Here is a 144,179-nt window from a genome sequence, read left to right on the forward strand (position 1 = left end):
ACTGGCATTCAGTACTGTTCAGTTTCGTCTTGGGACTGTTTTTTGCCAGCGTTATTTGTACTCGGGTGATTGAAATAAAAACCTTAATGATTTACTATTCCTCAAATGAAGTATTACAGAAAAATTACAAATGTAACGTCTTCGACCTAGTTTCCAAGATATGTAAAGTCCGCATTCCACCGCTTGGGAAGCGAATGGATAGCTAGTGGAAATAACGCTCTTGGCTGCAAATGCAGGCGCCCGTGCACCTCGGTTTTCACCTCTGGGTCACTTCCGTCGTGCATGCTGCCAGCTGTTTTTGAACCGTTCCACATATGAAAGACACTTGTGGCGAACTTCGGTGAGTTAGGTGGTTATTTAGTCCAGTAACGGCGAACTTTTTGTTTGCAATAAAAGAAGCAGAAGATTTTATTCTTTTATCTTGTGTATATAGTTGAGAGCACGTTGAATCCACGTTTTCGATCTGTAAAACCCTCGGGACAACTTTTTGAGGCCAAAAACCAAAAAATTTTAAAAATTGTGTCTCGTTTTCGTCTGTTACTCGGAAATTATGCATCCTACTGAAATTATTACCCGTGACAAAATGAGACAGCGTTGAATTTTGCGTCGAATGACCTACTTAAATGCCAAAATCGGTGGAGCCGTTTGACCGTAATCAGTTGTCAATGTTTGTTAATATTTACCAACTCGGCTAAAAAGTTGGCTCAAACGCCTGTAACTCAAAAATGACTACTCCAAATGAAAAACGTCAAGTTATCAAAGATGTATAGTATGAAATTACGTGTACAAAATTATCTAGTTCTTCAGTTTTATTCACTATTAAGCCTTCATACACTTGAAAGCTAAAATAATTCCATTTCTTTGTTTTTCTTTTAAGTCAAAGTTATTCAGTGAAAGAAAATTTCCAGCGGGAAGACTGCTCTCTAATGAGCACGTAAGTGTTCTCTATACATAGCTTTTCAATTTTCTTCATTCTTGTGTATCTTTATTCGTTTTTATCCATGCCTTACTTCGTAAAAGTTGCTAAAATGAAAACCAAGTACATAGAAGTAGTCAATATGTGTTTACCTACGAACAATACAAGACTTCGTACAAATGAACAAATAAAAGGGCATGACAACACTAAAAAACAATTAAATAATAGAGATTTATATTTTAGCAGATTTCAATTCCATCCAGGTCGTTTGGGAGTCTGTGGCGGGTCCCGATCCAGCATCCGACCTTCAAGATCCATTGCGGCACATTCTCCAACTTCCTCGTGCTGAAACATGTCTTCAATCACTTCCTCATCCTTATCAAGCCTAATTTCTGAGGCGTTCTCGCAAGATGAGCCACAACAGTGTTTGCACCTCCAAGAGCAGTTCAGCCCAGATTTGCAAAAAAAAAAAAAAAAATGGTTCAAATGGCTTTGAGCACTATTGGACTTGACATCTGAGGTCATCAGTCCCCTAGAACTTAGAACTACTTAAACCTAAGTAACCTAAGGACATCAAACACATCCATGCCCGAGGTAGGATTCGAACCTACGACCGTCGCAGACGCGCGGTTCCGGACTACAGCGCCTAGAACCCCATGGCTGTGTCTTCCTCATCCTTGTCAAGCCTAATTTATGAGGCGTTCAAGGAGACACAACAGTGTTTGCACGTCGAAGAGCAGTTCAGTCCGGATTTGCGACATCCACATACTGCTGTGTATCCTGCTTTGCATGCGCAGGAAACCATCTTCAGTAGCGTGTGTGGCGCCGCATCTTTTGTTAACGTCATGGGAAACAAGCCTGATAAGTTTTTATTCCAGTCGCACTGGAGTGGATCAGTTTTCTTCCCCAGCCAAGACTCCACTTGTTAGAAGGATCGCAGTGAGGACCACTTTGCTGAGTCCAATGTCGGCGGTAGCCTTTCATGTTTGAAGGGTTTTCTCGGGGCAGACTTTACAAAAAGCTCGCGCAGCTGGAGTTCCCATACAGTGTTAACATTAGCTGTTCTCCTGTCTGTGCTATTAAATCTTGACATACTGAAGGTTTAACAAATTCAGCGCTTGCACTCTGAGGTTTGCCTTTGCCCCATAAGGTTTAGTAATTTCTCTCTTTCTTGGCCAAAAAAAGAAGATGTAGTATTACATCCCATGCAGGCAGGGCTGAAAAAGGCAAATGCAGGATCGGAATTTAAAAAAAAAAAAATTATTGGAGTACCACACTCCTGCTGATTTCCCTCTTCCAGATTTATGAAAGACAAGTATTTGTAGTTGTTTCCTCGACCTGTTAGAAGAACAAGCACGCCAATGTCCTCACTTACAATTGTCACACTGTCAGACTCAGCAACTTCTGCCTCTATTGGTTGAATACCTCCATCCTCAAATTTCTTCATGAGCATAAAAATCAAGCCGTTCTTGTTGCTCTTGTTTGTGAGAAACTTCTCCCATGCAGCTGCATATTTGTATCTTAATCGAAAATGATATTTGATGAACAACATGGTGACTTTAAACGACGAGCTCTTTCAGAAGACGTTGTTCCTTTTCTCAAAACATCACTTTGGTAGATAAAGTTCACAATTTGAATGCCTTCTTTCCCGATCAATGTTCTTGTCAGTCTCCATAGCTGTGCCGGGAGGGACTGCCACGATTCCTCCCATGGAATGGAAAGTATTCTACATCTACATTTATACTCTGCAAGCCATCCAGCGGTGTGTGGCGGAGGGCACTTTACGTGCCAATGTCATTGCCTCCCTTTCCTGTTCCAGTCGCGTATGGTTTGCGGGAAGAACGACTGCCGGAAAGCCTCCGTGCCCCCTCGAATCTCTCTAATTTTACATTCGTGTTCTCCTCGGGAGGTATAAGTAGGGGGAAGCAATATATTCGATACCTCATCCAGAAACGCACCCTCTCGAAACCTGGACAGCAAGCTACACCGCGATCCAGAGCGCCTCTCTTGCAGAGTCTGCCACCTGAGTTTGCTAAACATCTCCGTAACGCTATCACGATTACCAAATAACCCTGTGACGAAACGCGCCGCTCGTCTTTGGATCTTCTCTGTTTCCTCTGTCATCCCGACATGGTACGGATCCCACACTGACGAGCAATACTCAAGTATAGGTCGAACGAGTGTTTTGTAAGCCTCCTCCTTTGTTGATGGACTACATTTTCTAAGGACTCTCACAATGAATCTCAACCTGGCTCCCGCCGTACCAACAATTAATTTTATAAGATCATTCCACTTCAAATCGTCCCGTACGCATACTCCCAGATATTTTACAGAAGTAACTGCTACCAGTGTTTGTTCCGCTATCATATAATCATACAATAAAGGATCCTTCTTTCTATGTATTCGCAATACATTACATTTGTCTATGTTAAGGGTCAGTTGCCACTCCCTGCACCAAGTGCCTATCCGTTGCAGATCTTCCTGCATTTCGCTACAGTTTTCTAATGCTGCAACTTCTCTGTATACTACAGCATCATTCGCGAAAAGCCGCATGGAACTTCCGACACTATCTACTAGGTCATTTATATATATTGTGAAAAGCAATGGTCCCATAACACTCCCCTGTGGCACGCCAAATGTTACTTTAACGTCTGTAGACGTCTCTCCATTGAGAACAACATGCTGTGTTCTGTTTGCTAAAAACTCTTCAATCCAGCCACACAGCTGGTCTGATATTCCGTAGGCTCTTACTTTGTTTATCAGGCGACAGTGCGGAACTGTATCGAACGCCATTCTTAAGTCAAGGAAAATGGCATCTACCTTTGGAGCCTGTATCTAAAATTTTCTGGGTCTCATGAACAAATAAAGCGAGTTGGGTCTCACACGATCGCTGTTTCCGGAATCCATGTTGATTCCTTCAGAGTAGATTCTAGGTTTCCAGAAATGACATGATACGTGAGCAAAAAACATGTTCTAAAATTCAACAACAGATCGATGTAAGAGATACAGGTCTACAGTTTAGCGCATCTGCTCGACGACCCTTCTTGAAAACTGGGACTGCCTGTGCTCTTTTCCAATCATTTGGAACCTTCCGTTCCTCTAGAGACATGTGGTACACGACTGATAGAATGGGGGCAAGCTCTTTCGCGTACTCTGTGTAGAATCGAATTGTTATCCCGTCAGGTCCAGTGGACTTTCCTCTGTTGAGTGATTTCAGTTGCTTTTCTATTCCTTAGACACTTATTTCGATGTCAGCCATTTTTTCCTTCGTGCGAGTATTTAGAGAAGGAACTGCAGTGCGATCTTCCTCTGTGAAACAGCTTTGGAAAAGCCGCCAGTCGTACAGATGTTAAAACCTGCGTTATCAGAGATGAGCTGGATGAATCCTTGACTGGTCATGTTAGGATGCAATCGAGGAATAGAGAAACTTTCATATATGGAGCTGCGAATCCAATTGCACCAAGGGTGTCGACAACAAATCTTCATCTGAATCTTTTGTACATGAATGTAATGAGCCCAGTCAATAGTGAAGATAGAAATGACCATGGCTTTACTACAGAAATCCCTGCATGTGACAAAGCAACACACTTTTTCTCCCATTTATCTACAGTTCATCGTTTGTTTTCCAAAGTCAACGACTAAAAGATATGGAGCAGTGATTCAGGGATCACTGATTCGACATCTGGCAAGAAATCATCAGGTTGGGAGTATTGTGATGTATCACAGACCGGTGTATGGATGTCCTCACGAAGTATATCTGCAGCACCACGTACAGTTGTCAGACGTTCTTCTTCTGGATCTGATAGCTCGTTATGATAGAAACAATCAGAAAGTACCTCATAGACTGTACTTTCGAAACACACTACTGTGCTCTTTTTATGTCTGTTGACAATCATTATTTATTCGCTACGCTTCCGGAAAAGTTTGGTTTTTGTGGTCCTTGCATCTCCCTTCCAACCATTCGTGATTTAGTCCTTTAACTCCTGCGATGTAGTCTGGCATTCTTTTCAGTGTGCTATGTAGGATGAAATCATTTCCATTGCTTCATCTATCTGTGTGCATCCAGGACTTCCTTGTTTTCCTCCACCCTTTATTGGCCGGTAGAAATCCCTCTGACAGAACCTATGAAATTGTGTATTTTTAGCAAAAGGTTCGTCATCACGGATACTTTCCAATAATTCGCCAACCCAGCCAGCACCCTGCCTTTCAGCAACACCAATAACAGTATCTATTATTTAAAGTATTATCATTTTACGAACAATATTTTGGTTTGCATAGGGAAGTCTGCTCAATTTCTCGCAATTAGCATCAATTTCCTCCCCACAATAAAAGCAATGTTTACTAAAACCAAATATCTTCTTTGATGATCGAAGATTCGACGTTGACGGTGCAGGACCTTTTGTCAAAGACAATCTAATCAGTTTTGGGTTATTGTAGCTTGTCTGACAAGCACTGTCCATTGCCAGACCAGTTACTAACTTACGAAGTGATTTGATTTTCCTCTCCTTAGTGGATTGTAGTAGCGTTTCCAGTCATTTCCGTTTCGCTTAACCGCATCACCATCTGCCAAATTACCGTCGCAAACAAAACACACCTCCGTACAATTTGGAGCACCATTTTAAGTGCACTGACATCACAACAATAGTAAACTCAAACTAGGAACGGGAATTTTGCAAAACACAAGAGATTTTGAAAGCGTCTCTCGTACAAAGCAATAAGACTCGGTTTGGTTAACAATGGAAATAGCAACAAGGGAACGAAGGGGAATGCAGCCGCAGGTGTTTACGACATGTGTGTTTTGGTCCCCACTAAATTTGTCCCGAGTATTTTTGAGATCGACAACTTGGATACCACATATTCCCAACTATATAAACAAGATAAAAAAATAGAATCTTCTACCTCAATTTTTTCCAAACACTGGGCCTTTTTTGTGACGCCGTTTTTAGACTAATTCAGGACACTGAAATTTCGTGTCCTGTATTGTTGATACGGTTGTATAGGCAATATGGAAACAAACATTGTCATGTTGCAACAAAACACATGCAGTAAGATCTCGTGATTTGCTGTTGACTGCAGGGGAAGCTGATTTCGTAGCAGACTTGAGTATCAAGCACTGGTCACTGTCAGTCCCCTTTCCATGTATGCCGTAAATTTCCCTATTTGAATCTCAAAAGAGAGTGAGCACACCTTTTTCTACCGACGATTGCTGCGGTATATTTTTGGTTTTGTTGCAGAGCTTTGGCGCCATTCATTGCTCGAAATTTTCTTTTCAGGATGGCGATAGTGCACCCAGGTTTCAGCTCCTTTGGCAGTTCTCTCCAGAAATCCAGTACCTTAGATCTGGAAATAGCACAGAACGTCTACACAGGAACCGTCGTAACCATACCTCAGTTCAGCAGAAACCTAACTTGGCATGCATCTTACCTACACTTAACTGAATAGCAGCACTTAATGAACGATATCGTGTGCTGAACTACCAGTAATACCCAAAATAGTGACTATTTCATCGACAATAATCCTCCTGTTTTCCTCCGAAAGTTCTTCCACTATGTCAAGCGTTTTCGTTTGTTACTAGGCCTGGCAGGGCCGCGATGCGCCTTCCTCAGAAGTTAGCACAAACTTCTTTTAAATTATTTGCATGACTCGTACAGTTGCTGCAAGGACACACACGAATCACCGTGCAGCTCTTTCACTTTGCGAAGCGTTTGCACCTGCTCAACAACTTCTCTACTCAGAAAATCTACCAAAGCTCGCTGATTCAACATTGCCCGCGTCGATAACGGGGCGGCCATCTTCGTATCTCGTTTCCTTAGGCACGTTAAAAGCTGCCAAATGTCGGTATCTGTCGAAAGACAAAGATAGCCCTGTCAACTACCTAACTGATAGTGAACTTAAAACTTCAGTAATCTTACAGCAGTTTTTTGGTTCCCTCTTTAATCACACACGTAAGTTCACACAGATACATAGCAATAAGGATAAGTTTACTGATGGAGAGCGAGTCTATACGCGTCACACGAGTTCGCTGAACACAACGGAAGAACGGCACAACGACGCCATGATGAGCACATCCCATACCGACGGCCACCACATCTCAGGCTGCTTTTGCATCTATACATGGGAACACTCTGTTGTACGCCTTGGTGATGGTATATAGAGACATTTTCATGTGATGACATTTTCACAGTCTGATTTTCAGGGTGCAGAACAATAACCGCTATCAGTCGCAACAGAAGGGGATTTTATTTAACTCAAGACCGTTTTCAGGCTTGTGCCTGTCTTCAGGGGGTTTACATTCATTTACACGTTTCTACACTCATTGTTGTAGATCAATATTGCTGGAGTAGACATATTGCTTCCACATGTCACATTTTTTATATACAAATTTCAATTTTTCACACTTGAACTGCGTATTAATCGCGATGGTAATTATTGGAACTTCCGTATTATGCCTTTAATACAGTAGTGACCCTTTAGATGTTAGCAACTGCTAGGAGGACATGCACTCACAACATACTACGAGTTTACCAATGTAAACACGTTGAATGTTGTGAGTACACGTCCTTCTGCAGTTACTAACATCTGAAGTGCAAGTAATGTATCGAAGTTCCTATACTTGCCATGGTAACTAATGTTTAAAGTGCAGTTAACGCGTAAAAAATCGAAATAAGTGTGTAAATGAGAGGAAAAATGTGATAAATGTAGTGTCGAAACGATATGGATACTGCTGCTATATTGATCGACACCACAGATTGGTGAAACATGTAAATGAACATAAACACCTGAAGATGGACACAAGCCCATAACAATACAATCATTTTCTATTCTGACTGAAGGCCATTATTACTCTACACACTATAAAGGAACAGTCAGAGAGTTCATCTGCATTCCCTATAGATAAAGTTAATTGCAACTGATTTTCCTTTTCACTCTTTTTACCCCTAGCCCCTCTAGAATCCTGGAAGTTTTTTCCTGATGTCATAAAACATGTCCTCTTAACCTCTTTTTTCTTCTTGTCACTGCTTTCCGTTTGCTACATTCTCCGCCAGTTCTGTGGAAAATTCGTCATTCTTTATTTTATCAGGACACCAAATATACAAATGCCTCTGTAGAACCACTTCTGAGATGCTTCGATATTTTTTTTCCCATTACCCCTCGGTCGATAGAAGTTTTAACATCCTGCTGTAGCATGGCATCTCAGAGCTTGGATGTTTTCTTTAGTCCTACGATTAACACAACTGCAATTGGCTTAGACGAGGAAGTTCTCTTTGCTTGTGCTGACCTCTTTCCTTATGTCCTTCTTGCTTCGTCCGCCAACATTTATTTTGCTTTCAAAGTCGGTTGGGCCAACGAACTAAGTAAATCACACTTATATTATTACGGGAGACGTAGGCACGCTTACGCAAGGGGCACATTTATGTAGAGCACTTTTCTCGGCAGCCATTCAGCAAGAGTGCTATCGACAGTGGAAGATTAGTATTGATCTCTCACTACCAGCTGAGTGAACGTGTTAAAGCTAAGAACATACTTGCGTTTTTTTGCAAGGTAAGTTTTGTTACTCAAAAATCGAAGCTTCTAGGGAGCATACCTTTTATAATTGAGAATAGATAAATACATGCATACTTCCAGCTTGTTGGATGTTATGGGGCAGCAAGTCTTATTGAACTATGATGCAGAAAAAGACAGCCAGACTTGCGAATAAAATGGGTTCTCATCCAATATGTGACCGGCTGCTGAATGAACACCAATTTTTCGCAACACTCGCTGTCTTTTTTGCATCGTAAGGTAACTATATTTTCATTTACAGGGAATTATACGTTACAACGTAGATTTGCATAATTTGAAAGTCTGAAAGTTATCACTCTAGTTTCGAAACTAATTTAAACATCGGGTACGTTTGCGCCGTCTTTTGAGGGCACATTTACGCATTTTTTTGCATTGCTATCCTAGCTAATACTCCATTCAAGAAAATTTTAAGACAAGAGCACTTGGAAAAGGAATCTTAAAGAGAAATGAATGCAGAAATGAATAAATGGTAGGAATTGCAAGAAACGCTGCTTGAACTTGATAAGTCTCAAGCAGCAAACAAGAAGAATTAATTCTATGAGAGCAATGGCAAAGAATTGTTAAAAGCGAGAACAAAGATAAATATTGAAACGCCTACTTCTGATTACATGATTAGTGTTCTGCCCAGAGGCAGGTTTTCACGTGGTGACTCTGCTTGCTGTCGCGTCGTTTGCCATTGTGTTCAGGTCAGAGTAATTTCCGCTTCCCTTTCTGTCGTCTACCGTCTTGTATCTCCTCCTTCCTGTCAATCTACTCTCTCAGTTTAATCTTACCGAGGGGTATGTCACCAAGCACTCCCGTCTCAACGAATGTCCGATGCAGTTCTTCATCCTTTCACTTATAGCCTGAAAGTCTCTGACAAAGAGTATGAAAATTGCGTTTACTACTTGGAACGAGACAACTAGTCAAAAAGAAGTCGAGAATATGTCTGGTACCTTAAATGTAAAAGTTGGGCTCACGACGATTTTACCACAGGAAACACGTTACTTTCTATGATCTTAAATTCCAACGTAGACAATGATGATGATCAGGTCTTTAACTAACATTCAAACTTCTATGCAGGCCATACTAAGCTAACAGGCGGAAGGTCGCCAAAAATTTTCTTTACTGCCAGTAATTTTTTTGTGTTTTACCATGTTAATTGGTGTAAGAAATACTGTAATTTTGTTTTCTGCCAAAAAAGGGTTTTGGAAAACTTATTAGTGTGCTTGTTTACTCATTACTGTGTTTTATGATACGCATGAAAGTGCCTCCATAGGTGCGTGAACTTGCCCCATACCTGGGGCACGTTTACACATTCGAACGGAGACTACATTAAATTATTTTGCACTCTTAAATGTAATTTTGAGTTGGGACTGTATATACCAAGATACACTTTAATGATCATGAAATAAGGATAACTACACTACTGGCCATTAAAATTCTTACAACACGAAGATGACATGCTACAGACGCGAAATTTAACCGACTGGAAGAAGATGCTGTGATATGCAAATGATTAGCTTTTCAGAGCATTCACACAAGGTTGGCGCTAGTGACATGAGGAAAGTTTCCAACCGATTTCTCATACACAAATAGCAGTTGACCGGCGTTGCCTGGTAAAACGTTGTTGTGATGCCTCGTGTAAGGAGGAGAAAGGCGTGTCATCACGTTTCCGGTTTTGATAAAGGTCGGATTGTAGCCTATCGCGATTGACGTTTATCGTATCGCGACACTGCTACTCGCGTTGGTCGAGATCCAATGACTGTTAGCAGAATATGGAATCGTTGGGTTCAGGAGGGTAATACGGAACGCCTTGCTGGACCCCAACGGCCTCGTATCACTAGCAGTCGTGATGACAGGCATCTTATCCGCATGGGTGTAACGAATCGTGCAGCCACGTCTCGATCTCTGAGTCAACAGATGGGGACGTTTGCAAGACAACAACCATCTGCACGAACAGTTTGACAACGTTTGCAGCAACATGGACTATCAGCTCGGAGACCATGGCTGCGGTTACCCTTGACGCTGCATTACAGGCAGGAGCGCCTGCGATGGTGTACTCAACGACGAACCTGGGTGCACGAATGGCAAAACGTCATTTTTTCGGATGAATCCAGGTTCTGTTTACACCATCATGATGGTCGGATCCGTGTTTGGCGACATCGCGGTGAACGCACATTGGAAGCGTGTATTCGTCATCGTCATACTGGCGTATCACCCGGCGTGATGGTATGGGGTTCCATTGGTTACACGTCTCGGCACTGCAAAACCCTACATTTCCGCAGGAAAATGCACTACCGCATGTTGCAAGTCCTGTACGGGTCTTTCTGGATTCAGAAAATGTTCGACTGCTGCCCAGGCCAGCACATTCTCCTTAACTCTCACCAATTGAAAACGTCTTGTCAATGGTGGACGAGGAACTGGCTCGTCACAATACGCCAGTCACTACTCTTGATGAACTGTAGTATGGTGTTGAAGCTGTATGAGCACCTGTACCTGTACACGCCATCCAAGCTCTGTTTGACTCAATGCCGAGGCGTATTTAGGCCGTTATTACGGCCAGAAGTGGTTGTTCTGGGTACTGATTTCTCAGGATCTATGCACCCAAATTGCGTGAAAATGTAATCACATGTCAGTTCTAGCATAATGTATTAGTCCAATGAATACCCGTTTATCATCCTCATGTCTTCTTGGTGTAGCAATTTTAATGGCCAGTAGTGTATATTAAACACGATAAATCTAACAGCTTTTTTTTTTAAAAAAAAACATTTCTATATGAAATCTGTGTAAATCTGACCCTGTTCCCTGTACTTTGAAACAACCTTACGGAGAATACTGTGGCTTTTTATGACAACGTTCAGAAATTGTTCGTGAACAATTTCCGAAATTTTGTCAGTGGAGTTCGCGTTCACCCTGTATACGCGCCCAACGCGACTTAACTTTTCGGCGATTGCCTGGATGCTAGCGCTAGAGAAGCACGGTCTGGTACGCGTACTGCTCGGGGCGCTTATGCCGAGCCGCGCCCGGCGGTATTCTGGAGACTGCTATACAGTTTGCGCGCGCGCCGGCGGTGTTGGAACAACGCAGGCTTCCCCTTTGAATCAGCGCGCGCCATTCTGGTGGCGATTTGCAGCGCCACCTGCAGTGCCGGCCCAGCCGCTGCCATTGTCGGCTTGCTCCTTTGTCCGCGCGCGCAGCCTGCGGGCCGCCCAGGATCGCCAGATAGCGCGCCTCGGCCCGCCTCGCCATCCAGATAGCTGCGCAGACATCCGACGCTTCCGAAAGCTTCGCCCCGACGCCAGGAAATGCGCCGGCGACAACGCTTTCGGCCTTTGCCGCGCGCTTTTTCACGCACAATCGCTTACGTCGTGACCTGTAGCTGCCTACCCCCTGTGATGTATCCTTTCCTATAGCTGCAGGCCTTTGTGGGCGCGCATATTCGGCGATGTGCAGGGGGTAGGTAAGAAAATTTAAAAAGGGAAACGGGTACATTTCAGTTAGATGTGTTGAGAATTGGCAAAGTTCGATGGCAGAAGGAACAGGACTTCAGGTCAGGTGAATAACGGATTATAAATACAATATAATGGTCGATCAAAAAGTCAGCATAAATTTGAAAACTTAATAAACCATGGAATAATGTAGATAGAGAGGTAAAAATTGACACACATGTTTGGAATGACATGGGGTTTTATTAGAACAAAAACAAAGTTCACAAAATGTCCGACAGATGGCACTTTACAGCAAAACGTCAGTGACTGCTCATGACAATCGTATATAAAAGGGGCTGTAATGAGAGAGAGAATCAGATGCGCCAGCAGTCGCAGCATGTTGACGTTGCCTGCAAAGGCACTTTTAGTGAAGCTGTATTATCAGAATGGGGAATCTGCTAGTTCAGTGTTACGATCCTATCGCCATAGGAAGGGGATTCGAACGGGTAAAGGTCCGTTGACAAATGCAGCTGTGAGGAGAATGATTTCGAAGTTCGAAGCAACGGGTTGTTTAGACGATAGACCCCTTAGTGGCCGACCGTGCACGAGGCGTAATGCTGCTGAGACAGTTTAAGAAAAAATAGAGACTAGCGGGTTCGTCTATGCACGGGGAAGTCAGCGCTCGTGCAGTAGCGCGTCGCACTGGCATTCCATACACTACTGATTGGTTGGCACTGAGGAGTACCCTCCGATGCTATCCGTACAAAATCCATCGGCATCATGAACTGTTACCTGCCGATTTAGTGCAGCGGAGGGCACTTGCGGTGTGGGCGTTTCAAAAGATGGCGGAAGATGACGATTGGTTGAGTAACGTGTCGTGGACCGACGAAGCTCATTTCACGCTCCGAGGGTCTGTGAACGCCCACAACTGCAGAATCTGGGCTACCGAAAATCCTAGAACTGTCGTGGAAACTCCATTGCAAGACGAGAAAGTCACGGTATGGGTCTGATTTACCACATCTACCGTTATCGGACCTTTTTACTTCGAGGAAATGCGTGATTCTTGTTTTGTTACTACTACGGTGACGGGTGAGAGGTAATCCGATATGTTACAGAAGCGCATCATCCCCAGCCTGACCGATAAACAACTGCTGAAACGTACGATGTTTATGCAGGATGGCTCTCCACCCCATACTGCTACACGCGTGAAAGATCTCTTACGCACGTCGTTTGGTGATGATCGTGTGCTCAGCCGCCACTTTCGTCATGCTTGGCCTCCCAGGTCCCCAGACGTCAGTCCGTGCGATTAGTGGCTGTAGGGGTTACCTGATGTCGCAAGTGTATCGTGATCGACCGACATCTCTCGGGATGCTGAAAGACAACATCCGACGCCAATGCCTCACCATAACTCCGGACATGCTTTACAGTGCTGTTCACAACATTATTCCGCGACTACAGCTATTGTTGAGGACTGATGGTGGACATATTGAGCATTTCCTGTAAAGAATAGCATATTTGCTTTGTCTTACTTTGTTATGCTAATTATTGCTATTCTGATCAGATGAAGCGCCATCTGTCGGACATTTTTTGAACTTTTGTATTTTTTGTTTTGTTTTAATAAAACCCCATGTCATTCTAAGCATGTGTGTCAATTTGTACCTCTCTATCTACATTATTCCGTGATTTATTCAGTTCTCAAATTTATACTGACTTTTTCATCACCCGATATAAAACAGGTATGCAGGAGCTGCTTCAATAACGAATAAGGAAATAAGTATCTGGGTTTGCTGCTATGAACAGCAGAGCAACGTATCAACGTAGCCAAGATGGACAGAAAGCCATCACCAACCACAAGTTTATATACGATCTAGCTCCGAAGATGCTGAAGAGTCTGAGCAAACGTATGATGAGATAAAAGAAATTATTCAGATAGCACAGGTCTGTAAAAAAATATTTTTTGAAAGTTGTTTGATAATTGACTTTTATGTACTTTGCAGCGCTGATTTCAAAAATGCAATCCATTTTTTTTCTATCACGCCAGGTTTTCTCACAAAAAAGGGAGTATTTTTGGGTACAATAACAATATAAATAGTTTGGACAAGAAGAGAATAGAAGCATTCGAAATGTGGCGTTACAGAAGAATGCTGAAGACTAGATGGGTAGATCACATAACTAATGAGGAGGTATTGAACAGAACTGGGGAGAAGAGGAGTTTATGGCACAACTTGACAAGAAGAAGGGACCGGTAGGTAGGACATGTTCTGAGGCATCAAGGGATCACAAATTTAGCATTGGAGGGCAACGTGGAGGGTATAAATCGTAGAGGGAGACCAAGAGATGAATACACTAAGCAGATTCAGAAGGATGTAGGTTGCACTAAGTACTGGGAGAAGAAGAAGCTTGCACAGGATAGAGTAACATGGACAGCTGCATCAAACCAGTCTCAGGACTGAAGACAACAACAACAATATTTAAGCAATTTATCACATTTCCAACGTTATAAAATTTTATTTTATTTATAAATCATGTTCTAAACTACATTTACAGTACACTTCCTTTTCTCTCTAAGCTCATAAGTCCTTATAATCACGCTTTCGCTGTCTGTGGAAGCTTCTTGTACTGCTTTTCCGCCTGTGGACTCGTTGAGGATCTTCTCCTTTTTATCATCCAGCAGCAGTCGGCTATCATGTTGACGTTCCACCTTCCTTGACATCTTCTTTCCATTTCTTTGATGTCTTGGTGGAATCTTTCGCTCTGCTCTTCACTTACATCACCAAGGTTTACAGGGAAGTAGTCAAGATGTGAGTGGAGAAAATGAACTTGAATGCTCATGTTACAGCCTAGCTTCTTAAAGTTGTCGAGCATGTCTGCGACGATTGTCTTTTATTTTCTCTTGTTTCCATTTTGTCCACAAAGCTGGGATCTGTCATTAGTTTTCTAATGTCTGGTCGGACGAAGATTCCTTCCTTTAGCTTTGCCTCGGATAAACCAGGAAACACGCACCTTCTTTTGGCAATGGCTTAAAAAACTGTTTCATCAGCCCCAACTTAATGTGAAGTAGTGGAAGTAAAACCTTTTTTGGGATCCACAAGGGTTTTCCTCTCAACATTTTTAACCCCTACATGTAAGGTGTTTCTCAATGGCTAAACTTTTTCTATGTAGTGTTGCTTTCTGTCTCTGCTGTCCCATTCACAGAGAAGTCAAGGGAACTTTGTACAGCCACTTTGTTGACCAAGCGGCATTGAAATCACTTTTAAATCACCACATAGTTACCACAGATGTAGCATAAGCTATCTGGCGAGTATATACTTCCTCTGGTAGCCATTGTCCATTGTCCATAAAACAACTTCACAACACAAGAAAACAGTCACTACTTTAAAGCACTAGTAATAACAACACGTGAACAGCACAGAGTGAAGAGGTACTGTGAACTGAAGGACAATAGGTGAAGCTCACTGCTTCGTGATGGCGGGGGAAGGGGCAGCGCGACAGACAGGCACTAACATGAAAATACTGCTGGTTTCTCCTAATTACTCTTTATTTTACGTATATCGAGTATAAGAACGGCTAAATAACAGTTTGTAGAGATCCTAAAAACCAAAATTCAAACTCACTAGAGTGCTGAATTATCGAAAAAAGCTAAAACTAGACGAGCAGTTTGTGAAATAACTATATGCAAAGGAATTTTTTAACTGTTTTTCCCGAAATCAGCGTTGAAAACACTATAAAAATCACTTAATAAATTTCAAACAATATTTATGTCGCAGACCCGTGTAGTTACAGAGACAAAATTTTAATTGTGTTGGGAGAGTGGAATCCGATGAATTTGGTAGTACCAAAAGGAAGAAAGGGAGAAAATTGTAGCTGAATATGGATTGTGGGAAAGAACTGAAACTGGAAGCTACGTGGTAAAATTTCTCACAGAACGTAATTTAATCACTGCTAACACTTGGTTTAAGAATCCTGAAGGAAAGCTGTATACTAGGAAGTTTAAGATGGATTATATAATAGTATGACAGAGATTTCAGAACCAGATTTTAAGTTGTAAGGTATTTCCAGGGGTAGATGTCAACTCTGATCACACTTTATTGGTTATGAACTATAGATTAAATCTAAAGAAATTCGAAAAAGGTAGGAAATTAAGGAGGTGGGAACGGGATAAACTGAAAGATCCACAAGTTGTTGAAAGTTGGATAACTTTGAGACATGAAATAGTGAAAGTAGCAGAGGAATGAAATTGATAAAGACACAAGACCTAGTAAAAATCCTAGGATAACGCAGTAAATATTGATTTTAATTGATTGAAGCAGACAATATGAAACCGTAGCTAATACAGCAGACGAAAAGGAATACGAACGTCTAAAAACCGAGATTGACAGGAAGTGCCAAATGGCCAATCAGGAGTGGCTAGAGGACAAAGGTAGGGATTTGGAAACGTATTTCACTTGGGTAAAGGTAGATACTGCCTACAGGAAAACTAAGAAGGCCTCTGCAGAAAAGAGATGATCAGAAAAGAGAATATCAAGATCTCAGATTGAAAACCATTCCTAGGGTAATAGCTGAAACGAGGAATGTGTATACATACGATCTATACAAGGGAGATGAACTGGAAGATAATGTTATAGAAATGGAATAGGACGTACATGAAGGTGAGGTGGGAGCTATAACACTGCGAGATGAATTTGACATAGGATTGAAAAGCTTAAATCGAAACAAGGCCCCAAGAGTAGACGACATTCGTCAGAGCTACTAATGGCTTTTGGAGAGCCAGCCATGACAAAACTCTTCCATCTAGTGAAGAAGATGTATGAGACAGGGGAAATACCCTGAGACTTCCAGCAGAATGTAATAATTCCATTCACACAGAAAGCAGGTCCTCACAGGTGCTAAAATTACCGAACTATCGATTTGATAAGTCATGGCTGCAAAATAACAACACGAATTGTTCACAGGAGCGTGGAAAAACTGGTAGAAATCGACCATGGGGGAGATAATTTTATATTCTGGAATAATGTAGAAAGAAACACAAAAGATAATACTGACCCTACGACTCATCTTAGAAGATGGTTAGCCTGCCGGAGTGGCAGAGCGGTTGTAGGCGCTTCAGTCTGGAATCGCGTGACCGCTACGGTCGCAGGTTCGAATCCTGCCTCGGGCCTGGATGTGTGTGATGTCCTTAGGTTAGTTAGGTTTAAGTAGTTCTAAGTTCTAGGGGACTGATTACTTCCGATGTTAAGTCCCATATTGCTCAGAGCCATTTGAACCATTTTAGAAGTTGGCTAATGAAAGGCAATATACATTTGTAGCATTTGCCGAGTTAGAGAAAGTTTCCAACATTGTTGACTGGAGTACTCTCCTTGGAGGTAAGAGGGATAAAATACAGGAAGGGAAAGGCTGTATACAACTTGTACAGAAACGATACGGCAGCTATAACAGCCGAGGGGCGTGAAAGGGAAGCAGTGGAAGGGATTGAGACAGGGGTGTAGCTCTATCGTCGATGTTATTCATTCTGTACATTGAGCAAGCAGTAAAGGAAACCAAAGAACAATTTGATGTAGGAATTCTAGTTCAGGGAGCAGAAAGAGAAAGCTCGAGTTTTGCTGATGACACTGTAATTCTGCCTGAAACACCAAAGGAGCAACTGAACCGAATGGACCGTGTTTTGGGAGGAGGATATAAGACGAATATCAACCACAGCAAAACACTGATAATGGAATGCAGTACAATTAAATCAGATGATGCAGTTGGAATTTGATCAGGAAACGAGACACAAAAGGAGTTGATGAGTTTCGATACTTGGGCAGCAAAATAACTGACGATGGCCGAATAAGAGAGGATGTAAAGTGTAAATTGGCAGTGGCAAGAAAATGTTTCTGAAGAAGGGAAATTTGTTGAGATAGAATATAGAGTTAAGTTTAGGCTCTGAGCACTATGGGACTTAACATCTATGGTCATCAGTCCCCTAGAACTTAGAACTACTTAAACCTAACTAACCTAAGGACAGCACACAACACCCAGCCATCACGAGGCAGAGAAAATCCCAGACCCGCCGGGAATCGAACCCGGGAACCCGGGCGTGGGAACGACCACGAGATGCGGGCAGTTAAGTTTAGGAAGTCTTATCTGAAAGTGTTTGTGTGGAGTGTAGCGATTTATGGATGTGAAACATAGACAGAAGTTTAGGCAAATAGAGAATAAATGCTTTTGAAATGTCACGCTACAGAAGAATGCTGAGGATTAAATGTGTAGATTACGTAACTAATTTTCAGGTTCTAAACACAACTGGGAGAAAATAAATTTGTGGCACAACCTTAATAGAAGAAGGGATCAGTTGACAAGACATATTCTAAGACGTGAAGGAATGGCCATTCAGTAGTGTGGAGGCTGGGGGAAATAGTGGGGGGAGACCAAGAGATGAATACAGTAAGCCGATTCAGAAGGATATAGGTTGCAGTAGTTATATAGAGATGAAGAGGCTTGCATAGGATGGAGTAGCATGGAGAGCTGCATCAAACGAGTCTTCGGACTGAAGACCACAACAACATACAGTGGGTGGACAAAATTGTATGAACGCCATGCAGCATAGTACATCTTGTCGCATGTTTAACATCTCATGAACGACACTATGCACGGTAATGAGAGATTACACAATACATAGTAAAACATCATCAGCGTAGAGAAGTAGTGGGCAAAAGCCGAAGTTGACTAAAAGAGACAGACGAGCATTAAATAGAGTTTGGTATACAACATAAAACTACAGCGGAAAAAGTGACTGAAGAGCGTAAAACTCATTCGAGTAATATTGTGTCGCTGGACACAGTATGTCGTGAGCTTCACAAGGCTAGCATTAATGGAAGGGCTGCAATTACGGAACCTTTAATAATTGAAGCTACCGAAAGTGGCGTCCGGTCATAAGACACTTGCTTGATGGCTGGAAGAATATGGAATGGTCCGATGAATCAGTCTTTCCCAGAAATAACATGGTATATGTATGGAGATACCTAAATGAAGCCTACGAACTGGTCTGCCTATTTCCTACATTCAGGAATGGAGCCGTTTCGTTATGATATGGGCGACTGTATCGTGATATTAAGCTGGTCCTATCGTTATTCTCATTTGCTGGGTTACTGTGAATGAATATTTCGACAAGCTCGACAATCCAGTGCTTACTGTGTCTAGTACATGGTTGTTAAACATTGTCATATCCCTAAATGATAACTCATCCACACACACAAAGCCAAACAGGTTCAGGTGTAGTTTGTGGAGCAACAGAAAATCATCAAACATCTTCCTTGGCCAGCACATTGGCCGGAACTCAACATCATCGAACCATTATGGGGAGCTTTAGAGCAGAGAGTGAGGAGCAAATTTCCAGCTCCAACATCCTTGAAGCAATTGGCGGTTGCTTCGGAACCCGAATGGGAGGACATTCCGATGAAAACCATTCATACACACAACGAATCTATTCCGTGAAGAAACGCACCTGTTCTCTAAAGCAGTGTTTGCCCAATTCCTTATCAGTAAATAAATATTTTGTATGTATCAGATGTTGATATTATTTTATTCATTTCTTTACCCTTGGCATTCATACGAGGGTAGGCCGAAAAGTACTTGCACAGATTGTGGTATATTATTACAACATTTACAGTGAAGTCGTTCTTGATAATTTTATTTACTTAGGCATTAGGCTGTAGTCTACAGCAAGTCTCACGTTTCGTCTCCTAATGCTGGAGACATCCTCATTTATGGATTTGAACCCCTGTTAGACCTTACCACCACAAAAAAATTACAGAACGCTGTTCTTCAGTGTGGCGTAACCGCATTTAATTCTCAAGAGCGCAGAGCAAAGTGATGTGACAACGGTGAAACCTGTGAAAGCGAAGAGAACAGCGCCGTCAAGCTGCTGGCGAGCGCAATAAGCCTTGCTGCTAACCTAAAGACAGCTAGAAAGGAAAAGCAAATGCATAATGACTTACTGTCGTAGTAACTCTTTCGGCTCTTGTGGTTAAAAGTTAAAGGATAGTATCGATATCACAACTTTCGTCTTTTTGGACTACATATAAGATCATTAGTAAAAATAATTGTTTTAGGCCATTATTATCGTCTTTGGTGACGAGTGTCATTATGTTGGCTATGATTCACATTTTCTGGAGGATGCAGTTTCATTCTTGACAACTGTGAGGACTAAAGATGACGACATGTCCTTTAAGCTGCTTTTTCCGGAAATTAACAACATACCATGAGTGAAAACGAAAAAATGCTATGACGGATTCCTGACAGGATACGGAGAAAAAAAAGTCTTGGAACATTTGTCCGGAAATGCATCATTGCCACGTAGATGGCGCTGACGAATGAAAGTTTCTCTGATCACTTGCCGTAAGTTTCTAGCGTGTTGCAGGCTGTGTGATTGGCGCAGCGTACTGTAAGCAGCAGAATGGTCCAGTATTCAAGTCGGGAGCAAGCTGAAATTGTGTGCGCAGTGGTTAGCACACTGGACTCGCATTCGGGAGGACGACGGTTCAATCCCGCGTCCGGTCATCCTGATTTAGGTTTTCCGTGATTTCCCTAGATCGCTCCAGGCAAATGCCGGGATGGTTCCTTTGAAAGGGCACGGCCGACATACTTCCCCATCCTCCCCCAATCCGATGAGACCGATGACCTCGCTTTCTGGTCTCCTCCCCCAAACAACCCAACCCCAACCCCCCTGAAATTGTGTTTGTGTACGGTCAAGCAAATGGAAACGGTCGAGAGGCAGAAGGGCTATATCAAAACAAGTACGTACACTGACCCATCAGACAACATTTCAAGCACTTCTTGGGAGTTTGTGGACCATGGGTCCTTTCAGACAGACGAAAGTGCAGGGAGACGGCGGAATATGCGTACACCAGATTTAGAGGACCAGGTTCTACAAGAAATTTAGGCAAACCCTCGTACAAACTCCAGGCAAGTGGCTCGCCTACATAGTCTAAGTACGACTATGTGTACCCTGCATGACAATCGTTATTACACTATCACCTGCAGCGAGAGCAAGGATTATCAGTGGCAGATTGCTCATTACGGGAAGGACTTTGTTGACGGTTTTTGCACCAGACCACTACAACCATGGGATTTCTGTCATCAGCCCTCTTTACCAACGAAGCAATCTTTACCAGAACTGATATCATCGTCATCTGTGAGCTAAAGACACGGCACGTGCCTCAGAGGAACCTTCATTCGTCAGCACCATATACCGTGGCATCGAAGCATTTCCGGCCACATATTGATAGGACCTTTTTTCCTCCATTTCCAGTCAGAAATCCGTCCTTGCGGAATGTCGGTTTTATTAATGTTCACCGTCTATATCATATTTCCGTCGTGTCAGCACCTGCCTGATCTGTGAGTTACTCCAGTTTCGTTTTCACTTAGACCTCTTACTTTTGCGCCGGCCGCGGTGGTCTAGCGGTTCTGGCCGCTCAGTCAGGAACCGCGCGCCTGCTACGGTCGCAGGTTCGAATCCTGCCTCGGGCATGGATGTGTGTGATGTCCTTAGGTTAGTTAGGTTTAAGTAGTTCTAAGTTCTAGGGGACTTATGACCACAGATGTTGCGTCCCATAGTGCTCTGAGCCATTTGAACCATCTTACTTTTGCACTTACGAAAAGCTAACGCAAAGCGACATTGATTGGAGTTTAGAGCCCTCCATCATTCGGAACATTCGATACATGTTCCAACTTCTGTTGGTGTTTCACATATGATGTATATATAGTATGAAATTAAATTTCTCTTACTGTGATCATGAACCGGGGATGTATATTTTCGTGTTTGTGGTCACGAAGTGTTGCAGTTTTTTCTTCAACTTCGTTGTGAGTAATCTACAGAGACCCTGTCAACCAAGAGGATATCAGCTTTACAGAACTGAAAGCACCTTGTCCTGATCCTTTGAACAATCAGGCTTTGTATTGCACCTCGACTGGCACCTTAAACCACCACCCCTCAGTCCTATAGAAATCGTCTCAGGTTATTTCGAACAATGGGTGAAACATAGCAGTCAAGATCACACCAGTTTTGTAGGTCTAAGGCAAGGTCGTCCATGGCGAGCCAAACCGCACACGACTCAGTCGCGAGGGTGGCGTGAGATCCGAGGCTCGCCTGTCTTGACTTTCCTCGGTCCTTCTCGGGAATACCCGGTACAGTGTGCCAGTTCATTTAGTACTGCGGTGCGCCATTTTCCGGTCGGCACCACTCTCCTCAGTTCGGCGGAATCGCGATATCAGCGCTGTCTGCTCTTCGCTATTTGTCCATAGTATGAAGGATATTCACAGGTCCTCTACCTGTTTGTACAAAAAGAGGCAGTCTAGCGATTTGTCGTCACGAGCCTTTAAAAATAAATGAGAATGACAGAAGAGAGAAATGAGAATTGTTAGTATTTATTATGCACTCACACAATCGGTGATTACCTCAAATGCGCTGTCAAAAGAGAATACAACACCCTACTGAAGGAACTTCAGGATTTAGTTGACATTGAAACAGCAAAAAGCTGCAATGATCGACAGATTCATTGTTCTGTACATCAAGAAGCATTTTGTGCTAACTTTACGTGGGTGGAGCACATGAAGGAATTGGTACATAAATAGTATAATTTCTGACGTCGCATGCACTTCCACTGTCAGTTGCCAGAATTTTTTGTGGTCTTTAAGGCACTCTAAAGATAGTTACCTAAACGTTTTGAGGACATTGTCTATGTTACATTTGTTTTCGACGCGGTTTTCGTTCCGTTCTCTTTTTAAAGACAACATCTTTTATTCTGAAACATCCGAGGACGTCTACGGTGTTTTTCTCAGGTAGTTTCCACATCTCCATAGTGAGATTGCAAAAGTGCTACACTATTTCGGTCAACATATGTACGTGAAAGACCTTTTTTTCATGGTGTCAGTTCCCTCCAGCACTATTTCAGGCTTTATTCCACTCCACGCCAAGTCGTGTTGCAGCATTTCTGCGTGCTCGTGGGACCCTGCGCGATATTAGGCAGTTGTACCAGGTTCTTTGGCTCTTAATTGTATATTACTGCTGCTAATTCGGTCAGATGACAACACAATTTATAACAGTGTTAGCTCAGGCAATAATGAGGGAATAAGTATGGGCTCGCACTTTTAATTCAACAATAGAACGGTGCAAGACAATGTTACTTGTGGATGGCGCACACGGAATTCTTTTAACAGAATGTCACAATGTTACATGATTTCATTTATAAACCAGGGTAGGCGTAACGGATTCTGCAAAGAAGACAGTCCGGAACCGCGCGGCTGCTAAGGACGCAGGTTCGAGCCTGCCTCGGGCATGGATGTGTGTGATGTCCTTAGGTTAGTTAGGTTTACTTAGTACCAAGTTTAGGGAACTGATGACCTCAGATGTTAAGTCCCATAGTGCTTAGAACCATTTGAACCATTTAGCAGAGAAGAACATCACAGATGTTCTTGAATTCCATTGAGTCAAGAAAATGTTTGAATATCTCAACTGAAGGAGGCTGAAGAGCTGAGGAATACTCATAAAACACGAAGATCCAAGTTTGAGCGGGACTGTGATCCACATCCCCATATTAGTTACCGATGGGCTGCCACATTTTATGTCGGTTGCTCATTCAGCATATTACTGTACAGTTTCGTAATGTTATCAATATGTACCAGCACTGCAGACATGTATCTCATAAAAAGTTTAAAAAATAGTTACCTAATTTTATTATTTCAGGATGATAATTAAAACTTCATAAGTATTCCTGGTACTATTTCTCTGAGAATGTACGAACTTCCTTCTACATTTGTCGATTACTTTGCATTAAAAACAAAATGACAGAACCTGCCTGCCACAATATTTTCACTCAAATCCAGAATCGTAATATATTGTTTTTCTGAATTTCCCAAATCCTTCATGGAATAGAAAATTCTTCAGAAAGCAAGTGCATCTGTGTACACGTATAATTCTCAATCTATCTTACGTTTATGCCGCGTGTTACTTCTGTTACCAGTATGGCATCAAGCCTTTCCTGTTCCAGTCGTAAATGAACCACATGAAGAACCACTGTCGGTAAGCCTGCACACGAGCACACTTTCTCGTCCTAGTCAGTCTGGAACCGTATGAGTGCTACGGTGGCAGGTTCGAATCCTGCCTCGGGCATGGACGTGTGTGATGTTCTTAGGTTAGTTAGGTTTAAGTAATTCTAAGTTGTAAGGGATTGATGATCTCAGATGTTAAGTCCCATAGTGCTCAGAGCCACTTGAACCATTCGAGCCACCCTAGTCATTTCGCAAGATGAATGTGAGAGGGGGAAATATATTGTCTGACTCTTCATGGAAACTAAGAACTCGGAAACGTAACAGTAAATTTCTCCAGGATGCGCAACGTCTCCGTTGCAACACCTGTCAGAGACGTTTGATTAGCATTTCTGTAATGCCCTTGCACTTACTAAACGGACTCGGACGAAACGCACCAGTCTTCTCTAGATATTAGTAATTCTAAGTGGTAAGAGTTCCCAACTAACTATTTCCACTCAGCAATCGGCCGAACAAGTTATTCATAAGCTACTTCTTGCGTGAACAAATTACATTACCTTAAGATTCTTCCAATGATTCTCAGCTTTGTATCAGCTTCTCGACTTAAGTTTTATGCGGTCATTGCACTTTAGGTCTCTCTGGACGGTGCCTCTTACCTATTTGAAGATCCACCTCGAAACGAAGATATCGTGTGTGGAGATAGTCAGGAAGATTTTATCCCATGTATATCGAACAAGGCAAGACAGTATTTAAGATAAGCTTTTACTGTCTGTAAAAGACAGAGATTCCCTCCTGTTTCTACTTCTTCAGTCTCTTCTTCACTCAACATCATCGTTATCGTTTCTTTCATCATTTACATCTGATCTGTAAGAATTAGATGTGGTTTTTGTACTAAATATGTACAGCAGCTCGATGTTTTAGACCTGGATTCAAATTCTTGTGATGTTTCGTATTTACGGTACGTGAAGCTCAGAGCTCAATTATCAATCACCCGAAGCTGATCAATGCAACACTCAAAAATTCTCGAGAGAATCAACTTGGAAGACTGCAAAGCAACTGTAATTTACTGAAGTTAAGACTATTTTCACGACGGGCCGTGTGACTCATTCCACAATGTGCCTGCGGTACTCACTGGAGTGCTGATCTAATCTCGCTCTGGCCTGGCCTTTTCATTTTATTTCTTCGTTCAATTCGAATAAGTTCATTATTTAAATATAAAATTCATCAAATAATTGATAATTAACAATTATCTAATCATCCTTTATGCACATATTTTTTCTAATTACAAATCACATGTAAAATTCCATTTATCATTGCTAATATAAATCGTTAACTACCGAAATTTTATGGAAGAGAGTTAATAAATTTGTAGGTGAGACCGGGGCTACTCGTCACTAACGGTTTGTTGGCAGTTGGCTTATTTTTTTCTGCTGCTGTAAGGACTGAGTGTTAGTTGGGTTCAAATGGCTCTGAGCACTACGGGACTTAACATCTGAGGTCATCAGTCCCCTACAACTTAGAACTACTTAAACCTAACTAACTTAAGGACATCTCACACATCCACGCCCGAGGCAGGATTCGAACCTGCGACCGTAACGGTCGCGCGGTTCCAGACTGAAGCGCCTAGAACCGCTAGGCCACAGCGGAAAGCGTTTCTCAGAGAGATAAGTATTTTTTCCACTCTAAGTTTTTGTTATTCCGTAAAGCTCTAGAATATGTCTGGGTATTTGAAGCAGCTGTGGGTAGAGGAGTCAATAAGAATTGTATTCAAGTGCTGAACTGCTTCGTAAGACTTTTGTGTAACAGTGAGGCAGCCACCTTGTCTCAAATGTGTTGTTGGGAAAAGTTGGCATCTTAGCGTAGTGGAATGTTGGCACAGATCAAGTGGCTTTTCCCGACTTACCCTCACTCGCACTTTTTGCACATATGTATCTGCCGACGTTTTCCTTTACCTACTTTCTGATACATTTCCTTGAGAGTTTACCGTGAGGAATTACAAGAGATAAACGGAACGAACAAGGCATCCCGTTGAGCACGTAAAGAACCCCCTAGCTGCCCACATTATCGATAAAAGAAGTCTAGCTGTCGCTGCAGAAGAATTCAACATTCCTGTACGGAGCTTAGCTACGTATTGCCGAAAAGCGAGATAACGTGATTCTTCTACTGATGAAGTCCCTGATGTTTCAAGTGGATATAAAACTCCTAGGAAGGTATGTATCAGCCAAGGGTCATAACATGAATAAAATAACTATGTAAGCTTTTCCCTAACTGCCTACTGAACTCCAAGGTCCTCTGTCTAGCTACTACACATGCCTATCATAATATTAGGTTCACAACTGATCACATACTTCGTATTTTGTGTTACTGGTTTTCTCTCTTGAACAGGAGTATCTCTTAAGTGAATACCTTAACAAAGCCTTAGTTATTTATATCGGCTCAAGCCCCAAGGAGGTAAGAAAATTTGCTCCACAAAAAATGAGGTTAACGTACAAGTATCATTTTCTTGGAATCAAAAGAAAACGGGAGGGGGAGGGATCTGGCTGGTAAGAGTATTTTATGGAGAGGTATCAGATTCTACCTATCCGAACACCTGAATCCACAAGCCAAGTCTGGGCAACCAGTTTTAATGAAATAAATGTGAGAAAATTTCTTCAGCCTGATCAAGAAGGTTTTCGATAGACTAAAGCTGCAAGCTCAAGGTATATGGAATATGGATGAAACGGGGATCACAACCATACAGAAACCTGAGAGAGTGGTAGCACGGAAAGGTTTGAAACAAATTGGAAGCATAACCTCTTCTAACATTCTGCGTGGTGTCTGTTTGTTCTATATCGTGTCTCCCTACCACTTTCGCGCAACGACGTCTGAGCGTGTTTTTTAGGGAATTGACTAGTTTGAACCTGGGACCTGTTGCTGGTAAGGAGACGCCAGACCACACATGACATGTAGAGTTCAGAAGATTTCAGTGAGACTAGCGACGATATAACGAAATACTTAATGATTTCAGCGTCAGCTCCACTGCACTCCTGTAAAAGAATCTTATACTAACTAAATTTAGTGGAAGGGGTTCAAGGCTTTCCAATTTTTAGTTAGCTGGTAAAATAACGTCGAAAACGCAGTTAAGTTTACCATTGGAAATTTTATTCTACTCACAAAACATTGTTTATAAATTGCACTATTGATAAAAGGAAATGTTTAATACAGTATGGTAAAAACCAACTGCGTTCAACAAAAATGTGAACGAATATTCCCTGAGTGGGTTTCCAAGTTCTACAATGGATCGAAGGATGACCTATGCCATATCACATCTATAATCTAGGTTTAAATTAAGTTTCACAAGAGAGAAAACTATCAAAATGGTCTACAGTGACTCTCAGTTATCTTTAATTACTTATCTAACTTGTCGTAAATTACAGTTACTGAGGTGGCTTCTCAATAACTATATAACAGAAAAATCATCACGTTTCAGATTTTCACTTCAAGTGGCAAATGTGAACACCATGAGCTTTAATTGACGATCGACACTAGTATTACGCAAAAAGGGGTGTAACAGATGAGGCTTCTGCAGTTCTGAGTGAAGCTTTATGCGCAGTTATGCGGCATCGCGTGCGTTCATTACCTTGTCGGTGTTCGTCAGGGGGCGGTGGTCAGCACAGCTCTGCTCACCTCGCCGTCTCGGTAGCAACTCTCTCCTAACTTCTCGTTACTACAATTTACCGGAGTTGGTTTAAAAAAACTATCTGGCTGTGTTTTTATCTGACCAATCAGGGTCTGAATGTTAACCTTAAGCTCCGCCTACAAAAATTCTGTCCATCCAATGAGAAAAGTTATACTTTTCGTGCTGGGGCAATGTTTTTGAAGTTTGCAACGTAACAGAGACGCGAAAAAGTCTCACGCTAAAAGTTGCAGCTGGTGTGGTCCTTTTAGCGTTATCGTAAGATCTATACTGTTCTTCTGGAGGGCTCTAGCTTTCAACATGGGCTGGGGGTGGTCCTAGCGGTTAGCTGGAGACATGGGTGTCCGACCCTTATCGTAGGGCCTTGTAGCTTAACACGGTTCTGCTCTCGGCTTATGTTCTCGTTTCTCCCCTCGGAACTGCGTCTGTCTCACGGTGGGAAGGTATGACATGCATTTAGGCATTCTTGTGTTAGTCTGTGGTATTCCATTTGCTCACTCGTTACTCGTATTACTTTGATTAATTTAATGTCACGGTTTATTCGGAGCTATGTGACATACTACTGGATTTGCTTATCATGTCAGGGTTTTCATGGAAGGTGTTGGATTTGCCTGACACCTTACACTCTGATGAAAGAGGCAGCCTCATAATTCTAGCCACATGTGTACAGCTGGAGGTAACGCTATCCTCCCAATCTTCATATTTCCCAGAGCCAAATACGGACCACACTTTGTTCGAGACGCTCCAGCTGGCTCTCACGGTGATTCCAAGTCTGGTTGTATGTCAAAAAAAAAAAAAAAAAAAAAAAAAAACAATGGCTCTGAGCACTATGGGACTCAACTGCTGTGGTCATCAGTCCCCTAGAACTTAGAACTAATTAAACCTAACTAACCTAAGGACATCACACACATCCATGCCCGAGGCAGGATTCGAACCTGCGACCGTAGCAGCAGCGCGGCTCCGGACTGGAGCGCCTAGAACCGCACGACCACCGCGGCCGGCTAAACAAATTTCATTGAGTTCCCCCTGCTCTTCATCAGCTATTCTAGAAGTTCGTACGATCGCCTATCACTCCTGCCGCTTGATAGCCACGACTAGCATTTGTCAAATGAAGGATCAGATTTAATGAAAAAAAAAATGGAGTGATTATCCTATTATTTCCTCCTCACTGCAGTAATAAACTGCAGCTTCTAGACAGAATGTGTTTGCACCGCTTAAAAAAAATGTCAGTACTGCTTGTGATGCTGACATCCTGGCCAAATTATTTCAGTCTATGACATAACTAGCATCGTGAACACGGCTTCTCCGCTTGCAACAATCCCATCCACCATCACGGCACGGTTTTGAGTAAGCGGCATTTGCCCTTTCAGTCCTGAGCTCTTCTCTGAATTCAACTTTCTGCCATCATGTGCTACTGATCGTCGCTTCATAATGGCGTCAGAACAGTAAATGGCGACGTTGTAGCAGATCCGCCTCTTCGGTACAATCCTTCCATCTTATCTTCCACTGATCCACCTACTACGAGCACACCAACATCGTCTCGAGTTGTGACACCAGTAAATATTCCCGCTTTTTCAAAAGCAGGCTCACGAAAACTGTGTAACCGTGGCAGGTAGAGGAGACTCACTGTTATTTTGACAAACACTCCTACCAAAAATGTTTTGGCAAGATGTAAATGTAAGAAAGAGACAATTAGTAGTCCTATTCCAGACAAGAAGATTGAAAGCGGTGCAATTCAAAAAAAGAAGAAGAGAAAACGTTTTCGGGGAAATGATCCAGAAATTACGCAGTCTGAAGACAAGAAGTCGATATAATAAGCCATGCTGATTGTGAAGATAGCCTCGGTTTCCCACTAAGTATAGACACTGAAGAGGAGTCCTAGCCTTCACGATCTCGAGAGCGTGTACCAGTACCGACTTCTAAAGAGAACAGCATGAACGTAGTTCAAGAAAATAATTCGGAGCAATATCACGTTGATTACTTTGTGGTGGTGAAGTATAGAGCAAGTCTATATCGTGGAAACATATTGAAAATTGATGGTAATGAAATACTTGTTTCCACAATGATGAAAGAAAAGAAATTTTGGAGATGGTCAGGCGTTTCTGACACGATTTAGTATAACAGAAGCATAATTGTGCGAAAACTAAAACCACCAGTTTAAGTGAACAATTCAGCTACTTTCTTGGTGGACGTGAAGCTGTGACTCTAAGATTTCATTGTTATTTTATACTTCAGTTTCACGTAACTTTTCTTTCTCCATTTTTTGAATTAATAATATTTTAATATTGATGCTTAACGCGCACAACATTTGCTCTTCACATTGCATTGGAATAAAGGTGTTGTCGTTACTAACATGTATTTAGTGCTCAGAACCTATTAACCATGTCAACTTACACCAGCGCATGTGTCAACTTGTCCCACATGTGGGTGATGTTGCCATAGATGTAACGTTTTAGTAAACACTTTTTTACGTGTTCAGCAAGGAAATCTAAGTGATATTTTCATCATTATTTAGTGGCCAAGGAATACCACTATCTGCAGCATCGGTCATATAAGCGATAAGTACTACAGGAAAAAATAGAAAAATCGTAAGGTAAAAACCATGAAATCCAGCCCCGCTCTCCCTTAAAGTTTTTAATTTAAACCATCTTTATTTACAATCTTTTATAAAATATCGACAATGCTTCGGATGTATTGGCTAACTAGAAACAAGTAGATGTGAATTTTTCACAAAAAATAATGCTAAGATGTGTTAATTTGCATATATTCGATGAATTCTATATTTAAATGATGTAGGTATTGGAAATTAATGGAAATAAAAGACTGTATGAGATTAGAATCAGCAATCCATTGCCCACCCCATTTCAAGTCTCTAGAGCTACTCAGTACGTCATGCGGCCCATAGTTAAGGCCGCCTTAACTTCAGATAATTATAGTTCCTCGGAATATATAAAGACGACTAACATTTCGACGTACACCTTGTAAGTGGTTGTTAACGCCCATTGCAGGAAAGGTGATGTAGTGTCTTTATTATCAAAACGGTGTAATGAACGATTGCCTATACTAGTAGAGGTTGGAACGTCACTGGAAATGAAACGGCAGGCATAACTCAGGCCCTGGGTGGAAGAATCCGCACAAGTGTGTTACTCCTGCATAACACAGGAATTAGCCCTAGTCGGACGGTCGGGGCACCTGAGCACTGGAGCACAATAGAGTGGCGGCTGGCCGGTTTTGTAGCTAGGCCGGAAGGATAACCGAGAACTCTGAGAATCTTGGACGCAGCAGACAGGAGCAAGGAAGCGTTACTTCGGAAATCACGCAGGCTGGGTTATTTGTGAGACTTTTACTTTGAGAAGCGTACCATTGTATGAATTCCTAATTAACGGGGATAGGCATTTGCTCGCAAACATCCCACGCTGGACGACTAAAATATGGTTGGTCGGCGTTCGGAAGAATCTGTAGAGATGGAGAATATTCCGTGATTTCGAGAATGTGATTCCCCTTCTGCAGTTACGAGGGAGGGGAGCCGAGATTTGCTGGGAAGCCAGCAGTGGAGAAAAAGGGATCTCCCGTTTATAGCTCCCGTGTTTGACGGTCGCTCAGTATCAGATTTTGTTGGTACAGACTTGCTATCTTTGGTCTCAGGAGATTTTATAGTTAGAACGGTTAGGCACTGTACAGTTGCGAACTTACACGATTCTGGACTTCGCCTCCGGGTAGGGAGTTGTCATTGAGTACACTGCGTTCAGTGATTGAGAGCACTTCCTCTGTCTGTACTCACGTAGAGACGTTATCTGAATTCCGTCCTTCTGGCTGGGAGTTGGGGTTTCTTGTCTGTAGAACACAGAGAGGAGAAGACAGTATTATATTAGTCAGAGGACCGCCTTCTGCCGTCCTAGTGTCCGAAAGCGTTTATTTTGTGGCTGGAGTTCTTCTACCGTTGCAGTTGTGTACGACAACTATCACTTCGACGCACCGGACGCAGAACATGTGGTGATACTGCTAAATGCTTCGGCTTATTAGGGCTATAAGCTAAACAGCTGTTTTATTTCCTCCGAGGTTGCACACCACTCTAGATCATCTTTGAAATTAGTGTCTTCTAGTGTTTGGTACGTAGATGATATCAGTCATCTTGCGTTATTCATATTAGATCACGTAGCCATAAAAAGGGGCAGAATTTGGCACTGATCAGTAATATTAGTTAGGAAATATAAACATTTATTGTATAAAAGGGGTTTTTAATCTACAATAAATGTATAAGCAGGAACAACATTTATCATTTAGTAGTTACTAGTTCCCTTAATCATTCATTCATGTTTAGGTTGTAATTTATACGTTAGAGAACAAGAAGGAGGAAATAGTATCACAATTAAGAAGTCCTAAGATCTGCCTCAGGGGGTAGTCAGACCGGGCCAAATCTTGATTTTCGCATTCAGTATTTTCTGTTGCGCACATTCATTTTACACCCACCTGTGGTAGCATCTTGGAATACCTCTACCGCTTTTCTGGCGTTGGGATAGTATTGGTAAGAATTTTAATATCACAGTTGTTTAACTCGACATCTCTGAAATACTTTACAATGTTCATAATAACACTTTAAAAATAACATTGTAAGGAAAGCTTCTTATACGAAGTTTTTTATTGCCTTGACCACGTGTTTGTACACTGCATTATTAGTTTCGACAGGACTAAACTGCCATCTTTAGGTCCACAGAGTCCAGAATATGAAATCACGCTGTTCGATAAACCGCACATTCTTATTCGCTCCATAGTTAATGGCTTCTAATAAAAAGAAAGTAGAACATCAAAAACATAGCTGTGTCTTTATGACGAGACAGAGTCGTACAAGTATGGCACATCAGGAAGTGCCGCATGTCTCAGGCATCGCTGCCGGCTACATATTGTACGTAGCAGGCAGCACATGCGTGGCACATCACGAAGTGCCACATTTGTACGACCCTGTCTTCGCCATAAAGACATAGCTATGTTTTTTATGTTCTACTTTTCTTTTATTACGAGTCCTTTACGATCGTACGAATACAAACGTGCGGTTTATCGCGCAGCCTGATTTCATATCCAGTACTCTATGAATCTGAAGATGACAGCTCAAGTCTTGTCTAAACTGCAGTGTACATACTCGAGGTCCTCGAGGTCACGGCAATAAAAAGCTTAATATCAGAAGCTTTCTTTTCTTTGAATTAATTGATCGCTCCTCAGCAGACAATGTGAGATTTTTTTTTTTAGCCTTATTGCAGCTTTTCGGGAAGAATTAGAATACATAGCATGCGAGGCAACTGCAAAATCCGCAGACAAAATGCACCGTCTCTTGGCAGGATCCACTCTATTATGCAGAAGCTAGTTGTAACGGCGAAACGCACGTTGCACTGACGTTAATTGTGACTAAGCTACTCCGCAGGGAACATGCATATGCCCCAGAGCTCGTACCTCAGACACTGAGCACGGAACACTGTACTAATCTGCATCTCTAGCGTAACATGTGCGCCTCTGCGGAAGCACCGCGTTTCATCTGTAATGCCACCTCAGGACAATGGCAACAGAAGAGGCTACTGCAGCCGGCTTCCAAGAGGCGTACCGTACTCTCAATCTGCGGAGCACCACGAGATGCAGGCAGCAATTAGAGTGATTATTCAGCGGTCCGGGAGCCCAGTTCAGGGAAGTACTTAGAGGGTTAAGTGCTTTCAGTTAAGAGTGAAATAAAAGTCTTCGGCCAGTAACTGTACTTAAATTGTTAAACTAACTACCGTGAAGCATTTAGTCGACACGTTAGTATGGAAACAACGTGAAAGGAATGTACATTTTTAACTTATTAAATGTCATACTTTCGGTTATATGTAAAACACCACTTCAGTCTCTGTTAAGACGTGTTTTAATTTCCATTCCCAGTTACATTCTTTGAACATCCTCACGTGACCTGCAGTATAACATAAAAGAGACGTATATTAGTAAACATAGCTATGATTACAAGACAAAAACGTTTTGAGAAGTCTTTAAATTTCAATAAACACAGATCCCTTGGCCTGGTATACTCTCATGATACATTTTTGCTTGTAATTGTGTGCCGAAATGGTTAAGGTGACAGACCGCGATAAGCGGTAAAACTGGGTTCGAGTCTCGGTCCGGCACAAATTTTCATATGTCACAACTCGGTAATACCTCTATATCCAATGCAGCTGATGCCATGAAATTCGCATTCAGCAAATAGTTTGCAATAATGCTTCAAGCAGCTGCGGTTCATGAAATCCTTTGTTGGGGGCCATCCATAAATTACATCATACGTTAAGGGGGAGGGGAGTGTCAACAAAATGTGACATCTTGCAACAAGGGGGGAGGGGGGACGAGTTATAAGCTTCCTAACGTTACATGTACAAAATTTTGTTCTGTCTTGTGTTACAGCTCTTAACTTCGACTCTAACGAAAAACTTTAAAACATTACCAATTCTGTCAGTATTATTTACCAAGGTTTAAAGTTATTTGTATCGCTTTATGGCACGTGGCAGCCACGCGATTACACTGTTGTTCACATTCGGTGTAGTACGGTGTCGCACGTCGGCTGCCTTTGACATACGCCGAAAGGCCAGTACCGCCGTTGAGGCTATTGACAGCAACCGCCACCGTTCTGATTTCATCCGTGATGAACTGTTTATGTCATTGAGTTGAAAGTTGTCTTTCGCTAAGTGATGGACATGTTTTTCTAGGTTCTACTATTTTATGGTTTTCAGTTTACCTAAAAAATTTAAAATGAGTAAATAAAAGTGATTTAGCTATTCTTTATTAAGTATTCAGTGGACCTTATGCCGGTAAAAATGAACAAAATGTTAAAGACGAAGTTAATACGTTATGGCAAAATTTGAAAGGTAGTGACTGTGTTGTAGGTGAAGTCGATTCGAAAATCATGAAAAAATGATTAAAAGAAAGCAACCCTTAAATATATTTCTTGAAAATTTCTTCGTCGTGGGAACCACCAAAATAAATAGAGCTCATGGGCGTAGGAAGTAAGTTTGAGTTTCGTATTATTTTGACAGTCGTTCTCCACCACTAACAATGTATCTGGTCTTCTGCAGCAAACTGGAAAACAGAACAACCCGCTCAGATACGTTCCGTTGTTATTCACTAGTTATTATAAAGCAAAATCGTCAAGTGCATCTTTCTGTATGTCTGCGGGAGGTACACTCGGAAGGTACAAGGTCGATTTCAATGCAGTTCTCACCATTGTGTAGCTAGATTTCTACAGGTGATTTAATATACATACTATATGAAATGCCCATAGTCAACATTTTATATGCTTGCTTTAAATTACTCTAAGAAACCAAACGGGACATACCAGTATACAACAAAGATTTCAGTATGCAACCAACTTCAAGCCAGTTACCCCAAACAGTACCAAGTCAACCCCTAGTCAGCACATTTGTAGGAATGAAATTGTTGTACTAGAATCTGAGCCCAATAACTTGATGTTAGCACGTGATGCTTGCATGGTGACAGATGAAGTCACATCAGGAACGACAGACATAAAATAGTAAAAAACCTGTTCAAGAGACACATTAGCGCATCCAAATAGCAAAAGAATGTCGTGGTTCTAAAAAACAAAACAAAAATCTAGAAATATTTGAGCGTAATTCCGACTTAGTAGCATCTCTTAAAATTCAGAATTCTGTTGGTAGGCCTAGAGCAGAAGAAAATCAATGCGGTTTACTCGAAGTCGTATCGAAGACTGCAGTTTTTAGTGGTGTGTCTGATAACTCACGTCGCACTGAAATTACTGTAAGGTGCAGCGAAATACTGAACGACTTACAAGCCGAATTATGTAAAAAAGGTTACACTATCAGTCAATACGGGTTATATTTAAGACCCCTTCCCAGACGAGTCAATACAGAGAAAGGAGAAAAACACGTGGTAACTGTTACCGTTAAACTGTGCAAATCACACTTTATTCTTCATGTAAAACATAAAGACGGCAAATTTTGTACAGCTAGCTATAAGAAACTTGAATCTTTAGCTTCAGTTTTGGGCTCTGATTAAACATTCTTTTTATCTGTCGATGGCGTAGCGCTTGTGCCACTATATATTACAGCAACAAATGCTCAAACACCAATATTAATGCACCTTGACTACGTGTAAAATCACCAGCTCGTAATTTCTTGGTCGGTGTAAAACGTAAACTCATTCCCTCTGTTTATGCAGATATCGGAATTAAAAAAAAAAAAATATTGAAAATGCAAACCTGAAGCCGTGCCACACTTTGAACCTACATTCGTAGTAATTAGTTGTGGAAAATATTGTTCTTATAATGCAGAGACTCGTGCCACAGAGTTACATAAGCTTTCGGAATTACCAGCTTTCGAAAAACTTTATGAGAAGGTTTTGTAAAATCCATGTTTATTTTCACTTGCGATGGGAGTCCCGACGAAAAACCACAATACGAGTGAGTTATAATTTCAGCTGTGCAATATATTAAAGTTCTGACTTGAATACTATTTAGATTGCCACTAATTCTCCAGGAAGCAGTGCATTTAAAAAAGTAGAGCGACAAATGGCGTCTCTTAGTCGCGAACTTAGTGGTGTCGTCTTGGAACATGACAATTTCGGTTCACATCTTGATTCTAGTTCTGGAAACGGTGACGCGGAGCTAGGAAAGCGGAACTTTGAGAGTGCAGGCATTTTGATGGTTCATATTGGAGCCGACTGGTCATTGATGATTTTGTTGTGATTGCCGAATACATTGAGCCAGCAGATAGCAGACAGGATATTGTGCAGGCTAGGACTTGAAAAATGATGCTACATGGTACGCAAATCACGTACGCAAATACAGCATTTTTTTACAAGTTGTAAAATGTGAGGTTGTCTCGTTTTGCGATGTCTGACGATCTATCCTGTGGCGATGATTACGAGACGGATTTTTACCATCACCGCTCCCATTAAACAAGCTTCAAACTTGTATATACCCACAGAAAATGATGATTCCGAAGGCAAATATGCTTCACCGTTACTACAGCTATCTTTGGATCTATTTCCCCAGTGTCGATGCATACTTATTTAAACGATCATGTGGCGGTTTTGGCCTATATTTTTCACTATACTAAGTCACTAACATATCCAGTCACATCAGACCCAACGAGAGGTTTTACCCATGGTGAAGATTCATCCTCAAAGAACTGCAGCTAGACTTGGCAGGGAAGTTCTATGCTTCGTAAACGATGAATATGCTATGTGGTTGATGAAGATGATGTAGAGACATCAAATGTTCCTAATATTATCCAAATCGAGAACGAGGTGAGTGTTATGCCAGTCATAAATAATATAAAGGTATGGGTTCAAGTCCTTTGAAACAATATCATCAAACTTTGCATTGTTAATTCGATTTGTTATATTTCGTAAATTTCCTGAAACTTTTGATTTATTCTTGATATTATGAAAGGGTAAGATAGAAAGGGTAAGATAGATACTGCCTACAGGAAAATTAAAGAGACCTTTGGAGATAAGAGAAAGACTTGTATGAATATCAAGAGCTCAGATGGAAACCCAGTTCTAAGCAAAGAAGGGAAAGCAGAAAGGTGGCAGGAGTATATAGAGGATCTATACAAGGGTGATGTACTTGAGGACAATATTATGGAAATGGAAGAGGATGTCGATGAAGACGAAATGGGAGATAAGATACTGCGTGAAGAGTTTGACAGAGCACTGAAAGACCTGAGTCGAAACAAGGCCCCCGGAGTAGACAACATTCCATTGGAACTACTGACGGCCTTGGGAGAGCCAGTCCTGACAAAACTCTACCATCTGGTGAGCAAGATGTATGAAACAGGCGAAATACCCTCAGACTTCAAGAAGAATATAATAATTCCAATCCCAAAGATAGCAGGTGTTGACAGATGTGAAAATTACCGAACTATCAGCTTAATAAGTCACAGCTGCAAAATGCTAACACGAAATCTTTACAGACGAATGGAAAAACTAGTAGAAGCCAACCTCGGGGAAGATCAGTTTGGATTCCGTAGAAACACTGGAACACGTGAGGCAATACTGACCTTACGACTTACCTTAGAAGAAAGATTAAGGAAAGGCAAACCTACGTTTCTAGGAATTGTAGACTTAGAGAAAGCTTTTGACAGTGTTGACTGGAATACTCTCTTTCAAATTCTGAAGGTGGCAGGGGTAAAATACAGGGAGCGAAAGGCTATTTACAATTTGTACAGAAACCAGATGGCAGTTATAAGAGTCGAGGGACATGAAGGGAAAGCAGTGGTTGGGAAGGGAGTAAGACAGGGTTGTAGCCTCTCCCCGATGTTGTTCAATCAGTATATTGAGCAAGCAGTAAAGGAAACAAAAGAAAAATTCGGAGTAGGTATTAAAATTCATGGAGAAGAAATAAAAACTTTGAGGTTCGCCGATGACATTGTAATTCTGTCAGAGACAGCAAAGGACTTGGAAGAGCAGTTGAATGGAATGGACAGTGTCTTGAAAGGAGGATATAAGATGAACATCAACAAAAGCAAAACAAGGATAATGGAATGTAGTTTAATTAAGTCGGGTGATGCTGAGGGGATTAGATTAGGAAATGAGGCACTTAAAGTAGTAAAGGAGTTTTGCTATTTGGGGAGCAAAATAACTGATGATGGTCGAAGTAGAGAGGATATAAAATGTCGGCTGGTAATGGCAAGGAAAGCGTTTCTGAAGAAGAGAAATTTGTTAATATCCAGTATTGATTTAAGTGTCAGGAAGTCATTTCTGAAAGTATTCATATGGAGTGTAGCCATGTATGGAAGTGAAACATGGACGATAAATAGTTTGGACAAGAAGAGAATAGAAGCTTTCGAGATGTGGTGCTACAGAAGAATGCTGAAGATTAGATGGGTAGATCACATAACTAATGAGGAAGTATTGAATAGGATTGGGGAGAAGAGAAGTTTGTGGCACAACTTGACCAGAAGAAGGGATCGGTTGGCAGGACATGTTCTGAGGCATCAAGGGATCACCAATTTAGAATTGGAGGCCAGCGTGGAGGGTAAAACTCGTCGAGGGAGACCAAGAGATGAATACACCAAGCAGATTCAGAAGGATGTACGTTGCAGTAGGTACTGGGAGACGAAAAAGCTTTCACAGGGTAGAGTAGCATGGAGAGCTGCATCAAACCAGTCTCAGGACTGAAGACCACAACAACAACAACAACAACAACAACATTATGAAAGTAAATATTTTATACAGAGGTATATAAATTGTGGTGTCACCGCCATACACCACACTGGTTAGGAGGTAGTTCATATCGGCCGCGGTCCATTTACTACATGTCGGACCCGCGTGTCGCCACTGTGTGATCGCAGACCTAGCGCCACCACAAGGCAGGTCTCGAGATACGAACAAGCACTCGCCCCAGTTGTACGGACGACCTAGCTTGCGACTAGATGTATGAAGCCTTTCTCTCTCATTAGCCGAGAGACAGAATAGCCGTCAGCTAAGTTAATGGCTACCAACTAGCAAGGCGCCATTAGCCTTACCGTGATTGTAATTAAAGTCTCCTGTGTATCGTCAAGAGCGATGTACCACAATGATTGATTAAAGATAAGTATTAATCCAGCTACGTACTTTTCTTCATAGCATTAATTACGTAGCCTGTTCCAGTACTTGACGCCCGTCAGCGTGTGTGTACGTGTGCCTTTCCACCGGCTCCTACCAAGTGGCGTAACAGTCTTGTTACGTCACAACATAAATAATTTTGGAAATGCTGTTTTACTTTGATAATTTCTAAAATTAAAACTGAAAAATATGCTACGTCACACCAGGGGAGGGTGGTTACACAAATGTGACCACCTGTGACAAGGAGAGGAAGGGGAGAGGGGCCTCGATCGCCGTAATTCCGCAACGCGTGGAGTGTCGCCCCTACGAGGAATAAAAACACGCCCAAGAATTACTTTGAGCAATGAATCATGGAGAATTTCACGACAGCGAAGTTAGTTACGTAGTTACATGTTCCATTGATCAACAGGACGGAAAACCGTTATGATGTGGAATGTGTCAAATGCACAAAAAATGCGCTCAGGAAACAATTTTTTTTGTTTATATTATAGTGTTATACCTAAATATTTCTATTATCTATCAAAATGGTTCAAATGGCTCGGAGCACTATGGGACTTAACTTCTGAGGTCATCAGTTCCCTAGAACTTAGAACTACTTAAACCTAACTAAGCTAAGGACATCACACACATCCATGCCCGAGGCAGGATTCGAACCTGCGACCGTAATGGTCGCGCTGTTCCGGACTGTAGCGCCTACAACCGCTCGGCCACTCCGGCTGGCTATTATCTATCCTATTCCCTTAACACTTTCAACACTGCCCTCTTTACACCCGGCACTTGGCTGCGAACTGGCATATTTAATGAATGTTCGAAATTAGATTGCAAAGAACAAGAAAATGATAAGAATATGGTTCTTGCATCATTTAAAAGGAAAAAGTAAGATCTTTACATGATAGTGAGTTTATTTTACAATATAAAATACAAATGGGTGTTGTAATTTAAAAAAACACAAAATATCGTGGATAAAACAGTTTTACAAGATCTCTCTCTTGAGTAATGCCATTATTACTGTATCTAAATTTAAAACAAAATATCACTTCACTGTCTAACTGCCGGTACCTGTAAACTAGAGTATTTTAATAGTTCAGATGCAGTTAGCCTTCGTGTGAAAACCCTGGAAACACTGTGGGACGCAAAGGCCAACGCCACAGTCCTTGTACCACCATCTACTTCCTTCCTGATGCGCTTACCCGTCTCTTTCTTCCCCCTGTCTGGTCATACTTTGCAGTACCTAGTAGTATTCACCTTGTTTGCAGTGGGTGGGACCTTCTCTGGAAAGTGCCTTGCAAATGTCCTCTCAATTTGTGAGGATCAAGCGGCTTGTTGCTGAAAAATATTTCCGCCCTTCTCAACCAATTTCTTCCCCACTCTGTGAATAAAGTCTACGAGGAATACTTTCTACCTTGTGCTCTCATTATATAAAATAAAACTGTTGACAGTTGACACTATAAACAAGTGGAAAAACAGCTTTTACCACCACTCAAAGTTTTTCGGGCAAACGGGCTCTTCACTTTATGAACAATTGAGACATACACATACCTGAATCGTCACTTGTACTTTTGTCTGGAGAGTAAGAATCCTCTTTGTCAGAATCATCAACTTCAGATCCTTCATCTCCATAAAGAATATCTGAGATCTCTGCCTCCGTCAACTCGCTGCGCGATATTTTCACTATCGTAAACACCTGTGAATGAACCGCAGGTAACTTCGACTTTGCAGTGCTCACAGCCGCTCCCAAGATGAGATAGCCAATAAGTGCTTGCTTCTTGCGGAAGAAGAACGGAATACGTCCACATTAGTTGACGAAACTGCTTCGGAGACGCGCTAAACGCGCTTACGGAGCCAAATAAAGGCTCGCCCGTACGGTATACGGGCGCCGTCGCCAACGTCAGGGCGGCCGCGCCCATATGGCGTAGGGGCACCGCACTGTAAGTGTTAAATGGCACAAAATGCATATATCATATCTCCAGATTTATTTAGTCGTATTCAAGAATTCAATTATGGAATAGAAGGAGTTGTCAAGGAGGTGGTTGTTGTTGTTGTTGTTGTTGTAGTCTTCAGTCCAGACACTGGTTTGATGCAGCTCTCCATGCTACTATGTCCTGTGCAAGCTTCTTCATATCCCAGTACCTACAACAACCTACATCCTTCTGAATCTGTTTTGTGTATTCATCTCTTGGTCTCCATCTACGATTACTAGCCTCCTTGCTACCCTCCAATACTAAATTGGTGATCCCTTGATACCTCAGAATGTGCCCTACCAACCGATCCCTTCATCTAGTCAAGGTCTGCCACAAATTTCTCTTCTCCCCAATTCTATCAATACCTCCTCTCTAGTTATGTGATCAACCCATCTGATCTTCAGCATTCTTCTGTACCACCACATTTCGAAATCTTCTATTCTATTCTTGACTAAACTATTTATCGTCCACGTTTCACTTCCATATATGGCTATACCCCATACAAATACTTTCAGAAAAGACTTCCTGACATTTAAATCCATACTCGATGTTATCAAATTTCTCCTCTTCAGAAACGCTTCCTTGCCATTGCCAGTCTACATTTTATATCCTCTCTACTTCGACCATCATCATTTATTTTGCTCACCAAATAGCAAAACTCCTCAACTACTTTAAGCGTCTCATTTCTAAATTTAATTCCTTCAACATCATCAGATTTAATTCGACTTCATTCCATTATACTCGTTTCGCTTTTGTTGATGTTCATCATATTTCATCCTTTCAAGACACTGTCAATTCCGTTCAGTCTATATACTCCGTCCACGTTTCTGCTTTCCCTTATTTGCTTCGAACTGTGTTTCCATCTGAGCTCTTGATGTTCATACAAGTGGTTCTCTTTTCACCAAAGGTCTCTTTAATTTTCCTGTAGGCAGTATCTAACTTATCCCTAGTGAGATAGGCCTCTGCATCCTTACATTTGTCCTCTAGCCATCCCTGCATAGCCATTTTGCACTTCCTGTCGATCTCATTTTTGAGACGTTTGCATTACTTTTTGCCTGCTTCATTTACTGCATTTTTATATTCTCTCCTTTCATCAATTAAATTCAATACATCTTCTGTTACCCAAGGGTTTCTAATAGCCCTCGTCTTTTTACCTACTTGATCATCTGCTACCCCCACTATTTCATCCCTCAAAATTACCCATTTTTCTTCTACTGTATTTCTTTCCTCCATTCCTGTCAATTGTTCCCTAATGCTCTCCCTGAAAATCTCTACAACCTCTGGTTCTGTCAGTTTGTCCAGGTCCCATCTCTTTAAATTCCCACCTTTTGCAGTTTCTTCAGTTTTAATCTACAGTTCATGTATTACAAAGTAAAAACTGATTAATAAATCTCTGTCTTACCATTATATAATCTATCCATAACCTTCCGGTATCTCCGGGCCTCTTCCATGTATACATCCTTCTTTCATGATTCTTGAACCAAGAGTTAGCTATGATTAAGTTATGCTCTGTGCAAAATTCTACCAGGCGGCTTCTTCTTTCATTTCTTACCCCCATTCCACATTCACCTACTACGTTTCCTTCTCTTCCTTCTCCTATTATCGAATTCCAGTCACGCATGACTATAAATTTTCGTCTCCCTTCGCTATCTGAATAATTTCTTTTATTTCATCATACATTTCATCAATCTCTTCGTCATCTTCGGAGCTGGTTGGCATATTAACTTGTACTGCTGTGGTAGGCCTGGAAATCGTTTCTATCTTGGCCACAATAATGCGTTCACTATGATTTTTGTAGTAGCTTACCCACACTCCTATATATTATTCATTATTAAACCTACTCCTGCTTTGCCATTATTTGATTTTGTATTTATAACCCTGTATTCACCTGGCCAGAAGTCTTGCTCCTCCTGCCATCGAACTTCACTAATTCCCACTATATCTATCTTTAACCTATCCATTTACCTTTTTAAATTTTCTAACCTACCTGTCCGATTAAGGGATCTGACATTCCGCTCTCCGATCCGTAGAACGCCAGTTTTCTTTCTCCTGATAACGACCTCCTCCTGAGTAGTTCCCGCCCGGAGATCCGAATGGGGGTCTATTTTACCTCGGGAATATTTTACCCAAGAGGACGCCATCATCATTTAACCATACACTAAAGCTGCATGCCCTCGGGAAAAATTACGGCCCCTTGCTTTCAGCCGTTGGCGGTACCAGCGCAGCATGGCCGCTTTGGTTAGTGTTACAAGGCCAAATCAGTCAATAACCCAGACTGTTGCCCCTGTAATTGCTGAAGAGGCTGCTGCCCCTCTTCAGGAACCACACGTGTGCCTGACCTCTCAACAGGTACCCCTCCGATGTGGTTGCACCTACGGCACGGCTATCTGTATCGCTGAAGCACGCAAGCCTCACCACCAACGGGAAGGTCCATGGTCCGTGGTTCATGGGGCTACTGGTACTAATCCATAATCACTTGATTATATATTGTTTCCATTTTAGCTGTATTGACTTCCACTACGTATAGACTCGGTCTTTCCACTTCCCGTTTAAGATTTTTCTATGTGTGCTACCTCATTCAACATTCATACCTTTAATATTCATAGCAGAACATTATCCTGTAATTTGGTTTGCGTTTGCTGAAATCCAGCGGCCTCTTAGCCAAATCTTGCCGGAGATTCGAATGGAAGACTGATACGATTTTTTTCGGTCGCAGCAGTTACAGACCACAGTGTTCCAAAACTCTATCTGTTCGTGTCTGATCCTCTGTCGGCGCTTAACAAGGCTATTAGTAGAATAAGGGCGACTCCTTAAGAGGGATGTTTTAAAGCCGTTAGTGCTGATTTTCTGTCTTTGGGACGCTCGACAATGTATCAGAGACCAAATACGTTACCCCTATGCTGTGTTCGATCCAATAGATGGTCATTATTTTTACGGATCTGTGAGTGTGTCGTCGTATCGATGTGTATACTGTTATTACAGACATGGTTATTGGTGGCCCTCATCTATCTTGCCCACTCACCATGTTGATAAAGGCAACTTACAGTAGTGGCCGAAACTAAAATCGATGCCACTTTACAATCCGGTTCTTATGTGGAAACATTCAGTTGATGTTGACAACGGCGGCAGAAGCCTTCTATTGATGTAGCAATATTGTAGCAGATTACTGCCACCACTGTAAAACAGCTTCGGCAGTAGCCATTGTGCGCCGTAACAGATATTCATTCATGTTTATGGTTACTCCTGAAGACATTTCTAATTAATAAGCATATAAATGTTTCGGTTGTATAATGGCATGCTGATACTTCTGAGCATAATCCTGTAGAATAATAACGATTTGTTACTGAATATCGGACCTCCTGACTTACTGCTCGCGCTTTATGTCACATGGAAGAAAAGTTCGCGATTTCTAAGAATATTGGTATTCAACCGATATACAGGTGTAATGGAACATGTAATCAGTGCAGTCAATGAGTTAACCCAGTAACAGGTGGAATTAATGAAATTGTCCTGTAGTTATTTGTCGACCAGAATAGTATTGAAGCTGGGAGAGGGGACGCTTAGAGCGAGGTATCGTGAGTCAGCGCATATCGGGGTTGTGGAAGAAAGAAAGAAAGAAAGAAAGGACGGTGTAAGTACGATTATGCAACACACTAACATTGGTGATTAGAGTTATGAAGTGGATGTCACCGCCCACCTCCCAACAGGTGGTAGGTACCCTGTTCTTCATCTCCAGAAGAGGACGGACACGTATAATGTAGCCTGTCTCTTTATACATATGTTGCACCTCCTGGGTTTTCTGCCAATGAAACAGCGTTGTTACACCCTTTTAAGATCCAGCAGTATAAGAGGAACTGAGTGTTCTCTGACTTGATTCATGAGAGAGCTCGGCCACATACATCAATGCGTCACAATCACAGCCTGTGTGAAGCGCCACTGCATGACGACAGAGTAATCGCCGTAATTGCAGCTCGCTTTGCGATGTGCTCGCCGCCTGACAGATCCCTGCTAAGTCGCTTCTGGCTCGTCCTCGCTCTGAGATGACGTTGAAGATGAAAGGCCGTTCGCCGCAGAGGCCCACACGTTCGCATGGCACGATCGAGAATGCAGATTGCTACACAGCCCCGGGCTCTGTGTCTGTGATACCGCCGTTGTGGCTTACACATATTCCCCCGGAGTTACTTACAGCTAAAGTCAGAGCTTTGCTTCATTCATGCCCCATCGATTTCTCGACAGTACAGCATCAGTTTTCTCATCCTACGTGATTACGTTTTAACAAGTTATACTTCCGACACATCATCGTCACCATTATCATAATTATCATTAGATCTTTTGCCTGTCCGCTTCAGAACTGTTCACGCCATGTTTTAAGCCCTGGCCAGTATTACATTTCCCTCAGCTTATGTTGCAAAACAATCATACTCATTCTACTGCCTACCGATGTTGCAAAGGAATCATACTCATTCTACTGCCTACCGTACGTTGAACATGATCACTTCATCTGTAACTGACTCCACTTTTAATTCCCGTCTAATTTCAATACCATTATACACTGTGGTGACAAAAGTCAAGGGACAGCGATATACACAGTTAATATCGCGTACGTAGTGTATAAAAGGGCACTGCGTTAGAGGAGCTGTTATTTGTGCTCGGGTGAATCACGTGAAAATGTTTCCGAAGTATGGCCGCACGACTGGAATTAAAATACTTTGAAGGCGGAATGGTAATTGGAGCTAAACTAAAGGGACATTCAGTTTCGGAAATCGTCACGGAATTCAATATTCCGAGATCTAAATTATCAAGAGTGTGCCGAGATTATCAAATGTCAGGCGTTGTCTCTCATCGCGGACAATGGAGTGGCCGACGGCCGTCACTTAACGACCGAGAGCAGTGACGTTTGTGCAGAGTTCTCACTGCTAACAAACAAGCAACACTGCGAGACGTAACTGCAGAGGTCAATGTGGGACGTACGACGAACGTATTCGTTCGGACCCTGTGGTTGTTGTGGTGGTAGTGGTGGTGGTGGCAGTGATAGTGGAAGTGGTGGTGGGGGAGAGGGGAGGGAGGAACTTGGCGTTGATGGGCGTTGGCAGCAGGCGACCGACGCCTGCTGTGCCTCTCCTGGGCTCGTAACCGTGTCCGTTGGATTCTAGGCTACTGGCAAACAGTGGCATTGCCAGATGAGTCCCGATTTCAGTTGGCAGAGCTGATGACAGGTTTCGACTGTGGCGCAGACGCATGGAGCCATGCAACCACGTTGTCGACAAGGCACTGTGCTAGCTGTGGTGGCTCCACAATGTTGTAGGTAGTGTTCGCATGAAATGGACTGGGTCGTCCGTTGTGTTCGGCTACGTGGAAGACCATTTGCAGCCATTCATGGCATCCTTGTTTCCAAACAACGATGGAGTTGTTATGGATGACAATGCGCCACGTCACTGGGCCACCATTGTCCGTTATTGGTTTGAAGGACATTCTGGACAGTTCCAGCGAATGATTCTGACATCCAGATCGCCCGAAATGAACCACTCGAACAGTTGTAAGACATAATCGAGAGGTCACTCCGTGCACAAAATCCTGCACCGGTAACACTTTCGCAGTTATGGACGGCTACAGAGGCAGTTCTGCAGGGAGCTTCCAAAGACCTGTTGAGTCCACGCAGTGCCCAGTTGCTGCACTCCGACGGGCAGAAGGAGGTCTGACGCGATATTAGTAGGTATCCCATTACTTTTGTCACCTCAGAATATTTCATAACAAAAATGAAACCTTTGTTCACAAATTCGTCGAACTTCCTCGGTTTTTGTATTTGTTGTAAATTATTTGTGTTATTAACTAGTTCTACACAGTCAGACCGAATACTTTTATCGGTATATTAACATTTATAATCGGAAGGAGGTTCTCAGAACATGATGGTTGGTCGATGGCACACCCTCTTCTTACAATTTGTTAATTGCTGTTACGCAAATGCGAAACACGCCACGTTGCTCTCAGTATCTGGTTGCAATGATTTTCTTCTCTATTGCTCGATTTATCACTGTTCTCTCACAGCGTATAATTACATATTCGACGCATTCTTCCACAACTGACTCAGCATATAGCAAAGTTGCAACAACCTTCGGTAACATTAAGAGTGCAGTGGGAATTACATTATTAAATGTAGTGGGGAGGGCAGATAGATGGAAACAGTAGACTGAAGGCCTGTAGGAGGGGGAGGACGCGTCTGAGGGTAGAAGAAGGAACAGCAGTCAACAGGGAGGAAATAAGGGATCCAATATTAGAATCAGAAACTGAAATAGGTTTCGACGACTTAAAATCAAATAAGGCAGAATGGTTAGTTAACATTTCACTGTAATTTCTGAAATCATTGGGGCAAGCGGCAACAAAACAACTATTCACATTGGTATGTAGACTGTAGGAGGCTAGTGATATGCTATCAGACTTTAGGAGAAGCATCGTTCAGACATTCAGTTCTAAGAGACGAATCCAGTGAATGATTCTTGATTGTTCTTAAGCCCTGTTTCCATTACCAATCACGATGTCAGAACTGATTCTCTCGCACCTTTATCTTTCCGACCGCCGAACTGACAATTATCTAAAGATCACCAACTTACTCTTCCATTCTCCTGTGTACTACTGATATCTACATCTACATTCTTGTTACCAGCTTGGAGGCATAAGCTGTTACGCTGATTGTACGAAAGTTCACAGTTTTGAGGAGCCGTTGTTGTAACACAGTCTTGGTAGATTGGCGGAGAATGGACTGGCGGGGTTCGATTCTCTTTATTATATTTTCCTTTTTAACTTTTATTTTATTCCTCGCCATGTTACATTATTTATCACAAAGTTTAAAAATATTTTCATTAATTTTTAATTCGAACACTTCGTTCTTGGTTCTCCAATCATATTGTTCCCTCTACGTTGTTGTACATTACGCGCCTCGCCTTTCCTTGTAGCTTTCCCCTATCTTTCTCATAATTTGGAACATATGGCATCATCTTACATTGTCATACTCTTATTCTATTGTTTAACTCTGGAACTTCCGTACCCTTGTCCTCTTTGAGATTGGGTGCACGATATTTTTCCGAAAGTCTGATGGAACGACGCACGTACTTCCTTGTACCTTTTGTAACGTGGCCATTTTTCTCTGAAACTGTCCATTAACATGTTTCAGAGCATAATAAGCAATATCGTCATAATATGCAACGTCGTTCATTAAGTAATTATTCAGTTACAGTCCTATGTAACTACAGATCGAGATTAACATGGCTAGTGACTATTCTTCGCCTCATTGTTTGTTTTTCTGCTTTCTCCATGTAGTTCTATTTATATACATATAATTTATATATTCAATTTAGTCATGATTACAACTCTTGTAAGTCGAAAGCCTATGTTCTAGATGGTGGTTAAAAAAGCGATTATATGAGGAAATTTAGTATATAAGTGTTTCTTTAGGTGGTTTCGTAAAGAGGCCCTTTCCCAATACATGTTTGGTGGAGGAAGATTTTAAGAGTTATGTTGATAGAACTGAAATGTAATTCTAAGGACAAAAATGTGTAGGACGAGGCTCACCGATTTCGCTTACATAACGCTAAAAATTTCTAAATACGTGCAAAATATTTTGATCATATTCTTAACTGTTCAGAACGGATCCATAAACTTGAACAGTCAAACACTCACGAAAATCTAGAAGAAGATTCACACCCAGCTAAAGAACAAATTGTATAAGTTATTTAAACTTTATAAAACTAGTGAAGAAGAATCTATTACAACAGAACTTATGAAATGCCTTCTACCAAAAGTAAATAAAAAAAGATAATGAGAAAAAGTTTACCTTTCAGAAAACAGAAAATCTCCCAGGACAATGGAAGGTGACGGTGTATCCACTACATAACAAAGGCAAAAAATAGAATGATAACAACAATAGTAGAATTTATATGCAACCAATTGCAAATAGCATAGTTTCGAAGATTATACTAAACAGAGTAGAAACAACATTGGAGTTTAATTTAGGTGAAGATCAAGGTACTGCTGTGAGGGGCAGATGACGTTCTGAACGAATATTTAATCTGACGTCAATCATTTTCCATAAATTACTGAATTCAAATGATGTTTGTTCATTTCCAAAAGTCCATTGATTCTAATCAGAGAAACTATAGATAAAGCAAAACTAAGAGTGTAGAAGCAAGCTGATGCCCTTTCAAGTTCCTAGATTATTTCGCCTGAGTGGGTCACAGGAGAAGATAAAGCGCTCTCTACGTATCTGAGCGTACGGTATGAGGGATGTTTGAAAAGCTTCTGTCGGGATGGCGGCATGGCGGAGTGGTCTAGGACACAGAGCAGCAATTCGTCAACTCGGTTTCAATCTTCGCTGTTAGCAACTTTTTTAAAAGTAATTCCTCAATGTTAAGCGATTAAAATTGCTACATCAAGTAGAAATGCAGCTGATAAACGGGTATTCATTGGACAAATATATTATAATAGAACTGACATGTGATTACACTTTCACGCAATTTGGGTGCATAGATCCTGAGAAATCAGTACCCAGAACAACCACCTCTAGCCGTAGTAACGGCCTTGATACGCCTGGGCATTGAGTCAAACAGAACTTGGATAGCGTATACAGGTACAGCTGCCCATGCAGCTTCAACACGATAACACAGTTCATCAAGAATAGTGAATGGCGTATTGTGACGAGCCAGTTGCTCGGCCACCATTAACCAGACGTTTTCGATTGGTGTGAGATCTGGAGAATATGCTGCCCAGGGCAGCAGTCGAACAATTTCTGTATCCACAAAGGCCCGTACAGGACCTGCAACATGCGGTCATGCATTATCCTGCTGAAATGTAAGGTTCCGCAGGGATCGAATGAAGGGTAGAGCCACGGGTCGTAACACATCTGAAATGTAACGTCCACTGTTCAAAGTGCCGTCAATGTGAACAAGAGGTGACCGAGACGTGTAACCAATGACAGCCCATACCATCACGCCGGGTGATACACCAGTATGGCGATGACGAATACACGCTTCCAATGTGCGTTCACCGTGATGTCGCCAAACACGGATGCGACCATCATGATGTTATAAACAGAACCTGGATTCATCCGAAAAAATAACCTTTTGCGATTCGTGCACTCAGGTTCGTCGTTGAGTACACCATCGCAGGCGCTCCTGTCTGTGATGCAGTTTCAAGGGTAACCGAAGCCATGGTCTCCGAGCTGATAGTCCATGCTGCTACAAACGTCGGCGAACTGTTCGTGCAGATGGTTGTCGTCCTGTAAACGCCCCATCTGTTGACTCAGGGATCGAGGAGACGTGGCTGCACGATCCGTTACAGCCATCCGTTACAGCTTGTCATCTCGACTGCTAATGATGCGAGGCCGTTGGGATCCAGCACGCCATTCCGTATTACCCTCCTGAACCCACCGATTCCATATTTTGATAACAGTCATTGGATATCGACCAACGCGAGCAGCAATGTCGCGATACGATAAACCGCTACAATCCGACCTTTATCATCGTCGGAAACGTGATGGTACGCAATTCTCCTCCTTACACGAGACATCACAACAAGGTTTCACCAGGCAACGCCGTTCAACTGCTGTCTCTGTATGCGAAATCGGTTGGAAACTTTCCTCATGTCAGCACGTTGTAAGTGTCGCCACCGGCACCAACCTTGTGTGAATGCTCTGAAAAGCTAATCATTTGCATATCACAGCATCTTCTTCCTGTCGGTTAAATTTCGCGTCTGTAGCACGTCATCATCGTGGTGTAGCAATTTTAATGGCCAGTAGTGTATACAGTTAATATGTTCAATGTAGTTACTATTACCACCCTTGTAATCCAAGTGACTACAGGCAGCCACAATGTAGCACATCGGTAAAATTTTGCACAAGAAGTCGCTGCCAGAATAGGTATGCCAATCTGGCAAAATCTTCGTGAGCACTGAGGCAATCGTCCCATCGACGGACCAGCTTGAAGACAGCCGTTTGATAAAACACCGTGAGGAAGTCCGTAACTGCCTGCTGCACATCCTGGTCCGACGGGAACCCTCGACCCTTCAATACCTTCTTTAAGGGACCGAAGGTGTGATCCACATGGGAAGAGATAAGCACTATAAGGTGGCTGCTCGAGTGTCTGCCACTCGAGGTGCAATATTTCTGCGACACGACATTTGTGATATGGGGATGCACGTCATCATGGAACAGCAGTGCCTCTTTCATTCTCCGACCGATGGGTACCGGTGTTTGTCTTCGGTAGCCAAGAGAAGAATAAAAGCACGTTGGTTCTGTTTGGATGGATCTGGAAATAATGTCGCCATAATTCATGTTTCTGCATTTACCGCACGCGAGTCAGGATGACACGGATGTCACACCAATCTTTTGCCTACATTTCGGTGCTTATGTACCTGCATCGGATTCGCGCTACCTTGCAATATGCCGTAGCAACTCCCTCAAACTGAAACTGATCACCCCTTATAATATTGTGAATGTACCGCCATGTAATTCAAGTCGCATAATGTCCCCCACAAAATGATTTAAAATGTGATATATTTATGTTATGCTGTATTTAGAATATTTAAGGCAGGGCTAATTGTTTCATATTAAAAATTAACATGGAAAGTTATGTTTGCTATATGCCGTTCACAACAGTCACCTGGTCCACCTGGTGGCCAAACACTTTTTCTTTATAATGCATCGCAGGCGAGAGTCACTTTGGCTTTTGATGTTGCATAAAATGTTATATCTGTGACCAGATGTTATATGTCCATAAGGTATATGATGAACTTATGCGTCATCACAGTTACTCTAAACAATGTTAGTTATTTGTATCAATTTGACCTGAAGATACTGTTAAAGCGAAACACGTTATCAGAAGCAATAATAAAAATAATATAACCACCAAGACAAGAGTGTATTATTGAGTTCTGAAAGTTTATCAGTGGAGTTCTGGTTCACAATGTATACTTGTGTGTGTGTGTGTGTGTGTGTGTGTGTGTGTGTGTGATGTCAATGAAGTTTTGGTTCCAGGTTCGACTCCTCCACCTGTGAGGAAGCTTCTAAGTCTTGCTCTCGTTACTTGTTCTGATAAAGAGGTGTATTACCTCAAAGAAAAGGGAGCTCAGATTCAGATAACTGTGTGTACAGTAAGCCTAACGTTTCTCTGAAGTACAACCTGCTCTTAGTGAAGTTTAGTAAAAAAGAAACTCAGAACGTTTCTTAAGTGGTGTTAAGGAAAGGACGATGAAGAGGCAAGGGACAGTCAGGTATGGAAAGGATAGTGCGACACTTATTATCACTAAAACAAATGAAATACATCCCTGAGCAGGAGTCGTGCAGTCGAGAAGTAGAAATGAAAATATATTTCGGACATAGGAAGAGATAAAATGAAGCCAAGGCTCTCGGCATGTGTGGTAATTTCAAATTGAGCAGTAATGATTTATTTACCGGATGAGAATTACTGAACTATATGAAATAAAATCGTCGTAACTTCTGGATGGTTTGCCTTAGGACGTTCAAACGGCACTGTTGGTATGGGGCATGACGGAAATTAATGTGCAAATGGCATGGTTTGTTTTAGTGACGAAGCCCATTCTCATTTGCATGGATTCGTCAATAAACAAAATTGGCGCATTTGGGGGTCTTAGAATCAGCATTTTGCGATCGAGAAGTCTCTTCAGCCTCAAAGGGTGACTGTGTGGTGTGCAATGTGCAGTCACTGAACAATTAGCGCGATGTTGCCTGATGGCACGGTCACTACCGTATGGTACGTAAGGGTTCCGGAAGATGACTTCATCCCCATTATCCAAAGCGACCCTGATTTCGACGAGATGCAGTTCATGCAAGATGGAGCTCGACCCTACCAAAGCAAGAGAGTGATGTCGTGGAGGAGCACTTTGGGGAACCCAGAGGCCGTTGGCATGGGTCTCGATTGGCCGCCATATTCTCCGGGTCTCATCACCTGCGACACGTTTTTGTGGGGCTATATTAAAGACAAGGTGTACAGCAATAACCATTGCTGAGTTGAAAACAGTCACTCAGGAGGTCATCGACAGCATCAATGTTCTGAAACTTCAGCGGGCTTGCAGAATTTCGCTATTCGTCTGCGCCACATCATCGCCAATGATGGTAGGCATATCGAACATGTGATAACATAAATCTGAATATCTATGGTGACGTTTACATGATGAATAAATTGTGTGTACTCCGAAGTTTGTAACTAATTTACTTTTTTTTCACATAATTCAAAAGGTTCAAATGGCTCTGAGCACTATGGGACTCAACATCTGAGGTCATCAGTCCCCTAGAACATAGAACTGCTTAAACCTAACTAACCTAAGGACATCACACACATCCATGTCCGAGGCAGGATTCGAACCTGCGACCGTAACAGTCGCGCGGTTCCGCACTGAGCGCCTAGAACCGCTTGGCCACCACGGCCGGCTTACATAGTTCAATAATTGTCTCCCTGTACATCAGTTACAGGAAATACTGTTTTGTTTTGTTCGTGAGGTGCTTTTTTTTCTTTTTTCCTTTTAGCAGTGGTTCGTAAGTAAGACAGTGATTGTTTGTCGACGGCTGGTGCTGCAGTGTGGCCTCCGCAAGATATGCAGCATGTTTGCAACGGTTTGCGGAGGAAAGCAATCTGGCCGACGGTGTTAATTCGGCCATGACGCGGCAGAGCCTCTGGCCATTGTGTGAGCAGCAGCGACGCCACACAGGCGCCGGCGCTGCCTGTTGACGCGCTACCGTCTCGCCGCGTCGCTGCTCTGTTCTACGAGACGCGTCCACCGCGAGACGACCCCCCACCGTGTCACACAGTTTTGCGCCTGACATGTCGGCTTCCCTAATTACGCGCAGGAGACGCCAACAAGCGGGTTGTTACATCCTCGGTGACGCTAAACAGCGCCGTCGTGACAATGGGTGTCCTACCGCCCACCCTTGCATACATGCCCTGAAAACACCGGGAAAAAAAATGTGGGTTGATGAAATTTAACTTACACGTCACAAAATGCGTATACGGCACTAAAGAAAACAATTTGTTAATGATAAAATAATCTCAATGTCCAACACACGTGTTTCACTGACCATTTAATATTACCTCTATATGGTAATCTCTGGACCACTAGATCGCTCGTTGGATGTTTCAAGTAACCACAAATCACTTGCGATCTTCTCCCTTATTTTCGAAGGAAAAATCCTATTGCAATTCCCCTAAGTGTTAATATAGTTTTGGATGTTCAAATTACGCATCTAAATTTTCTCATTTTTATTTGATTTACCTTCCTTTAATTTTTTGCTGCAAGTTTCCATGTCGAAGATTCATTCTCAGGGGCTTATTCTAGCAATCGTGACTGGTAAACAGACTACGACCGGTAATGATATCAGCTTTTAGCTCGATAACTCGGCAGATTACCAGAATGAGTGCTAGAGTTGGTGCTGCGACCGCGAAATAGTAGAATAAGATGAAATGTAAACAAATTATGATTCAAAAGGTTTTTACCCATAAGGGATGGTCTTGAACACCGTGACTGTTCCTCTAAAGGGGGTACAGTAAGATCGTCTAACAATAGTAACTGAAGGTGATTTATTTAAGAGACGACCGGTATCGGCTTTGTGCCCATCTTCTGCTGATTATAGTTTCATTTTCGTGTTTCCACAAACAGTGTTGGAATTCATTATTCAAACGAAACGCAAATTACTTGATGATTACGAAATAGAAATAAGTGAAAGAGTAGGAAGTGGCCGTGAGACGTGTTGAATATATTGTGTGTAATGTGGCTTGCGCCTCTTCTCTGAACCTGTACTAATCTTTTATGGTTTTACTGCAGCCGAAAAATGAGATACTAAAAATCTTGGAAATTTTGAGACGCTCATGTTACCAAATAGTATATCTGGTGTACCTGCTTATAAGTTATTGCCTTCTTTACTGCACAGAGATTCATATAAAAGAGAACCTGAACTCACACTGTTTGCTTTACATAAAATACAACATGTTACAACGACATTACTTTAGTAGATTAAATTATTTATATCAAACTACCTCTTGTTATAAAACCTATAAATAACACCAATCACGGTTTAAATTATAAAATGAGCTTAACATTCTATTTTTAAACAATTTTGTTGAAAATAATGAATCATATCACTAACTTCTATTAAGCCCCACCCGAATAGGACCAAGATGGCATAAGTACAAGAATCTGACAATGAATACAAAAGTTGCCTTCCATGTGAGCCTTTTAAGGAACTAAAGCATACTTTCGTTATACCAAAAACAACTGGATGAGCTGGTGAAAGTACCACCTGTAACATAAAGATTAAAAGAAGAATGGGCGGATCTCCAGTACTGTCTAAGAGAAGATGCCAATCAGAGCCTTGGCACGTAGCAAAATCGTACACGATCAAAGAGCTGAGACATTGGGGTGGTGATGCCGAAAAGTCTGTAAAGGGTCAATGAGAAGCATTTTTTTACTACCTGTCAATACGGAAACAGGAGGACAAAACAGTATTTCACAGGAAAAGGGTAATCGCTGAGAGAGAAGCACATTGGAACAACAGATAGAGGTGGGAAGAATTTGTGGCCCATTTAGAAAACCATCTTTACAGATTCCTACCACAGAAATTTAAAATAATTAAAAAGCTAAACAGCAAGATAAAAGAGAATGTTTAAGTGAATTCCTTTGTGTAAACGGTTGCAGAACTTTCGGAATCTATAGCCTGAAACATCAGAGTCTCGTGCAATCCTACTGTCAGGGAGGTATTGAAGAAAAACTATTTCCAAGTATGAACATAAAAAAGTAATAAAAGGAAATACTAACAAACCCACACGAGAAAATTCATTCAAGCTAGAGCTGTTTAAATTTGCAAGAAAGTCATTTATACACCGAAGGAAAAAAAATTGGAACACCAAGAAGGAGCTGTGCTACATAAGCGAAAGTCGATAGGCGTGTTTTTGTGTCTGAGAGATGACGTCTATTCAAATTTCGCACCAGTCGCATAAGAGTGGCGCTAGTAGTGCCTTTATGAGGTTGCAAAGAGCTTTGGTTTAAATACACGCTGTAGCGGTCGTGGTCGTTAGTAACCTTTCAGACTGGACGTGGTGAGTTGATTATAGTCAAGACTTTCTTTGAGGTGACAAAGATGCCATTAGCAATAGCTCACTGGGTTTGGACGAGATTGTTGGTAGGGCTACAAGATCCTGGACGTTCGTTTTGTGATATTGCAGAAAGACTTGGCAGGAATGTAGCCACTATTCATCACTGCTGGCAGCGGTGGTCAGGAGAATGTACGGTGGCAGGAGGACCGGGCTCGAGACGGCAACGTGACGTTAAATAGAGGTAAGACAATCGTGTTCGGTGTATGGCTTTGGCGCAGCGTACTGCATCTGCACAGCAATTTGAGCAGCAGTTGGCACCGCAGTGACAGAATAAACTATTGCAAATCATAACTTCAAGGACAGGTTCAAACCAGAAGACTTGTAGCGTGCATTCCACTGATCCCAAACCACCGCCATGAAAAGCGAGAGTTCACTGGATGGCAGGGTGAAAGTCTGTCGTGTTTTCTGGTGAAAACTGGTTCTGCCTTGGTGGCAGTGATGGCCGTGTACCGGTTTGGAGGAGGTCAGCTGAAGGCCTGCAACCAACCTGTCCGCATGCTAGAAACTCTGGACCTATATCTGGAATTATTGTCTGGGATGCAATTTCGTGTAACCACAGGAACACTCTTCTGCTTATACCACGCACTGTGACCGCGAATTTGTACGTAAATCTGGCGATTCGACCTTTTGTCCTACCATTCATGAACTTCGTTCCAGGTTGACGCTCACCAACATACCACTGTTGTAATCCAACATGCTCTACAGAGTGTCGACGTGTTGCGTTGGCCTGCCCGATAACCAGTTCTGTCCCCAATCGATCACATACGGGACGTCATCGGACGAAAACACCAGCGTCGTTCACTGCCATCATTAACCGTCCCTGTATTGACCGACCAAGTGCAATAGGCATGGAACTCCATCCCACAAAATGACATCCGGAAACTGTAGGACACAACCCATGCACATTCGCTTGCTCTTATTCAATATTTTGGCGGTTAGACATGTTTCACATTTGCAGTGGCTTATCTCGCGGCAAAATTAACTTGTGAACTTGCAATGTTAATCACACGTTTATGTTACCTAGACAAATGTATTCCCGAAATTTCATTGTTCCACGTTAGTGATCTTTTGGTGTTGCGATTTTTTTCGTCAGTGTAGATAGATTACCAATCTTCTTATATATAATCTGGACTGGAGATGATACATCTGAATGCAGCATTGTCATTTCCATCTTCAAAAGGGAGACGTAAAGAATAGCGAGAAACAGGCTTATTGAACACAGCATTTGAAAGATTTTCAAACCTCATCAAAAATAAATTCTATAGATGATAGGTATCTATCACGAGTGAGTAACAAAACGGCTTTCGAAAAGAAATATTACGATGGACGATTATCATTTATTCAAACTGCTGATAGTAAACCAGAGATTTTAATATAGAAACACTTATCGCCTTCGACGACTTCAAAAAACATGTGATAAAATCAGTCAAAACCAGTTATTGCATATTCTTATCGAAAATGTATACGAATGTGTACTGAAATTAATGTCTCCTTTATTTTTATGTGAAATTTCTTATATTTTGTTAAATAAAACAAAGTTTACTCACATTCTACATTTTAATTCTTCTTGTCTACATAGTTATTTCTCAACGTGGTCTCCTTGGCGACGAACACATCTCGTCCAACAAGAGACCAATTTGTTGATACCGTCACTGTAGAATGTCTGACTTTGTCGATGGAGACACAACCTCACCTCTGCTTGCACAGCTTCATCACTGTTGAAGTGAACTCCTCAAAGGAATTTCTTTTGTGTTTTGAAAACAGATGAAAATCAGATGGTGCCAAATCGGGACTGTACGGAGAATGAGCGATGACAGTGTATCCTTGAATGGTCTGGCACTGGCATGCTGCATGAGGAGGTCCTCTATTTGTGAACAAACTCATCGAATTCGTGCTGTCAGTTTTCTCAGGCAGTAACGTAGTTACACATTGCCATGGTACTTGCTATAATTCGGAGCCCTCCAGCGGCAGACGGTGCAACTCGAAAGTCGACCGAGAAATATCCCTGACTTATAAATCCTGAACTTTTATTGAGAACAGAATTTAAGAAAAAAAAATTGAAACCAATACATTTCAGCACTCCCTCGTAAGATAATCACATGTGAAAACTTGATGGGAGGAGTGGGAGTGTATAAAATAAAATGCCAGGGATGAGGTAATAAGTATGTAGCCTAGACAGAAGAAACTTCTGGATAAGGTTCAATGAATATAATAATAAAGGGAACGATTTGTCGGAGTTAACAAAGGACTTTCAGGGCGGACAGTATTCGATAACAAGTATCACTGATATCTCAAATATGTTGCAATCCGAATGGAAAATTTTAATTGCTATCAAATTTAGAGAAAATATAAATGTAAAATAATATAAGTGATAAAAGTGTAGAGGGGGAACTTTTATTTGCAAATCATATAATCACTAATTCGTAGACCTAGAACACCGTGTTACTCGTTAAATAAGACACCCAAACTTTACTTTGGACCCCCTACTCTCTTTACATTCCATTTACTGATCATTTTACCCTTGGACTCCGACATCTAATACTAGAAAGTCAGTGTTCGGCAGCAAAGGGAATAACACCAGTCGTTCCTAGGAAATTGAAATAGATTTTTTTCCTTCATCGGTCTTTCCACTGCTTTGATGTGGTCGCAACGAATTCCTTTCATGAATCAGTATCTTCATCCGAGAGTAGCGGTTGCAAAGCTACGTCCTGAATTATTTGGTGGATGTATTTCAGTTTCTGTCTTCCTCTGTAGTTTTTACCCTCTACAGCTCCCTCTAGCACCATGGAAGTTATTTCATCATCTCATAACACATGGTCTACCATCCTGTCCCATCTTCTTGTCAGTGTTCCATGTGTTCCTTTAAGACTTATGTTTGATACCGGTAGACAGATTTTGACCAACGCCCTTTTTCCCTGTAATTGTTTCCATTTGAGGTCTACCCTGTGACATTTTGTTTCCAAGGTAGCTGAATTCCTTCACTTTGTGTACTTCTGTGTCATTGATTCTGACATTAGATTCGACGCTAACCTTATTTCTACTACACCTCATTAGTTTCGTTTCTCTTTGGCTCTCTCTCAGTCCACATTCTGTACCAAATAGACTGATCATTGCACTCAATAATTCCTGTATTTATTCCTAAGTTTCATTTAGGACAGCAATACTATTAGGGAATCATATCACTGATATCTTTTCACGCAAAATTTTAATTCCCCTCTTGAACTTTTCTTTTATTTCTGTCATTACTTCTTCGATGTATAGATTGAACGGTAGCGGCGAGAGACTACGTTCCTGCCTTACAGCATTTGAAATCTGAGCATTTCGTTTTTGGTCTTCCACTCTAACTCTTCCTTCTTTGTTCTTGAAATACTGTATTTTACACATCCAATGTTTCTCAACATTTCGGACATTAAGCACTACTTTACGCTATCAAATAACTCTTGTAAGTCTGCGTTTTCAATAAACGTGTCTTGATTTTCCTTAGGTCTAGTTTCCATTATGAAGGGCAACATCAGAACTGCCTCACTGGTGCTTACATTGAATAAGCCTAACTGATCTTCACCTTACAAGTCCTTGATTTTCCTTTCCAATCTTCTGTATATTATTCTTGTGAGCAACTTGGATGGATGGCCTGTCACGCTTATTGTGCAATAGTTATTGGACTTGTCTACACTTAATGTGTTCGGGATTCTGTGATATTATTTTGAAAGTCTGATGACATGCCTCCAGTCTTATAAATTATACCCCTTCTATAGTCGTTTGGTTGTCACTCACACCCCATGAGTTTATAGAGCCCTTCTGCCTTATTTTATCGAAAATCTTTCAAAACTCTGGTAACCTCTGATTGTAATACTATAACCTCCAAATCTACCCATACTTCCTCAAGTAAACAGGGAAGCCCTTCCTTTCATAGATGCCTTCACTGTACAGTTTCCATCTATTCATTCTCTGAGATCAACAGTTTTCTATGTGCTGTATCAGTTCTTCCTACGACAATTTTCTTTTCGATTTCTGCACAATGTTCCCGCAACCACGCGCAAACTGCTCCATTCCAAGTCCTTCCTGCGACTCCACGTGTCTGTCGCGCCATACTGACTCGACTCCCCCCGTGTCTGCGCCGTCATGCCCAGAACTCGGCACTGTTCAGAACTGCCCGTCCAGCACCTCCCGTGGTCTGTGCCGTACTCTTCTCCCACTTCCATCCAGTCCCACCATTCACGAGCGCTGTGATTGGCTAGAGCGCTCTCGCCATGTTTTCAAGCCAATGCACACTCACAAACATAAAACACTTTCGAAATACTGTATTTTCATTCAAATAACTTGAAACTAAATAAAAGGAATAGAAAAAAAGGTAGGCCAGTAGCCTAATGTCTCTGTGCTTTCTAAAACACAGTAAATATTTAACCAATATCTTCCTGAATAGTATATATCGGATATATACAAAACCATAGACGAATAATATATTTATAAGCATGCTGCTACCGTTTTTTCGTGTCACTGTGGAGAACTTATGGCCTGACGCGATTAGTGGTAACTGGCCACTTTGACCTCCAATAACTCAGGTACTATTCAAGTAACATGCCTGTAATTCATGCCAATTTAGGTTTACACTAATAGCTTTCTAATGACAAGTCAATCGATGAAATCTGAATAGTGGTTTAGGTTTAGGAAATTCGTTGCTGGGTGTTACTTGTATAATTTACAGTCAGATACCAAACTTTAAACTAATAAGGATATTGAAAATTTGATTACACCATCAGAATCATCGTGCAAATTGTGGTAATGTACAAACGCTTATACTCCCAATCATTGACTACAGCGATATTATCCTACAAGGCCTCTCTCAGGAAAATTCCCGACGTCTAGAACTGGTCACGAATGCCTGCGTCCGATATATCTGTGACGTTCGACTTTTTGATCACATTTCACCAGCATATGCAAAATTGTCCTGGCTGCGTGCAGACAAACGCAGAGATTTCCATACACTCTGTCTCATCTACTGCCTTATAAATGTACACTGTCCCTCATATCTCTCCTCGTCCCTAACACTCATGTCGGAACAACATGACAGAAACACACGTTCCCATCATAATAAAATCCTCTCCGTTCCACTGCATCGCTCAGTCACCTTCTCCAAGTCCTTTACAGTAGCGGGAACCCGACTCTGGAATAACCTCCCTCGTTACGTTAGAGAACTTAAAAACATGACCGGCTTCAAAAAACAGTTAATGACGTATCTACTTAAGCAACAGTAATGCCTTCCTCTGTACATGAGTGCACTTCACCTCATTACTTCCCTCTCTCCCCCTCCTTAAACCTCCCTTACCCAAAACTCGCTATACTAGTAAACATCTACTTTACACACCAAAATATTAATGTACATCTGCACAAACCTTCATTACTATTGCGAATCTTTCTCATGTTTGTCATTATTATTTGATTTTTTTTACTGTTATTATTATTGCTTTCACCATAATCTGTATGTATAGCACATGATGTAAAAATACTGCCAGCATTTACTGTATTAGGTCTTAGTCATGTTTATCATTATTATTTGATTTTTTTGTTTTACTGTTATTATTATTGCTTTTATCATAATCTGTATGTATAGCAACTGTTGTAAAAATACTTCCGCATTTACTTTATTAGGTCTTAGTCACTAGTCTTTATTCATATTGTCACTAGAGTAAGCTAATTTTCTCATTTAAACTATGTTCATGATGTTACTCTGATGTGTGAAGTGCTGCATGTGTGGAACACTGGTCCGATGTAAGAGAGGGCCTGATGGCCCTAATCTGATCAGGTTAAATAAATAAATAAATAAATGTTTCTTTTTGAGGTATCATGATTCATCTGGATACTATTAATATCTGTATGAACTGTGAAATGTCTGCCATTAAGGTTACACTAAGTCCGCCATCTTTGATACTCGCTGCATGTCTCCTTCATTGACACAGTGTCACCATTAAAATCTCAGCTATGCGGCCGATTGACTCTGGCTTAACATTCGGCACCACGTGGCCGCCGATGAGCTGCGGCCGGCCCCCTGAGAGGCCCCAGTGTGGCTACGCCAACTCCGAACTTAGAATATTTCCAGGGCGCCACAAGTCTTGCATTACGTCACAATCTTCTGCTTCTGACCTCGGCATGTATACGCGAACTATTGTAGTTGGTAATGATTTGCCTTCGATTTTTATGAGAATAATTCTGTCTTCCCTTGCTTCCCTAGTGATAAAGAATCCTACTCTCATTAAATCATTTTCTGCTGTTTTGGGTATTACTTTACGTTATATCGACTAAAATTCCTATTTTCTGCAGCGTTCTTTAAGTTTTGGAAACAGATGAGAACTGGATTGTCAGATTTTTCTCATGGTTACCTCTTCCTCGGCAGTCCCCTGCTGCAGATCCGACTGAGGGACTAATCTTCAATCTTTTACCAAAGGAGGTATTATCATGAGATTCAATTACTTGCCACATGTCCTATGGATATACATTATGTGTCTTTAATGCACTGGTACCTGTAGCCTTCTGCAGCCTCTTGCCGTTGATCCTTTTAGGAGCGTCTTACCACTCCCAAGGCAAGAAGCTACTCTGAAACTCTATATAATCCTGTACCATATTCCAAAGGCCACTGGCAGAACAAGAGTGAATTGTCATACCTGGAGCGTTCTTCCGCCGTTACTGATGATTTTCATTCTAAATTTGAGCAGTGTCTAGGTTCGAATATGGGGCCCAGGGCACTCTTCTTAACAGTCATATAGGCTACCCCATTTTTTCCTTTTGAATTTTTTTATTCTTTGTTACTGTCTGTTTTTCATTTTTTGATTTCTAATTACATTTCTCTTTAGTTGTAAACTAAATAACAATAAAACATTTGTTTCTATGGTATCGAAAAACTAGTGATATACTCAAGCCCCTTGTGTGACTATTATTCCTTCACTCTCAAAACGTAATTTTTCTTTTTCTGCAACCCTTTATGTCTCTCTATGATTGCAAAATAAAATTTATGTTCCTTCATAAACGCAAACGACACCGATATTTTGTCTATATCCAATCACTTTGTCATCTGCAGACACTGTAGTTTATGGTTGATGTTAATGGAAAAATTAATAAATAATATAAAAATCTTTTCCGTCGATGCAGCAATTTTTTTCTTATTACTACCCTTATCCTACATTAAATCGGTTAGCTGCTTGTAAAACACCGTTCGTCATAATTGAAGTGCAGTTACTCAGAGAGGTTCAGTGTGGGTTGGAATTAGCATACGGCTGAGGAACTTGGCAGATATTAGATTGTCTTAATGCGGGACCGAGTTACGCTGCAAATAAAAAAAAAAGTTCTGTTTTTGGACACCATATGCGAATCTTGTGCTGTGAATGCAAGAAGGACTTAAAGAACTGTTTCTATATGTAACGGATTAGGAACGGGATATGGGAAGAAACTCCGTCCGAACAGGCCTTGGAAGGCTCAGCGGTACCAATCGGCCGCCGTGTCATCCTCAGCCCACAGGCGTCATTGGATGCGGATATGGAGGGGCATGTGGTCAGCACACCGCTCTTCCGGCCGTGTGTCTGTCTACGAGACCGGAGCCGCTGCTTCTCAATCAAGTATCTCCTCAGTTTGCCTCACAAGGGCTGAGTGCACCGCTTGTCAACAGCGCTCGGCGGTCACCTAAGTGCTAGCCCAGCCTGACAGTGCTTAACTTCGATAATCCGACGGGAACCGGTGTTACCACAGCGCAAGGCCGTTGGCGACTTGGGCAGAAAAGATCAAACAAATGAGATAGGCGTAATGTTAATTTTATTACTAACCGCTGCTTTTTTATATGACTACCAGAGACGTCCAAGAAATGCTGTAAGGGTGACAGATTTGCACCTCTTGGCCAAAATTGGAACTAATTATTTCCAGAGTAAATCGGCACCGTATTAACGCATTAACATATGTACCGGTACCAAATTTCGATGCAATACGATAATTACAGCCCACTCTGGATCTCCATGACTAACTGAACTTTTAATTATAACCACCCAATATAAGCAAGACAATAGATAAAATTGTTAAATACATGTTAGAAAATAGAGGACACAGTAGTCTATTCAGTGGTCTTAATGTGACAGCCGTAACGATACAATGTCTTGCATGTTTTGCAAAATGGCTTTGATAATTTCGTTTCTCCTGCTGCTCATAGAGTAATGTTGTGAGTTTACTGTGATATACTATTTAATGCTGTGTTTCTGATGTTATCACGAAATGTACGGACTGGCGTGACAGCCATATCGCATTTCTGGCCGGCGTATCTTTTCTTGTCTTCTGTCACAACTACTTTTATCTTAAGATGGTGTGTTACTGTTCTCAAATGCAAGTTTTTGTTATGTCCAATTAAAGATTTTTGCGTACGTAGTGGCAAGTGAACAGGTGTTTAACTGTATCCTCTTTATTACACTTGATACAATTCGGCGAACCCGCAAGATAAAGTACTACTTTATGCACACTAAAATCGTTTCATTTCTAGCATCGCACCGTCGCATGAAACTGTAGCATGGAACTTGGCGAGATAGTATAAAAAAGGAACTGACGCTGTTCTTACTAAATTATTTTCAGGACACCAGTATCCGTAGGATACTCTGAGTCAATTCTGTTGTCTCCATTAAATTCTTTGCATAGAGTTCGTATAAATCGAATAAAGAGATTGGAGCATGTACGAATGCACAGATAAATGCATTGTCTCTTATAATCAAAGGGAATAGAAGAGGACACGGGGAGAGTAACAATGAAACAAACGAGGCATCATCATCCACTCTGCAGAGCTCTGTAGGTGTACGTTTGTAAATGTAGAATAATTAGTGAATCTCACTAGCAAATTTATCCCAACACCCTGAAAATATTTTACAAATATTAAATATGACACCACATGTCAGCCAAAGTGATGAATATTTGTCTTGACACTAGGACATAGCTTCGAATATTATAGTAGTAATACTAACAAAAGTGGTAACTGTGACCAAATTAATGCCACTAGACCCTGCGAACACACGATCTGAAGAAACAGTTACATTTCGGTTGATGACTGATAAAATGCTAAAATAGCGGTAGGATAGACAAGTTCTTTATATGTTAAGTTGCGTTGGCAGAAAACTGGTGGGAAGGAAATCTCAACGCGAACCAGCTATAAGGATTAAAACGCCGGTGTAAATAGTACAAGAAAGTTTGCAGTTTGAGGATCTGCTGTAGAATACGTTGGATGTGCTTGCTTGTTCGACTGCATCCGATTTATTTCGTACTTAGTTCACACAAGCAAGAAAAATTATAATCCGTCGGGTACGTGGTTAACGCGCTTGTGTTTCAATTCAATTGCAAAAATCCCAGGCATTGTGTAATTACGTTCAGACAAGACGAATGACGAGAAACAGGGGAGACGAACACTTGTGGTGTGATAGATTACTAGAACTGAGATAATGAGACCACAAACTTCAGAAAAATTGTGTGCAATTAAACATCGCGCACAATTTGTCGCTCGTGCATGCTGTAGCTTTGTAACCATCGCATTCATATATGGTATGTCACAGCTTACAGTGTATGGATATTAATTAAAACTATTTACCACCTGTGATAATGCTGTTATTTAACCAAGGATACTCAGTAAGAGTGGGCAGATAAATGAGAAACATTCACTACAGAAGGAAGAGATCATAAGGAAGCTGAAACCATTTTTGTTGAGAGGCGCGAAGATATTTTACTCGAATAACTTGGCGCAGTCAATGTCGACACGATCCGGTATAGCTTCCTAAACTAAACTTTGTTAAACAATGTTTGCATGCATCAGAAATACTAGTTTTATGATCCACAAACGAAAGAGGGGAATGAAGCACAGGCCATAGTAATGTAGAAACACATAAACTAATGAGTAACAAAGAATATTACATTAAATTATAAATAATTCAAAATTAAATTTGAAAAAGAAAGATTAAATTAGTTCTGTCCCACGAATAGTTTAAAAATTTAAAATGGTAAATAAAATTGGGCTGAATCTGTCCACGAGTCTTAGAATGAAACTGGCATAAAAATGAGCAAGTATATTAAATTAAAAATATAGATTAAACGTGTTTCCAATCCTAGTTAGTATGGAAAGATTAGTTGGTAATATAGAGCAAAAAAAGAACGAATGAGTGTTGGCATACATTTGACTTGCTAGTTTAAGATTGATCGTGGCTAGAAAGAAGAGGTGGCGGTGTGGGATTAATGGTGCCTGAGAAATCAGGACAAAGTTTATTGAGGCAGTTTCGAATAGGAGGAGATTATTTTTTCTTTTCAGTGTACTGCGTGGAGAGCATGTCCATCAGTATTGGTAGCTATAGCTTAAACCGTGCATGGGCTTACGATGAGATTGATAGCCGCCAAGTATTGATTGCTATCCATTTGCCAAAGCAAACATCGCTGTCCGCCTCGTGTTGTATTATGCAGAGTTAAAATCAAGCGAAGGTCTTCTCTGAAAAGCCCCTTCGGAGTGGAAACACCTGCTGCAACCAATGGTCCTGGCTAGTCGGTAGTTTACCGTGTCTCTGATTGAGGTGTGTTTACCCGTCTGCTACAGAACTGTCGGCGCTGGAGTATCAAATATATCAAAGCAGAGCTCTAAACGCGCTGCAAATATTTTTATGTGCCCGGGGCTGAGCGTTTTTAATTTCACAGGCTCTTCTGTAACTCTAGCACGTGTCCGTTCCACTGCCAGCCACCACCAGCAATTGAAAAGCTATACGGCTGTCATCGATATTTATCTTGCGCCGTTCATTACATCCATTTCCCAGTTCTCTACACAGATTATGGACCAGAAGTGAAACGAACAACTATGCCAGCGTCCTTCTGAAGAACTCTCAATTACTGTAGATGGAGCCTGTCTCCGATTACTTTCTGATCGAAGGAATCGCAACAAAGATCTAATAAATTGAGACTGAGATACTTTTTATGGACGTAAGAGATCGGCTTGACATTGGGGAAAGACAACATGTGCCATTTACATTTTTTATTGGAGAGTGTGTAATGTCTGCCAGCGAAGTTTTTGTCCACAGAACTATACGCAGATCAGATTGGTTTTACTCTTCAGTTGGATGTACATGCGTTCCCTTACACCCGTAAAATTTTAGTCAGTCATGTCTAGTTACTTTTAAACTGTTGTGGAAATTATCCCTTTGAGTCTGCCATGAGAATATTTGAGGAGCGCATCTTCGGTACCCTTCGGTACGTGTGAGTTGAAGGTTTCAGAGTTTGAGCAGCATGGAACTTTGTGCCATTACCGCGGTTCATCGGCACTCAATCTCTTTGTAGGCAAGCATTGAAATGAGAGAGGCTAACGAAAGAACGCTGACTGAAAAATAATCAACATTGGGCTCAAATGGCTCTGAGCACTATGGGACTCGTCTGAGGTCATTAGTCCCCTAGAACTGAGAACTAGTTGAACCTAACTAACCTAAGGACATCATACACATCCATGCCCGAGGCAGGATTCGAACCTGTGACCATAGCGGTCTCGCGGTTCCAGACTGCAGCGCCTAGAACCGCACGGCCAATTCGGCCAATCAGAACATTAAAAAATGATTAATGTGGAATAGTGAAATTTCGAGAATGTATTTGTCCAGGTAACATACACTCCTGGAAATGGAAAAAAGAACACATTGACACCGGTGTGTCAGACCCACCATACTTGCTCCGGACACTGCGAGAGGGCTGTACAAGCAACGATCACACGCACGGCACAGCGGACACACCAGGAACCGCGGTGTTGGCCGTCGATGGCGCTAGCTGCGCAGCATTTGTGCACCGCCGCCGTCAGTGTCAGCCAGTTTGCCGTGGCATACGGAGCTCCATCGCAGTCTTTAACACTGGTAGCATGCCGCGACAGCGTGGACGTGAACCGTATGTGCAGTTGACGGACTTTGAGCGAGGGCGTATAGTGGGCATGCGGGAGACCGGGTGGACGTACCGCCGAATTGCTCAACACGTGGGGCGTGAGGTCTCCACAGTACATCGATGTTGTCGCCAGTGGTCGGCGGAAGGTGCACGTGCCCGTCGACCTGGGACCGGACCGCAGCGACGCACGGATGCACGCCAAGACCGTAGGATCCTACGCAGTGCCGTAGGGGACCGCACCGCCACTTCCCAGCAAATTAGGGACACTGTTGCTCCTGGGGTATCGGCGAGGACCATTCGCAACCGTCTCCATGAAGCTGGGCTACGGTCCCGCACACCGTTAGCCCGTCTTCCGCTCACGCCCCAACGTCGTGCAGCCGGCCTCCAGTGGTGTCGCGACAGGCGTGAATGGAGGGACGAATGGAGACGTGTCGTCTTCAGCGATGAGAGTCGCTTCTGCCTTGGTGCCAATGATGGTCGTATGCGTGTTTGGCGCCGTGCAGGTGAGCGCCACAATCAGGACTGCATACGACCGAGGCACACAGGGCCAACACCCGGTATCATGGTGTGGGGAGCGATCTCCTACACTGGCCGTACACCACTGGTGATCGTCGAGGGGACACTGAATAGTGCACGGTACATCCAAACCGTCATCGAACCCATCGTTCTACCAATCCTAGACCGGCAAGGGAACTTGCTGTTCCAACAGGACAATGCACGTCCGCATGTATCCCATGCCACCCAACGTGCTCTAGAAGGTGTAAGTCAACTACCCTGGCCAGCAAGATCTCCGGATCTGTCCCCCATTGAGCATGTTTGGGACTGGATGAAGCGTCGTCTCACGCGGTCTGCACGTCCAGCACGAACGCTGGTCCAACTGAGGTGCCAGGTGGAAATGGCATGGCAAGCCGTTCCACAGGACTACATCCAGCATCTCTACGATCATCTCCATGGGAGAATAGCAGCCTGCATTGCTGCGAAAGGTGGATATACACTGTACTAGTACCAACACTGTGCATGCTCTGTTGCCTGTGTCTATGTGCCTGTGGTTCTGTCAGTGTGATCATGTGATGTATCTGACCCCAGGAATGTGTCAATAAAGTTTCCCCTTCCTGGGACAATGAATTCACGGTGTTCTTATTTCAATTTCCAGGAGTGGATTTAAGTGATTCAAATTGCAAGATCACAGGTTAATGTAATCGCGATATAAGCCATTGCAAAAGCGAAATGCTGGCGTATCAGTGTAGCCGCCAGAATATAGAGTGTAAACATGGAATTCTTCATGCATTGTGCTGTACAGTTGCCAGACGTCATAGTGATGCCTATTGCACTTGGTCGTCAATACATGGACGGTTAATACTGTTTGTTCATTACGCTGGAGAAGCTGTCCGATACTGTGCTGTATGTGGTCAACCGGAGACAGATCCAGTGATAGAACTGGTCAAGATGATGCTTCAGATGGCTCTAAGCACTATGCGACTTAACATCTGAGGTCATCAGTCCCCTAGACTTAGGACTACTTAAGTCCAACTAACCTAAGGACATCACACACATCCATGCCCGAGGCAGGATTCGAATCTTCGACCGTAGCACCAGCGCGGTTCCGGACTGAAGCCCCTAGAACCGCTCAGCCATAGCGGTCGGCGCGCTGGTCAAGACATCATGTTCACACTCTGTAGAGCACGTTGGGTTACAACAGCGATAGGTGGGCGAGCGTTATCCCGTAAGAAAACACCCCTGGTATGCTGTTCTTGAATGGCAGCGCAACACGTCGAATCGCCAGACTGACGTACAAATTTTCACTCGGGGTGCGTGGTATCCACGAGAGTGCTAGTGTTGTCTTACGTAATCGTTCCTCAGACCATAACTCCAGGTGTAGTTCCAGTGTGTCTAGCACGCAGATTGGCTGGTTCCAGGTCCTCAACTGATTTCCTTCTAACCAACACACGGCCATCACTGACACCGAGGCAGAACCGGCTCTCATCAGAAAACACGACAGACCTCCACCCAGCACTCCAATAAGCTCTCCCTTGACAACACTGAAGTCGCAAATGGCGTGCGTTTGGTATCTTGGAATGCATGCTAAAAGGCTTCTGTTCGTGGTGTCACTGACGTGGAAATGCTGCTCAAACTGCTGCTAAGATGCAGTACGTCACACCAGAGCCACAACATCTAAGGCGATGGTCTTCTCTCTCGCTGGTGCCACGTGGCCGTCCGGAGACCGGTCTTGTTGCAGTACCGCAGAAGTAACATCCAGCTTGTCGTAACCATTTTACAGGGTCTCGTTCAAACTCATTGAGGTGTTCATAATGGTATCTTTATCGTCTTAATGCTTTCTTCAGTAAAATCCGCGCACGACGTCCAATCTCAAAGGAAACTAACACTCACGACCGTTACAGCGTGTTTTTAAAGAAAACGTATTTGCATCGTCATAGTGCCGCTACTAGGGACCCACGTATGTGACTGGGGCGAAATTTGAATAGACATCATCTTTTACCTGTGGAAACACGCCTACCAACTTCCGTTTATGACGCACCGATCCTTCTTGGTGTTGCGATTTTCTTTTCTGTCGTACTGGTGCAGTATTGAGATGAAGATTAGGCTATTCAAACAGACATTTACTTTCATTCTTGGACGTTGCAGGTTATTTACGGATCACACTAAACATTGTGCCGTATCCACTGATCTTCTAAAACAATGCTCCAAGTCGTATTCTAATGCATTTAGCATTTTGACGATCGTAATCATCTTCTTCTTTTTAAGGAGGAAGTTTACTGCCTGTTCCGTTTTCACTGAGGCAGCCTATCTTTTTGGTCGGCCTACTATCTCTCTTTTGTATTGGTATGTATTTGATTACTTTTCTAATTAATAAGTCGCTCCGTTTACATGTTTCCATTTGATATCTGAGTGTACATCCTTTAGCTTTTCTTATAAATAATATTTCAGCCACCTGTATTCTCCTTTTGTCTCTTCTCAGCTAATATCTGCTATCTATTGTCAGAATACTGGAATTTTAGTTTGAAAATATTACCTTTGTATCCTTTCTCATGTCGTCACACAGTGTTTAGTTTGAAGTGCCATATGTAGTTTGAAACTTATTTATTAGCTACGGCGTATTCATTTTCGTAGCCGATGTCGTGGCCAAACAGCTGAAAACGTGACGTCTGTTCTAGACATTGTTCATCCCGTAGGATTTTGGAGCGTACTCCAAATTTATGTCTGAAGGCCATTACTTTAATTTTTCTACGGAAATTTTTAGTTGATCTTACGTTTTTGGTTTAGGGGATATATTGCAAATTGGAGGTTATTTTCTGTTTTCTGAATAAGTATTTGGTCATCAGCAGAGCAAAGTATTTGTGTGTCTGTATTAGTTTTACTTAACGTTTCAAAACTTGTTTCTTTCCCCTGTACCGAAAGCCTCCACATAATCTGTTACGCCATGTCAGTCTCCAGGTCACATTCTCGTCTTTTCCAAATGCCTTAGTAACAGTGATTTGTAGACACAAAACGAGGCAATCCGAAAATTCCTATATGCCATACGCGCTGGGCAACATTGTGACATACTGACATGAAACAGTCTCGTAAGACTCTCAGTACTCATCACAAAATGTCAGTTCATTCAAAGTAACGTAAGGAATCAATCGTTAATTTGCATCATCATTGCTCTAATGAAGTACAAGCTCGTCGCTTTTATTATAAATACTTACAGCGCTAAAATAATGTAACCCTTAGTATCCTGTAATGTATTATTCAGCATTCGGCAATATTTTGAGTGAAAGTATTCTAAATGCGTACTTTAGTTAGGAATAGTATGTTAAAACGTCCAAAGGTGGAAACGGAAGTCTTCGTTAGTATTCAGAAAACATTCTAAATGGTATGAACATATGACTATGAGTACACAGGAGATTATTATTGTTTAAGCATATGTGTGTGTAAATTTATGAAAGAAACTTGTTCAGAACTCTTTCGTAATGCGTCACATTTCATGAAAATCAAATATCATCAACACAAATGACTAAAATGGTGTAAACCTCTTAACGGCAATATGAAGTGATTTATATTATATAGTATGCGATAATTTGTACATATATAGAAACAATGAATTACTCTAGAGGTTATTCTATCATCGACCTTTTGGTGACAAAAAGCCCACCCTTTCAACATATAGCATATATTCCAGAGTATTGAATGACACGATACAACAGAAGACACGCGCCGAAAAACGGGCTAACCCTCAAATGTAAGAACTTAGAGTTAAGTGTTGCCATCTGTCTCTGGGTACGGGAACTATCAAAACTGACATTGGTCTCATTCCTAAATATCACTTACGGGTGAGACCAACGTCAGTTTTGATAGTTCCCATACTTAGCAACAGATGGCAACGCTTATCTTTAAGGTTTTACATTTGAGGGTTAGCCCGTTTTTCCGCGCATGTCTTCAAGAGAACCTAACCGATAGCAAAAATTGTTCAAATGTGTGTGAAATCCCATGGGACCAAACTGCTGAGGTCATCGGTCCATAGACGTACACAGTACTTAAACTAACTTAGGCCAAGAACAACACACACACTTGCATGCCCGAGGGAGGACTCCAACCTTCGGCGGAAGCGTAACCGATAGCATCAATGGGTCATAGGAACATATGGGAGATTTCGTTAAAGGAAAAGTCAGCGACAAATCTCCTCTAAATCCACTGGTTAACTAAGTGCAATATTTAGCTTGTATTACACCATGAGTAAAGCGAAGTTACATTTCTTTAAATGTAAACTTTTGTTTTAAGTGTAAGGTGAAGAAGCGATAAAATAAATAAAACAAATATTTTATGAGTGACTTCAGAGAGCTTGGCGAACAAGCACTAGATCTAAGGTGCGTGTCGTAGAAATAGTAGAATGGCTAATGGCTTTATACGTAACATAAAATTTTTTTGAAAACAATAGTAGAACGTCTGGAAGAATTCTCGTATTTTGGAGTAAGAATTCAAAGAACAGCCAAGGCAAGAAAAATATTAGTACCATGGGAAAACGGCCTGCAGGAAAAGACCTGTACTGTCAGATATTGACACTGTACTGAGAAACTAGTTCTTAATATAATTTGACTGGTGCACAGCATTTCCTGAAGTGAAAGTAGCAGGAACGCAACTTTGGAGTAACCTCCCACATGTTAGATACCTCATAACATCTACAGTTTCAGAAGACGGTCAATGACATATCTGTTAAAGCGAAAACAATGGTTACCATTGTCAATCATAATTACTATTTTCTCTGTATGTACTTGTCATCTCTGCACATCATTTTTTCCCACTAGATATTCGTCATTTCACAGTATTTTTAGCTGGTGCAGGCTCCTTAAATTTCCTTTCCTCGGCAATAACTCTATCAGAAAACATCTATTTTGTCCACCTACAAATTCCTTTTAGATCCGTCACTGTAATTATTGTTATTACTGTCAGTATAATAGACATCATTATTATTATTATTATTATTACTACTACTACTACTACTACTACTACTGCTACTATCAGTACTATTAGTCGCAGCAGCGGCAGCAGTAGTGAAGTACTGCCACCTTTAACTTTATTGGTTCATAGTCAGCATTGTTTACTCAAACGGTCACTACAGACAATAAACGCTTTTTAATATAATTTGTAATAGTAAAATTGTTTGTCTTAAGTAGCTGTGGCATAAAGTATGTACTAAGGTAATGTCATGTAAAACCCTGGGTCGAAATAAGAGAGGGTCTGGTAACACTAATAAGACCAGGGCAAATATATAAATAAATGAAAATAATGAAAATGGGAAACATGGAAGCGATGGTACCGTAACCATTTAAAACGTACAGAAATGTTAACAGTTACGTGGACTGGCAGTTTTTAAACTAATTTATGGAAGTAACAGCCATGTTCTTTTTCTATCATCACTCTTCTGACTGATTTGATGCGATCCGCCATGACTTACTTTTGTGTTTCAACCTCTGCATTTGTTAGATATGTTCTAATCTCTGTCATCCTCTTAAGTTTTTACGCTCTGCAGTCCCCTCAAATACCATGGAGGCTATTCTCTGATGTCGTAGCACATGTTGTGCCAACCTGTCCCTTCCTCCTGTGATTTTATTTTATTTTTTTTTAATTTGTGGTAAGGTCTTATGGGACCAAACTGCTGAGGTCATCGGTCCCTAAGCTTACACACTGCTTAATCTAACTCAAACTAACTTACGCTATGAACAACACAAATACACCCATGCCCGAGGGAGGACTCGAACCTCCGACGTGTGGAGCCTCACGGACCGTGATAAGGCACCCTAGACCGCGGGACTATCCCGCACGGTGTCAGTGTTTTCCACGTACTCCTTCCCTTGGTGATACGGAGGAAAATCTCCTCATTTATTGCCTTGTCAGACAGCCTTACTTTCAAGGTCCTTATACGGCACTGGAGCTCAGACGCTTCGATTCTCTTCTTTTCCAGTTTTCCCACTGAGCCATGTCGGCTCCCACCGATTTCGCGCAGTGTGAGTCCACAGTCTAATATATACATTCGTGATATTCTCTTGTAGTAAAATTGTTACTGTTGGACGGCTGGAGCCAAGCTGTGAGAGAAGAGACAGTTACCTGATTGTAAAGACTTAACGAAATAGTTGTTGTTGTGCCTTCCATGCTGTAGTAAATTACATTACTAAGAGACATACATTACCGTGAAATAAATGTAAAAATATCCGAATCTCACTGATTCAAAGACATCCTCTAAAATTCGCTCACGAAGAAATCGTTTCGAATATCTGCATAACTGCAGCTTACTCCCCATCAAATCAAAAGAATATAAATACATATTTCTTGCATGATAGTCACATATTTTTGTTTTTGTCTGTTTTTATGATGATAGGTACCTCCCTTGACGTGTATTTTTTTTGGGGGAGTCTAATGATTCGTCCATTCTTACAATTCACTACACTTTCTAATACATGAATAATTTTGAAAATGTAACTACTTTTGTTTCAGAAGCGAATATGTTCAAGATCTTTGCCGTTTGTGGTTGGCTTGTAACAGCTACTGCGGAATTGGTTTCGTCTGTGTAGGGAAAGAGATTTACTTCTTTTGACATTTTGTTATCACGTTATGTGTTTTTCCTTCAGCTACAGGTGTGGTGTCTTAGTTTTTACGTTAAATAATCTAGGTATTGCGTTCCATACAAGTTTCCTACGAACTAAAAGGAACAAAACTTCCCGTTGTTGGGTAGATATAAGACGCCTTTCTGCAATAGGTCAGGTGTTCTGGTGTTTACTAGCAATTCTTTGCTATTAAAGAAGAAAGATATTCTTCAGTAAATATTACGTACGTTACATGAGAATCGTAAATAAACTGTCTGTGAGGTGCCGTTTCATACTTCCCCGGCAACCGGCACACTGCTATGAATGTGATAGCCGATGCGAGCATAAAAGGTGATAGTTGCGAGCTATTCAGTGATTTTTTATTCTATTCGTTGTTGGTTATCATCGCCGATAACAGTTGTATGTGACAATTTCTACATAAGCAACAAAGTGTTATAATTTGCGGGATACAAGCTTTCTTCCAGCGCAAAGGACGTGCATTTCCATACTTAAACTGCCGCTTGGAACCGGCAACAATGCAATCGCCATCCGAGCCAAAACCTGCGCGAACCGTCATCGTTCGTCAGTCAGACTATAATGTGCTGACCTTTTTAGTGTTGTCGATTTTTATTGCACTCCATACGCTCCCTATTGAATAACTTATGTTGCAAATCATTATGAACGGTAGTTAACGCTCCCACGCTGTACAGCATTAAGAAATATCGATTGCTGGCCACTTGGCACGCTGCTATCGCAGAGGGTAACAGGGATGAGACGGAGTGTCACTTCTGTTACTGTGTGTTAGACTGTGGTGAGACTCTTTGACTGCTCCTAAGCGACGGCTTCCTGCGTGGCGCCACAGAGGACGTGCGCGTCGCGTTCCGAGCCTTTTACAGACTTACCGGACTGGCTTTGGTCTGGCGGTGAAGGAGCAAGGTGGCTACTGTAACCGACAGCGTCCTCCCTAATCCAGGATGACAAGCTGAGCGGGCGCCTTCAGAGTAGGGTGTGGTTGAGTCCATTAAGTAGGCGAGCACGCAGGAAGCCAAATGGGAAGCTCTACACATCGGGCAAGGAAGTCGTCGGGTGGTGGGAGGCGGCCAGAGGAAGACTGGTGTGCCAGTGGCCTCATGCGACCGCCCCTGCTCAACTGAAAGAACTATTCTCGGTGAGCATGTTTCATAAATTTGATTGTTCGCAGTGAGATTGTACCGCGAAACTGACTTTAAAATACAGTACAATTAGTCTAGACCTATTCTCTGAATGTTGATTCCATTACGTGCAGCAGCCTTTTACTTGATGGGTATTCCTTGTCGATAGACTTGAAAGTAATAGACTATGTCTCATATTAACGTTTTTCCCCTTTTCTATATTCTTGTTATTGCGAGTTTGAAGTAAATGCTTCGTTTTATGGTTTAGAGTAGACATAATCAGTTTCTATCCTCTCTGTCTTGCCTTATTTCACCCTCTGCTTTGCTTAACCCTCCATCGCTCGCGCGGATGACACTCGTCATCCACATGACTTTCCAACTCAATTTTGTCTGATAGGGGATTATGGAGATCGTGCCATTTTCAGTATCTTTCTGTTAATTCTCCACCAGTTAGCTCCAATTATTGTTGGCTTTCAGTTATGAAAGATACATTGTTTATGAAACATTATTATAGTTTGGAGGACACCAGTCATCCGACGGAGCTCCGCTGCCAGAATGTGAACAATGTAAGTCTGTATTACTTTATTGCTTTCCTAGATTCAGTCGATCTTTCATGTGTGTAAATCTGGACTTATTGAAACTGACTGCAGATACCTTCGGCGTTACCTAGTATTTTCTTTATTTTTAGATTGTGGAAGAAATGTCAAAAGCAAAAAAACCTCGGGCAGAGTTTAGTAGAGATCCTAATCTATGGTTGGAATGGTTCAATGAGCTGAGTGATGAAGATGCTCACAGTGATAGCGCTGATTCAGAGACTGAGGACTGTGTTCATGAAAGCGGTCATGACTCAGGAACAGAGCAAGAAGTGCCAGAGAATGATGAATGTGAGTCACAGGAAGAAGTAACGCAAGAGGATGCATTTCTTTTAGGGAAAGATGGAATAACTAAATGGAGAAAAAGCAAATATCGTACCTTTATTAAAAGCAGATCTTGTAAAATTATTATGCATTATGCCCGGACCAAAAAAATCAAGCTCGTATAAAAAAGACACAAATAGAATTTCTGAATATGTTCTTGGATGAAACCATAATAAACATTATCCCATCATGCAGTAATATATCCATCAGTGATGTTCATGGTAACTTTTCTAGGGAAAGGGATGCTAAAGAAAAAGATGCTATAGATATCAGATCTTTCATTGGTTTGTTATATCCGTGTGGATCTTTGAAATGTTCTAGGAAGAGTATATCGAAATTGTGGGATAACTCAAAGGGAGACGGACTTGGATCGTGTTATTTATGTATAAGTGAAAACCGATTTAGGTTTCTGTTGAAATGTCTTAGATTTGATGACATCCGTGATAAAGGTACTCGCAGAGAGACTGACAAGTTGGCTCCTATCAGAGACGTACTTGAACTATTCACAAACAACTGCCAAAAATATTTTTCACCAAGGGAATATCTTACTGTTGACGAACAGCTTTTGGCATTTAGAGGAAACTGCCCATTCCATTCAGGCAATATATCCCTAGAAAACCAGAAAAATATGTGTTAAAAGTGTTTGCTTTGGTTGATGTAAAAACAGCTTACACTTTGGATTTAGAACCGTACGTCGGTAAGCAGCTACAGGGACCATGTAATGCCAGTAATTCAGTTGAAGATATTGTTTTTCGAATGGTGGAACTGTTTCAAACGTTAGAATATATTATACTGTGTATGAATACTAAATTATTATATTCAGATTTAATAAAAAATCATAAAATCAGTCATAAAGACCATTCAAAGTATACAAATAGACCGCTTGCTTTGTGGACGACACCTGTCATCCGAGCGAGTGACCATGTCATGAATTCTCGCGCGAGTAACGGATGGTTAATTATACTTGATTAGGCTCCCCACACTTCCACTGTCCTTTCAAGATCCATTCTAGCCGTATTACCGTGACTCCCTGTTCAAGTGCTGAAGAGTTTTACAACCACTGCCATAAGTATTAGCTTTTTCTGTTTTAACTTGTCTCTTTTTGTGTTTACATTATTTGACGTGTTGCAGTCGGATACAGAGACGGTTGTTTTAAATTATTTGGTTTTTTTCCTGAGGTTTAAAGTATTTATTATTATCTTGAATGATTATTCTAAAATATTTGTGGCTAGAGGCACTGCAGTCTGTATTTTTCACGACCTTAAAAAAGATGTTCGCCTTGTCAACTGGTCAGCGCATGTTTCTTAAGTGTATTTCTATTTTAAGTTTTAGGAATGTCAGTCACTGCCCTACTTGGCCAGAACTGTAATACACCGTACGTCCTGTAGTGTGAACTTTTACCTAGAAATGCCCTCCTTGCATGAAACAGTCCGCTTTGTCTATCCTACCTCCGTTCGTCATGAAATTTTTGCATTCAAGCAAGCAGATCTCCTTCACATCGTCTATTTGGTGGTCCCTAATTTTGATGCTGAATTTATTGCAAATCACATATATTCCAATGTTCATTACTTACGTTTCACGTCAGTGTACCCTCAATTTACTTTTTCTGCTTAATAACACAATTCATTCCACTCAACAATTCCCGTCATTCTTCATGACATTCATTGAGGACAGCAACATCATCAGCGAATTTCATCATTAAGTCCGCTTCACCTTGAATTTTAAACCCACTGTTGAGCTTCTATTCATTTCCGTCGTCGGTTCTTCGATGTGGGATTCAAGATTATTGGTAAAAGACTGCATTCGTGTCCTACATCTTTTATAAACCTACTACACTGTTCTTTGTTTTATGTTGTTATCGTATTGAGAGTCCGCCCCCGGTAGCTGAAAGGTCAGCGCGACAGAATGTCAATCCTAAGGTTCCGGGTCCGATTCCCGGCTGGGTCGGAGATTTTCTCCGCTCAGGGACTATGTGTTGTGTTGTCCTAATCATCATAATGTCATCTTCATAGACGCGCAAGTCGCCGAAGTGGTGTCAAATCGAAAGACTTGGACCCGGAGAAAGGTCTACCCGACGGGAGGCCATAGTCACGACATTTTTTTTATCGTATTGGGAAGTAGCTGTGAAGAATTACATCCCTCTCTAGCAACCACTTTAATCCGAGACCTTCGTTCTTGTTCTTCCATTCTCATTTTTCCGTCTTGGTAGTAGCATGTGTTGCATGTTGCCTTCCTTTCGCTATAGCTTAAACTCTTGTCAGGATATAGAACATCTTGCGCCAATTTACATTGCCGAACACTCGAGCACTTTTTCTAAGTCGAAAATTACCATGAAAATATCATAACCTTCACAAGTCAAGCTTCCATAATCAAGCACAGATTCACAACAGCCTCTCTGGGTCTTTACCTTCCACAAAGCCTAACTGATCGTCATCTAATGAATCGCAAATTTTCTTTTCCATTCTTCTGCGTGTTGTTCTTATCAACTATTTGGATGCATTCGATGTTAAGCTAATTGTGCGATAGTTTTCCCACATAGCCGCCCTTGTTATTTTCGAGCTAGTGTCGCGGATATCTTTTCGTTAGCCTGATGGTATGTCTGCAACCAATAAGATTTTAGTACCAACTTGCATACACGTTTAGTTCCTACTTCCTCCAATTATTTCAGAAATTTCGGGTGATTATTATCTATTCCAAAGTTAAGTAAAACTCACTTTGAATCTGGATCAACTATGTGTTCCAAATCGACTTCAGTTCCTTCTTCTATCAAATCAGACAGTTGCTCCCCCTCGTCAGAAGTTGAATGTACTTTTTTTGCTCCCTCATATGCGTCTGACTGTGAAATTACTTTTGCACTCATTATGTAGAACTGAATGCTAAGCAGAAAATAGAAATTTTAAAACATTACTTTTTTGATATGTGGAAATTATGACATATGTTTTGACAAAAATGGCTCTGAGCACTATGGAACTTAACATCTGTGGTCATTAGTCCCCTAGAACTTAGAACTACTTAAACCTAACTAACCTAAGGACATCACACACATCCATGCCCAAGGCAGGATTCGAACCTGCCACCGTAGCGGTCACGCGGTTCCAGACTAAAGCGCCTAGAACCGCACGGCCACACCTGCCACCTTTTGACAAAACCACAAAGGTGAACTCTAGTGCCTCATAGAGTAGTTCTTAAGGAACATTATAATAATACAAATACCATTTGCTTCCCCAGATTACAGACTAGTATGTAACAATTCTGATAACATTTTCGTTAAAACATTCACAAAATTATGTTAACTGCACTGATGGACAGTAAAGAACTATGTCGTGTGAGGTTATTACAAAAATGTAAACTCCTTCAGAAAATTATCATCTCTAAATACCTGACGTTGTACGAGTCTTTGTTTTATGAGCGTATAATAATATCATCTATGAACGATGTGACATTAGTTTGTTTCCTGTTTCCCTTTCTTGCAGCTACATGGTACTGATATATGTGCATCCACTGTAATCATTTAACAATAGTAACTGGTCCATTTTGTTTGAAACTGAATTTTTATGTCACAAATTATTAGCATTTCAGCTCTTCTGCTTTAATTATGTAACAGAAGTAAACTCTGGCGGTTTAATTTAAGTTGGGAGCAACTTGCTTTGTAACGCAACGATGGAGCGCTGTAAGAACTCTGTCATTATGCATATTTATTCGCAGTCGGATTAACCTTTTACAAACTAATTTCATTTGTATCAACGTTAACTACGTACAAGATAATTCATCATCAAGTACACCGTTAATAAGCAATATTATTTTGGGTTCACTTTGATTTTAATAGTGGGTGGTAAATCCAGTAAGCTTAATTTTGTTCAGTTTGAAAATAATCAGTTTTTACAGAAATTTTTATCAAAAATGGCAATAACGGTGCTTTCCTGTCTGAAAAGAATCCTTTTGTGTGAGACATTATGGTATACATGTACAGAAGAGAAGCATTTCAAAAGATATGTACAGAAGGCTATTTGTACAATTTTGAGACTGTACAGATAATGCTAAAATTAAGGTTTTCTAGTTATCACTGTCACTCTGTGTATAAAGATATCCTTTTTAATACCTAGATTCGAAAATTGTAGTGAATGCATGATTTTTCGCAAATCAGCTGAAATGAAACTTGAAATGTTATACTTTATCTTCCTCGTCTACGATGAGATTACTAGACAGAGCAAGAGCTCGGACTGAGCAAGAAAGGATAAGTAAACCGACCATTTCCGACACAATCATACTGAAATTCCCTTGAAATGATTTAGAGAAACTTCGAATAATCCAAAACTAATAACGGGACGATGGTTATAGACACCACATCCCAGCGTGTGAGTCTGAAGTGTTATCCACTATGACATCTTTCACGGCGTGAACGTGGTTTTTGTTACCCTGACCCCAGAAAGGATGAAAAGTGCTGTTATTGCTGAATATACAGGGTGTCCTAGCTATCTTGTCCACCCGAAACATCTCTGGAACAATAACAGCTATTGGAAAACGACTTTCACCGATATCAATGTAGGGCTGGGGCCCATGAATGTACATATTTGGAAACATTCTAAAACGAAAGCATATGTGTTTTTTAACAAAAACTTATGTTTTTTTAAATGGACCTCCTATATTTTTTCTTCAGCAATCCATAGCATGACAATACACATACACAATGGCGTTGATTGCATCGCAATATTCCCATTACATCCCGAGATATTAAGACGCGAAGTTGACGCTTGAAACACCCGACATGCGCTGCCAGCGCACGTCCTGAGGCTCAGGCGTGAACCCCATGCTGCCCGTAATCGCGATGTGATTGACATGTGTAATCACACCTCCATACTTATCAAGACGTCCGAAACGAATAATACGGTCTGCTACCATCCTGCATTAACGTCGTACATTCCAGCAGGTATTTATCCCATAGGCTAGGGGTGATGCGGTTCTGTAACATACCTGAGTACCGCAACGTTAGTCACAAAGTTAACTTCGCTTATCGTTAATCCGTTACTAAAAAGGTAATGCCGTTCAACGTTAAAACTTTACTTTACTGTAGATTTAGCGCAAGTGACAGTTAATCATTCACTCGTAATAGTAAAATTCATGTTGATGGTTTTAGTGAAACGAGGAAGTGGACTACAAGTTTTACCGTTGTTTAGGTAAAAATGTTTTGATTTGGGAAGTTCAGGTAGGACATAGAAGATGAATGTAAACCTGTTTAACCAATTAGTTTTATTATCACATAATTATCAATGTTCTGTTTATCTAATGCGTTAAATGACAAATTGTTGCAAACAAATGTTTCTTAACATCACTGGGTAAATTGGCCCTTTGTAGAAACTTCCACTGTGATACCAGCTCATGCTCAAAGTGATGCCCATTGGCTTGCATACATAGGGTCACTCTGCGGATGAAGGATGCCCTACTTAGTGCTACTGTTTCCTCTTTGATGGCTGTACAAGCATCAATAATGCGTTGCTTCATGTCCTCTGGTGTTGTTGGTCCATGTTGGTAAACAGCATCCTTCACTGCTCCCCAAAGAAAATAAGCCAGCGGTGTAAGGTCCGGAGATCGGGCAGGCCACCTAACTGGGCCACCTCGTCCAATCGACCTACCAGGGAACTTACGCTTCAGAAGTCGTCGTGCTCGTAAATCGTTATGAGCAGGGCATCCGTCATGCTGATACCACACGACCATTCTCCGGTTCAGAGGTACGGTGTCCAACAGAACAGGAAGATTGTGTAGTATAAATCTGGATTATTGTCTGCCATTTTGGATGCCATTTATAAAGAAAGGTCCGATAATGGTATCTATGATCCCACAACAAACATTAACTTTCCACGGACGTTGATGCTCTACCTGACAGAGCAATTTTGGATTGACTGCGGACCAATAATGCATATTCCTCATATTGACAATTCGTTTGTTGAAGAATGATGCCTCGTCGGTAAAGAGAACATCTGCAAAAAAATTTGGATTGGTCAGAAGTTTTTGCTGAGCCCACCGACAAAATGTTACCCTATTGCGGAAGTCATTTGCATGAAGATCCTGGTGGAAATGAACATGGTAAGTATGAAAGTTATGACGCTTAAGAATACGCTGTGCACTTGATTTCGACACACCAACTTCACGTTCAATTTGACGTGCGGTGATTTGAGGATTCACATCTATGGTAGCGAGCACAGCAACTTCAGCACGTTCATCTGTGCGTGTTCTAGGACGATGTCGAGGTCTTGGATTTAAGCTTCCCGTTTCACGCAGACGAGATGTGAGACGACCAAACATCCGGCGCGAAGGCGATGGCTTGTCAGGGTATCGTCTTCTGTACAGTCGTTCTGCCTGAACAGCATTTCGTCCACCTACAACAGGGTACAGTACAGGTATGTAGAGTAGGGTAGAAAACAGACATATTAACTTAATAATTATAATGTTCGCTAACAGTACTATCAACAAACAAGCAATCTCATAATGTATTTCTCGTCAACGTACATTCTCCATAGATCAGCAGCATTTCTACCATATCTTCATGTGTGTACATTATACAGTACAGTATAAGTTCCACAACACAACGTTTATTCACAATGTGTACTACCTCCGTGCCGTCACTAGATTGATGCAAGACTACACTGGCAAGCGGTGTACTGCACGCCAAAACAACATAAAATGGGATGCTCGGATGGTGGTAGAGTACAGGAGTTTGCATGGGTCGCAAATCATAAACAAGGCGAAGTGGTAACTGTGGCAATAGTGGGAACTGCGTTGGACACTTGACTAGGTAGAGCCAGGCCCTGCGCGACAGGCACAATGGGTCATATAACGCATTTGATAAACCTTATTTTGGGTGTGCAGGATAAATAAAGACAACCTGACGGGTGTACACCGATCGGTACTGGTTCATATTGTGTACGTAGATACGTAAAACGTGCAAGAGGCAAACCATTATTTGCTTATGAGAGTTGATGGTAGCAGACCGTATTATTCCTTTCGGACCTCCAGATAAGTATGGAGGTGTGATTACACATGTCAATCACATCGCGAATACGGGCAGCATGTGGTTCAAGCCTGAGCCTCAGGACGTGCGCTAGCAGCGCATGTCGGGTGTTTCAAGCGTCAACTTCGCGTCTTAATATCTCGGGATGTAATGGGAATATTGCGAGGCAATCAACGCCATTGTGTATGTGCTTTGTCATGCTATGGATTGCTGAAGAAAAAATACAGGAGGTCCATTTAAAAAAAACATAAGTTTGTGTTAAAAAACACATATGCTTTCGTTTTAGAATGTTTCCAAATATGTACATTCAAGGGTCCCAGCCCTACATTGATACCGGTGAAAGTCGTTTTCCAATAGCTGTTATTGTTCCAGAGATATTTTGGGTGGACATGATAGCTGGGACACCCTGTATATTGGAAGGGAAAAATTTCCACAAAAACGAGTCCGTAAACGAATTGCTTGAGCTCCAATCTAAGCCGTGCCCTGCCTCATACAATACAACAGGGAAGTGAAGTAAATGATAGCAGCTTTCTTAGTAACAAAATTTTTTATTTAGTAATGTGCGTCCTATCCAAGACCATTCTAAATTCTGCTGGAGGTCAGGCTTTAAGTTTTGTCGTAAACTTTGCATCCCTCTCTACGCTTTCCTCATCCTATTCTATTTCTGTTTTCTTCTTTCCTTCTCAATAGCTAATCTTATTCTTTCATTAGACGCTCTTCTTCTAACAAGTCAAAACTACTTCTTCAAACACTCGTTACTTGGGCGCTTTTGCCATAAGATTCTGTTAGACGTAAGTACCCAAATTCGCAAGAACGTAATGAGGAAAATGCTTAATGTTAATAAGACTAACTTTTCCTAAATTCTACTTGCTCATTGTTGTACATATTATTGTTATTATTACTATTATTATAATTTATTCACGGATCACTCAAATTGTGATCGGAATCGCTTAATCTTGCCAAGTGAAATGAACGCACAGATACGTAAAAGGACAGAGGTGAAGGAGTTGAGGAAATTGAAAGAAACTATGTTCAAACAATTAAGCGAAGTCATCTGATCAACACGAAGATAAAAGACGAAGTCAAATGGGAAATGAGAAAGACGAGACAGAGACAGAAAGAAAAGGGGCAAGGGTGGATGTGCAGGACGGAACGTGACCGAACCGACATACGATGTCCCGCGTAACGGACGCACCGCCCGTCTCGTGGTTCTAACGAGAGAGGAATGATGTTTTATGACGCAGACCACATGCGCAGCCACCCGGCGGTGAATCATACGAGCGATGTTTAAATATTTATACCGGGTCCGTAAAAGCGGCAGCCGTTGCCGGCGCCGGCGTAACCTACTATTAACGACTGTAGCAGCTGTCGCAGCTTTAAATTTTAGTGTGGCGTCTGCCGATCGCTCGAGAATTTCGCATCACAATTTGGGGCTTAGCGCAAAGATTTCATTTCTTACTTCTGGGGAATCAAAAGTATTAACGAACTGAAAATCAACCGATGAACTCATAACAAATCAAATGTAAGAGAAATCTGTTACAGATAGATTTCAGGCTCGATTGCGATACATTATTTATTTTTTGACTCATTTGGTCATGATTAGAGCTTCAGGTTTCTCTTTTGATTTCAACCGGGTAGGTTGGGCAGAGACATAACTGCTAGCAAAAAGTTGATACGTCGTTCTATTTCCTAGTTAATTAGCATCGATGTAAAGCAATCAGGTTATTGAGCACTCAAATTCAATCGGCCCACCAGAGACAGTGTCGCCAAACGTCTTCATCGTTTGGTTTCCTTAAACCAAACATGTGAGCGGTACAAAAACAGGTCATCGGGCGGTAGTAAGAATTGAACCCGCGACAGTGGCTGAGCAGACTTGTGCGCTATCATCTATGCTTTGAGAACAACCTATACTAATTGCATCTGGCGACCCGCTTGAATTTACAAGTCCAACAACCTGACTGGCTAACTTCAACACTAATTAACTCGGAAACGGCGCAACCAATCGAACTTTTTCCTTAACAATTCTTTCTCAGCACAACCTTTCCTGCAGCGCCCTTAAAAGCTCTTCAGACTGCTTCTGACCACCGTATATATGAAAGGAAATGTTCTGACTGATTGACTTATCATTTCCCAGGCCAAACCGCTAAGGATGAATTATGGAGAGGGTGTCAATGTTATACTGTAGGTCACTTTTAAGCTGGGGTTTTTCGATATTCCTCCCTTATGGGGATGAAATAGTGAAGGAAAGGTGTTTTGAAATTGTGTCGCTATTGAAGCAATTTTGAATCTAAAACTACGGAAAAGTTTATTTGGTTTCTCGGTTACAAATAAAGCTATGTGTTTCAGCATTTCTGGAAATTCAACCCCTAAGCTGCTGAAATAGTGGGTGAAAATTTTTATGAAAATAACATTGTTATATTAAAAAATTTCAAAGCTAAACTATAAAATTTGGTACTTGACTTACCGCTTAAAAATAAAGAAATATGTGTTAGGGGATGAAAGTTTCTATAGATATACCACAAGAACTAAAAGTCAGGATTAACAAAAGCCTTGACTCCACCATAGAGGAACGCATTTTGGTCCGAAGTACATGGGGAATTCTCGCTGCTCACGCCGTGATGGATTACATAGCAGTAGAAGCAGTTACAACGAATGACTATACAAGTTTATGTTTCACATCCCGTGGAAGTACGTTCAGAAACTGGATGTAGTTGTCTGTGACATGAGAGAGGCGATGTTTTAGAAGGGAAGGTATGAGCTGGACATGATTTGGACAAAACACAGTAATAGAAAAGAAGCTAGCTTTAAATGGAAACTATTATGCCACAATCGAAGGGATTTTCAAGGCATCTGTGATACTGCTTTCCTGTTCACCTAAAATTATTCAGAAGGAACGGTACATAGACAAATGCTTTTACGGATCACCAAAACGAAAATACATTAGTCAAGTAATGGAGGAATCATAGTACCATTGTGGAGGCTGAAACAGTGCATCAGGGCAATTTTGTAAATGGAAGAGACTAAACTTGTATATACATTTTGAACATTCAAAAAACCGTAGCAGGGAACAGGGAGGAGAGAGATGCGGAAGGCACGGACACTGGTAAAGCGAAGGTCAAAATATTAAATCGAAAAAAAGAAAGGTGTTCAAAAGATAACTATCTCGCATCAAAGATTAGATCAAGAAAATCTTTAAATTGCGCACCATTAACAAACAGGCGATGATGAAGTATGGTAAACTAAAAACAAGTCATAGACAGGACTAAGAAATCTGAGATTGGTGCCCGGGCACTGCAAGGAACGAAAATCAAGGATGAGAACATAGAGGAGTCGGAAGCAACAGCATATTAGGCACAGAAATTGTGGCAGATAGACAGTACAGGGCTAATGCTGCTGAATGGACTGGCGCGAACGAGACTCTCTCGTAACTATCAGTGAAGAAAAGAAGGAAAAGTAGTACTCTGGTAAATACAAATGCACCCACGAACGATAAAAACAAAGCAGACTACGCAAAAACGGAACAGTTCTGGAACATGCTGGATAATGTGGTGAATGCTCTGAAAAGCTAATCATTTGCATATCACAGCATCTTCTTCCTGTCGGCTAAATTTCGCGTCTGTAGCACGTCATCTGCGTGGTGTAGCAATTTTAATGGCCAGTAGCGTATGTCGCTGACTCAAAGAAGCTCTTGCTTCTATGCGTCCGAAATTGCGTGATAGATCTATAGGCTGCTACGGCCCTAGTGCCAGTGAAGTATTAAGGATAAATTCTAGATCGACCGCCCACATCGTCAGAAGGACTTTATCTCCTTAGAAACCGTCTCCTAGCTGTTTATATAAATTTTATTCCCCCTTCCTGGAACAATAGCATCATAATTATCCTTGCTCCCTGAAATGTCTGTAATAAACGAAGTTTTTATACTCTTTGTCATGTTGTCGAAAGATTCTTAGACTGATAACCGAACGCACTGCCTGATAGAGTTGAAATTCCTAACTGCAGCGACTCAGCCACTTGGTCACACGCCTTTCACCTCCAAGTGGTGTTAATTTCCGTCGAGCATTGTCTCTTTAATCAGTTTAGGAAGTCTGAGGCTAGACAACGACGGACACGATTAACGAGAGAAAGAGAGAAAGTGGAAGCGTAGGCAGTAAGAGAAGGAGAGAGGGCTAGAAGGAGGGGAAGAGAGGCGGCGCAAAGAGATCGTAAAGAAACGGGCCGGAACTACTTCTGACCGTTGATTTAGGACGCCGACGGCAACGCCCTCTGCTAACGACGTCCGGGGACAAAAGGAGTGGCCTGGCCGAGGCTCGTCTGTGCGGGCGGCGCGCCACACAGCGCTGCTAGGAGCGGAGGGAGAGCGGGCAGAAGGTGCGGTGAAAGTTTGATGAGTGGCCGCTTCCGGGGGCCGAACTACTGGCTCCGGAAGGCCGGCCGCGGGCGGTGTCTTTCTGTCACCGCCGAGGAGACTCCTACTTCCGGCTGCAGTTCTTCTTCATCCACATTTGAGGTTGCTCCTGTTCTCTGATCTCCCACCCTGACATCAGTCCAAGAAAGATACGTCGATTTTCATCGCATCTTCCAGTCGGTATTCTTTTCTCTTCAACGTCGTAGTTTTTGAAATGTGGCGCCGCGTCGTAATGAATATGTTAGCAATCTAAATCTGACTTCTTGTAGTTGCGTTGCACATCACTAGCTTGGTGTCCCCGTTTAATGAATATAAATGTTCCCAGAATGAGATTTTTCACTCTGCAGCGGAGTGTGCGCTGATATGAAACTTCCTGGCAGATTAAAACTTTGTGCCGGACCGAGACTCGAACCCGAGTTTTAATCTGCCAGGAAGTTTCATATCAGCGCACACTCCGCTGCAGAGTGAAAATCTCATTCTGGAAGCATCCCCCAGGTTGTGGCTAAGACATGTCTCCGCAATATCGTTTCTTTCAGGAGTTCTAGTTCTGCAAGGTTCGCAGGAGAGCTTCTATAAAGTTTGGAAAATAGGAGACGAGGTAATGGCAGAAGTAAAGCTGTGAGGACGGGGCGTGAGTCGTGCTTGGGTAGCTCAGTTGGTTGCCGGCACGGTAGCTCAGCGTGTTCGGCCAGAGAGCCGGTTGGCCTCTGTAATAAAAAACTGAGTGGAAGGATCAACCACCGAACTTGAATAGGATATCTTGCGACGTCCGCAACGACCGAACACAACGATCAACAATGACAAAAAAAAGAGTTGGTAGAGCACTTGACCGCGAAAGGCAAAGGTCCCGATTTCGAATCTCTGTCCGGCATACAGTTTTAATCTGCCAGGAAGTTTCAATACAAATGTTCTTTCCTGCTCAAGTAAAATGTTTATTTCGCAAATGAGTTTAAATTCATACATTAGGGTATTGTATGGATTTATTTTCTGAAATAAAATACTTTTAAAACTTTGTTTTCTAGAAAAAAATCCACTGAAGATAACTTATAAATAAAAAGTTAAACGTGCATGGAAAGTATATATTACATTGCTAGATGAAAATAGGCGTTTGAATTTATAAACTGAACAAATCTGAAGAGGTGTGTAATCAAAAGTTGGCTACTAATTCTGCTGTTGCGTGCACACACAAACTCCGAGGCTGAGACATTATTATGACGAGTTATAGCGAGCGAGCAGTTGTTGAGAGTGGTCAGATGCAGAGTGGCATGGAGAAAAGCCGTGTAATTATTCACAGCCTGCCCTGACAGTGCTATTAGCTCCAGAGGAGATTTAGTTATTAATAGAGTATTTTTGGTAATTTACATTTTTTTCTGAACGTACTTGTTGCTTGCTTGTGCACTGGAGGGATTTTGTCAGCTTTGTGTATGTGGACATTGAAACTAATGTTCATATTTTTGTTATGACGAGATCGTGAATATTGATTATAGACACTGTTGAATAATTAACAATTTTCCCAATCAAAAGGCCAAGAAAAAGAAAGATCTCACTAAACTTTGCCAGTGTACGAATTTTTAGTTTTGAGACTGTAGTAAATTAAAAATTTTATAGATGCCTTTCATTTTTTACACTGCTGAAGGCTTGTTGAGTAAACCCCTCATGATCAGTTAATTTGAGAGAAAGTGTATGTACTCGTAACGATCATTTTGTCAGAGGTAGAGCTTCACCAGGCTAATAATACACTATTGGCCATTAAAATTTTTACACCACGAAGATGACGTGCTACAGACGCGAAATCTAACCGACAGGAAGAAGATGCTGTGATATGCAAATGATTAGCTTTTCAGAGCATTCACACAAGGTTGGCGCCGGTGGCGACACCTACAACATGCTGACATGAGGAAAGTTTCCAACAGATTTCTTATACATAAACAGCAGCTGACCGGCGTTGCCTGGTGAAACGTTGCTGTGATGCGTCGCGTAAGGAGGAGAAATGCGTACCATCACGTTTCTGACGATGATAAAGGTCGGATTGTAGCCTATCGCGATTACGGTTTATCGTATCGCGACATTGCTGCTCGCGTTGGTCGAGATCCAATGACTGTTAGCGGAATATGGAATCGGTGGTATGAGGAGGGTAATACGGAACGCCGTGCTGGATCCCAACGGCCTCGTATCACTAGCAGTTGAGATGACAGGCATCTTTTCCAAATGGCTGTAACGGATCGTGCAGCCACGTCTCGATACCTGAGTCAACAGATGGGGACGTTTGCAAGACAACAACTATCTGCACGAACAGTTCGACGACCTTTGCAGCAGCATGGACTATCAGCTCGGAGACAATGGCTTCGGTTACCCTTGACGCTGCATCACAGGCAGGAGCTTCTGCGATGCTGTACTCAACGACGAACCTGGGTGCACGATTGGCAAAACGTCATTTTTTCGGATGACTCCAGGTTCTGTTTACAGCATCATGACTGGCGTATCACCCGGCGTGATGGTATGGGGTGCCATTGGTTACACATCTCGGAAAGCTGTTGTTCGTGTTGACGGCACTTTGAGCAGTGGACGTTACATTTCAGATGCGTTACAACCCGTGGCTCTACCCTTCCTTAGATCCCATTCTCCAGATCTCTCAACAATTGAAAACGTCTTGTCAGTGGTGGCCGAGCAACTGGCTCGTCACAATACGTCAGTCAGTAACCTTGATGAACTGTGGTATCGTGTTGAAGGTGCATGGGCAGCTGTACCTGTACATGCCATCCAAGCTCTGGTTGACTCAATGCCCTGGCGTATCAAGGCCGTTATTATGGCCAGAGGTGGTTGTTCTGGGTACTGATTTCTCAGGATCTATGCACCCAAATTGCGTGAAAATGTAATCACATGTCAGTTCTAGAATAATATATTTGTCCAATGAATACCCGTTCATCATCTGCATTTATTCTTGGTGTAGCAGTTTTAATGGCCAGTAGTGTAATTACAAGTTTTGATAGGAGACACTATTCTGTTAATTTTTCTTATCAAGAAAACTGATGTTTATCTCATCAGTCCTCTAGTCGTGATGTCTTCCCACGCCATTTTCACTCCTTCGGTCCTTAAAAAGATCTTGAATGGTGATTGTTCCTGTCAGACAGTGATTTGCAGCAGGCGGTTACGAATTTCTTGACGCATCTGGACACGGTGTTTTACCAAACGGGTATCCTTAATCCAAGGCATCGGCGGGGTGATTGTCTCAATGCTCACAGCAGTTCTGTCTGATTGGGATACCGATTCGGGTCTGTACGGCCTTCTAACAGAATATTTTTGGTTACCTCTTGTACCTTTAACAAATGCTACCAAACTGATAGTCCAGATTTTCCTGTCTATGAGGTATGCTAACTGAATTTTTATCCTCGCTTGAGCTAATTTTCAGTGCAGGAAAACGTATTTCTCAGGATGAAGAATGATAGCTATTGGATTGTCTAACGTTACTGAATATTTCTGTGTGGAGACTGCAAGAGTATGCTTTGAGAATTGATGCGTGCAGTTTATCAGCCAGTTACAGACTTTGAGGAAAGTTGAATTGTTGATATGAGGAACATTTGAGCACCTTTATCAGTTTTTTACACTTCGTGGAATCAGTAATTTCAATTTGATGCAAAGAATCTCAGAACGGTACGTACAGAGTTGAGCCATAAGTTCCATACGTGACAACTACTTCACAGTCAGAGGTCTAGAGACAGAAAGAAACGTTATCAAAAAAACTGAACAACGATGGTTATCAAAAAGAAAGTCACCACCACCGAGTACTGAACGTTCTCGACAAAAGCAAAATGGGCCATATCCTAACAAGTATTTTCAGGCATACCTACATTTGTACGATCTTTTTTTTCAATCACCATCGCTCCCTGTGAGGAAATGGCACACATTTATTTACAACAAGTGTACGTTTAAAGTGTAGGTTTAAATCATTCCCAATGTCGATTCGAAATCTATAAACGTTCTTACATATTATTACAGTTTTCAGGAATATCAGTCCTGTAGGCTAAATTGTATCATATTCCAGAAGGAGATTTTCACTCTGCAGCTGAGTGTACGCTAACATGAAACTTCCTGGCAGATTAAAACTCCGTGCCGGACCGAGATTCGAACTCGGGACCTTTGCCTTTCGCGGGCAAGTGCTCCACCAATGGAGCTACCCAAGCACGACTCACACCCCGTCCTCACAGCTTTACTTCTGCCAGTAGCTCGTCTCCTACCTTTCAAACTTTACAGAATCTCTCCTGCGAACCTTGCAGAACTAGCACTCTTGAAAGTAAGGATTTGCGGAGACATGGCTTAACCACAGCCTGGGGGATGTTTCCACAACGAGATTTTCACTTTGCAGCGGAGTGTGCGCTGATGTGAAACTTCCTGGCAGGTTAAAACTATGTGCCGGACCGAGACTCGAACTCATATCTGTGGAGCATAGTTTAGATCGGCCGATTAGAAGCATACCCTGAAATTTTCAAGGCTAAGATGCAGCTAGTAAGGGCTATGCAAAGGAGTTTAAAACCTCAGTATTCAGAGACACTCCGAAAAGATAAAACTCTCTCTCTCTCTCTCTCTCTCTCTCTCTCTCTCTCTCTCTCACACACACACACACACACACACACACACACACACACACACAACACACATTGCAAACACTAGCGCCATCACAAACCAAAGATGACCGACGTCACAAATTATTCATGGTCAAAATAATAATCAACGAGTGATGTACGTAAACTCTGTCCTTCTGTATTCGTAAGAGGGAGAGAGAGCAGGATTCAATGCACAGCTTAAACAAAAACCACCACATCTGTTTAAAAATTTAAAGCCCATTGATACTATTATTGCCAATTTGTTTAAGAAAGTATTCGAGGAACATGCCCCGGAGTCGTCGGATTTCAAACCTGCGTGGTTTTTCAATTATGAAAACGATATTTACCTGATTACTCTCAAGGCAATGAGAATTTGAACGACTTTTCTGAACATCTGAATTAAATCCACTCAAATATTTGTTTCACGATAGAGGTGGAGAAAGCTGGCTAAGTCCCCTCTATTGATGTATTAGTAAGTACGAAGGTGGAAACGTGCATTGGGACATACATTTTATAGAAAGCCTGCTTACTCTGACTTGTATCTGCAGACTGATACCTGTCAACATTCGACTGAACGGGAAGGCATACTTCGTACCTTGGTTCACAGGGCCCATATCATCTTGGACGTTGAGAGTTTGTCAGATGAGTTAGCCCCTTTCGAAGTCACCTTTCATCAGAATGGTTAAAGTGAATGACAGATTGCGCTATCGACCAACTGTGCACCGGGTGAATGATAATGCCAAAACCTGCGGCCTTTTTGCCTTACGCAGCGAGAATTTCAAACTGGACTGGTGAAGTGTGTTATTCGACCATCATCTAACATCAACATCCTTTTAGATCCCGTAAGGGATGATCTTGGCTTTCGTACGCCATGTGTTTACCGTATTCCTTGCAGTTGTGGCATGTTGTATATTGGTCTGACTGTCAGGACTGTGGAGGACAGATGTACTGAACATAAGCTGCACACACCCTTATAACAATCGAGTAAATCCGCAATTGGAGGTCATTGTCTTGGCGTCGGTCACCCTATGGAATATAACAACGCGGAGATTCTGGCATGCACTTCAAGCTATTAAGACAGTGTTATCAAGGGAGCTCTTGAAATTAAACTGACATGTAAGCGTATAAACTCAGATGTCGGTTTCTGTTTAAATTCTGCGTGGAATTCTGATCTCTCTCTTGTCAAAAACAAAAGGGACAGAATTTGTGCTCCCTCACTCGTTGGTTATTAATTTCACTATCGATAACATCTGACGTCGGTCGTCTTTATGTATGAAGATGGTATCTGGTTTTTCGAATATGTCCGAAAGAACACATACCATCTTCATATAGTTAAGGCTAACCGGCCATTGACCTTCTTCTGTGCGGTTGCACACGCATTTGCCCAAACTCTTATGGGACTCGGTAAGATTGCCTGCCGCGAGTCGTGAGTGTAATGGGCAGGGGCACGAATATAGTGTGTGGACATTAAGTGGGGAATGCGGGTCTGACGAGGAGCGTGCAAGGGATAAATTCCTCCAGTCGTATTATTCTTTGTGCGCTAGGAGGCTAAGATGGATAGAGGGTGTGCCATGTAAGCAGGATATCCCGGGTTCGACTCCCGGCCTGGGCACACATTTTCAACTGTCCCCGTTGATGTATATCATCGACTGTCAGCATCTTAGGGTCTTGATTTAATTATCATTTCATTCGGTCATCTTTGGTTTCTGACGGCGCTAGCCTACTAGGCTTTAGAGAGAATGACAGGGAGAGTATGCGCGTGTGTGTGTGTGTGTGTGTGTGTGTGTGTGTGTGTGTGTGTGGGTGGGTGGGTGGGTGTGTTATCTTTCCGGAGATTCTCTGGAAACTTACTTGCTGCAGTTTTTCCTTGAAAATGGCGGGTTCTGCTCCTGTCGAAATATCGGCGGTTGTTAACGACATCACCCGACAGTCTTCCCATAAGTTATATGAACTATTTCATTGTTAATAAAATATGCGTTATTTAAAAATTATCGTAAGAAGTTATATGTATGATCTTCCTTTTTTCAGTGATAAACGATAACATGTATACAATCGATACACATCGATATACACTCCTGGAAATGGAAAAAAGAACACATTGACACCGGTGTGTCAGACCCACCATACTTGCTCCGGACACTGCGAGAGGGCTGTACAAGCAATGATCACACGCACGGCACAGCGGACACACCAGGAACCGCGGTGTTGGCCGTCGAATGGCGCTAGCTGCGCAGCATTTGTGCACCGCCGCCGTCAGTGTCAGCCAGTTTGCCGTGGCATACGGAGCTCCATCGCAGTCTTTAACACTGGTAGCATGCCGCGACAGCGGGGACGTGAACCGTATGTGCAGTTGACGGACTTTGAGCGAGGGCGTATAGTGAGCATGCGGGAGGTCGGGTGGACGTACCGCCGAATTGCTCAACACGTGGGGCGTGAGGTCTCCACAGTACATCGATGTTGTCGCCAGTGGTCGGCGGAAGGTGCACGTGCCCGTCGACCTGGGACTGGACTGCAGCGACACACGGATGCACGCCAAGACCGTAGGAGACTACGCAGTGCCGTAGGGGACCGCACCGCCACTTCCCAGCAAATTAGGGACACTGTTGCTCCCGGGGTATCGGCGAGGACCATTCGCAACCGTCTCCATGAAGCTGGGATACGGTCCCGCACACCGTTAGGCCGTCTTCCGCTCACGCCCCAACATCGTGCAGCCCGCCTCCAGTGGTGTCGCGACAGACGTGAATGGAGGGACGAATGGAGACGTGTCGTCTTCAGCGATGAGAGTCGCTTCTGCCTTGGTGCCAATGATGGTCGTATGCGTGTTTGGCGCCGTGCAGGTGAGCGCCACAATCAGGACTGCATACGACCGAGGCACACAGGGCCAACACCCGGCATCATGGTGTGGGGAGCGATCTCCTACACTGGCCGTACACCACTGGTGATCGTCGAGGGGACACTGAATAGTGCACGGTACATCCAAACCGTCATCGAACCCATCGCTCTACCATTCCTAGACCGGCAAGGGAACTTGCTGTTCCAACAGGACAATGCACGTCCGCATGTATCCCGTGCCACCCAACGTGCTCTAGAAGGTGAAAGTCAACTACCCTGGCCAGCAAGATCTCCGGATCTGTCCCCAATTGAGCATGTTTGGGACTGGATGAAGCGTCGTCTCACGCGGTCTGCACGTCCAGCACGAACGCTGGTCCAACTGAGGCGCCAGGTGGAAATGGCATGGCAAGCCGTTCCACAGGACTACATCCAGCATCTCTACGATCGTCTCCATGGGAGAATAGCAGCCTGCATTGCTGCGAAAGGTGGATATACACTGTACTAGTGCCGACATTGTGTATGCTCTGTTGCCTGTGTCTATGTGCCTGTGGTTCTGTCAGTGTGATCATGTGATGTATCTGACCCCAGGAATGTGTCAATAAAGTTTCCCCTTCCTGGGACAATGAATTCACGGTGTTCTTATTTCAATTTCCAGGAGTGTATTATATTATATTTCAGACCTAAACGTATAAAAAAGAAATTAATGTGTTATAGTCGATGTGTACTAACAGTTAAAATTACTCTTCTTTAAAAAATAATTGGAATTACAAAATTTCTGTCATAGTTAAAATTCATATTATTAATTGCGCAATTTAACGCTAATAATTAAATTTTTTTCTGGATTTATTTATGAAATAGTGATATAATTTGGTAAAGATTCTTCTCCTGTTGAGAAAGTTTATAAACTCTTTTGCTTTGTAAATTCTTTGGAAGGTGTGAGTACCGCAGAATGTAAGTAGTAGTGAGTATTCCTGAGATGGAAGTAGACGTTTTAATAAGGTCGTCACCAACAATGTAATTATTGCTTTTTTATGTGGAAATCATAATTCGGTGTGATTTAGAAGAGTGGGATAAAATAAAAATATATTCATAGCAACAGGCAACTCTTCATCAGTTATTTCGTCTTCTAGAACCCGCAACGACAAATCAGAATTTCCAGCAGCAAGAATGCACTTAGAGAGACAACAAGATTTTGAGCCAGTAGCGAAAACAGCAACGAGATAATCAAGATAAGAATAAAAGTTCTTCTTTTATAACCTTACCCCTGTTGAAGTTTTCAAAATTTGTGCAAAGAATGAGAACTATAATGGTGGTGTGTGGCATGGTAAGATAACGAACTGTGATACAGAAATTGTTATAAAATAATTCAGTGTAACAAATTTTAGTCGATTTTCTGGTTACTTATGCAACAGATACATTTATAACAATTTATCTGTCGATATTAACTGGAAGTTATTCACAATATCAATGATTTGAGACATTTTTCGCACGGTTTAACCGCTTAAAGTTCGCGGATGAGCACTTTGCACTTCGCGCTACGCGGCCATACGTCCTCTTTTCACGGATGTGTCAGCTTATTCGCAATTTCGGTGCTAGACGGGAAGGTCTGTACAAACAGCTGTAAACAGCGGTTCTTCGTGAGGCAATAATGAGTAACTTTTACATTTTAAAAAATAATATCAGAGCACCGTAGCAGCTAAAATTTTGGCAATGCAATTCTTTTGAATTATTCTTTCTGCGATTGAAAGTTTCACCGAATACTTCCATACGTCGGACTGGATCATTCCCTTGTGAGTCTTCATCTATCCCTTACAATCCAATGTATGATTTCAGAACCTATGCCTGACCGTGATGTAATCAAACTAGAATCTTTCCCCATCTCCCGGCGTTTTCCAATTATACCTTCTCCTGTAGTGACTCTTGAACTGATATTTATTGCAGACCTAAATTATTCTTATATACCCTCATGCTCATAAATTAAGGATAATTGCAGAATGTGGTGCCACATAACGTGGCACTACACAAAACTGGTGCTAATAGCATAGGCACATAGGAAACACACACGACACAGATCTGTTAAGTCCAGGTCATTGGTGATAAGTTGAGAAAACCGTCCAGAAACACATGGGCTACAAGTGGCTCTGAGCACTATGGACTTAACATCTGAGGTCATCAGTCGCCTAGAACTTAGAACTAATTAAACTTAACTAACCTAAGGACATCACACACATCCACTGTAGCGCCTAGAACCGCACGGCCACTCCGGCAGGCACACACATGCGCTACAAATCGCCACTGTTTCCTGTGCATGTACCCATACAGCAATATGGGATATGATCACCATGCACACGTACACAGGCCACACAACGGGTTAGCATACTCTGGATCACGTGGTCGAGCAGCTGCTGGAGTATAGCCTCCCATTCTTCCACCAGTGCCTGTCGTAGCTCCTGAAATGTCGTAGGGGTTTGAAGACGCGCAGCAATACGTCGATCGAGAGCATCCCAGACGTGCTAAATGGAGTTTGGGTCTGGAGAACAGGCAGGCCACTCCATTCGCCTGATACCTTCTGTTTAATGATACTCTTCCATGATGGCAGCTCGGTGGGGCCGTACGTTATCATCCATCAGGAGGAAGGTGGGACCCACTGCAGCCCTGGAAAGGCGGACATACTGGTGCAAAATGACGTCCCGATACACCTGACCTGTTACAGTTCCTCTGTTAAAGACATGCAGGGGTGTACGTGCACCAGTCATAATCCCACCCCACACCCGCAAACCACGACTTCCATACAAGTCCCCTTGAAGGACATTATGGGGTTGGTATCTGGTTCCTGGTTAAAGCCAGCAGAAACCCGGCGAGAATGACTGTTCAGACTATTCCTGCACTCGTCCGTGAATACATCCTTCGACCACTTTTCCAATGACTATGTACTGTGTTCTTGACACCAGGCTTTATGGGCTCTCATGTGACCAGGGGTCTGTAGAATGCACCTTGCACGTCTCCGGGCGAATAAACCATGTCTGTTCAGTCGTCTGTAGACTGTGTCTGGAGACAACTGTTCCAGTGAAACTTCCTGGCAAATTAAAACTGTGTGCCCGACCGAGACTCGAACTCGGGACCATTGCCTTTCGCGGGCAAGTGCTCTACCATCTGAGCTACCGAAGCACGACTCACGCCCGGTACTCACAGGCGTGCTTCTGCCAGTATCTCGTCTCCTACCTTCCAAACTTTACAGAAGCTCTCCTGCGAACCTTGCAGAACTAGCACTCCTGAAAGAAAGGATATTGCGGAGTCATGGCTTAGCCACAGCCTGGGAGATGTTTCCAGAATGAGATGTTCACTCTGCAGCGGAGTGTCCGCTGATATGAAACTTCCTGGCAGATTAAAACTGTGTGCCCGACCGAGACTCGAACTCGGGACCTGTTTCTCATTCTGGAAACATCCCCCAGGCTGTGGCTAAGCCATGTCTCCGCAGTATCCTTTCTTTCAGGAGTGCTGGTTCTGCAAGGTTCGCAGGAGAGCTTCTGTAAAGTTTGGAAGGTAGGAGACGAGAAACTGGCAGAAGTAAAGCTGTGAGTACCGGGCGTGAGTCGGGCTTCGGTAGCTCAGATGGTAGAGCACTTTCCCGCGAAAGGCACAGGTCCCGAGTTCGAGTCTCGGTCGGGCACACAGTTTTAATCTGGCAGGAAGTTTCATATCAGCGCACACTCCGCTGCAGAGTGAAATCTCATTCTGGAACTGTTCCAGTGGCTGCGGTAAGGTACTGAGCAAGGCTACCTGCAGTACTTCGTGGCCGTCTGGCGCACACTCCGCTGCAGAGTGAAATGTCATTCTGGAACTGTTCCAGTGGCTGCGGTAAGGTACTGAGCAAGGCTACCTGCAGTACTTCGTGGCCGTCTGCGGGCACTGATGGTGAGATATCGGTCTTCTTGTGGTGTTGTACACTGTGGACGTCCCGTACTGTAGCGGCTGGACACGTTTCCTGTCTGCAGGAATCATTGCCATAATCCTGAGATCACACTTTGTGGCACACGGAGGACCCGTGCTACGACCTGCTGTGTTTGACCAGCCTCCAGTCGCCCTAGTCTTCTACCCCTTATAATCTCATCAATATGTGTTCTTTGAGCCACAAATTCACCATTAGCACGTCTGAAAACATTTTCACACTTACTCGCTGCACCGTACTCTGACATGCACCAACACACCTCTGCGTATGTGGACTGCTGCCAGCGCCACCGTGCGAGGAGCGCAGGTCAAATCCACCGCATGGTCATACCCCGTGGTGATTTAAACCCGAAAACCGCCCACCAGAGCGTTGTTTCACCATGTATCACCATTATCAATAATTTATGAGCATGAATGTAATTGCGTAGGCTTCCGCGGCCAGTCAGTCGACATAAAAGTTTTCTCGGTGTGGTGCGGCGTCATAATGTATAAAACTACTGCTGCTGGAGAAAAGAAACCAACGTTTCGGCCATGGTTGCAGCCGCCTTTTTCTGGGTCTTTCTCCTCTCTCATTCCTACCGCGAACCCATAATTTCCCGTAACGCTTTGTTTCACTCCCTCCCCCACGATGATTAGACTTTCATCTCTTTACGAACCAAATTATCTGTTCACCATCCTCATATACTTTCTGTATCTGTATCTCTTCATCCTGTGGTTGCACCATCGTAATGTGTTCTTGAACTATTGTTATCGGTGTTGGTTTGCTGTTGATTGTGATGAGAACAGCCTTATCACTGAACTCTTCATAGGCACTCACTCTGCCCTACCTTTCGATTCATAACGAATCCTATTCCTGACATACCACTTTCTGCTGTTATTGCTATTAACCTATACTCTTCTGATCAGGAACCCTTGTCTTCTTTCCTTTTCACTTCACTGACTCCCCCCCCCCCCCCCACTACATCTAGACTGAGCAGTAACATTTCCCTTTCGAGGTTTTCTAGCTCACACAACACTTTCGGTCTTCTGGCATCTCGTACTCCGATTCGTAGAACGTTATCCTTTCGTTGGCAACTCAGTCCTTTTCTCATGATTTACTCCCTCTTGGCAATCCGCTCCCGGAGATCCAAATGGAGACTACCATGGAATCTTTTGCCAACGGAGAGAACATAATGATTCTCTTACTTACAGGTCACATATCCTGTGAATGGTTTCCATTGAATTGTGTATCCTCTTACCTTTGATCACTGCTTATTATTTCTACCATCTAGGGGCAGTTTCTCACCCGGAGGTCAAAAGAGTGCCCTGAGACTGTATCCGCTCCTTCGTCCCCTTTGACGAGGCCGTTGGCAGAACGAGTGTGACTTCTTGTCTTCAGCCTCCATCAATGACGATTCTGTTTAAAATTTAAGCAGTGCCAAAGGTCGAAAGGTGGTTGAAGCTCGTCGTTGGACACCTTACTTTTCTTTGCTCTAGATCACAGGCCGACATGCTCCCCTCATCCAGTGTGGCCTGAGCTCCCAGTTGGCGCACATCGGCAGCGCAGAAACATACGTATATATCTTCTTTCCTGTGTTTACTTCGTAGATTCTTACTTAAATTGCGTGTGAGTTTCGTATAGGAGGTGGAATTTCGAGTTTTAGTTACTGTAATCGTAAATTCAGGCAGATTGTAGCGCAGTCGTTAGGCATTTGTACAGGTTAGTTCATACATTCTTTGCATGTTTCCCTTGCGTTATCTAGGCACAGACTCGTATTTCAGTAACTGTTGTTCAACATCGATTAGAATGGACGGGGACTGCGGTTACTGTGTTCGGATGAGGGCTGAGTTGGCATCCGTTCCCTCACAGCTGTACGCGGCGCTGACTTTGGTCGCGCAGCTTGAGGCTGTTGCCAATGGGCACCACTGTGGGGAGCCGGACTTGGGTATCACGGGGATGTCAACCTCGTCCCGTCTGTCCACAGATCGGTCTGACGCTGCTTGCTCCGGTTGCTGGCCGCATTGGGGCTGAGCCCTCGCCTGTGGTTGATTGGGAGGTCGTTCCACGGCGTGGCAGGCAGCGAAAGACGTCCCCGGAGGCTGATCAGAAAGCCTCCCCGGTGTGTCTGCCAAACAGGTTTCAGGTACTGTCTCTGGCTGAGCCAGATGCAGCTGCCTGCCCTGTTTCAGAGGATGATTCTCAGCCTTCAAGGTCCGGGCAATCGCAGAGGGTGGGCTTATTGGTAGTTGGGAGCTCCAATGTTAGGCGCGTAATGGGGCCCTTTGGGGATATGGTGGCTAAGGAGGGGAATAAATCCAGTGTGCACTCCGTGTGCATTCAGGGTGGAGTCATTCCTGATGTGGAAAGGGTCCTCCGGATGCCATGAAGAGCACAGTGTGCAGCCAGCTGCAGGTGGTGGCACATGTCGGCACTAACGACGTGTGTCGCTTTGGATCTGAGGAAATCCTCTTTGGATTCCAGCGGCTATCTGATTTGGTGAAGGCTGCCGGTCTTGCTTACGAGATGAAGGCAGAGCTCACCATCTGCAGCATCGTTGACAGAACCTACGGTGGACCTTTGGTGCAGAGCCGAATGGAGGGTCTGAATCAGAGGCTCATACGGTTTTGCGACCGCGTTGGCTGCAGATTCCTTGACTCGCGCCATAGGGTGGTGGGGTTTCGGGTTCTGCTGAATAGGTCAGGAGTTCACTAAACTAAGCTGGCGGCTACACGGGTAGCGGAGGATGTGTGGCGTGGACTGGGCGGTTTTTTAGGTTAGGTCTCGAGAAAGTATGGGGTGGGCTGCAATCTCAAATGGTGCATGGCAAATACAGGACGTGCTTGGATCAAGGAACAGTCGGAATTGTAGTGGTAAATTGTTGTAGTTATGCTGGGAAAGTCCCTGAGCTTCAAGCGCTAATAGAAAGTACAGAAGCTGAAATCGTTATAGGCACAGAAAGCTGGCTAAAGCCACAAATAAGTTCTGCAGAAATTTTTACGAAGTCTCAGACGGTGTTCAGGAAAGATAGATTAGGCAGAATTGGTGGTGGAGTGTTTGTGTCTGTCAGTAGTGGTTTATTTTGTAGTGAAGTCGAAGTAGATGCTCCATGCGAATTGGTATGGGTGGAGGTTATACTTAACAGCCGAACTAAGTTAATAATTGGCTCCTTCTACCGTTCCCCAGACTCCGATGATATAGTTGCTGAACAGTTCAGAGAAAATTTGAGTCTAGTAACAAATAAATACCCCACTCATACGGTTATAGTTGGTGGGGACTTCAACCTTCCCTCGATATGTTGGCAAAAATACTTGTTCAAAACCGGTGGTAGGCAGAAAACATCTTCCGAGATTGCCCTAAATGGTTTCTCCGAAAATTATTTCGAGCAGTTAGTCCATGAACACACGCGAATTGTAAATGGTTGCGAAAACACACTTGACCTCTTAGCCACAAACAATCCAGTGCTAATAGAGAGCATTATGACTGATGCAGGGATTAGTGATCACAAGGTCGTTGTAGCTAGGCTCAATACAGTTTCTTCCAAATCCACCAGAAATAAACGCAAAATAATTTTATTTAAAAAAGCGGATAAAGTGTCACTAGAGGCCTTCCTAAGAGACAATCTCCATTCCTTCCAAACTGTGTGTGCAAATGTAGACGAGATGTGGCTCTAATTCAAAGATATAGTAGCAACAGCAATTGAGAGATTAATACCTCATATATTGGTAAGAGATGGAACTGATCCCCTATGGTACACAAAACAGGTCCGAACGCTGTTGCAGAGGCAACGGAAAAAGCATGCGAAGTTCAGAATAACGCGAAATCCCGAAGATTGGCTAAAATTTACAGACGCGCGAAATCTGGCACGGACTTCAATGCGAGATGCCTTTAATAGGTTCCACAACGAAACATTGTCTCGAAATTTGGTAGAAAATCCGAAGAAATGCTGGTCGTATGTAAAGTACACAAGCGGCAAGACGCAGTCAATACCTTCGCAGCGCAGTGCCGATGGTAATGTTACCGACGACTGTGCCCCTAAAGCGGAGTTATTGAACGCAGTTTTCCGAAATTCCTTCACCAGGGAAGACGAATGGAATATTCCAGAATTAGAAACGCGAACAGCTGCTAGCATGAGTTTCTTGGAAGTAGATACCTTAGGGGTTGCGGAGCAACTCAAATCGCTTGATATGGGCAAGTCTTCAAGGTCCAGATTGTATACCGATTAGGTTACTTTCAGATTACGCTGATACAATAGCTCCCTACTTAGCAATCATATACAACCGCTCGCTCACCGATAGATCTGTACCTACAGACTGGAAAGTTGCGCAGGTCGCACCAGTGTTTTACAAGGGTAGTAGGAGTAATCCATCGAACTACAGACCTGTATCATTGACGTCGGTTTGCAGTAGGGTTTTGGAGCATATACTGTATTCAAACATTATGAATCACCTCGATGGGAACGATCTATTGATACGTAATCAGCATCGTTTCAGAAAACATCGTTCTTGTGCAACGCAGGTAGCTCTTTATTCGCACGAAGTAATGGCCGCTATCGACAGGCGATCTCAAGTTGATTCCGTATTTCTAGATTTCCGGAAGGCTTTTGACACCGTTCCTCACAAGCGACTTCTGATCAAGCTGCGAGCCTATGGGATATCATCTCAGTTGTCCGACTGGATTCGTCAATTCCTGTCAGGAAGGTCGCAGTTCGTAGTAATAGACGGCAAATCATCGAGTAAAACTGAAGTGATATCATGTGTTCCCCAGGGAAGCGTCCTGGGACCTCTACTGTTCCTGATCTATAGAAATGACCTGGGTGACAATCTGAGCAGTTCTCCTAGGTTGTTCGCAGATGATGCTGTAATTTACCGTCTAGTAAGGTCATCCGAAGATCAGTAGCACTTGCAAAGCGATTTAGAAAAGATTGCTGTATGGTGTGGTAGGTTCAAAAAAATGGCTCTGAGCACTATGGGACTCAACTGCTGAGGTCATTAGTCCCCTAGAACTTAGAACTAGTTAAACCTAACTAACCTAAGGACATCACAAGCATCCATGCCCGAGGCAGGATTCGAACCTGCGACCGTAGCGGTCTTGCGGTTCCAGACTGCAGCGCCTTTAACCGCACGGCCACTTCGGCCGGCGGTGTGGTAGGTGGCAATTGACGCTAAATAACGAAAAGTGTGAGGTGATCCACATGAGTTCCAAAAGAAATCCGTTGGAATTCGATTACTCGATAAATAGTACAATTCTCAAGGCTGTCAATTCAACTAAGTACTTGGGTGTTAAAATTACGAACAACTTCAGTTGGAAAGACCACATAGATAATATTGTGGGGAAGGCGAGCCAAAGGTTGCGTTTCATTGGCAGGACACTTAGAAGATGCAACAAGTCCACTAAAGAGACAACTTACACTACACTCGATCGTCCTCTATTAGAATATAGCTGCGCGGTGTGGGATCCTTACCAGGTGGGATTGACGGAGGACATCGAAAGGGTGCAAAAAAGGGCAGCTCGTTTTGTATTATCACGTAATAGGGGAGAGAGTGTGGCAGATATGATACGCGAGTTGGGATGGAAGTCATTAAAGCAAAGACGTTTTTCGTTTTCAGTCACCAACTTTCTCTTCCGAATGCGAAAATATTTTGTTGAGCCCAGCCTACAGCGGTAGGAACGATCATCAAAATAAAATAAGATAAATCAGAGCTCGAACAGAAAGGTTTAGGTGTTCGTTTTTCCCGCGCTGTTCGGGAGTGGAATGGTAAAGAAATAGTATGATTATGGTTCGATGAACCCTCTGCCAAGCACTTAAATGTGAATTGCAGAGTAATAATGTAGATGTAGATGTATCTGAGAAAGGGGGCACTTCGTGACTCACAAGATCACGTTATATCAAAGCTTTACGAAACTTTTTGTCTCTGAAAAGCCCCACTGAATGAGTAAACGAGAAAAGGTTATTGCTTACCACATTTTAGCTGTTCACGCAGTAAAACTGCCGCACGTAGCATGACGTTTTAATTTATTATTTCCTCACTGCTAACTGTATTTGCGGCACTTTTTGCGGGAAGTATTTGCGTATACCATTAAATATACCTGGAAAGTCATATCATTGTCGGACACACGTCATAAACACCGAGAGTAGTGAAAAACTGCAGCATCATGTATCACGTTTAAATGCTTTGCTTATTTGCTAGCTACTCCATGTGTTACACATTTCGCATACAGTATCCTCATATGATACTGAATATGCATACAGCAACATATCGTTGTACGAAACACAGTTCGGGATATATGAAGTCATAAACATTGAGAAGCGTGAAGAACTACCGCATCATGCTTGACGTATTAAATTATTACTTCCATACTATTACGCTTACTGACTATACAATTCGCAGATAGTAGCAACACATACCACTGGATGTACCTGTAACATAATATAATTGTACGATATATAGTTCAGGAGATACAACGTTATAAATACTGAGCTGCGTGAAAATGAACCTTTAAGCGAAATTCGCTACAGGTACAGTTGAAATACATGTAGAAAAATTGTGAAATAGGTTAAATAGATGTGAAATATAGTTTTTTTATAAATTATTGTTTAACCGTGGGTAACACTATGGGGCGCAGCTAGTTGTAACGGAATAGTGGAATTTGTGGTACCTACAGCTAAGAAGAAGTTTCGTAAAAAATAGAACAAAAAAGAAAAATTACAGAAACGTAGATGTAAGCTACGTGTACTGGCAGCAATTGACATGGGAGATGGAGTGAAACAGAAAAATGATAAAAACTCAAGGAAATAAGAGGGAACCGATGTGTAGGTACGTTAAATCTTAGGTGGAAAGGTACGAGACTGACAAAAGGTAGAGACAAGTCTCTTTGTTAAACACAACAGAGCACTGAAATGTGCTCATAATGCAAGTTGTCTTGTTCAGAGTCCGGCAGCAGCATCAGAGGGAGAGTTTATAAATACCTTGGAAGCAGCTAGTCTGCCAAGACTAGTCTGAACAGAGTTGTCAGCCAGCCGGTGTAGCCGAGCGGTTAAGTCGCTTCAGTCTGGTACCGTGTGACCGCTAGAGTCGTAGGTTCGAATCCTGCCTCGGGCATGGTTGTGTTTGATGTCCTTAGGTTGGTTAGGTTTAAGTTGTTCTGAGTTCTAGGGGACTGATGACCTTAGACGTTAAGTCCCATAGTGCTTAGAGCCATTTGAACCATTTTTGAACAGAGGTGTCAATACTGCCACACAAAGACTCTACTTGATCAGCCCACAACGAAGATGTAACAACATTTCTTGGTGTTATAAAGTGAGTCATACCTGCACCCCTGAAGTAAATAAGCATGAAATTAACATTGTCATTCAGTTTCAGAGTGTCTAGTAATCAAAAGTGTGTTAGTGATAAGTAATACAAATACTGATGTTTACATATTTATGTCAATATTAAGGCAACTAAGTTTAATACATCAGAAAGTAAAATGCTATAACGAATTTTATACCGGTGCTTGAATATGGTCTATACAGTAGACTCAAATGCGTTGCGCATTTTCATTAAGTGGGTGTAGTTGGACCGATTATTCGTCTGAATGCGCATTTACGACTCACATAAGCGCCTTAATGCGGCCATAAAACAAGTAAGTTATGGCCATCTCCTCCCAATACTACAAAGAACATCGTTTCTGTACGTTAGCCATTAATTAACCTCCCTTTATCGGTGTCGTACGAGACGCAAAAAGAGAGAATGCGAACGGAAGAACTGGAGCGTTTGCTGGGCGAGATAAGGCAATATACTTGGCAGGCGTTAGCGGCAGATGGGTCCTTCCGCTCTTCCCTCTGTTGTTACACGGTAGGCCCGCGCAGGGCTGATCCTCATTAAGATAAAAAATTGCTGCTGGCGCCCCGGCACCGGCCTTTGTGCGTCGCAGGGACAGAACAGCCACACTTAACAGGCTCGTTATCTGAGCCGCTAATTAGTTAAGCGCCAACTTCCGTGGCATTAGCCGTATGGTTCTTTCCGGCCCCATTTGCATACTGTCCGTGGTCGATAATCTCTCCCTCCCTCCCTCTTTCTCCTTATGAAGACCTAAATGCATCCCTTCTTCCTTCCACCCCTTTTTAGATATTCATGATGCTTATTACAGGAATATCTCACAATTGCCTCGGCAAGTGCGCACGCGGACGCTGAGCCGGTTGCGGGTATTAACGACTTGCAACATCTCTTGAAGAGCCTCCAGATTATTTGGGAGGGGGGAGAAGTTATTAATTAAGGAAGATTATAAGAATTTATTTGTTATCCTTGCACCAGGGACCGATCCAATTTAATCTAACAAATTTGCTAGATTCTGCTTAATAGCGCTCAATTTTCAGAAAGTTTCGGCATCGTACTCGTTTGTCTGTAGACGGCTCGGTCGAAGATTTGTGTAGTCATTGCACTGGACAGCTTATTTATCCGTGGAATCCATCCAAGTACAGTCGACTACTGAAATGCCTTTATCTCAGCAACCGAAAGTATTCTCTGTCATGATTAAATTTGTTTACCGAGACCAGCAAATTGCTTTTCTGCTCTTTGCTTCTCATATAACCAAGCCTAGAAGAATAATTACATCTACATCTACATGGTTACTCCATACTAAAGTGACAGGCAGAGGGTCCAGCGAAGAACCTTCAAACTAATCGTCTGTTATTCCACTCTCCAACAGCGCGAGAAAAAAGCGAGCACCTGCATCTTTCCGTGTGAGCTTCGATTTAGTTTACTTTATTGTGATGATCGTTTCTCCCTATGTAGGCCGGCGTGAGCAAAAAGTTTTCGCCTTCGGAGAAGAAAGTTGGTGATTGAAATCTCGTGAAAAGACCTCGCTGCAACAAAAACCTGAATCACATCCGTGACACTCTCTCACCTTTCTCTCGATAATACAAAACGTGCTGCCCTTCTTTGAACTTTCCCTACGTACTCCGTCAATCCTATCTGACAAGGACCGCACACCGCGCTGCAGTACTCCAAAAGAGGACGGACAGGCATAGTGTAGGTAGTCTCTTTCGTACACATGTTGTATCCTCTAAGTGTTCTGCAAATAAGCCGCAGCCTTTGGTTAGCCTTCCCCATAATAACATTTTCTATGTGTTCTTGCCAATTTAAATTATCCTTCATTGTAATTCCTAGGTATTTAGTTGAATTTACGGCCTTCAGATATGATTGATTTAACATATTACTTAAGTTTAACGGATTCTTTACAGGACTGATGTGGATGACCTCGTATTTTTCATTATGTGGGATCAATTGCCAATTTTCCCACCATACGCATATCTTATCTACATCGTTTTGCAATTGGTTTTGATCTTCTGATGACTTTACTAGACGTTAAACGTCAGCATCATCTTCCAAAATCTTAAGACGGCTGGTCAGAATGTCTCCTAAATCGTTTATACGGATAAAGAACGACAGGAATCCTCTAATATTCCCTTGGGGAATGCCAGAAATCACTTACGTTTTTAATCGATGGCTTGTCGTCAATTACTACGAACTAAGACCACTTTGAAAGAAAATTACGAATCCTGTCGCATAACTGAGATGACATTTCGTAAGCCCGCAATGTGATTACAAGCTGCTTGTGAAGTACGGTGACAATAGACTTCTGGAAATTTAGAACTACGGAATCAATTTGAAATACTTTGACGATATCAGTCAACACTTCGATTGAGTAGAGAGAGGGAGTTATCTTTCACAAGAATTATGTTTCTAAATCCATGTTGACTGTGCGTCAACAGACCACTCTCTTGTAGTTAATTGCTAATGTTCGAACACAGAATGAGTTCCAAAATTCTGCTGCTTATCGACGTTAAAGATATGGGCCAGTAAGTCACTGTATTACTCCTATTGTATTTCTTGAATATTGGTGTGACCTGTGCAACTTTCCATTGTTTGGGTAACTCTTTGGGTACGGATCTTTCGGCGAGCGAGTGTTTGTATATGATTGTTAAGTATGGAGTTATTGCATCTGCATCCTCTGAAAGGAACCTAATCGGCATTCAGTCCGGAAGACTTGCTTTTATTAAGTGACTTAAGTTACTTCTAGTGACTTCTACACTTCAAAGTTACTCGTGTTGGTAGCTGTTCTTGGTTCGAATTCTGGAATATTTACTTCGTCTTCTTTGGTTAAGGAGTTTTGGAAGGCTATGTTTGGTAACTCTGCTTTAACAGAACAGTCATCGACAGTGCTTCCATTGATGTCACGCGAAGAAGGCATTAATTGTGCAGTACCGCTAGCAGACTTTACATTCGACCAGAATCTTTTTGGATATTCTGCCGGGATATCGAGACCAAGTTTCGCTGTGGAAATTATTGTTAGCATCTCACGCTGAAGTCTGCGCTGAATTTGGAGCTTCTATAATACGCTGCCAGTCTTGGGGATTTTGCGTTCATTTAAACTGGCACGTTTTTCTCATTGCTTCTGCACCAGTATTCTGACGTTTTTGTGTTACACGGCGGATCAACTCCATCTTTTGTTAATCTATTTGGTATAAATTTCGTAATTTCTGTCGATAATATTTCTTAGAATTCAAGCCACGTCTGGTCTACACTTACAGTTTTAATTTAGAATTAGTGAAGATTGGTTCTCAGGAACGCGTCGATCGAATTTTAGTCTTTTATGTTTAGTGACTTACAATTTTATTTTAGAATTAGTGCATATTGGCTCTCAGGAACGTGTTGATCGAATTTTAATCTTTTATGTTTGGTGGGTTCGGGAGTTACGGTATTCAGTCTTGCTACTACAACTCAGCGTTCATTAATCCCTGTATCAGCTTTGATACTCGTTTTAGCACAGGATTGGTTCAAATTGCTGTGAGTACTATGGGACTTAACTTCTGAGGTCATCAGTCCCCTAGAACGTAGAACTACTTGAACCTAACTAACCTAAGGACATCACACACATCCATGCCCGAGGCAGGATTCGAACCTGCGACCGTTGTGGTCGCATGGTTCCAGACTGTAGCTCGGCCACCCTGGTCGGCAGCACAGGATTATTTGTTGCTAAGAGATCAAGTGTGTTTTCACAAACGTTTACTATTCGATTTGGCTTATGAATTAATCGCTCAAAATAATTTCCAGAAAATACTTTTAGCAAAATTTCGGATGATGTTTTATGCATACTTCTGGATCTAAATATGTATTTTCGACAACATGTAGAGGGCTAAACTGAAGTTATCACCAAGTATAGCTGTACTGTGTTTGAAATTAGTTCTCTTCGAACCTTTCAGCAATTGTATCATCTGAGCTGGGAGGTCGATAAAAGGATCTAACTATTATTTTATCCCGGTTGCCAAGAATGACATCTTCCCTTACTAACTCACAAGATATACCTAGTTCAATTCCGCTATAAGATAAACTACTTCTAACAGCAACAAACACACCACTGGCAACTGTATTTAAACTATCGTTTCTAACCACCATTAGGTCGTTGGCAGAAATTTAAGCTTAACTCCGGCTTTAGCTAGTTTTCAGTGCCTATAACGACTTGAGCATCAGTGCTTTCTGTTAGTGCTTGGAGATCTTGTACTTTCCCGACACAGCAGCGACAGTTTACAACTGTCATAACCTAAAAGCCGCCCATTCCATGCTACATGTACAGCCGCCTCGTGCGTGTAATGGACTCCTGAGCCATTTACCTTAACCCGAAACCCAACCACCCTATGGTGCAAGTCGAGGAATCTGCACTCCACATGATCGCAGAACCGTCTGAGTACGTGATTCAGACCGTCTACTCGGCTCTGTACCAGAGGCCCGCAATAGGTCCTGTCGAGCTCTGAGTGCATCTCGCAAGCACGACTGTAGACCTTTACCACTTCAGATAGACGCTCGAAACCAGAGAGAATCCCTTCCAACCCAAATCAACACACATCATTGGTAGCCAAGTGCGTCACCACTTGCAGCTGGCTGCACTCTGTGCTTTTCATAGCATCCGGAAGTACCCGTTATACGTCTGGAATTACTCCACCCAGTATGTACTCAGAGTGCAACTGTTTTCCTTCCCCTCCTTGGCAGCCATATCCCTAAGGGGTCCCATAATGATCCTAACACTGGAGTTCCTAACCACCAATAATCCTACCTTCTGTGACTGCCTGGAACTTGCAGGCTGAGAGGTTTCCTCTGAAACAGAACAAGCGACTGCATCTCACTGAGGAACACTGTCAGCCACAGATAGCACCTGCAAACTTGGTGAGCCCTTCTGTTCGGTCACACGCCATGTTTTCGCAGCCTGCCACGCCTCGAGGCGACATCCCACTGTTCCACAGGTTAGGAACCAACCTCAAGATGAGCAGTAACTGCGCTGGGCAGTGCGGACCGATCGGACGACTCGTGGGTTGTCTAGACGTCCGTTGGGTCCCCGCGGCCGGTTCATAATGGTGATGCCAATACTCAAACTAACGGAAGCCAACACAGCCTGGACCAGAAAGCAAAATGTCACCAACTCAGCTCGCATCCGCACACAACAATCACAGTCCCTGTCCATACTAAAGACTGTGAAAAACTACACTTCACATACTAACAAACGACTATCGACGAGCGCTGCCAAAGTGCATTGTAGGCACTAACGAAAACGCAAGAACTGTGTCTGGTAAATTAGATTAAAAAGCAGAGATTCAGAAACCAAACTACCAAAGCCCACAGGTGTAAATGCGCTCATGGTTAGGAACTTGTAAAATGTCACAAAATCGGTCACTTTCCGATACAAACGAAAACCGAGAGCTGTGTCTGGTAAATATTAAATTAACACGCAGAAATTCGAAAAGTAAACTACTAAAGCACATAGATAAAACTAATTTACTCCTGGTCAGGAAATCGTAAAAGTTCAAGAACAGGTTACTACCATGTTGTTGCTGTTGTTTGGCTGGCGGCTGGTGCCTGACTGACCGGACTATTGTGTACGAGCGACCACTAGCTTTCAAACCAAACGAACTAACGACTGTCGACAAGCGCTATGTAACTATTGTAGACACTGACAAAAATCTGGTGTCATCATCCTACGTTACCATCACCCATAACCTAATCACAGTTAGCTCCGCGATATTTTGGCGTGTGGGTCGTTGAGAACGAATCTGCCAATCTTTTAATCAGTATAGCTTTCTCAGTTGTCTTTGTAGAACCCTGAGAGAGTCTGACGAATCTTCAGCTTTCAAGGCCGGCTTTTGGCGCTACTCTTACTTCGAATTTTTGTTCGGTAAACCAAATTGGGCGATACGTTTGGCGCCCTGGGGTCGTTTACCGTGACAGTCGACTGGGGACCAGCTACCGCTCAGGGCGGTTGCACCAAAGCACAGCGTCCTGGATGTTCTAGAAAGTTTTGGGCGACAGGAAGTAGCGGTCTGGTGAGTAATACGTGCTACACTCGATAATATATTTTGGTTGGGAATTGGGTTACACACTTCGTTTTCGTAATGTTGGTAATCCCTGCAGTAAACAGTTCAGTTATAAAGGGAATTAGGTAGAGAGATTTCGCGGGTGTACATTTTGTGTGTTTTCAACTTAGCTTCTGTGGAGGGTGACTTGTTACGGGAATACACGATGCCGTTATAAAGTTGTATATATAAGAAAAACTCCTCCACGCATTGCTGTACTTTATTTCATATACATATATAGCACATCTACTTATGTTGACTATCTAGTATTACGTACGTATCCTGGCATTAGGCAGTCCAAAACATGCGTGCTCCTAAAATGAATTGTCTAATGTATTCAGGACTCTCCATTTCACATGTTACGTTGTATAACGATCGCAATTACTGGTGGTGCTTAATACTTCCTCTGAAGCCTGTTCACTGATGAGAAAAGTTCACTGCCATTCACTTATCACTGACTATAGCACCCTATTACATATACATCAGTGCCAACCAGCAATACAGTTATTAACTCAAAGGCATGTGATGATTTATATGTCTACGTTATACCAATACCAAATTCGTTCTTACTACTACGTTACAATGTTTTGCACCTGTTGAGATTTGACAGAGTGTGCTCGTATTCACTATTAAACCATACTAGTTAAATAATTCTTGGTAACCAACTGAAACCCTTGATCCTCATTCAGCACAAATTTTCCTCTGTACATACATCATATATCGCAAATAAAAACGTAAAACAACGTTTTTAACCCTAAAAGATATTACGTAGGATGTCTTCTTTTCGCAAGATCATCTGTAAAGATGACCCTAAAATGCTCGTCGCCAAATTCGTCTTTTTGCTTAACGCGTTGACTACATCATGTCATGAATCACAAACTGTCTCTGTTTCCTCTAACTGTGATAACAGCCAAAGTTTTTCCTTCTGAATGCAACGTATTTCAGATATCTATGATGATTCTTATCGAATGTTGCCCGCCCTGAAGCTCCTTTGATACTGCCGATCAATCATTCCCTTTACTATTATATTCATTTACTACTTTAAGCGTCTCATTTCCTAAAGTAATTCCCTCAGCATCACCCGATTTAATTCGACTATATTCCATTATCTTCGTTTTGCTTTTGTTGATGTTCATCTTATATCCTCCTTTCAAGACACTGTCCATTCCGTTCAGCTGCTCTTCCGGGTCCTTTGCTGTCTCTGACAGAATTGCAATGTCATCGGCGAACCTCAAAGTTTTTATTTCTTCTCCATGGATTTTAATACCTACTCCGAATTTTTCTTTTGTTTCCTTTACTGCTTGCTCAATACACAGACTGAATAACATCGGGTATAGGCTACAACCCTGTCTCACTCCCTTCCCAACCACTGCTTCCCTTTCATGTCCCTCGACTCTTATAACTGCCATCTGGTTTCTGTACAAATTGTAAATAGCCTTTCGCTCCCTGTATTTTACCCCTGCCACCATCAGAATTTGAAAGAGAGTATTCCAGTCAACATTGTCAAAAGCTTTCTCTAAGCCAACAAATGCTAGAAACGTACGTTTGTCTTTCCTTAATCTATTTCCTAAGATAAGTCGTAGGGTCAATATTGCATCTCGTGTTCCAACATTTCTATGGAATCCAAACTGATCTTTCCCGAGGTCGGCTTCTACCAGCTTTTCCATTCGTCTGTAAAGGATTCGTATTAGTTTTTGGCAGCCGTGGCTTATTAAACTGATAGTTCGGTAATTTTCACACCTGTCAACATCTACTTTCTTTGGGATTGGAATTATTATATTGTTCTTGAAGTCTGAGGGCATTCGCCTGTCTCATACATGTTGCTCACCAGATGGTAGAGTTTTGTCAGTGCTGGCTCTCCCAAGGCTATCAGTAGTTCAGTGGTGAAAACTCTTAAACCTTTATAAATAAAGCAAGCCTTACTAACATTGTACTTCTTTATTCCTCCTGTCTGCATATTTTTTTCTCAACATTATCATCCTGTCGACGAATACATTTCTCTTAACTAAAGACCTGTTTGTTGATAGCGTCACTGTAGGATGTTTGATTATTTTGACGGAGCCAAAACCTCACCTCTGCTTGCACCGCTTCATCACTATCGAAGGGGAAATCCTGTAAGTCCTTTTTTTTTTTTTTTTTTTTTTTTTTGATACATGGAAATCAGATGGGGCCAAATCGGGACTCTACGGAGGATGAACGATGACAGTGTACATTCATGTGGTCTGGCGTTGTCATGCTGAGAGGGTTCTCTATGTGTGAACAAACTCATCGAATTCGTGATTTCAGTTTTGTCCCGGATCAATACAGTTACACACAGTCATGTTACACGCTACAATTCAGAGCTTCCAGCGGCAAAGGGTTTCATCTTGAGTCAGTGAAGCGGATAAGTCTACAGACAATCTAGCGCTTGCCTGAAGACTGGTTAATCGTTGTGGTTTCAATCGATTAATTTTGAAGGTTCGTTATACATGGCAATACTGTTAAGATATTACCTCTCATCATGTCAGGTGTACATTCCAGGTAACACTTCTACTACATTTAATAATAGTTGACAGTGTGCCATTTATGTGAAATGAAGATTTCATATGTCACATTACGCTCTCAGCCTCCTATTTTATTCTAGATCTTTCCACTATGACGAAACTAGTTGATACAAGATATGGAGGGGGAGGGGGAGGTGGAGGAGGAGCTGAAGCAGACAGCTTACAGCTAACGTGGTGGAAGTGGCCAACTATGTGAAACTTTTTGAACTTTTTGTAAGATAACCTGACACAAAAAAGATTTGCGACATTTAATTTGCGCATATACGGAATTTTAAAATCTTTACCCTTCAGTTGCGATGGAAGTAAAGTTTTTATGCACCAACATTGTGACGTGAAGTCTAAGACAGGGAAAGAAGAGTTAAATTCATCAGTCACAAAGACCGTCTCACTTAGTGTTTGTTTATGGCATACCATTATAGCTAATTAGTTCATATGGTTGGAGAATTTTGTACAAATTCAGTAATATGAGAAAAACTAAGTCATGACACATTTAATACAGTATTCTTAGCATCTGTCCATTATATTTAAAAACAAAGCCACAAGGCGAAATAAAACTTCGTCTTTTTTACTAAACCACACACAGATGTCCCTAATTTCATAAATTACACTTACTTTCTACAATTTCAGCTGTTACACTTTATCTTTAAGTATGTATTCTGTCATAGTGTAACCCAAATAATGTATGGAAATAAATTCTTACCTTTGCAATAACTCAAAAAAATTTTGTAAAATTTAAATCTCATACAGAATGGCCTGCACGTTGAACTTATTCATACCATTTTCGATAAGAAAAAAGTCCAAGTTCTAACTGACAGCAGAAGCTTTGTTTACGCTTTTCGTCTTTTACAGGAATCTTCAGAAGGTCTGCAAGGTAAAAATAACAGAAATAAATTATGAGTATGGCGCTGTCTAGAATGAGAATGAGAATGTGGTAATTTTTTGAAATGCTATACAAAGAACCAGAATAAGGAGAGACTTACGTTTCGAACCTGCGGGTAATGCATTAGTCATAAGCAGCCAAAATTTTAGTATGCACGTAGAATGCAAAAGTAGAAACCTTAGACATTTTAATAAAATGTTTCCAGAAACAAAAACGAAAGGCTAGATTCATAGTGGAACCGTACAAAAACGACGACGATTCTTTTTTTAGGTGAAGTCATACAACAATGTTAAGACAGAGACAAACTTACAATCTTAAAAAATAAATGTTGCAACACCAGGAGCACACTACTTAAGGCTGACAGGCAGAAAGCTGCCGACACGGTGGACGAAAGTGCCGCTAGGTGGCTTTTGGATGTTCTTAGTACAATAGATAAGAGTAAAAATAAAATATATAGCTGTAAGTAAAGGTAATGAAAATGACAAAAAGATTTAAAATAGTCGATAGGAGTAAAACAGATATAAATCAGTTAAAGAATTATTAAAACATCATGGTGTCATCTGTTGGTATGAAGAGGAAAGACAAGATGTACGTTAGAAATGTATAGGCATTACAATTCCTATATATATAAAAGACTTAAATTATGTAAAAAATGACCCAAATGTAAAATATAAGATATATAGGTGAGTGAACGTCTTCAAAATGAGAGTTATGCAAGTGCTTAGTCATTGTCGTCATTGTATCAATAAACACCCCATTGTTAGTAACTAGCTGCTCATTAAGACCTGATCATCAGCTACATGAGAGAGTATTACGATCTCCAATTCCTTAAGTAAGGTCAATTTTGTTCCTCTTGGAAGCACGATGCAAAATTTAGAGTGATTCTAACGCAGGCTCTATGTGTCCACTGCCTTTCAAATAATCGGTGAACGAGCAATTACTTTTAATTCCACCTTTTTTAGTTATGACATACTCCTGAAATCTCGTTTTTAACTTGCGTCCCTTTTACTCAATGTAAGACTTAGGACATTGACTGCATGTTGGCTTATAAACGCCGGAACGAGAGATTTTGTCTTCACATGGCTGCTCCTTCTGTATAAAGTGATACTGGATCTTGTCATGACTTGTAAGCTACTGTAACAGCGCAGCGAGCTGATGAGGAGTGCTGCGGAAGAACGGTTGAACTTCGTTATTGGAGATACTAAATTAGCCTTTGTTTAACTACTACTTTTCTCCAATTTTTGTTTGTACAACTTATCGACAATGTTGGAGTTATATCCATTACTATTAGCAGCAAACTCTATATTGGCTAGGCTGCGGTCAACAGTGGCCGAGGTCAAAGGTAGTTCGCTAAGGCGGTCTACCATGAAGAGAAAAAAATCTTTTACATTGATGTAGTTGGCATGACGGCGCGCGGATAGCTCAATTACTGGTAGTTGGCTTACGAAACATGGCAAAATTATCATGTTTTCCGTGCAGAAATTCTTAGGATGCCTCAGAAAGGCCAAACGCGTAAATAAAGCTTCTGTTCTCATTTCGAACCTAGACTATTTTCCAAACCGAAAATACGTAACGAAGGTCGCTCCACTATAGCCAAGGACTGGAAGGATTTATTCATAACAACTTACCTTATATTATTCGCCTCTTCATGTGTATCGACAGCAACAGAATGTTTCCAAATATCTACACACACGTTTTTCCATCTTTAAACGAAATGGCCTTGAGACCAGTTCAGCTGTACAGCAAGTACTTTCAGCTTCCATCGTTAATGGCAGCAGTATGCAAGACCGCCCTGCGGCAGTGCTATATGTTCAACTTTGGTCTGAGTTACAGTACTTACGAAAAAAGACTACTGCGCGCTGTTGCCACAAAGTTATACCTATATCATAACGTTTCCGGCGGAAATAAAATGTGCGTATAGCATCTTTGGCCGGCGGTATCGTTACAGCGATTTCGGCCGCTTGGTGAAGGTCTTTTTATTTGAGGCCTCTTGTGACTTGCTTGTCGATGGTGATGAAATGATGATCAGAACAACATATACACACACTCACTCATTCTCTCTCAAACACAACCCCTCCCCCTCCCACACATACACAAACGCACGCATGCACACACAAACACACACAGTACCGCGCGGAGAAAATCCGCGACGCGTCCGGGAAACGAACCTGGACCTGTGATTGAGAGTTATCAACCCAAAGCTGTGATTCTGCCACGAAGTTGTGTTTTACGGCAATGTCAAAAGTCCAGATATGAATCTCCGAAGATTATTACAACGGTAGATGTAACTTACGCCGAATATAGTACACAGCCTGCAAATTTTAAGTTGACAAACCAGGATAACTCGAAAAATAAGCTCCATACTAAGAAATGTGTAGAATCCAAAGTTGATTATTTTCAAGGGGGACATTTTCTGGTGCTAAAATTAGTCCGCCACACCAGCCCCCTGGGGGTGGGGCGAGAGGTAACTCTAAAATTTCAAATGGGAACCTCCATTTTCTGTTGCAGAATCAGATTCTACATAAAAACTACGTACATGTTGTCTTAAACATTTGTTTTGTTTCTTGATAGTTTGTGATGTAATTCAAGAAAATCCATGTTCCCATTTTTGCGTGGAAAATGGTTACGGATAGATAAAGAAATACTTACCGGTATTTACTTCGTAAATTGTGATTCGCTAAAACTAAAACTCTCCATCTCCCCCCATAGGGCTGGGTTTGAGAGAGAGAAATTAGAGTTTTACAAATGTTTACCCCAATATTAATTTTTTCCGCAGATTCGAATAAGTCAACCTTTGTGAAACTCTAATTCCTCTCTCTCAAACCCCACCCTATGGGGTGAGACGGAGACTTTTAGTTTTAGCGAATCAAAATTTACGAAGTTAATAAGTATTTTTTATTTATCCGCCACCATTATCCACGCAAAAATCAGAACATAGGTTTTCTTGAATTACAGCGCCAACTACCAAGAATCAAAACAAATTTTTAAGACAAAATGTAGGTAGTTTTTATGTAGAATCTGATTCTGCTACAAAAATGGGGGTTCCCATTTAAAATTTTAAAGTTGCCTCCCGCCCCACCCCTACGGGGCTGGGGTGTCGGGCTTTTTAGTACCAGCAGAAAATAATCAACTTTGGATTCCACACATTTTTTCGTGTGAAGTTTATTTTTCGAGTTATTCTGGTTTGTCAACTTAAAATTTACACCCTGTATAGTGTAATGATAAGAGTCAAAAGTAGGAAACCATAGGAGCTGAGTGGAGCTTGTCTAAAAAGTGGAAAAATGTATTATTGGTCTCAGGTGAGATTTAAATAGACAGAAAACAGAATGCAAGAGCTTGTGCTCATGAAATTCTTCGAACACCGTGTGAGAAAAGCGGAGGCTACAGTGCATGTTGAAGGCTACAGTGGCCCGCCTGGGAATACCAGTCTTCGTCTACAACGCAAGCACATTAGCATTCAGGCAGGGCTCCTTGTCACCAGAGCACAGCTTGAAAGCTAGAGCATTACCGCCTCTCTAGTTTGGCACAATTGTTCTCATTACATGCGTAGAATTTCAACTACATTGGCACTATGTAGTACTTACCCGAAAGTAGGTCGCATCTTGCTTGTTGAGAACTAACCTGGTGACATTAGACGACTAACGAATGGTCTGTTTCTCGTAAGGCCTCTTCATAATGGCCTACGCACCGTTTCTTACGACAGGAAATGGAAGTAACTGTTTTTAAAGCAAGGCATCGGATACGTCTCCCTTAAGGCTCCCTCATAGCAGTGTTGGTCTCCTTCAAAGGCGAGACATCATCTACCTTCTACATACCTTTATGTTCTAAACCATCACTGGTATCAAATAAAATGCACAGAGCCTTTGTCATAGAATTATAAATAAAAAGATAAGTTTAGCAGCAGAGTCTGAAGCATTAGTTAAGGAATATTATTTCTTCTTATGTGTTAATTATTTAAAGGTACTTTATCTTGCCCGTATTGCGTATTGCAGTTGAACAAATATTTTAAATTGCTTATCAAAAAGTATAATGAAACGTATGGAAACGAAACACTGTGCAGATAAGGCCATATGAAACGCATATTCAGATCAACGATATTAGAGAAACCTGCCTGTGGCTGAAACGAACCACACGCGTGTTTCGTAATTCCAAATGTTTTAGAAAAAGCGAGGAGCGAAGTTCGCCTCAGAGAACTTGGCCTTCTTCTCTTGTCTGCACCGATCTGCGTAGATGAATTTTGTACAAGTGTCTCTGTAGAAGCTTATGGATTGCATTTATAATTAAGTGTGTTAAAAATTTCTCAGATTCTTGAAACCACTTACAACTAAAAGTTCTCACCACAGTTATTAAAGTTCCAATGAATTTTAATTATTTGATGCCTGTTTCAGGAAAGTTAACTGGAATGGAGAGTACTGCAGATTATAGTAGAGAGACGTAATGGCCGCGTTCAGCCATTGGTTTCATTCCGCTATAAGCGAATCACATGCCTGAGTTTATTCGCCGATCATTTAAGAGTACCGTACGATTATTTTAAGCATGCGCAGTATAGGAACTTCATGAGCCGATTTTATTCTGAAATCATTGCATTCATTCTACATACGTATGTGACGCAGAGATGCTCCATTGTTCAATCAGAAAGGAAGTCTGTCCATTTAACAAGTTGATTTTTACAAACGTTGCTACTTTAATCAAGTAGGCCTGCCGGAGCAAACGCATGAAATCGTGAATGCGAACAAATCTCAAACCGCACTCATAAGAAAATGTAGTCTTGTGGTTATCTTTCCCAATTTCCTTTTAGCTTTGAAGCCGGCCGGTGTGGCCGAGCGGTTCTAGGCGCTACAGTCGCAGGTTATAATCCTGCCCCGGGCATGGATGTGTGTGATGTTGTTAGGTTAGTTAGGTTTAAGTAGTTCTAAGTTCTAGGGGGCTGATGACCTCAGAAGTTAAGTCCCATAGTGCTCAGAGCCATTTGAACCATTAGCTTTGAAAATACTAATCTATTAATGCATCGATGTGGATGACAAATGACGGCTTTATCATATATATGTCAACAGGAATTCAGCAGCTGATTAGAACAACCCTGTCTCAAAAACCTAAAATAATTCGATCATAGTCTGACTAATAATTAGTAATTTCTTCGTTTCTGTTATATGACCGGAGGATAATTAAATCTGCTTGGTAACACTGTACTATTAAAATTGAACGTGATAGCTAAACACATGATGTACATTTTGCGTAAACCAATGACAAAAGAAAAGTTGTGAATTAGTGTAAAATAATGCAAGTGAGATAATTTAAATTTGAGTATGTTTGCATCAATGAAGGTACTGCGCTATGATTATCATCAAAAAAGGACATAAAGTCATAGGGGGATGCAACATCAATTTTAGGCTCTTTTATTACAATACAGGGTGTACCTAAAGTCCGCGAACATTTTCAAATCTTTATTGAAAAACCCAACAATGTACAGACTTTTTTTAATGATTCGATGGACATATGTACGCATATGTCATTTTGAAGAGAAACCCTGAATTTTTTTTTTCATGTGTACCGCCACAGTATAGTTTGATAATTTGCCGAGAGTCAGCGCTAGTCGCAAACATGGCCAGTTCAGGTGCGGAACGAGCTTTCAGTGTTGGAGTTCGAGAAAAACAAGTTTGCTACAGAGTGGATATGTTGCAACAATGGCTGATGCCTCAAATATAATCGGACTCGCCGTTCATCTTTCAGCAGGATGGGGTTGCACTACATTTTCATCGTGAAGTTCGTGGGTATCTGAACACGGAGCTGCCGCATCGATGGATCAAGCCGTGCTACAGAAGGGCACAGCTGTTTTATGAAATGGCCTCCCCGATCACCCGATTTCCATGGGGACACATTGAAGATCTGGTGTATGTGTGCCACTACCACGTGGTTTAGCAGGGTTCCGGAAGAGAATACGGGAAGCGACAGCTACAGTCGATGCCCCGCTGGGACGGGTATGGCAAGAATTCGATTACCGTATTGACATCTGCCGGGTCGCTCATGGTTCGCATACCGAATGTTTCTAAAATATAAAAATAAAAAAAAAATAAAAAAGACTTTCAGAGTTTCTCTTAAAAATGCAATGTGCATGACATTTGTACAATGTTTAGTTCTTGTGCAATAAATAATTTAAATTGTTCCCGAACTTTATGTTCTGTATGGTACTATTGTGACAAGATACTTGGTACCAGATATACACTGTTCCCTGCAGCCAGTCTTACTGAAGTTTACTAAACACAAACATTTTCGATCTAGATTTAAAAGCGTAATAATGGCAGTGAATAATCAATCAAATGGCCAAGCGGCACTAGGCGCTTCAGTCCGGAACCACGCCCCTGCTACGGTCGCAGGTTCGAATCCTGCCTCGGGCATGGATGTGTGTGATGTCCTTAGTTTAGTTTGGTTTAAGTAGTTCTAAGTTCTAGGGGACTGATAACCTCAGATGTTAAGTCCCATAGTGCTCAGAGCCATTTGAACCATTTGAATCAATTAAATTTTGGGAGACGAAGGCGAATGACGTCGGTATTTTAGTACAACATTATGGCTGGTAACAAAAGCAGCCATCTTCAAATTTATCCACGAGTGATGTTCGTTGCGAACGGAAAGATCGTGCCATGGTTTCGATGTCACACCGGCTCAGATCTCGAAATGTTATAACAGCATCTCTTTTTCTGAATCATTTCCTTGGCGACCGATTCTTGCAATACTATTTTCATTAGCTATACAAAATTTGTTCTTGCTCATCTCAAACCTTTAAGAAAGCTTTTATCGCACACCTCGTAATTGAAGACGGAGTAAACAAGCTAAACTTTATAAGTTTTTCTCGCATGGTTTGCTTTCACGATCTCTAACGTCCTGGAAAAAAAAATAAGTGAAATTTTCTTTGTACGTGTGTCAACAGTTGATCATAAACTTTTGAATACGTCCATCGAATCATTAAAAAAGTAGAAACAAAATATCTTTATTCATCTTTGCTATGTGTCAATGAAAAATATATCATACTAATTTATTTATACCTATCAACAGTGTGTTATTGTTCATTTTATGCTTTTGGAAACATTATTTGTCCACTGGTCTGGATAAACATAAAATCTCAGCCTATCAAATAAACTGACTCTACTTATCACAGTACATGTATGTTATCGTTCACAAACACACACACATATATGCCTATGTCTTCGATATTCTCATAACGCAACTGATTCCAAAGGCAACTTCACAATATGACGAAAATTTAAATTTAAATTATGTTGTAGTTTCCGTCGTGACTTTCTGGACATTGGGTTACAAAAAATGGCTCTGAGCACTATGGTACTTAACATCGGTGGTCATCAGTCCCCTAGAACTTAGAACTACTTAAACCTAACTAACCTAAGGACATCACACACATCCATGCCCGAGGCAGGATTCGAACCTGCGACCGTAGCGGTCACGCGGTTCCAGACTGAAGCGCCTAGAACCGCACGGCCACGCCGGCCGGCTGGGAATAGTAATCAGTAAATAGTTTGTGTGTTACATTCAAGGAGGTGAGTATACTGTTTTGGTCAGGTTGCATTTTTTCAGTAATCGTTGCCGCGTGGAATGGCCGCGCGGTTTGAGGCGCTATGTTACGATTGCGCAGCAGTTCGCGCCGGAGGTTCGAGTCCTCCCTCGGGTGTGGGTGTGTGTGTTGTTCTCAGCATAAGCTACACTCCTGGAAATTGAAATAAGAACACCGTGAATTCATTGTCCCAGGAAGGGGAAAGTTTATTGACACATTCCTGGGGTCAGATACATCACATGATCACACTGACAGAACCACAGGCACATAGACACAGGCAACAGAGCATGCACAATGTCGGCACTAGTACAGTGTATATCCACCTTTCGCAGCAATGCAGGCTGCTATTCTCCCATGGAGACGATCGTAGAGATGCTGGATGTAGTCCTGTGGAACGGCTTGCCATGCCATTTCCACCTGGCGCCTCAGTTGGACCAGCGTTCGTGCTGGACGTGCAGACGGCGTGAGACGACGCTTCATCCAGTCCCAAACATGCTCAATGGGGGACAGATCCGGAGATCTTGCTGGCCAGGGTAGTTGACTTACACCTTCTAGAGCACGTTGGGTGGCACGGGATACATGCGGACGTGGATTGTCCTGTTGGAACAGCAAGTTCCCTTGCCGGTCTAGGAATGGTAGAACGATGGGTTCGATGACGGTTTGGATGTACCGTGCACTATTCAGTGTCCCCTCGACGATCACCAGTGGTGTACGGCCAGTGTAGGAGATCGCTCCCCACACCATGATGCCGGGTGTTGGCCTTGTGTGCCTCGGTCGTATGCAGTCCTGATTGTGGCGCTCACCTGCACGGCGCCAAACACGCATACGACCATCATTGGCACCAAGGCAGAAGCGACTCTCATCGCTGAAGACGACACGTCTCCATTCGTCCCTCCATTCACGCCTGTCGCGACACCGCTGGAGGCGGGCTGCACAATGTTGGGGCGTGAGCGGAAGACGGCCTAACGGTGTGCGGGACCGTAGCCCAGCTTCGTGGAGACGGTTGCGAATGGTCCTCGCCGATACCCCAGGAGCAACAGTGTCCCTAATTTGCTGGGAAGTGGCGGTGCGGTCCCCTACGGCACTGCGTAGGATCCTACGGTCTTGGCGTGCATCCGTGCGTCGCTGCGGTCCGGTCCCAGGTCGACGGGCACGTGCAGCTTCCGCCGACCACTGGCGACAACATCGATGTACTGTGGAGACCTCACGCCCCACGTGTTGAGCAATTCGGCGGTACGTCCACCCGGCCTCCCGCATGCCCACTATACGCCCTCGCTCAAAGTCCGTCAACTGCACATACGGTTCACGTCCACGCTGTCGCGGCATGCTACCAGTGTTAAAGACTGCGATGGAGCTCCGTATGCCACGGAAAACTGGCTGACACTGACGGCGGCGGTGCACAAATGCTGCGCAGCTAGCGCCATTCGACGGCCAACACCGCGGTTCCTGGTGTGTCCGCTGTGCCGTGCGTGTGATCATTGCTTGTACAGCCCTCTCGCAGTGTCCGGAGCAAGTATGGTGGGTCTGACACACCGGTGTCAATGTGTTCTTTTTTCCATTTCCAGGAGTGTAGTTTAAGTCTAGGGTCCGATGACCTCAGCAGTTTGCTCCCCCGATTGCTAACATTTTAGAGACAATTTCTGAATCAATACAACCTACAAAGTTCGATCCTCGCTAGAAGAAGCATTCCACGGCAGATAATAATTAAAATTAGATGTATCTACGAAGTGAAATTGTTACTTTTCATGTATGGCGTGAAAGAAAACTTCTTCCTTACTATAGACTCCCTTAAGGATTTTATATTTTATAATGCAAGACATGTTACTGTGAAATGAAATAAGCGTCATCTCTATCAGAAGTGTAAATCCACAGGTGAGTAATGCTAGCTGAACACAAAACCAGCTGTGAAGATGGGTCTCTCAAGGAACGTTGGTAAATATTCATACCATTTCTCACGTGTTTGCTGATATCTCACTTCTACCGAATGGTATGCTTCTGGGTTTTTTGCCGCGTTATTAATCAATCACGCCGTGAAAAACTGAGACATCACACAAAATTGGTATTCTGTTCATCAGAGACACTATTTTGAATATATTAATGCCAATAAAATCGATTGTTTGTCGTAAACGGGGTATTAAAGGACATATAAGAGCAGTGATTTTGTATGCAGTGTGTCTCACTTAACTCTGCCACCTCAAATACCTCTGGAACAACAATGAATATTCAAGAACGGCTTTCACCAGCATGAACGTACGGCAGGGGCTTAGCAAACCAAATGGTATGCGAAATTTTAAAACGTAAACAAATACTATTTTCAACACAGACTTGTGTATTTTTAAATGGACACATCTTATTATTTGGTATGCAATCAATAGCATTAAAAATTGCAAAAATAATGGCGTCGGTAGCATTGCGATTCGTCAATTACATCTCGAGAAATTGCCAAGCGGAGTTGATGCCTGAACAAACGAAGCGCACAGCTAGCGCTCGTCCTGAGACTCAAGAGTGCACCTCATGCTGCCTGTGTCAGGGGCTCACACAATGGGAAGGTATGCACAATCCACAAAAATAAAGAAGGAACATGTATGTTTATTCTAGCGAAATGACAACTAGAGCTACAATTAGAGATAACACACTTGAATTCAATTTGCTAAACACATTTACTTGTGCCCTGTCGCCCACGGATCCTGTATTGTTGTGCACTACATCCAGCATAGAAAATGTTCCCACATCTTGACCAATGAAACTGTGTCACGTCAACATATGTTTGAAGTGCTCTCCGTTTGCATCAATAGACGTTTGCAGACGGGTAACGAGAGAGTGTTTCACAGATTGTAGAGTTTCTACAGATATTGCCGCACACGCCGCAGTAATAAGATGTTGCATATCCTCTACTGTCGTTGGGGGTTCTTGATACACTCTGTCTCTCACTGCGTTCCAGAGAAAGAAGTCTAATGGCGTCAAGTCGGGGGACCGTGCTGGTCACAGTACCCGTCCCGTCCACCTATTTGGAAATGTCGCATCTAGAACGTCTCTGGCAACTTTTGCGTTGTGTGCAGGACATCCACCATGTTGGACCACATTGATAGACGAGTTTCCTATCCTAGATCCTCCATGAGGAGCGCTAGTATGTGTTGAAGAAGTGATGCAAATTGCTGTCCATTCAATGTTCCATGGTAAAAATAGGGACCTACAATACAGTTAGCAATGATACCGCACCAAACATTGACACTCCACTGTCGTTGATATGCAACTTGGCGAATCGAATGAGGATTTTGCACGGACCAGTAGTGCAAATGGCTCTAAACACTATGAGACTTAACATATGAGGTCATCAGTCCCCTTGACTTAGAACTACTTAAACCCAACTAACCTTGGGACATCACACACACCCATGCCCGAGGCAGGATTCGAAGATGCGACAGTAGCAGCAGTGCGGTTCCGGACTGAAGCGCCTAGAACCGCTCGGCCACAACGGCCGGCTCAAGTAGTGCACGTTTCGCAGATTCACATTAACATTATTTTTAAATGAAGTCTCGTCCGTAAACAACGTATTGCATATGAATACTGGATTACCTTGCAACTGTTGAAGTGCAAAGCGACAGAATGCTGTGTGGGATACAGCGTCATTCCCGTACAGTACTTGGTGCAGTGTGACATGGAACTGGTGAAACAGATGCCGATGCAAGATTATGCACACACTACTGTGGTTTATTCCTACACATCGTGTAATTTCTCGTACACCCACCTGAGGATTGTGCACTACAAGAGCCAGAACTACAATTTCGTTTCCATTACAGTGTACGTCGACGTTTTGTGGGAGCCCAGCTTCCTGTTTTCGTGAGGGTCTTGCAGATGTTCGACGTGACCTTCACCGCCGATCTGGGTAGCGTTCAGAATACAGTGTCACAGCTGTGGTTGCTTTTCTGTGACATTCGCCATAAATTAAAATATTATCTAGTTTGTCTTCAATACTGAAGGCCGGCATATCGACTAGATGACGGCAAATGTAACAAGCTACAAGAATACAGGTTTTAATGTGGCAACGTATTTGTGAATTAAGTTACATCATGAGAGCAGTTCAGCAGACTAGATTGGGAGACACTTGTACACTGAAGGTGGAGCGTGCCGTGGTGATATTGATATGTTTACTGCAGGATACAGGCGCCCGTGCAGGCAACCCCTGCTCTGAGGACAGTACTACATGCGATGCATTACGTCAGAAACTGTGACGCCGTTGCTATCCTTTACAAGCCACATATTGTAGAACTTGTGGTGTCACCGCCAGACACCACACTTGCTAGGTGGTAGCCTTTAAATCGGCCGCGTTTCATCAGTATACGCCGGACCCGCGTGTCGCCACTGTCAGTGATAGCAGATCGAGCGCCACCACACGGCAGGTCTAGAGAGACGTACTAGCACTCGCCCCAGTTGTACAGCCGACGTTCATAGCAATGGTTCACTGACAAATACGCTCTCATTTGCCGAGACGATAGTTAGCATATCCTTCAGCTACATTTGATACGACCTAGCAAGGCGCCATATTCAATTGATATTGAGATTCTATTGATGTATCATCAAGAGCGATGTTCTACAATTGTGGATTACAGTTAAGTATTATATCAACTACTTACTTTATTTGCTACTATTAATTCCTTTAACTGTTCCAGACCTCACGCCAGTCAGCGTGTAATTAAACGCGTGCATTTCGGCCTCTTCTAGCAACACAGTGTTGGCGCTTCTGCCAACACAACAGAACTTACGAGGTTTAGAAACGTGAAACCAAGTGTGTTACCACCTGTTGCACCTCTAGTTGTCATTTCGCAACAATAAACATTATGTACAGGTCATCCATCATTCTGATACCGCATTATTTGACACATAATAAGAGGTGGACCGAATCAAGTAAGATACAGCTCAAGAAGGGACTAAACTGTTCCCCTTTAGGAATACCATCAATGAAATACGCGCCAATGATGTGTTGTCATACAGTACCATACCATATATTAACGCTCCACTGGCGTAGTAAGTCAATCACATCACGATTACCGGCAGCGTTAGGTGCACGCTTGAGTCTCAGGACGTGCGCTAGCTATGCACTTCATTTATTTCAAGCGTCAACTTCGCTTCGCAATTTCTCGGGATGTAATTGACGTATTGCGATGTAACAAACGCCATTACTTTTTGTGACTTTTCATGCTATTGACTGCATAGGAAACAATAGGGGGTGTCCATTTAAAAATACACAAGTTTGTGATGGAAATAGTATTTGTTTACGTTTTAAAATTTCGCATAGTATTTGGTTTCCTAAGCCCCTGCCGTACGTTCATGCTGGTGAAAACCGTTTTGGAATATCTATTGTTGTTCCAGAGATATTTGAGGTGGCGGTGTTAGGTGAGACACTCTGTGTACATATATATATATATATATATATATATATATATATATATATATATATATATATATATGTATGTTAGCAGTGTCACTTAAAGGGGTAATTACTTTTCCAAATATCTCCTCAGTTCCCTTTACTGCCCACCTTACAGAAACAGTTTTTCTTACTCCCAGGACGTATTGAAGTCAACAAGTCAAAAAAAAAAAAAATGGTTCAAATGGCTCTGAACACTATGGGACTTAACATCTTAGGTCACCAGTCCCCTAGAACTTAGAACTACTTAAACCTAACTAACCTAAGGACATCACACACATCCATGCCCGAGGCAGGATTCGAACCTGCGACCTTAGCAGTCCCGCGGTTCCGGACTGTAGCGCTTAGAACCGCACGGCCACCGCTCAACAAGTCAATTTCAGCTATTATTGTGGGTTGGTTGGTTGATTTTCGAACTTCAAGGTTATTACAGCTCCATCCAGTGCTTCGCAAAACTGATTCTACCTATAAGAAAGACTACGATTACAAGCAGCTGTTGCTACGACAATGTGTGACAATGCAATTAAACTTTTAAACAGAGTTAACAAATAAAATCTTAACAGATGATATCGATGCAAATACCATCGAATTGGATGGAACCAGTTTTAAAAAGACTTTCAAGAGACAATGACATAGTTGCAGTGATATCTTTCAAATAGGAACTACAGTTTCCATACAATGCAGGCTGTAACTGGAACTTCAGGTTTAACCACGCAATTCGTATAACAGAGTTGTCAGTGCTGTTCAGAGGAGCCGCCAGACGTCTGTGTCGTGATTCCGAGCACACCCAAGTGGCAATCTTTGTTATGCTGTTTTTCTTCTTTTGCTCTGTAATATTTCCTTCAAAAATATGTAAACGAAAGAGCTTGTAGAGGAAAACATGTGTTTCACAGAATCGATGATAACAATTGCTCATCATAACTCTTAAATTATGCAATTTAGAACTCATTTTTCTAGTACAAAATTTTTTTTCCGGTTTTGGACCCTAATACCCAGCAATATCAGCAATAAACGGTAAATGTATTCCACTGTCGGACGCACGAGAATGATCTTCGGTTATAATTTAACGACGCTCTCGTTACCTAATTGGTGTCCCTTACTTCAGGTTGATTCACTTGTCCACCACGTCAAGGAATCTGCCAGTATATTAAGCGTCCAATTAAGCGAGCACACTGGTCGTTAAAAAACGCTAATATAGTGTAGCACTTTAAAGCGCTTACGTAAGTCATGGCAGTGAAGTTAGGTATATGTGCCTGTCACTTATAGGAAATCGAAACATGAAGATTGATCGAAGTGTGGACGAGACAAAGTGGCAGAATTGAACTGTCGTATTGGAACGTGCCCATGACAACATCGTCAATGAGGTTGCCTGATTTGTTCTTGTTTCAACTTGAGACTGTTTAGTGTGTCTACAAGGAATGGTATCTCACTTACAGACAAGTAATACTTTATAAGAGGAGTGGTAGTAAAACAAATAGAAATGACAGGGGCCGTAGAGGAATATCACGCTTTGTCGTTGACAATCGCTTTCTAACCCGTTAGCAATCGTTTCTGTTGCCGTTGTTGGTGAATTCAGTCCCAATTGAACCAGATCCTGTGGGAAGAACGCGAAAGCAACGGCAAGCAGTTGATGTTTTCTGTCGGGATCTCACCAATGGCCCTCGCTTAAAGGCACATAAAGCTACACGTTTACAATAGGTCACACAACAATTGGTGGCTGCCTGCAGATGGACAGAGTGGTCCAATGGCCCAGTAAAGTTACTAGCCCACTGAGTTCGGAGAGTTTAGTTCAGACCGGAGCTGGTATCATGTTTTTGAGAGACTTTCCATTCCTTGACTTTGGACTACTAATAATAAATGTAATATGGTACAATCAAATTTCGTTCGGAACTTTGGATAAATTGTACCCTGCCTTTAGTCTTTTAAACGTGGTATACCAAAACAGTGGGGAGAGATTCACTCGAGCAAATAAGAAACATCCCATTCACGTATGAGTACAATAAATCAATAGCAGCTTGATTAGAGGAGACAGTTAAAAAGAAAACGTAGAAAAGGTTATTTTTGCATATTTTGACATTTTCATTAACTATACAAAAGTTAAATTCACTTTAGAAAAAGAGCAGCTCAGAACCAACAGATAGGAGAGTATCTCGTGACTAAAAACGAGCTCCACGCCAGGCCACAAATGCGCAAGTCTGCCGGCCCCCGTGTCATCCTTTGCCTTACAGGGTCATGCGGATGCAGTAAGATGAGACATGTGGTCAGCACACCGTTCTTCTTGCCTTTTTGCCGGCTCCCCACACCGTGGAGCAGTTACTGCTGCTTCAAATGGATCCTTAGTTGGCATCACGAGGTGGAGTGTAACCTATACCAGTCCTCCAACCAAGGCAGAATCCTTGGCAATACTAGGAAATCTGGGAATCTCGGAAATACTCCGCTCAAGAATCACAACAGGAGGAGATACACTTGGAAATGGCCGAGAGATACAGGAAGACTTCAGTTGGATTACATCATGATCAGGCAGAGATTCCAAAAAGAGTTATTGGACTTTTAAAGGTTCCCAAGAGCCGATATAGACTCAGATCACAATGTAGTAGTGATGAAGAGTAGGTTCATGTGGTTCAAAGGGCTCTGAGCACTATGCGACTTAACTTCTGAGGTCATCAGTCGCCTAGAACTTGGAACCAATTAAACCTAACTAACCTAAGGACATCACACACATCCATGCCCGAGGCAGGATTCGAACGTGTGACCGTAGCGGTCACGCGGCTCCAGACTGAAGCGCCTAGAAACGCACGGCCACACCGGCCGGCAGATGAAGAGTAGCCTCAAGTTTAAGAGACTAGTCAGAGACTAGTCAAAGCGCAAAGAATGGGATACCTAAGTATTAAGGAATAAGCTTGAAGTTCACTGAGGCTGTAGGTACTGTGATAATGAATAGCTCAATAGATACTTCAGTTGAAGAGCAATAACTGTGAGGAAACCCCAATTGTACGTACGGCTGGAAGTATAGAAATGCTTAGAGAAATTCAGGAATCCAGTAGTACCAGTAACTCAAGAAAAAAGTAAATAGGAAGTGCAGGGAAGCTGAAGCAAAATTGTTGCCTGATGTGAAGAAATCGACAAACTCAAAAATCGAAACAGCCTGCACTGAAATTGAAAGCAAGGGCGATAACACCAAGAGTGCAATGGGAATTCTACTGCTTAGTGCAGAGGGGAGAGAGAGGGGGCAAATAGTTGGAAACCGGACAGTGAATGTCCCGGTGAGGTCGAGAGCCTGTCTCATGTTGTGACAGGAGGAAGAACAGGAGTCAACAGTGAAGAGACAGGACATCCAATATTAGAATCAGAATTTAAAAGAGCTTTAAGGTCAACTAAGGAAGAACGGATAGACAACATTCTATTGGAATTTCTAACATCATTGGGAGAAGTGCCAACAAAAGGACTCTTTATGCTGGTGTGCAGAACGTATAACAGCGGCGAAATACCATCTGACTTTCAGAGAAACTTGGTCTACGCAATTCCGAAGATAGGGAGAACTGATTAAGTGCGAGAATTAGCGCACAATCAGTTTAAAGGCTCCTGCACCGATGGTACTGACAAGTACAGTATACAGAAGAGTGGAGAAGAAAATTGAGAATGTGTTATGTTCTGGCGTTACCACAAACGCCGAAACGAAGGTGCGGAACGCAAGACCTGAGAAGGCGGTGAGGAAAAAGCGGCCAATGGTGATCGGAACTGGACCGCGTCGCACAACGCGCGACCCCTGCAGCAAGTGCATATAAACGTCCCTCCTGCTAGCCTCGGCAGCTCAGATCAGCCCGAGTCGGCAACGTGGTCAGTGCTACGCTGTCAGAGTGTCGTGATTCGTATCAAGTGTTTCCTTGGACTCTGTGTGTAGCGATAACTGTACTCTTTTCACGTCGCCGGTTAGCCGCGCAGTCTAACGCGCTGCTTCCCGAGCGGGAAGGGGTGCCGGTCCCCGGCACGAATCCGCCAGGCGGATTAGTGTCGAGGTCCGGTGAGCCGGCCAGCCTGTCGATGGTTTTCAAAGCGGTTTTCCATCTGCCTTGGGAATGGGGGCTGCTTCCCCTTATTCTGCATTGCTTACACTATGTCGGCGATTGCTGCGCAAACACTGCCTCCACATACGCATACACCATAATTACTCTACCACGCAAACATTTCAGGTTACACCAGGGGCCGAACCGTAAAATAACTCTGGTTTGGGAGTGGGGTGGCGGTGGGGAGGGTGGACTCCTGTGGCCTGTTGAGGGGTTGTGAACGACTGAGGACTACGACGGGACGCAGCCTCTCCGTCGTTTCTAGGTCCCGGTTCGATAGACAGTGCACACAACTGTCAGTTTGCTTTCTGGAAATAAAACTACTAATGTTATGTGTTTGAAATTGTTGTATGGCATTCCGAGAACGCTGCATCCCATAGGCACTCTATTAGCGACGAGTGGGCAAGACCCCACATGTTAGTTGAAGATCAGTTTGGCTTTCGGGAAGGTAAAAGTATCCAAGAGACAGATCTGACGTTGCGGCTGATACCGGAAGAAAGACAGAAAAAAATCAACACACATTCACCGGGTTTGTCGACCTGGAAAATGCGTTCGATAATCCAAATGACGGAAGATTTTCGCAATTCTGAGAAAAATAAAGGTAAGGTATAGGGAAGGACGGGAAACAAACAATATGTGCAATAACAAAGAGGGAACAATAAGAGTTTGAGATGAAGGACGAAATGATCGGTTTAAAAAGGGTGTCAGAGAGTAATGTAATGATTCGTCCCTACTGCTTAGTGTATACATCAAAGAGACAATGACGTAAATAAAAGAAACGTTCAAGATTGGGATTAAAATTCAACAATAAGATTCGCTGATGACAATGCTATCCACAGTGATGGTGAAGAAGTATACCAGTCGATTGTGATGAATAGTCTAATGAGTACAGACTATGGACTGAGAGAAAATCGAAGAAAGGTGAAAGTAGTGAGAAGCAGCAGAAATGTGAACAAATGGGAAACTTAACGTCAGAATTGCAGATCACGAAGTAGACGAAGTGAAGGAATTCTGCTAAATGGGGACTAAAACAACCAATGATGGACGGAGAAAGGACGACATAAAAAGCAGAATAACATAGGAGGGCAATCCTGGCCAAGGGATGTCTGCTAGTATCAAACATAGGCCTTAATTTGAGGAAGATGTTTCTGAGAATATACGTTTGGAGCACAGCATTGTATAGTAGTGAGACATGGATTGTGGGAAAACCGGAACAGCAGATCATTGAAGCATTTGAGGTGTGGAGCTACAGAAAAATGTTGAAAATTAGATGGTCTCAAAACGTAAGGAATGAGGATGTTTTCCGTAGAATCGGCGAGGAAAGGAATATAAGAAAAACACTGACAAGAAGAGGAAGAAACAAGATGATAGCACACCTATTATAACACAAGGGAATAATTTCCAACGTACTAGGTGGAGCTGTAGAGGGCAAAAACTGTAAGGGAGAATAGAGATGGGAATACACCAAACAAGCAGGAGAGGTCGTGGGCAGCAAGTGCTACTTTGAGATTAAAAGGTTGATACATGAGAAGAATTCCTGTCGGGCCGCGTCCAACCAGTTAGAGGACTGAAAAAGGAGGGGAGGGGTTGTGGAAACGACGGCATGGAATATTTAACGATTCTAATACGAAACTATAAAGGCATCGTTACACATTAACTAAGGTCGCCGTGAACATAAACAGGGATCATAACTTCAAATTCACGTTGACCAGATGTTGCCCTTTGTTGTACAAATTCTTCACGAGTATGCTGTGGACACTCCAAGAAGACAACAGCCGTTTTCACATGGCTGTACGCACACAAGTGTGGCCTGACAAACATTCAGGGGCCCCATGACATTTACAATGGCTCGTCAAACAAGCTGACGTTAATACCATCGACAGTGTGTGGAACTATTTCGATCACAAGTTGAAATGCAGCAATTAGCATCATCGCATTTTGGTAGTAGTGCCTTCATCTGGACATGGCATAGAAAAAAATGCTTATGGACTATCTCTACCCGGACTGCGTCCATAATCAAAGCTGGAATAGGATTTACATGGCTTTAACGTGATGTCTTCTGGAGAGTGATCAGCTTTTTGTCCACATATCAACACAATGTGCAGGATTATTACAAATAGGTCAGTGTATTTTGACGTCTTATTGTTTGCAATTTATAATGTCCAATTTTTATACTAACGACAACTGAAAATAGCATATTTTGAAGTTCTGCTTATGTCATTGCAGGTTTCATTGCGATTCAGTAGACAGCAGTGTGACAGCAGTTTACAAAATGGCGACAAATAATCAGAAAGCACTTTGTGTGTTGCTGCATGAGAAGTCTGGATCCGTCACTACCACGCTGCGTGCGTTCTGAGGACACCAACACGCGAAATCATTATGTAGTGGTGTCGTCGCACCTTACCTCTGCGAAGGAGAAAGCTCCGGACGATCAGGTGTTGCAACTGAAACAGTGGGGAGTGTTCGAGAGGCGTTCTACACGTCGCGTAGGTCGAAAAATGGGCAGTCCACAGAAACTGTGTGCAAGATTCCGCGCAAGCGATTACATTAGAAGCCGTTTCGTAAACAGCTGCTGCAACATTTATGGCCAAGCGACCGAAGAATCATACGCGAATTTAATGAACTTCTCTAGGAAACAATGGAAGAGGTAATTCAGTGAAGCCGATGTTCCACATAAATGGTACAGTGAATCGTCACAACGTCCGCACATGAGAAACGGAAAATCAGAATATTGCTGCGGACACTGAAAGAGATTCTTCTCAAGCGAGCATCTTCTATGCTTTTTCACATGGCAGATTGAACGGATCTTACTTCCTGGAAGAGCTGTAACGTGTGCTAGGTACTTATACATCTTCCAAGGCTGGTTGTGTCCTAAACTGATAGCTGATATTCAAAACTCTGAAGGTACTCTGTCTTACTGGCATAGAGTTGTATGTGAGCACCTGAAAGAGGAACAATGAAACAGGTGATCTGGCACTGTGCTCAGGATTAGATGGCACTCTTGTAGTGTCCTCCAATGTCTCCCAACCTTACAGTTTGTGGTGTTTAGTTTTGAGGATATATGGAATACAATGTTTACATACAGTAGCGCAAAAAACATCTTGTAATTGCGGTGTTATGTTTTCAGTACTATTTTCATGCTGTTGCAACAGAGCAATTCACATAAATTTGTCTCTCCATCAAGGGCGTAAGGCCGTTGTGGCTTCATATCTATATAATAAGCAAGGTCACACATAACACTGTAAGCAAATATTCCTTTAGCTCAAAAGTATTTTGTAAATTGCTTCGGTGGTACAGAATTCATTAACGATTGAATTCAATCAGTGTTTGTTTATTAGTAGAGACAACTAGAAGCATGCAAAACACTAAGAACACGCGGCTGATGTGAGAAAAGCTGTTCTGCCTGCTTTGAAGAACGGGAAGTCACAGTCTGTGGTTACTAGACACTATGGCACACCACAATAAGTAACAGGTTTGTGGAATCGGTGGCAAAAAGGAAAAGCAACAATACCCAATAAGCATAGGTGAGTTCGTCCTCGAAAAACAAAGAGGGAGGACAAATGAGCTGTAAGCAGTCGGTTGCTGATGCAGGGTAATCGGTTCGACAGTTCGTGATCTGGGGCTGCATCGTGGACTGCATCTTCATGTCTCTACTGCAAAACGTCGCTTGGTAGCAGTTGATGTGAATGGTACCCGACCATCATGTAAACCACTCATAAATCCAAAAAGATAGGAAGACAAGGTTAAAGTCTGCAAAGAAAGGTCTAACATGGAATACTAAACACTGGTCTAAGTTTTTAAGGAGTGATGAAAGTAAACTTAATGTATTTTCTTCCGATAGTGTTCAGCGCATACGTCGCTCAAAAAATCAAAGGGACTACAAAATGTCTTAGGTACCGACCATTAAGCATCGTGAAGTCAGCGTTATGGCGTGGGGATATTTTGATAGATGTCTGGTTGCTCTGCTAGTCCAAACAGAAGGAAAATGGATTGTCTACTGTACAGTGACTTTTTGGAAAAGAATGTATTTCGCATCGGAGGAGGAATATCCCACGTAAATGACCTTTCAGCAGGACAATGATTCAAAACACACATCCAGCCATTTATAAAAATTGTTTTCAGAGAAAAATAGCAAACTTTTGAAGTGCCCAAGCCAGAGTCCAGATCTAAATCCAACTGAACACCTCTGAGATGCAATTAAGCGACGCGATTGTTGTAGAGGTTACTCAAACAAGGATAAATTTGCTGCTACCTTATTGAACGAATGGTCAAATCTCCCACTTGACCTACTACAAAAGCTGGCGTCTCAGTGGCAGATAGATGCGCAGCTGTGATCAAAGTCGATGGGTATGCAGAAAAATACTGATTTGTTCTCCATATTCCAATATTTTGTTTCATTATTGCATACTTAGAAATACAAATTACTTTTGATGCACTAGAATTATTATTTTGTTTTGATGTAAGACAACTTTCTTTAAACTGAACGTAGTTTTGTACTAAATGGGTTATAATTAAATACTTTGCGATTATCTAGTTTTTCTATTGCACACCCATCTTCACGTAACTGAAACTAATGCTTTCTACAAAATACTTTTGAGCGCTACTGTACCACCTCTGTCGACACCACTGACGGAACACCAAGACCGCATCACTGTTACGCTGGTGAACACTGTTAGGTGCATACTCGAAAGTTTCTGAGTCCAACAACACTACCGCACAGGTGTTATACGCTTAACACGAGGAGAGCACATAGAACTTTTTTAATTATTTGTAAAAAAATTTCATACAATGTCTAATTCACTATTTCTTGTGGAATACTTAGTGAAATACATTAATCGAAACCCAGTGATTCATTTGGTACTATATATTAGTGCAAAACGTCATTATAAACCTCCAATTAAAGTTAATTGTAAATTTCTGCAATTTAAGGCAATTTGGATAGCAACTTGAAGAACGTATGAGCAGTGTTCTATGTCACAAGTTCCCTGTTGTTGTGGAATGCGGCAGATTGCGAATGTGGAGACAGAAAAGAGACTGCATAGGCTAGAGTGGTACACGCCATTTGTTTGGAAATAAAACTGAAGAGCCCAGTTCGCGAATTGCCGGGTAATCCAAAAAAGCTTACTGTGCCGCTACGATGGCCGGAAATGTATTTTTGCGAAGAACGGTCCGACCGACCCCCGGTCTGCTTCTACAACACACGCAGAGCGTATCGATTCCCATTGACGCGTGGCTGTCTCAAAGAGCGGCAAGTGCGTAACGCGCCGGCGGCGCCCGCGCAGTATTTACGTTTATCGCGGGTCTCTTTGGCGTCGCGTTAGTGGCGTCCTCGCGGTCGCAGTACGACCCGCCCATCGGACGCTTGGGACCGCTTTACGAGCCGCTACCACCTCCCCCGCATCTACCGAGGGTTGGCGGCGGCCCGTCCGGTTGCGATGGCGTGGGGCTGGGGGCAGGGGACGGACGTCGACGTAAATGGGCTGCGATCGGCGGAGGCGCCGCACATCGATCCGCGGCGTCCACTATCGAGTTAACGGTCGACCCAACTGCCAGCTCTAACGGCGCGGCGCAGCAACCCGGATTCGTCCCTGGTAAAGCGGATGCTGCCCGACGCTCGCGCAAATTTAACAGTGCCTCCCACGAGAACGGGCCTGGTACTTCTCTGCCGCCACAAAAAAAGGATGTAATCGCTGATGCGTATGAACGTTGTAACGTGGTATGTTGAAAGCCACACCTGCTGCGATTTTCTGCGGGTTCCTTAAGTGGCGATGTGCTCCGTCTGCACGCCGTACAAAATCCTTAAGTGACGTGACACTGAAATATAACGATAAACGTAGACAGGTGTGTTCCCCGATGGGTCAGAATCTTAAAAGATGAGTGTTGTACTTATATATAGGACTGCCGTAAATAAGAAGTGATTTTACATTTGTACGCCATCTTTTTTGCAGATGGGTCAGTGGCGTATCTAATCAAAATTTGATGACATCTTCTGAATGTACGAAGTGTGATCAAAACGTAACGGGATTTTTTAAATGCCTCCAGCTTTAGAAATGTAATTTTCCAATTTTTATTTTATCTTGTTGGTACACGTGTTCCTGATCAATGTTTGCGTTTTCAGCTGTTTTAAATAATTATTTTAGTTTTTGCTTTCACAAAAGACGAATCAAAGAATTTACATTAGATTTTGCTCGAAAAATGGAACTAAGCGCAGTACCGCATTCGAAATGTTGACTGTGGCATTTGGCGAATCTACTATGAGTTTAAAAGAGCGTCGATAGATGTTGAAGACGACCACCATCCTGGTCGCCCTAGCATATAAGTACTGACGTCATTATGGAAGAAGTAAAGAAAATTTTTGTAGTTTCAACATTACAGCCAGGTCAGCAATCGTGATAATCTAATATATAAGAAACTATCGGCCTCGATTGCGGTAATGAAACCAACCTTTACCTAGGTTTCAGCCCAAATAATTGAGCCTTCTTCAGAAGATATACCTGAATCTGTAATTTGTCTAAGAGGGCATGGCCTATTCAGGCTGTTTTAGTTTTATTTCTAGACCATGTCCTCTTAGACAAATTATAGATTCAGGTATATCTTCTGAAGAAGGCTCAATTATTTGGGTTGAAACCTAGGTAAAGGTTGGTTTCATTACCGCAATCGAGGCTGATAGTTTCCTATATATAAGTCAAGAAAACGGTTCTGGCAAGTCGCAGAATCATGGTTAGAGAGGCTGGTGATGTCGGCATATCGTTTGGCTCATGCCAAGCAATTTTCGAATGTTCTGGCCTTGAAACGTGTAGCAACAATGTTTGTTTGAAACTGTTCTTTCAATCAAGAACGACGTCGGGTTGATATAGCCCAGGAATTGGTGAATGAAGTCAACAACGATCCAGAACTTTTAAAGTAGGTTACAACAGGTGACGAAACATGAGCGTAGGTTAAGACCTCGAAACGAAGGCCCAATTGTCCCAATGGAAACTCCCTGAAGAACCAAAAACAAAAAAAAGTTCGATCACATATGAAGGTTCTTCTCGCTATTTTATACAGTTACAGTCGGATAGTACCTGAAGCAACGGTCTTGAAGTAAATAAGGAATACTACCCGGAAGTTACGCGCCGCTTGCGTGAAGCAGTCCGAAGAAAACGACCAGAATCGCGGCAAACCACTCGTGGACACTGCATCACGTTAATGCTCCCGCTCACACCTCAATGCTTGTTCGTGACTCAGCCACCGCATTCGCCGGACGTAGCTACCTGTGACTTCTTTCTGTTTCCGTTGCTGAAGAGAACCATGAAAGGACGTAGTTTTGTGTCCATTGATGTGATAAAAACAGAGTCACTGAAGGAGCTGAACACCATAACGAAAAAGTGAGATCAAATGTGCTTAGAAGATTGGAAAAAGCACTGGCACAAGTGTGTTGCGTCTGAGGGGTACTTTCAAGGAGACGAAGTTGACTTTGATGAAGAAATAAAGTTTCATTATGAAAAACAGAAATTCCAGTTACTATTTGACAACACCCCGTATATTTGTCGTCCTCAACTACAGGGACGAGATTTACCTCTCCCCTGTCGTCGCATACGCTAGTAGCCATCATTTTACGGACGACAATGCCTGTACGCATATAGTTTAGTTTTAGTACCATATGCACGTGAAAGCAAAGATCAAATTATGTGATCAATGTGATCTTGAGTATAAGCCTTATCGACTACGTCCGTTATCGCTAGAAAAAAAGGTGCACAGGTTGGTTAGGATCTACTAAAACTATTCCAATGCTACAGACTGCTCTTCGAGAGCATGGAACAATTGCCTCCAGAAACCTCTTAGAACTAATTGGAAATCTATGTAAAACATTATTGTGTGTTCGCTATGAACGTACACATTTGAAGTGACGGAAAATTGCCGGTTCATATGTTAAAATGGACTGGGAGGTAAAATATTTTACATATCTATTTCACAAGATACTACAGATTCAGGCTAGAGAAGAAAGACCCATTCTGTGCTCTGCAGTCTGATGATATTTCACGATGATTATTACGACTTATTCTTATAAATTCCTCAGTCATCCTCGAACAATAATGAATTCGTGTGAACACACCTGGCTGTCCTCAGATTTGCTCACATGCATGGGATACATGCTCCTGTAAGGGCACTCGTTTGCGATGGGTGTGTGATATATCAAGGGCTTTAAATATTCACGTAAACAAAACTGTACTGGATTAAGGTCAGGTGAAGGGGTACGGTTTAACACTCACCCTCCACGACCAATCGATCAGGCTTCAAACCTATATTTAAATTAGATCCTTCGTAAGAGTTACGGAACATGGGATATGGTGCACTTTTTCCGTCATAAATGAACCACATCCGTTTCCTTCTGCAAGTGCAACGTTCTGCAGTAGAGTAGGTAATTTGCCGCTTAGAAAGTGACGTTGTACACCATGTGTTAATATTATCGGCAAACTCTGCCACTCTATGTGTCTTTCATTCACAATTCTTTCTACACACTGAACCTTTGGCCGTCAGAAGCCGTACTTCCTGAACGCGCGAGTATGTAGATCTGCTCACACAAACAATGAGCAATGGCAGTCGACAGGAGACAACCGACACCACATGTGACAGTCAGTTCTCCATGTAATTTAAATAGCCCATATCTCAACGAGTACTTATTTCCGGACAATTGTTTATTGTACTTTCTCTAGTTTCTTCCCTAAGAATGTGGATCACTTGTTTTCAAACATCGTGCATATAAAAGAAATATGAGTCATGGCAGAATGGGAAAAAGAACTCAAAAAAGAAAAGTACTGGAAACCAATATCACTGGGAACCAAAAAAGATGACCTACAAATCCCCTACTTAGCCTACGCAGACAATCTTGCAATAATGGCAGATTCTAGTGAAATGGCAGTCAAACAGATAGAAACCTTAAAAGAGTGTGCAGGTAAAGTTGGCCTACAAATATCTTTTGAGAAAACTGTGTTTACAACAACAAATCTAGAAATTTCTAAGTTACAAACCAAATATGGAGAAATTAAGAGGGTACCATACTTTAAATATTTAGGAGAGATAATTTCTGAAAAATACTCACAACAAGAAAGAATATTAAAAGCTCGTAGGGGTCTAGGGCTGGTCCAAAACATTTACAATAAAAAATGTCTATCTATAAATACAAAAATTAAACATTATAAGTCGGTAATTAAACCAATAATGCTATATGCCAGCGAAACCTTGACACTTAAAAGGAAAACAGATGTGGAAAACCTGAAGAAAGAGGAAAGGAAAATCATTAGGAAAATTCTGGGACCAAGATGGACCAAAGAGGGGTATAGATTACAGAAAAATTCTAAAATTGAAGAATATTCTAACATAGAGATAGACATAAGGAAGAGGCGTCTAAAATTCTATGGCCACATAATGAGACTTCCTGATCACAGACTTACAAAAAAAATAGTAAGATACGTAGCATCCCTTGTTAATGGAGGAGAATGGACCAAAAATGTAAAGAAAGATCTGGAATTAGCCAACATTACTACTGAAGACATGAACAAAAGAAACAATTTCAAACTTAAAGTTGACAAATGGGAGGTCAAACCAGAGACAAAAGCGCCGAGAACTGGAACAAAATGGAGCGAAGAAAGAAAAGCTGAATTCTCGCAAAGAATGAAGACCTGGTGGGCAAACAAGAAGAATAAGAAGCCCCAGAAGTGAACCATCTTTACTTAGCGTCTTCCATAATGGGAGCTTTACGACTAATAATAATAATAATAAAAGAAATATGTGTAAAATCCAGTGTGCGGCAATGTCCCTCCAACTGTGAGACGAAAATGTATATCCTCCTAAGATTTCATGAGTTGCAAAACGACACCTATCTACTAAGTCTTTCAACCGATATATGTAATCCTGTGGATGTACAGGGTGAGTTGTCTTGTGGGATAATTAACTGAAATTTTGAGCCGTACTGTTCCACTGTGATTCGATAAAATTGTGAAAATCGGATTTCAAAAGCACGAACTGTTCTTTCGGTGAGTGCGAGTCGGTCTGGTAACAGTTAGAGGTCTTCATTGTAGCCGTTTGTAGCAGTTTGTAGGAAGGACAGCCTTTATTGTATGGCTACTCCACCCAACAATATTTAAAAGGACTAAAGTACTGTACTAAGTGCACCCACACATAAGAAATCAGTATTGCAATTACTGTTCAGCTAGCCT

The sequence above is a fragment of the Schistocerca piceifrons genome, chromosome 3 (assembly GCF_021461385.2).
Source record: "Schistocerca piceifrons isolate TAMUIC-IGC-003096 chromosome 3, iqSchPice1.1, whole genome shotgun sequence".
In the NCBI taxonomy this organism is placed as follows: Eukaryota; Metazoa; Arthropoda; class Insecta; order Orthoptera; family Acrididae; genus Schistocerca; species Schistocerca piceifrons.